This window comes from Cherax quadricarinatus, chromosome 77 (genome assembly GCF_038502225.1).
Source record: "Cherax quadricarinatus isolate ZL_2023a chromosome 77, ASM3850222v1, whole genome shotgun sequence".
In the NCBI taxonomy this organism is placed as follows: Eukaryota; Metazoa; Arthropoda; class Malacostraca; order Decapoda; family Parastacidae; genus Cherax; species Cherax quadricarinatus.
This window is the reverse complement of record NC_091368.1, coordinates 15,251,902-15,396,080: the sequence shown is the minus strand read 5'-3', so window position 1 is coordinate 15,396,080 and position 144,179 is coordinate 15,251,902.

The following is a 144,179-nucleotide window of genomic DNA, read 5'->3' as shown; positions in this document are numbered from 1 at the left end:
AGAGATTAGTATAGTGGAGGGAGGCAGAGATTAGTACAGTGGAGGAGTTTTGAGATTAGTACAGTGGAGGATGTTAGAGATTAGTACAGTGGAGGATGATAGACATTAGTACAGTGGAGGATGGTAGAGATTAGTTCAGTGGAGGATGGTAGAGATTAGTACACTGAAGGATGGTTGAGATTAGTACAGTGGAGGATGGTAGAGATTAGTTCAGTGGAGGATGGTAGAGATTAGTACAGTGGAGGATGTTAGAGATTAGTACAGTGGAGGATGGTAGAGATTAGTTCAGTGGAGGATGGTAGAGATTAGTACAGTGGAGGATGTTAGAGATTAGTACAGTGGAGGATGGTAGAGATTAGTACAGTGAAGGATGGTAGAGATTAGTACAGTGGAGGGAGGTAGAGATTAGTACAGTGGAGGAGTTTTGAGATTAGTACAGTGGAGGATGTTAGAGATTAGTACAGTGGAGGATGATAGACATTAGTACAGTGGAGGATGGTAGAGATTAGTACACTGGAGGATGGTTGAGATTAGTACAGTGGAGGATGGTAGAGATTAGTACAGTGGAAAGAGGTAGAGATTAGTACAGTGGAGGAGTTTTGAGATTAGTACAGTGGAGGATGGTAGAGATTAGTACAGTGGAGGATGATAGACATTAGTACAGTGGAGGATGGTAGAGATTAGTACAATGGAGGATGGTTGAGATTAGTACAGTGGAGGATGGTAGAGATTAGTACAGTGGAGGATGGTAGAGATTAGTACAATGGAGGATGCTTGAGATTAGTACAGTGGAGGATGGTAGAGATTAGTACAGTGGATGATGGTAGAGATTAGTACATTGAAGGATGGTAGAGATTAGCACAGTGATGGATGGTAGAGATTAGTACACTGAAGGATGGTTGAGATTAGTACAGTGGAGGATGGTAGAGATTAGTACAGTGGAGGATGGTAGAGATTAGTACACTGGAGGATGGTAGAGATTAGTACAGTGAATGATGGTAGAGATTAGTACACTGGAGGATGGTGGAGATTAGTACAGTGGAGGTTGGTAGAGATTAGTACAGTGGAGGATGGTAGAGATTAGTACAGTGGAGGAGGGTTGAGATTAGTACAGTGGAGGAGGTTTGAGATTAGTACAGTGGAGGATGGTGGAAGATTAGTACAGTGGAGGATGGTAGAGATTAGTACAGTGGAGGGAGGTAGAGATTAGTACAGTGGAGGAGGGTTGAGATTAGTACAGTGGAGGATGGTAGAGACTGGTACAGTGGAGGATGGTAGACATTAGTACAGTGGAGGATGGTAGAGATAAGTACACTGGAGGATGGTTGAGATTAGTACATTGGAGGATGGTAGAGATTAGTACAGTGGAGGATGGTAGAGATTAGTACATTGGAGGATGGTAGAGATTAGTACAGTGATGGATGGTAGAGATTAGTACACTGAAGGATGGTTGAGATTAGTACAGTGAAAGATGGTAGAGATTAGTACAGAGGAGGATGGTAGAGATTAGTACACTGAAGGATGGTAGAGATTAGTACACTGGAGGATGGTAGAGATTAGTACAGTGAAGGATGGTAGAGATTAGTACACTGGAGGATGGTTGAGATTAGTACAGTGGAGGATTGTAGAGATTAGTACACTGGAGGATGGTGGAGATTAGTACACTGGAGGATGGTTGAGATTAGTACAGTGGAGGATTGTAGAGATTAGTACACTGGAGGATGGTGGAGATTAGTACAGTGGAGGATGGTTGGGATTAGTACAGTGGAGGATTGTAGAGATTAGTACACTGGAGGATGGTGGAGATTAGTACACTGGAGGATGGTTGAGATTAGTACAGTGGAGGATTGTAGAGATTAGTACACTGGAGGATGGTGGAGATTAGTACAGTGGAGGATTGTAGAGATTAGTACACTGGAGGATGGTGGAGATTAGTACAGTGGAGGATTGTAGAGATTAGTACACTGGAGGATGGTGGAGATTAGTACAGTGGAGGATTGTAGAGATTAGTACACTGGAGGATGGTGGAGATTAGTACAGTGGAGGATGAAAGCGAGCAGATTATTGTAACCGAAACTAGTTCCGATATTGCACACCATTTTATGTGAGTACAGTGAATTTTTAGATTCTGTTAACGCTGAAAGAACTATTATTCGTTGATAGGATAAGTTGTATAACACCACACACATTATTTTTTTTTTTTTGAGAGCGAGAAAGAGAGAGAGAGAGAGAGAGAGAGAGAGAGAGAGAGAGAGAGAGAGAGAGAGAGAGAGAGAGAGAGAGAGAGAGAGAGAGAGAGATAGAGAGAGAGAGAGAGAGAGAGAGAGAGAGAGAGAGAGAGAGAGAGAGAGAAGAGAGAGAGAGAGAGAGAGAGAGAGAGAGAAGAGAGAGAGAGAGAGAGAGAGAGAGAGAGATAGAGAGAGAGAGAGAGAGAGAGAGAGAGAGAGAGAGAGAGAGAGAGAGAGAGAGATTATCAAAATCAGTTTCAACTACCTGTAAGTAAATATATATGAACTTCGTCACCTGTCAGATGGCGTTTACAAGAGTTACTTAAAACCTGAGTCCTTTACAGGCTGGGGAACCCAGTACGAGTTCTGAGTTAAAAGTTTATTAAGACATTCGGTGCCAGTATAATTCTCTGATCTTCACGTTAATCTTTCTGTTTTCTGAATCGGCCTGAATCAACATTCAGGTCAGGCAAGAATTGTGGGCAAGTTTCCTTATATCTGCTGCTTCTTTTCACCTAACATTCACCGTTAACTGTCTATGAGTAGCAACTGCATTAGTGATGGGGCTGAATTGTAGTTTCTTCCATTATGGTATATTTTATAATGAGCAAAGAAAGTATAATAGTTTTCCTCTTGTTAGTTGAGAATATCGAATCATGTAAAAAATAAACACAACATATGATTCATTTAAATTTTTGAACTAATTCTACAAAAATATTACAAAATCTTCCTGTGTGAAAAAGTGGAGAGTACTAATCCTCAGGAAAAATGTTCATTTTAAGGCACTTTTTATCCCAGACACGCGAGGTCATTCCGAGAGATAACACATGTAAAAGCATATGCAGTGTATGAGCCACAGGTGATGCAGTAGCATTATAAAATGGAGAATTTCCAAGCACGCCAAATTTTTGATATAGCTAGATGATTTTAGCGCCAACAAGGTTACCAGTGTCTAATATCTTACAAAATTCGACATCGCCGGCATTGTAGTGCATCACTTTTCCAATCTCGAAGAGGTTAAGGTAAGAAAACTTACTTAAATCTATAGAGTGAAGTTTGGTATATGATGATGTAGATAATCGGATTCTGATACGCTGAGTTGAAGAGGCGGACTGAAGGAGTCTGCATGCCTGGACAAAATGAAATGTTTCCAGGGCTGAATCTAACATTATAAAAGTATACTACGTTCGTCTTAAATAAAGAAAAATAGTCTATTATAATGGATAATAAATGAGTGCATTTTCAGAAAATATTAAAAGAAGGCGTGCCATGAATTGTACATTTTATACTGATACAAGACAGAGCGAAGAGTATCGGAAACAATATGGATGGACTGAGGCCAAAATTTCCAAGATATTTTAAGAAAGCGCTTAGGAAATATGACAGCTTATAAAACAGTTGTTCCTGTACATGTACAAAGTGTAGGTAGGAGTGGAGAAAGGCAACTTGTTGGAAAATAGGAAACATAACAGGCGAGCGAAATTTAACTGGTTCTGCTGGAAATAAGCTTGTTATTGCAATAGCGAAGCCAGGATCAATCTGAAACAAAACGAATGCCAGGTATAGAGGAACAAACTGAAAACATGATTATGCCTTTAGAAATGTACTTCACAACAGGTGGGAAAGACTTCGAAATTCTCGGGAAATTTATTGATGTGCAGTTGGCAACACAAAAAAATTAGATGAATTAGGGCAGATGGAGCCTCATGGAAGTTCCTAGAAAAGGTAAACAGAATTTGGTTATAAATGAATACGTGTAGCCACACAATTTGTGTCGTAAGAAAGCTGATGAGTTATAAACGAGTTGCCTTTCTCTGTATGTAATATACAATTGGTTCCCTGTTTTAGTTAAGGTCCTGTTGCAATATCTGCTCAGGATGTACTGTATATACCAGGTGTAATATCTCCGTGTATATACAGAACGTACTTGCTTTACTGAGCAATATATGATGCAGTCCATAGCCTTTAATCCAAAGAATTTAAAATGTAAAATCGATACCCATGATCAGCTGGATGAGAGTGTGATATTTTTAAATTATATTGTGGTAATATTCTCCCTCTGTATCTGTCTCTGTCTGTCTGTTTTTTTCTGTCTTTTTTCTGTCTGTCTGTCTGTCTGTCTGTCTGTCTGTCTGTCTGTTTTTCTGTCTGTATGTCTGTCTGTCCGTCTGTCTGTCTGTCTGTCTCTGTCTCTCTGTCTCTGTCTGTCTGTCTGTCTGTCTGTCTGTCTCTCTCTCTCTCTCTCTCTCTCTCTCTCTCTCTCTCTCTCTCTCTCTCTCTCTCTCTCTCTCTCTCTCTCACTCTCTCTCTCTTTCTCTCTCTCTCTGTCTCCCTCTGTTTGTTGTTCCACTTATTGACAACTGAGTTGCTGAACCAGCTAATTCTGATATTCTTCCTGAATCTAATATTAAAGTTTTGGCCAATTAAATTGCAAAAAATTATAACCATTGACATGTAGGCCTTAATGAGTGATGGAATATCCTTCGTGTGGTGTCAGAGTAAATCACAGCATTGATAAGCTCCAACAAATACAAAATGAGACTCTAACATGAAATTCAAGGAGCACTGTATATGGTCTACTGGCCCTCCAAGATAATAATTCCATTAATAAGATACGATAAAGTATTGGAGAATATACGGATATACTTTGAGATTTTTGAATTAATGATTGAAATATTGATCAAATTTTATTTTACTGCCACTAGATGTTCTCATTGACATCTCTGGGAAAAGAAATATTTGCTGGAGAAGAAATAATGCATGGTAAATAAATTTAGGTGGCATATCATTAAACATGAATCAGTCTTTTTAAGACTTAAACAAATTTAAACAGACTCAATAATTTTAGTAAATTAAGACATTAACCAAGTTGTTCCTTTTCCTATTGAGGATGATTATTCCCCAAGCCTTAGTTCCACCTTATTTTACCTCGTCCATGTTATGCTCTTCCCGTCAGTGTGTCACACCACCTCGTCCGTGCTCTGATCTTCCCGTCAGTGTGTCACACCACCTCGTCCGTGCTCTGATCTTCCCGTCAGTGTGTCACACCACCTCGTCCGTGCTCTGATCTTCCCGTCAGTGAGCCTCACCACCTCGTCCGTGCTCTGATCTTCCCGGCAGTGTGTCACACCACCTCGTCCGTGCTCTGATCTTCCCGTCAGTGTGTCACACCACCTCGTCCGTGCTCTGATCTTCCCGTCAGTGAGCCTCACCACCTCGTCCGTGCTCTGATCTTCCCGGCAGTGTGTCACACCACCTCGTCCGTGCTCTGATCTTTCCGTCAGTGGGCCACACCACCTCGTCCGTGCCCTGATCTTCCCGTCAGTGGGCCACACCACCTCGTCCGTGCCCTGATCTTCCCGTCAGTGGGCCACACCACCTCGTCCGTGCCCTGATCTTCCCGTCAGTGGGCCACACCACCTCGTCCGTGCCCTGATCTTCCCGTCAGTGGGCCACACCACCTCGTCCGTGCTCTGATCTTCCCGTCAGTGGGCCACACCACCTCGTCCGTGCCCTGATCTTCCCGTCAGTGGGCCACACCACCTCGTCCGTGCCCTGATCTTCCCGTCAGTGGGCCACACCACCTCGTCCGTGCCCTGATCTTCCCGTCAGTGGGCCACACCACCTCCCACTCTTTACGTATCACAATTAACATCTTGCATTATTTGTACGTATAGGGTAAATAATCCATTTAATTAAAATAACTTCTCATCTTACTGAATAATAAAACAACTACCCACAAAACAAAATAATCATTAATGCGGGTTAATTCTCTTGTGAGCTCCTTTAATAATTTGATTTTTGTAACGTAAAAGGATACAAGTGCAACTAATGAGACATTTTATTGTAGCAACGGATTGATAAAGTTCCTGGTGAGCGAAACGTTGCCACAATAAAATGTCACACTAGCTGCGCTTGTGTCCTTTTAATTGACATATTGTCAGTAATTCTACCAATATATATACAATTTGATTTTTCCAAAAATCTCAAATATATGTATTTTTTTCAATGGAAACTATGTAAATATTTTTATTTTTGAACTAAATATACTGTTACTGAAATTTATTTTAGCCAAATTCTTCTAATAAATTAACATATCACATTAAATTTATTTAATATTACCAACGTCAGTAATATATTTTTGTAATGTTCACAATGACTTTCGTATATATATATATATGTGTGTGTGTGTGTGTGTGTGTGTGTGTGTGTGTGTGTGTGGGTGTGTGTAATGGGGTCCACCTCTGGTGTAAATTCTGGGACCCATAGCCTCGGAGAAGTGGATAAAAAGGCTTCAAGGAAGAATATTTGGATTTCTTCATGAATCCGTTTGAATATTCCACTTCCACCACCACCCCATCTTTTCATATTTTTTTTTTACCAATAGAAATATTTTATTGCATAATATGGTACAGAAGATATAAGAGATACATTGTTGATATAAAGGTGGCATATACGGTACATGTTACGTGTGTATCACCGATTATAAGGCGAAAAACTCATCCACCTCCTCAGAGCTGGGGCGTGTGCCCAAAATACAGCAGGCATTACCACTTTGAACAGCCGCACTGAACCGCTGGAACAGAAAACTAGCTGCCCTGGGATCCCTAGTTACCCTGATGAGTCTTTTTTTCAGCTCCTTAAGGAATTTAGATGCATTCTTTTCCCATGAGCCAAGGGTCTCTGAGCCTATGGGAACAAACATATAATGATGGGCAAGTTCTCCATATTTTCTAGACTTTTGGGACTCCCAGAAGCTGGCGGCTGCCCCTCCTTCTTCCCTGGTGTATTGGAGATAGGTATCAGCCAAGGTAGATGCACATGTATAGTTCCACACCACCTGCTTCCCGTCTGTCCAGGCTTGAAGGGTGATACCATCTGGACGCTTCTGGCTGCCATCAGATCTGCATAGCTGGAGTGGCTCCCTTACTGCTGGGCATTCGGCTGTTGTGAGGCTCCTCTTGATAATGTTATTAACCTCCTAATGTTTTGCAATCTTTCCCTCGGATTTACAGCACACAAGACCATGGTACCCGAATCGGTCTGCTGATTCACTACCGCAAATACTCCAGTGTTCGGCGAGAATAGGGGCGGCAAGTCGAAGGGCAATACCGATGCGGATGGCCTGTGGGTCGAGGCGTGTGCCAAGGCTGGAGTTGGGAACAGCCAACAGAAAGTCGTCTGCATAAGGGGCTCTCACTGCCAGGAGGCTTGCTCTATCCTTCCCTGACACACTCTGAAGCATTGTTGAGGCTATATTTTCCACTATTAGACCATCCCAGTGCGACTGTTTGTAGTTGTTGGGGGGAGCAGGTCTGGTTTCAGAGCCCGTTAGATTATCCCAGATCATGGCTCCGTCAATGAACTTTTGGTCCTGGACTCCAATCTTGTCCCTAAGATGTTCAGGGAGAATCGCTGCTACAAGCCCTCTGGATGCAATACATGAGGACAGAAAAGCAGGTAGCACAATCTGTGATGACTTCCGGACAAAAATGCCTCATTGTCTGACTGGAAGTGTAGCTTCTAGAGTAAGGTTAAGTACTTTCGTAAAAATCTGCTTCAGGATACTGTTGCCAATAACTGTATTAACCATTTCCTTTAAATGCTGTGGCCTTATTCCAGTGTAACCCCCAGCAGAGCCCGATGGGAACAACATTATTGCTTTGTAAATGTCTGAGTCTTCCATAATCAATGGTTGCTCAGTGGGGACAGAGGTGTTGGAACTGTTGGTGCCACTGGTTTCCCTGGCAGGGTGCTTTGCTCTAAGTGCTTCAGCCGTGTCAGCATCCCGGGGATCAACTGAATCTTCACTGGTAATAATTCTGATTGCCCCCACTGTGTTGCCATCTTCAATTTTCTTGCTCACCTGGACTCTGACTTTTTCACTGTCAGTGGAGTGAGTGGGGGTTCTACCTCTCCCTTTTTTGTGTTGACGGGGAAAGCGAATGAGGTTATCAGCTCTAGGAAAATCTCTTAAGGATTTAATTATCATTGAGGCTAGCCTCTTTCCCTTTCTTTGCGGCACAGCTAAGCAGACATTGCCAAAAAGTAGCAAGTTGTGCCATGCCCTGATGGTTGGTGGAGCATTTAAGATAGTGGAACCATCGTTTACTTTTTTCAGGAGGTCTGTAAGTTTCCCAGCTGCGTGTGGACGGGCTGCTTTTCGAATATGTGAGTGTCCTGGTACCTGTTACTTTAATTGCTTCCAAGATATTGTCTGATGAGATGAGATCTGTTGGAGTGGGTTCAGGTGCCTGAAGTTGCTCTGGTTCATCAATTTCCACAGGAGGACATCCTGAACCAGGGCAACTACCGTGTTTGCGGAGGAAACCATTAGAGTTGAAACAAAGAAGCTGTAAGCATGACCGACACTTGCCTCTCCTAGTACTGCCAGCCGTGCCATTTTCCTGGCTGCTTGCTTCCTCCTGGTTGGCATCCATCTGCTGGACTAGACAATAGGAGTGGAGTATGACATGCTGGGTTGGTATGGTGCGTGGAAGGTAGTGAACTTGATCGTGGTGGCCTGGTGGAGTTTGAGAGGCTGGGAGGGAGTGGGAAATTCTGCTAATAATCCAGCTTCTTCTGAGCCATACTGAGGGGTTTCAGCCTGAATGTGTAACTAGGAACCTGTGTTATGGTCCCCTGCTGACGAATTAGGACAAGAAATTTGTGGGACCTCAAGAATTACGTGTGGATGGGGGAAGATAAGGGATACGAACATCACTCACAGGGAAGTACACGATTAGTCCTTGCATTTAGATCTCTAGCTGGCCAGTGTAGCGTCTAGGTAGGTGTCAGGCAGGAGTTGTGATGTGACCCATCTACAGTAGTTAAATGGTAAGTGGTAATACGAATTTCTTTTGTGTACCCAGCAAGCCCAATCATACAGTCCACAAGTTTAATTTACCAGAGTTGCTGATTTCAAAATTGTAATTATTAATTTAATGTCATGTCTAGTTTTTTGTGAGAGTGGTAGGGAGTAGGCTTCGAGAGAGTGACAATTTGACTACCTGCTGTGACTAAGTCCCACTTATCTCACCTAGATAACTTGCACGTAATAATTCAGGTAATTCCCTGTAAACCTAATGGTGTGAAGGCATAAGAGATTGCGATAACTTAGATCCATTAAGTTAACTCTCCCTCACACTTCACTTGTTCACCATAACACACTTAAATATTACTGATTATTTTTCCTGTAGGTAAAACAATGTCGCTAAACAAATTTCTCCTTGTCTCTGCACGAAGTGCTTCATTACCGCCACCAGCGTTTTAACTCTATGCATTTCTGTCTGTTTTGTGGATCTATATTCCTCCAGTCAATTTCCTTGTAGTTACAACCTCCTATGGTCAGCAACTTTTCATGAGGGACCTTTCAGCATCTTTCGCTAGCGTGTCCACTATCGCTTTCTTGTCGTCCTACTGTTTAATTTAACAGAGGCTTCTATTATTTGTGAATGCACTGGGTATAAAATGTGTTGTTTTAAATGAGCAGAATTTTTAGTCACCATCTTATGTCACCCAGTGCAGTGTGCGCCTTTAAATATTTTTAGGTGCAGCCTCTCTGTTTCCTCCTCTCTTCTCTTCAAAACTCCACTGGTTCCTGAATAACAGTACTACGCCTTCCCTTTCTCAGTTTACTCTGTTGTTTTTTTCATTATGAGGTATTCAGTTGGGATGATCATCTCTGTGAGATTTGTTTCTGTGAGTGAAAAGACGTCTATGGATGCCTCCACTATGCATTTGTTCCATTTATCACTCTAATTTTTCCTTCATCTGCTATGGTGTCCCATATTTTCGGTTTCTTTTATGTTACTGTGTTCTGGTTTAAAAAAATCAGGATATCTTTGTGTTTTTACCTGAGTCTAGGGGTGAGAGGGGCTTGTAAGAGGAGTGGGTAAGACTGAGGGTTAGATGAGTGGAGGTATCTTGTGCTGGAAGGGGTATGCATCGAGGATGCAGCGAAAGGAGGTTGGAGAGGATTTCTAGTTGATAAAAATTTGGGATGGGGACTAGTGGGAGGGGAAGTTGTAGCGAAGGTTCTAATGTTGTGAGAGGTAAAGGTCTATGGTTATAGGAAGGGAGATATTGTATCGCTTGTTATAAGTTACTGAGTGAATGTGTGTGTGTGTGTGTGTGTGTGTGTGTGTGTGTGTGTGTGTGTGTGTGTGTGTGTGTGTGTGTGTGTGTGTGTGTGTGTGTGTGTGTGTGTGTGTGTGTGTGTGTGTGTGTGTGTGTGTGTGTGTGTGTGTGTGTATGTGTGTGTGTGTGTGTGTGTGTGTGTGTCTGTGAGTGTGTGTGTGTGTGTCTGTGCGTGTGTGTGTGTGTGTGTGTGTGTGTGTGTGTGTGTGTGTGTGTGTGTGTGTGTGTATGTGTGTGTGTGTGTGTGTGTGTACTCACCTAATTGTGATTGCAGGGGTCGAGACTCAGCTTCTGGCCCCGCCTCTTCACTGATCGCTACTAGGTCCTCTCCCTCTCTGCTTCCTGAGCTTTGTCATATCTCTTCTTAAAACTATGTATGGTTCCTGCCTCCACTACTTCACTTGCTAGGCTATTCCACTTCCTGACGACTCTATGACTGAAGAAATACTTCCTAACGTCCCTGTGACTCGTCTGAGTCTTCAGCTTCCAGTTGTGACCCCTTGTCCCTGTGTCCCCTCTCTGGAACATCCTATCTCTGTCCACCTTGTCTATTCCCCGCAGTATCTTGTATGTCGTTATCATGTCTCCCCTGACCCTTCTGTCCTCCAGTGTCGTCAGTACAATTTCCCTCAACCTTTCCTCGTACGACATTCCCCTGAGCTCTGGGACTAGCCTTGTTGCAAACCTTTGTACCTTCTCTAACTTCTTGACGTGCTTGACCTGGTGGGGGTTCCAGACTGGTGCTGCGTACTCCAGTATGGGCCTAACATACACAGTGTACAGTGTCTTGAACGATTCCTTATTAAGGTATCGGAACGCTATTCTCAGGTTTGCCAGGCGCCTGTATGCTGCAGCAGTTATTTGGTTGATGTGTGCCTCCGGTGACGTCCTCGGTGTTATGGTCACCCCAAGGTCTTTCTCCCTGAGTGAGGTCTGTAGTCTTTGTCCTCCTAGCCTATACTCTGTGGTCTTCTTTGCCCCTCCCCAATCTTCATGAATTTGCATTTGGCAAGGTTGAATTCGAGAAGCCAGTTTCTGGACCACATGTCCAGCCTGTCCAGGTCTCTTTGCAGTCCTCCCTCATCCTCATCCGATTTAATTCTTCTCATCAGCTTCACATCATCTGCAAATAGGGACACTTCTGAGTCTATTCCTTCCATCATGTCGTTCGCATATATCAAAAATAGCACTGGTCCTAGAACTGACCCTTGTGGGACCCCGCTCGTCACAGGCGGCCACTGTGATACCTCTTCACGTACCATGACTCGTTGATGCCTCCCTGTCAGGTATTCCCTGATCGATTGCAGTGCCCTCCCTGTTATATGCGCCTGATCCTCCAGCTTCTGCACTAAACTCTTGCGGGGAACTGTGCCAAAGGCCTTCCTGCAGTTTAGGAAAATGCAGTCAATCCACCCCTCTCTCTCGTGTCTTACTTCTGTTACCTTGTCATAAAACTCCAGAAGGTTTGTGACACAGGATTTGCCTTCCATGAACCCATGCTGGTTTTCATTTATGATCTTGTTCCATTCCAGGTGTTCCACCACTCTCCTCCTGATAATCTTCTCCATGACTTTGCACACAATACATGTCAGAGACACAGGTCTGTAGTTTAGAGCCTCATTTATGTTTCCTTTCTTAAATATGGGGACTACATTTGCTGTCTTCCATTTCTCAGGTAGTTGCCCAGTTTCAAGGGATGTGTTGAAGATTGTGGTTAGGGGCACGCACAGCATCTCTGCTCCTTCTCTAAGGACCCACGGGGAGATGTCCGGTCCTATCGCCTTTGAGGTATCAAGGTCACTTAGCAGCTTCTGCACCTCCTCCTCGGTTGTTCGTATGTCATCCAACACTTGTTGGTACATTCCCTCTTGATGTTCCTTTCTGTGCTGTCTTCCCAGAGCCCTTCCTGTCTCTACTGTAAAAACTTCCTTAAATCTCCTGTTTAGCTCCTCACATACCTCCTGATCATTTCTTGTGAGTTCTTCACCTTCTGTCCTCAGTCTGATCACCTGGTATTTGACTGTTGTCTTCCTTCTGATGTGGCTATACAACAGTTTCGGGTCAGTCTTGATTTTCGTCTATGTTATTTTCATACTCTCGCTGGGCCTCCCTCCATACCTGTGCATACTCGTTCTTGGCTCTGCGACTAATCTCCCTATTTTCATGTGTTCTCTGCCTTCTGTACTTTTTCCATCCTTTGTTGCACTTTGTTTTTGCCTCCTTACACCGTCGGGTAAACCAGGGGCTCGTTCTGGTCTTCCCATTGTTTCTGTTGCCCTTGGGAATAAACCTTTCCACTGCCTCCTTGCATTTTGTTGTTACATATTCCATCATTTCATTTACTGGCTTTCCTGCCAGTTCTCTGCCCCACGGAACCTCCTGCAGGAAGTTCCTCAACCCTATGTAGTCCCCTCTTTTATAGTCTGGCTCCTACCCTTCAACTCCTGTTAATCTTTCAACTTGCAACTCTACTATGTATTCAAAGCACAGAATCACGTGGTCACTAGCTCCTAGGAGACTCTCATATGTGATGTCCTCAATGTCTGAACTGCCCAGGGTGAACACTAGGTCCAATCTTACTGGTTCATCCTCCACTCTCACTCTGGTAGTGTCCTTAACATGTTGGTGCATGAGGTTTTCCAGCTCCACATCCAACATCTTGGCTCTCCCTGTTTCGGGACCCCCATGTGGCTCCAGGTTTTCCCAGTCAATCTCCCTGTGGTTGAAATCCCCCATAATCAGTAACTTTGCTCTGCTGGAGTGAGCTCTTCTTGTCACCTCAGCAAGTGTGTCCATCATTGCTCTGTTTCTCTCTTCATATTCCTCTCTTGGCCTCCTGCAGTTCTGTGGTGGAGTATACATCACTGCAATGACCACCTTGTGCTTCCCAGACTGAAGTGTACCTACTATGTAGTCCCTTTCTCCTGTCTCGTCTGTGCCTCCCATTTTCTCGAATTTCCATCGTTTTTTTACGAGCAGAGCAACCCCTCCTCCCCCTCTGCCCCTTCTATCTTTCCTCATGATTTGATATCCTGGTGGGAAGATTGCATCTGCTATTGTATCCGTGAGTTTTGTTTCTGTAACTGCTATGATGCCTGGGGACTTCTCATTGATTCTTTCTTGCCATTCCTCATGTTTATTCGTTAATCCATCCGCATTTGTGTACCAAACCTTCAACTTCTGTTCTAATACTGTAACTGTGGTCCTGGGGGAATACTTTGGTTGGGAGAGCAGGAGCCCTGGTGGGGGCCTGTGGGGTGTTGCAGTGGAGGTGGAGGAAGAGCTCCCATAGGGGGTTGCTGTAGGGGTAGGGTTCGTGGTGCGGGAGGTGGGAACAGAGGGATCGGTGTGTGATTGTTGGTTTGGATTGTTCAGTTGCCTTGGGGGTGTCGTGGCTAGAGTCCTTCTGCAGGTGTTTCTGGGGGGTGTGCTTGTCCTTCCACCTGTTCCTGCATTATTCTGCTCTCCTTTTTCATTTCCTCCCATTCCTCCTTTCGTTTTTGCACTCTCTCTTTCAGTATCACCCTTTCCTCCTGTGTTCTGTCTCGATCGTGGTACACACTCATGAACTCCTGTTTGCCTCTCAGCCGTGCTTTCTCCTGCAGGATCATGGTTCGAGTTGATTCTGCCTTGAAAATTACTTTGAGAGGCCGATTCCTTTTCTTTGTGAACCACCTGATTCTCCGAAAATTTGCCACCTGGGTCATGTCTCCCTCGCCTATCATCTTCATGATACCTTCAATCGCTTTTTTCTCCTCCTGCTTTTTTTCATCATAAGTTTCCCCTTCAGCTTCGTCTAGCCCATAGACAAAAACTGATCTCTCCCTTTCCACCTCCCACTGTGACTCCCATTGCATCCTCTGAGGTGTTTTATTTCCTTCCCATGGAGTGTTCCTTCCTTCAGTCCCTTTCCTAGCTGTGACCCCTATGCTCATTGGTTTGTCCTACCTGCTCCCCTGTTCCTGGCCCCCACAAGTGTCTGGTAAGGTCCCTGCACATGTCCTAGTTCCTTCAATGTCTTCCAACCTCTCATTCTGTCCTAGTGTGCTCCATGTCTTTGTTTTGGCCCCATGTGAGTTTGACAGGACCTCTGCATACAGTTTAGCTTCCATGCTCCCTTCTGAACCTTTGTCTGTGTCTGATGTAAACATTGCTGATGCTACTTCTGTATTATCTTTGTCTCTAGGCTGTTTCAGATTTCTCAGCTCTACTAATCTCTGTATCTTGGCTTCTGCTACTTTGGCATGTTGCTCCCACCTTCTGCATTCTACTGCTAACCTCTCATCCATCTTCCTTGCAAGCTCATCTAGCCTCCTTCCCCAGTTTTCCTTTTTTTGAGCTCTACCTCCCAGTCCTCCCTCCCAGATTCGTCCTTCGGGCCCTTTGTTCTCATCCTAGTTCTAGGTTGCCCCATTGCACCACAGAAGGAAGGGGGAGAGATGGTTAGGGGGTGGGGAATAGATGCTTAGGGGGAGTGGGGATGGATGGTTATGGGGGAGGGGGAGGATGGTTATTGGAGGGGGAGAGGTGGTTGGGGAGGGGGTTAGATAGTTTGGGGGAGGGGTTAGATGGTTTGGGGGAGGGGCAGGTGGCTAGGGGAGGGGGAGAGGTGGTTAGGGGAAGGGGGAGTACGTGTTTGTGACAAGTGTATATGGGCTTGTGTATGTATGTCTGCATGTGTGGGAGAGAGAGGGATGTGATTAAGTGGGGAGGGGGGAGGGGGAGAGAAGGATGAGTGACCCTTAGAAGCGGGGGAGGTGTGTGTGTGTTATGGGATTAGAAGGGGAGGGGAGGGGAACAAAGGCTGAGGGTAGAGTGACCGCTTGATAACAGGGTCCTTACGGGTGTGTGTGTGTGTGCGTGTGTGTGTGTGTATGTGTGTGTGTGTGTGTGTGTGTGTGTGTGTGTGTGTGTGCGTGTGTGTGTGTGTGTGTATATGTGTGTGTGTGTGTGTACTCGCCTATTAAGGGTGTGTGTGTATGTGTGTATGTATGTGTGTATGTGTGCGTGTGTGTGTGTGTGTGAGTATGTACTCATATATTTGTAGTTATGGAGGTTGAGTACTGCACCTGGCCCCACCTCCTCACTGGTCGCTATTAGGTCCACTCTCTCCCTGCTCCATGAGATTTATCATACCTCTTCTTAAATATATGTATTGATATGGCCTCCACTACATCACTTTCCAGATTGTTCCACTTCTTGACAACTGTGACTAAAGAAATACTTCTTAACATCCTTGTAACATCTGAGTTTTTAACTTCCAGTTGTGATCCCTTGTTGTGGTGTTTCATCTTCAAAACATTTTCATCCTATCCACCTTGTCATTTCATCTCAGCATTTTATGTTGTTATGTCCTTCCCCCCCACTCCCTCCGCTCCTTTCCCTTCTGTCTTCCAGTGTCGCCAGGTTGATTTTCCTTATCCAGGACTAGTCTTGTTGCATTTTCTTCATTTTTTTGACGTGTTTGACTAGGTGTTGGTTCCATACTGGTTGTGTATACTCCAATATGGGCCTGACGTACACAGTGTACAGTGTTTTGAATGACTCATTACTTTAGATACAGCAGTTATTTTGTTGATGTGCTACTCAGGAGATGTGCTCGTTATTCATGCTCACCCTAAGTTCCTTTTCCTTGAGTGAGTTTTGCAGCCTTCGACGCCTTGGATTGTTTGCGGTCTTCTTTGTCCTTCCCCAAGCTTCATAATTTTGACTTCTGGATTAAACTCCAGAAGCCATTTGTCGGACTAAGCTTGCAGCCAGTCTAGATCTCCTAATAGGCTTTCCTCCTCGTTAGTTTCACATTGTCTGCAAACAAGGATATATCTGAATCTGTCCGTTTCGTTATATCATTTTGATATACTGGAAACAGCACCGGGCCTAGGACTGACCCTTGTGGAACCCCACTCAACACATGTAGCCACTTCGACGTCTCGTCAGCTATCGACACACTTTGTTTTCTTCCTGTCAGGTATTGCCTGATCTATTGCAGACTTTCCCCTGCTATTCCTGTCTGTTCATCTATCTTTTCACCAGTCTTTTGTGTGGTACTGTGTCGAAAGCCTTCTTACAGTCCAAGAAGATGCAGCCTACCCACCCTTCTTTTTCATGTCTAACTTCTGTTACCTTATTATAGAACTCCAGTAGATTTGTGATACAGGATTTCCCTTCCACTGAAGCCGTTATGGTTGTCATATATGAGCCCATTCCTTTCTGGGTGCTCCGCCACTCTTTTTCTGATAATCTTCTCCATAACTCTTCATAATTTACATCTCAGAGACACTGGTCTGTAGTTTAGTGCTGCCTGTTTGCCTCCTTTCTTAAAATAAAAATGGGACTATGTTTACTGTCTTCAACACCTCAGGCAGTTGCCCAGTTTTCGATAGATTGTTGTTAGTGGTACACACAGTGCATCTGTTCCCTCTCTCAGGACCCAAGGAGAGATGTTATCTTGGAGCACCGCCTTCGAGGTATTTACTTGTTCTAGCAGTTTTTTCACCTCCTCCTTGGTTACGTGCAGTGTATCCATCACTTGCTGGTCTACATTATCATCTCAGTTACCGGGAAGCCTCTGTCTCCACTTTGAATACCTTTCTGAATCGAGAGCCGAGCTCCTCATATACTTCCTGTCCGTTCCCTGTGAGCTCCCCTCATTCCTTTCTCAGCTTGCTTACCTGGTCTTTCACGGTTGTTTTCCTCATGATGAGGCTGTATAACAACTTTGGGTCAGATTTGATGTTTGATGCTATGTTACTCTCGTATTTCCGCTGGGTCTCTCTCATTGTGAATGCATATTTATTTATTTCTCTTCGTCTCAACTCCTTGTTTTCGTGAGTCCTTTGCCTTATATACTTTTTCTATACTCTAACACTCTTGGTTTTGACCTCTCCACACCACCTTGTCTTCCGATTGTTACTGTTGCGCCTTCGCACGAACTTCTCTGCATCCCTGCACTTTGTGGTCATGTGTTCTATCATTTCGTTTACTGTCTAGTTCTCTTACCCACCGCACCTCTTACAGGAATTACCTCATACCTGTACAGTTCACTGATTTGAAGTTTGCCTTCTCCAGTACTTTTCGTGCTGCACCACTCTCCATTGTTAACTCTATAGAGAATTCGAAACCCAGAACCACGTGACTGCTAACGCTGAGGGGCCTTTCGTGTGTGATATATGGTATGTTTGAACTCTTCAAGGTAAATACGAGGTCCCTTGCTGATTCATTGTCTCCGCTCTCTCTCTCTCTGTGGTTATGGCCCTAACCTGTTGGCACTTGAAGTTTTCCAGCACCGCCTCAAGCATCTTTGCTCTCCATGTATCTGGTCCCCCATGTGGCTCCAGATGTCCCAGTCAGTCTCCTCATTGATTAAATCCCCGATCATGAGTAAATTTGCCCTACTCATGTGGGCCCTATTGGCCAGTTCGGCCAGAAGGGCCCACATGAGTAGGCCACCATAGCTCTGTTGCTTTTATCTTATTCTTGTCATGGACGCCTGTTGTACGACGGCGGGTTGTATATCACTGCCATCATCACTTTTGGACCCCTTGTTAGAAGTGTTCCTACTGTGTAGTTATTCGTTACACCTAGTCCTCCCATCTCCTAAAAAATCCACTTGTTGACATGACTCACGAAATCGTAATGACATGATTGCAAACAAACCATACCACGGGCGGGATTGAACCCGCAGTCAGAGAGTCTGAAGTTTTGAGACTCTCTGACCGCGGGTTGAATCCCGCCCGTGGTATGGTTTATTCCACTTGTTTTTGATGTGTATGTGTGTGTGTGTGTGTGTTCTCACCTAATTGTACTCACCTATTCCACTTCTTATGACTAAATAAGTACTTCCTAACATCTCTCTGACTCATCCGAATCTTCAACTTCCAATTGTGACCCCATGTTTCTGTGTCCCATCTCTGGGACATCCTGTCTCTGTCCACCATGTCAATTCCTCGCAGTATTCCTCGCATGTCTTCCCTAACAGTCTTGTCCTGTGTACTCACCTAATTGTGGTTGCAGGGTTCGAGACTCAGCTCCTGGCCCCTATGGGTGTGTGTGTGTGTGTACTCACCTATTTGTTGTTGCAGGGATCGAGTCTTAGCTCCTGGCCCCGCCTCTTCACTGGTTGCTACTGGGTCCTCTCTCTCCCTGCTCCATGAGCCTTATCAAACTTCGCCTTAAAACTATGTATGGTTCCCGCCTCCACTAAGTCACTTTCTACGCTATTCCACTGCCTGATAACTCTATGACTGAAGAAATACTTCCTGACATCCCTTTGACTCATCTGAGTCTTCAACTTCCAATTGTGACCTCTTGTTTCTGTGTCTCCTCCCTGGAACATCCTGTCTGTGTCCACCTTGTCTATTCTGCGCAGTATTTTATATGTCGTTATCATGTCTCCCCTAACCCTCCTGTCCTCCAGTGTCGTCAGGCAAATTTCCGTTAACCATTCTTCACAGGACATTTCCCTTAGCTCTGGAACTAACAATGTCGCAAACCTTTGTATTTTTTCCAATTTTTTGACTTGCGTGATCAACTGCGGGTTCCAAACAGGTGCTGCATACTCCAGTATGGGACTGACGTACATGGTGTACAGTGTCTTGAACGATTCCTTGCTAAGGTATCGGAACGCTGTTCTCAGGTTTGCCAGGCGCCCATATGCTGCAGCAGTTATCTGGTTGATGTGTGCTTCCGGAGACATGCTCGGTGTTATACTCACCCCAAGATCTCTCCTTGAGGGAGGTTTGCAGTCTTTGGCCACCTAGCCTACACTCTGTCTGCGGTCTTCTGTGCCATTCCCCTATCTTCATGACTTTGCATTTGGCAGGGTAAAATTCGAGAAGCAAGTTGCTGGACCAGGTGTCCAGTCTGTCCGGGTCTCTATGAAGTCCTGCCTGATCCTCATCTGATTTATTTCTCCTCATGAACTTCACATCGTCTGCAAACAGGGACACTTCTAAGTCTAACCCTTCTATCATGTCATTCACATATACCAAAAATAGCACTGGTCATAGGACCGACCCCTGTGGGACCCCGCTCGTCACAGGTGCCCACTGTGATACGTCATTACGTACCATGACTCGTTGTTGCCTCCCTGTCAGGTATTCTCTGATCCATTGCAATGCCCTTCCTGTTATATGCACCTGATCCTCTAGCTTCTGCACTAATCTCTTGTGAGGAACTGTGTCAAAGGCCTTCTTGCAGTCCAAGAAGATGCAATCAACCCACCCCTCTCTCTCGTGTCTTACTTCTGCTACTTTATCATCAAACCCCAGAAGGTTTGTGACACAGGATTTGTCTTCCATGAATCCGTGCTGGTTGGCGTTTATACTCTTGTTCCTTTCCAGATGCTCCACCGCTCTCCTCCTGATAATCTTCCCCATACCTTTGCATACAATACACGTCAGTGACACAGGTCTATAGTTTAGTCCCTCTTTTCTGTCCCCTTTTTTAAAAATGGAACTACATTTGCCGTCTTCCATACCTCAGGTAGTTGCCCAGTTTCCAGGAATGTTTTGAAGATTGTGGTAAGTGGCATACACAGCATATCCGCTCCCTCTCTAAGGACCCACGGGGAGATGTCTGGTCCCATTGTCTTTGAGGTATCGATGTCTCATAGCAACTTCTTCACCTCCTCCTCATTTGTAAGTATGTCATTCAACACTTGTTGGTATATTCCTTGCTGGTGTCCCCATCTGGTCTGCCCCCCCAGAGGCCTTCCTGTCTCCACTGTAAATACTTCCTTGAATCTCATGTTGAGCTCCTCACATACCTCTTGATCATTTCTTGTGAGTTCCCCACCTTCTTTCCTCAGCCTTATCACCTGGTCTTTGACTGTTGTCTTCCTCCTAATGTGTCTATGCAGCAGTTTTGGGTCAGACTTGACTTTCGATGCTATGTCGTTTTCGTACTGTCGCTGGGCCTCCCTCCTTATCTGTGCATACTCGTTTCTGGCTCTTCTACTAATCTCCTTATTTTCCTGGGTCCTTTACCTCTTATACCTTTTCCATTCTCTGGTGCACGTAGTTTTTGCCTCCCTACACCTTCGAGTAATCCAAGGACTCACTTTGTTCTTCCTATTATTTCTATTTCCCTTGGGAACAAACCTTTCCTCTACCTCATTGCACACTGTTGTTACATATTGCATCATCTCGTTTACTGATTTTCATACCAGTTCTCTGTCCCACTGAACCTCCTTAAGGAAGTTCCTCATACCTGTGTAGCCCCCCCCCACCCACCTTTCATAGTTTGGCTTTTCCCATTCAATTCCTATTACCTTATCCACTTGTAACTCTACTATATAATCAATACTCAGAACCACGTGATCACTAGCTCCAAGGGGCCTCTCGTAAGTGATGTCCTCAATGTCTGAACTGTTCAGGGTGAACACAAGATCCAGTCTTGCTGGCTCATCCTCCCCTCTCTCTCTGGTACTGTCCCTGACATGTTGTTGAATGAGGTTTTTCAAGTACCACATCCATTATCTTGGCCCTCCATGTTTCGGGACTCCCATATGGCTCCAGGTTTTCCCAGCCGATCTCCCTGTGGTTGAAATCGCTCATTACCAGTAACTATGCTCTGCTCGAGGGAGCTCTTCTTGCCACCTCAGCCACTGTGTCCACCATCGCTCTGTTTTCTTCATACTTCTCTCTTGGCCTCCTGCAGTTCTGTGGTGGGTTATACATCACTCCAATGACTACTATATATTCTCCAGACGGAATTGTGCCTACTATGTAGTCCCTTTCTCCAATCACGTCCATACCTTCCATTTCCTCAAATCCCCATCGTTTTTTTATGAGCAGTGCAACCCCTCTTCCCCCTCTGCTCCTTCTATCTTTCCTCAGGATCTGATGTCCCGGTGGGAAGATTGCATCTGTTATTGTCTCAGCAAGTTTCGTTTCTGTGGCTGCGATGATGTCCGGGGATTTCTCGCTGATTCTTTCGTGCCACTCCTCATATTTATTCGTTGTTCTATCCGCGTTTGTGTACCAAATCTTCAGCTTTTCTATCACTGTGGTCCTTGGAAAATATTGGGGTTGGGGGAGTGAGAGCCTTGGTGGGGGCCTATGGGGGGTGTGGGTGGGGTTTGTGATGAGGGGGTGCGGTCAGAATGCCCATAAGGGGCAGCTGTTGGGGTGAGGTTTGTTATGTGGGGGTTGGTGGCAGAGGGAACAGTGTGTGGGTTTTGGTTTAGATTGCTCAGTTGCGTTGGGATATTCGCAATTGGAGTCTTTCTGTGGTAGTTTCTGCAAGGTGTGTTTGCCCTTCCTCCTTTATCTAGGTCTTGCTCATCTTCATCATTGCCTCTCGTTCCACCGTGCGTCTCTCTACCCTCTCTTTCAGTGTAGTCCTTTCTTCTTGTGTTCTGTCGCGATCGAGGTATACTCTCTGGTACCCCGGTTTGTCTCTCAGTCGTGCTTTGTTTTGCAGGATCCTGTGTGTACTCACCTAATTGTATTCACCTAATTGTGGTTGCAGGGGTCGAGACTCAGCTCTTGGCCCCGCCTCTTCACTGATCGCTACTAGGTCCTCTCTCTCTCTCTGCTTCCTGAGCTGTATCATACCTCTTCTTAAAACTATGTATGGTTCCTGCCTCCACTACTTCACTTGCTAGGCTATACCACTTCCTGACAACTCTATGACTGAAGAAATACTTCCTAACGTCCCTGTGACTCGTCTGAGTCTTCAGCTTCCAGTTGTGACCCCTTGTCCCTGTGTCCCCTCTCTGGAACATCCTATCTCTGTCCACCTTGTCTATTCCCCGCAGTATCTTGTATGTCGTTATCATGTCTCCCCTGACCCTTCTGTCCTCCAGTGTCGTCAGTCCGATCTCCCTCAACCTTTCCTCGTACGACATTCCCCTGAGCTCTGGGACTAGCCTTGTTGCAAACCTTTGTACTTTCTCTAACTTCTTGACGTGCTTGACCAGGTGTGGGTTCCAGACTGGTGCTGCATACTCCAGTATGGGCCTAACATACACAGTGTACAGTGTCTTGAACGATTCCTTATTAAGGTATCGGAACGATACCCGTATGCTGCAGCAGTTATTTGGTTGATGTGTACCTCCGGTGATGTGCTCGGTGTTATGGTCACCCCAAGGTATTTCTCCCTGAGTGAGGTCTGTAGTCTTTGTCCACCTAGCCTATACTCTGTCTGCGGTCTTCTTTGCCCCTCCGCAATCTTCATGACTTTGCATTTGGCTGAATTGAATTCCAGCCTGTCCAGGTCTCTTTGCAGTCCTGCCTCATCCTCATCCGATTTAATTCTTCTCATCAACTTCACATCATCTGCGAACAGGGACACTTCAGAGTCTATTCCTTCCATCATGTCGTTCACATATATCAAAAATAGCACTGGACCTAGAACTGACCCCTGTGGGATCCCGCTCGTCACAGGCGCCCACTGTGATACCTCTATACGTACCATGACTCGTTGCTGCCTCCCTGTCAGGTATTCCCTGATCCATTGCAGTGCCCTCCCTGCTACATGCGCCTGATCCTCCAGCTTCTGCACTAATCTCTTGTGGGGAACTGTGTCAAAGGCCTTCCTGCAGTCTAGGAAAACGCAATTTACCCACCCCTCTCTCTCGTGTCTTACTTCTGTTACCTTGTCATAAAACTCCAGGAGGTTTGTGATACAACATTTGCCTTCCATGAACCCATGTATGTGGGTGTACTCACCTAGTTGTACTCACCTAGTTGAGGTTGCGGGGGTCGAGTCCGAGCTCCTGGCCCCGCCTCTTCACTGATCGCTACTAGGTCACTCTCCCTGAGCCGTGAGCTTTATCATACCTCTGCTTAAAGCTATGTATGGATCCTGCCTCCACTACATCACTTCCCAAACTATTCCACTTACTGACTACTCTGTGGCTGAAGAAATACTTCCTAACATCCCTGTGATTCATCTGTGTCTTCAGCTTCCAACTGTGTCCCCTTGTTACTATGTCCAATCTCTGGAACATCCTGTCTTTGTCCACCTTGTCAATTCCTCTCAGTATTTTGTATGTCGTTATCATGTCCCCCCTATCTCTCCTGTCCTCCAGTGTCGTCAGGTTGGTTTCCCTTAACCTCTCCTCGTAGGACATACCTCTTAGCTCTGGGACTAGTCTTGTTGCAAACCTTTGCACTTTCTCTAGTTTCTTTACGTGCTTGGCTAGGTGTGGGTTCCAAACCGGTGCCGCATACTCCAATATGGGCCTAACGTACACGGTGTACAGGGTCCTGAATGATTCCTTATTAAGATGTCGGAATGCTGTTCTGAGGTTTGCTAGGCGCCCATATGCTGCAGCAGTTATTTGGTTGATGTGCGCTTCAGGAGATGTGCCTGGTGTTATACTCACCCCAAGATCTTTTTCCTTGAGTGAGGTTTGTAGTCTCTGGCCCCCTAGACTGTACTCCATCTGCGGTCTTCTTTTCCCTTCCCCAATCTTCATGACTTTGCACTTGGTAGGATTGAACTCCAGGAGCCAATTGCTGGACCAGGTCTGCAGCCTGTCCAGATCCCTTTGTAGTTCTGCCTGGTCTTCGATCGAGTGAATTCTTCTCATCAACTTCACGTCATCTGCAAACAGGGACACCTCAGAGTCTCTTCCTTCCGTCATGTCGTTCACAAATACCAGAAACAGCACTGGTCCTAGGACTGACCCCTGTGGGACCCCGCTGGTCACAGGTGCCCACTCTGACACCTCGCCACGTACCATGACTCGCTGCTGTCTTCCTGTCAAGTATTCCCTGATCCATTGTAGTGCCTTCCCTTTTATCCCTGCTTGGTCCTCCAGTTTTTGCACCAATCTCTTGTGTGGAACTGTGTCAAACGCCTTCTTGCAGTCCAAGAAAATGCAATCCACCCACCCCTCTCTCTCTTGTGTGTGTGTATGTGTGTGTGTGTGTGTGTGTGTGTGTGTGTGTGTGTGTGTGTGCGTGTGTGTCTGTGTGTGTCTGTGTGCTCACCTAGTTGTGGTTGCAAGGGTCGAGTCAGAGCTACTGGCCCCGCCTCTTCACTGCTCGCTAGTTGGTCACTTTTCCTGCTCCATAAGCTTTATCATACCTCTTCTTAAAGCTACGTATGGATCTTGCCTCCACTACATCACTTCCCTGTGTGTCTGGGGGTGTGTCTGTGACTGTATATATGTGTCTGTGGGTGGGACTGTGTGTGTTTTGTGGTTTGTAAAAGTGAAATTATATGGACAAAATATAATCAGAACTAGAGAGTATCAGTATTTATATTCAGTATCTTAGTATGATCAGGTAGTCTTCCTTGAGGATCAACCCTAAGCCGATTACCTTATGAGAGATTCAATCCTCTTCCACGAGATATTTCTTTACTAACCTAAATATAGTTTCTGCTTTTATTACAAATTATTACTTACATGTTACGTAGTTTTGTCCTATACGCTGTATTATTTCAGTTTTTATTCAATTAGATTATTCCCTATCATGTGCTCGTGTGTATATTTAAATGAGGAGAAAGCATTTATAATCAAAGAAATAACAGCTAAGACCCAGTGAGTATTTCATCATAATGAATGAGAGGTGCAACAATTTCCTAAACAATCTGTGAGTTTTTAATTTCATTGTTGGTGTTTTGAAGCCGCACGCTGATCTTTATTTATGAAGAAATCTTGAAAAGTGTAATAAGCAATCAAAGCCAGGTTAATGATGCTTCCCTGACAGTTTTCTGCATCAATCTATAATATTCTCTCACTTGTCAAGGAAGTTAAAATCTACAGTAACCAGAGATATATTTTAACAAAAAGTTAGAGAATAACAAAAAAATAATTAGCGATATAAAAATAATACATTGAGTATAGCAATACTGACAACAGAGTTCAGCAACGTCGAAACATTGACATTGAATTCGTAATCATAACAGTTAACTAACAGTAAACAATTAAAGTAAACCTAGCCTTAATGGATTTACGAAAGACAACAACGAACTATCTTCGTGATAAATTGGTTGTGAGGAAGAGAGCTAAGAGGTGTCTGAACTACCGCAGAGGAACAGTTAAAAGATGATGAGCTTAGCGCGCTTACTGTGTATTACTTTTGTCTCTTAAACTTTAATAAGGTGTGTGTGTGTGTGTGTGTACTCACCTAGCTGAGGTTGCAGGGGCCGAGTCCTAGCTCCTGGCCCCTCCTCTTCACTGGTAGCTACTAGGTCACTCTCCCTGAACCGTGAACTTTATCATGCCTCTGGTTAAAGTTATGCATGGATCCAACCTCCACTACATCGCTTCCCAAACCATTCCACTTCCTGACTACTCTGTCGCTGTGATTCATCTGTGTCTTCAGCTTCCAACTGTGTCCCCTTGTTGCTGTGTCCCATCTCAGGAACATCCTGTCTTTGTCCAATTTGTCAATTCCTCTCAGTATTTTGTATGTCGTTATCATGTCTTCCCTATCTCTCCTGTCCTCCAGTTTCATCAGGTCGATTTCCCTTAACCTCTCCTCTTACGTCATACCCCTTAGCTCAGGGATTAGTCTTGTTGGAAACCGTTACACTTTTTCTAGTTTCTTTACGTGCTTGACTAGGTGTGGGTTCCAAACTGGTGCCGCATACTCGAATATGGGCCTAACGTACACGGTGTACAGGGTCCTGAACGATTCCTTATTAAGATGTTGGAATGCTGTTCTGAGGTTTGCTAGGCGCCCATATGCTGCAGCAGTTATTTGGTTGATGTGTGCCTCAGGAGATGTGCCTGGTGTTATACTAACCCCAAGATACTTTTCCTTGAGTGAGGTTCGTAGTCTCTGGCCCCCCTAGACTGTACTCCGTCTGCGGTCTTCTTTGCCCTTCCCCAATCTTCATGACTTTGCACTTGGTGGGGTTGAACTCCAGGAGCCAATTGCTGGACCAGGTCTGCAGCCTGTCCAGATCCCTTTGAAGTTCTGCCTGGTCTTCGACCGAATGAATTCTTCTCATCAACTTCACGTCATCTGCAAACAGGGACACTTCGGAGTCTATTCCTTCTGTCATGTCGTTCACAAATACCAGAAACAGCACTGGTCCTAGGACTTACCCGTGTAGGACCCCGCTGGTCGCAGGCACCCACTCTGACACTTTGCCACGTACCATGACTCGCTGCTGTCTTCCTGACAAGTATTCCCTGATCCATTATGGTGCCTTCCCAGTTATCCCTGCCTGGTCCCCCAGTTTTTGCACTAATGTATTGTGTGGAACTGAGTCAAACGCCTTCTTACAGTCCAAGAAAATGCAATCTACCCATCCCTCTCTCTCTCTCTTCTCTTACTGCTGTCACCCTGTCATAGAACTCCAGTAGGTTTATGACACAGGATTTCCCATCCCTGAAACCATGTTGGCTGCTGTTAATGAGATCATTCCTTTGTAGGTGTTCCACCATTCTTCTCCTGATAATCTTCTCCATGACTTTGCATACTATACATGTTAGTGACACTGGTCTGTAGTTTAGTGCTTCATGTCTGTCTCTTTTTTTTTAAAAATTGGGACTACATTTGCTGTCTTCCATACCTCAGGCAATTTCCCTGTTTCGATAGATGTATTGAATATTGTTGTTAGGGATACACATAGTGCCTCTGCTCCCTCTCTCAGGACCCATGGAGAGATGTTATCCGGCCCCATTGCCTTTGAGGTATCTAGCTCACTCAGCAGCCTCTTCACTTCTTCCTCGGTTGTATGTACTGTGTCCAGCACATGGTGGTGTATCCCACCTCTCCGTCTTTCTGGAGCCCCTTCTGTCTCCTCTGTGAACACTTCATTGAATCTCATGTTGAGTTGGCTCACATGCTTCACGTTCGTTTCTTGCTGTCTCTCCTCCTTCCTTCCTTAGCCTGATTACCTGGTCCTTGACTGTTGTTTTCCTCCTGATGTGGCTGTATAACAGCTTCGGGTCAGATTTGGCTTTCGCTGCTATGTCGTTGTCATATTGTTGTTGGACCTCCGTTCTTATCTGTGCATGTTCATTTCTAGCTCTACGACTGCTCTCCTTATTCTCCTGGGTCCTTTGCCTTCTATACTTCTTCCATTCCCTAGCACACTTGATTTTTGCCTCTCTGCACCTTTGGGTGAACCATGGGCTCATCCTGGCTCTTTCATTATTCCTGTTACCCTTGGGTACAAACCTCTCCTCACCTTCCTTGCATATTGTTGTTACATATTCCATCGTCTCATTTACTGGCTTCCCTGCCAGATCTCTGTCCCACTGAACCTCATTCAGGAAGTTCCTCATTCCCGTGTAGTCCCCTTTCTTGTTCTTTGGCTTCATTCACCCGGGCCTTCCTGCTTCCCCCTCCACTTGTAGCTCTACTGTGTATTCGAAGCTTAAAAACCACATGATCGCTGGCCCCAAGGGGTCTTTCATATGTGATGTCCTCAATATCTGCACTACTCAAGGTGAATACTAGGTCCAGTCTTGCTGGTTCATCCTCTCCTCTCTCTCTTGTAGTGTCCCTTATGTGTTGGTACACGACGTTTTCCAGTACCATCTCCATCATCTTATCCCTCCATGTATCTTGGCCCCCATGTGGCTCCAAGTTCTCCCAATCGATTTCCTTGTGGTTAAAGCCACCCGTGATCAGTAGGCTTGCCCTGCACGCATGAGACCTTCTGGCCACTGTAGCCAGTGTGTCAACCATCGCTCTATTGCTCTCATCCTACTCTTGCCTTGACCTCCAGCTGTTCTGTGGTAGGCTATACATCATTGCAATTACCACCTTGGGACCTCCAGAGTGAAGCGTTCCCGCTATGTAATCACTTGCTTCTCCACTGTGTGTGTGTGTGTGTGTGTGTGTGTGTGTGCACCCACCTATTTGTGGTTGCAGGGAGAATTAATAGGCCAGATTTTATGTAAATTTTAAAGGCCTCGTTGGATGCTAAGGAAGACACGTAAATAAAGAGGATTAGTATTCCCCCGACGATGACTAAGAATAAGTTATATGAGAATCAAAATGAGAGATTAAAAAGTACTGATAAGGTGCAGATTACAATTGTTTAAATTAAAAGTGTAAGTTCTAAAGAATAAAATGGCAAGACTTAACAGGAACCATACACAGATTTAAGAAGAGGTATGATAAAGCTCATGGAGCAGGGAGAGTGACCTAGTAACGGCCAGTGAAGAGGCAGGGCCAGGTTAAGGTGGCACAGAGAATGAAATATAAGATTTTTTTAGGGCATATAAAGTTTTAAGAAGGAATCTCTCGACTTTGGTTTACAAGACCAATTTTTTTTTAAACTATTAAAATTTAATAGATTAATTTAAATCGTTTAAGGGAAAAATGTTGGTTTGATGGTCCAAAGATATATTTTAAATCATATTGTGGGGTGTTTATAGTCATTTAGTGGAATTAGTATTTTTTATTTGTTTATAGCATTAATTTTTGTTTGGTTTAGTTTAGTAAGGTTAATTTCGGGTTTGAGGTATGTAATTGATTGGGGGAGGGGGGGGGGGGTAATTTTCTTCAAATCGCTTGTTCTCTGTAGGCTGGAATACTGCTGTACACTAACTGCCCCTTCAAGGCAGGCGAAATTGCTGACCTGGAGAATGTACAAAGAACTTTCACGACATACATATGTACGATAAGGCACCTAAATTACTAGGAACCGTTGATGTCTCTTGATTTGTATTCCCTAGATCTAAGCAGGGAAGAGAGATACATGATAATGTACACTTGGAGAATCCTAGAGGGATTAGTACCAAACTTTCACACGAAAATCACTCCCTATGAAAGGAAAAGACTCGGCAGGAAATGCAACATTTCCACAGTGAAAAGCAGGGGCGCCACGAGTACACTGAGAGACAACACAATAAGTGCCAGAGGCCCAAGATTGTTCAACTGTCTCCCAGCATACGTAAGGGGGATTACCAATAGATCCCCTTGGCTGTCTTCAAGAAGGTACTGGACAGGTACCTAAAGTCAGTATCTGACCGGCCGGGCTGTGGTTCGTACGTTAGTTTGCGTGCGGCCAGCAGTACCAGCTTGGTTGACCACACCCTGATCCACCACGAGGCCTGGTCTCAGAGCCGCGGGGGCGTTGATGCCCGAAACCGTCTCCAGGTATACTCCAAGTATAGGAGCTCTAATTATCAAACTTAATATGATTAGGATTCTTCTAGGTTGGAATGGGTTAGGCTTCATTTCTTATGTGTTGGGATTTAATAGGCTTTAGCCACGGGCTTAATGGTATGTGGTTAACGGTATGTTATACTTTTCTGTTGGCTTATTATAGCTTGAGGTGTTTACCTAATATAAGATCTATGATGTTTGTTAGGGAGAAATATAGAATAATGGTGGGGGGGGGGGAGAGGTATTAGAGTAGTAGAGGATTCGCTTTTGGCTTGAGACGTGTTCCCAGAGTCTTACATAATTTGTCTGAGGATTTTGTTTAAAATTTTGGCCTTGTTGGTAAATGAGATAAGAACTTTGTTTGGGTATGTTGTCAATATGGTGAGGGCAAGGTCTAATTTACAGTTAGTGAGTTTTTATTCTTATGTTGTATTTAAAGGTTCTATGTGGTTTATACCCATTTTATCTATGCTAAGGTTGCGTCGTTGGAGGTACCTTTTTTAAGGTGAGTGATAAAGGGTGATCTAAGTACTTTGGGGGTGAAGGAGGATTCCATATGCTGATAATAGGTTCTAAGTATTTGCAGTTTAGTCAGGAGCATATAGTTATGATTTTATAAAAAAGATTTTTGTATTGATTGTTACTGTGTTTTTTACTATTGTTTAATACTTATATATTTTAGGTTAGAATGTTGAACTGAGGCTACAAATGTGACCGTTTGCCTGTAAGTGTATATTTATAGAAGAGAAATCTTCAGCTTTACAATGAAAATTAAATGTTTGTTATACTTTAAAAATGAAAAGTGAAGGAATTTATTTACTCAGGAATGAAGTTAGATGTTTTTTCCTGACATGGATCTCTTTGACAGGAAAAGGGTTTCATTTCTATCATTAAATGATAAGCCTATTTTTTAGATTCCGTCAATAATTAGAGGCATAGCCCAAAATTTAGGCCAAAACTAAAAGCAATTTTACGCTTTCTAATTTGATAAAAGTTTGTAAACACTTCATGAATACAAAATCATATGTCATAGTTGACTACAATTCCAGCTGGATCATTCTAGTGCTTCTTTTTATCATTTATAATATAGGCCAAGAAGAATACTGAAGAGGACGAAATGCCCTGAGAATTATTAAGAAAAGATGTCAGTAAAAGGGGTTACGGAAGCCAGGGGAAGAAGGAGTGTGATTTCCACGTCGAAGATTATGAAGGTAACAGCGATTAGGAAAAATCGCAGTGAAAAAAGCAGCCGCGCAGAAGTTTTAGGATGGAATCTGCACTCAAATGGTGATATTTTCTCTCGGTTAAACACAGTAGTTTTGATAATACTGATGATAGAAATATAATTAAGGTTGTAATAGTTAATATTATTAAAATAATTTTATCAATAGTTAGAATTAATTTTTCTAATATAATAAGACTTTTTAGTTGGAAGCTAAATGTACATGTTATACTAAAAAAAATTCTACTTCATCAGTAAATAAAAACATCGACAAAGTATCAGTATCAGGCAGCAGCCTAGAACTCGAAGTGGTAATTGTTCGAAAAGTGACATTTGTAGTGGAAAACTGAAAGATATGAAGTTCCATTGATTACATGGAAGCTATGGAATTCGTTTGCTACGAAGAAAATTGTTCCATAGATTGAGTGTGCGAGAGAGAAAGATGCCTCTATGTATTCATAGGTTTGGAGTGAGGTAAAGTAAACTCCTAGGAGAATAGTGAGTCCTAGGCTTTGGATTGCTTCTGAGTGATTAGAGTTGAGAACTGCGTGGTGCGTTCAAGTTACAGCTGCTCCTGAGGAGAGTAGGATAGTAGTGTTAAGAAGGGAGGCTTGAAAGGAACTAAACAACTCTCTTTTTTGTCTTGTCACAGATCACAGTCTTCGTATTGACTGGTTCACTGCTTAAACTGTCTATCCTACTTCCAATGTTTACAGTCGCCGTTTGGTTGAATCCTCCCTTATACACAACTTTCCTTGTATGACTTAGTCCTGCCTTTGTCTCTGTAGATGCCTTCCTTTCTCATTACTCTGTAAAATGCTCCAAACTTCAGAACACCCGTGACTTAACCTGATTCTTTTAACCCCTTCTCCATCTTCCCCTTTCCTCTTTCCTCTTTTTACTTTGGGTTTTCTTTATTCTCCCTTCAGTATTTGTTCTCTTATTATTCCCCCCCCCTCTGTGTTCTTGCTCCTACCCTCTGTGGGTTCCTAGCTCCCTTGCAGTGCTCCTCTTTCTTAGTATTTGACTGACTCCACTACTACTACTACTACTACCACCTCCACTACTCCTACTACTATTACCTCCATTGCTACTACTACTACCTTCACTACTATCTCTCTTGCTCCCGTCAATGTCTGCTGGCCTATATATACGCCCTCCTTCTCTCCATTTTGATAGTGTGGCTTTGTAAATGGACCAAGTCGGACCGAAACGTCATCGTAAACTCCTCTCTTCTATGTCCGGGTTATTTGTATGTTGTTCCAGTCACGGTATTGTGCCTTTTTTTGTTACTTCCTCCATATACTTGATTTACTTGATCAAGTATGAGTTCCAATATGGGCTAATTACTTACTGCAAAAGTTCCTATAAATTAGTGGTTCCCAAACTTTTTCGGGCTGCCGCCCCCTTGACTCCCAGGCTACATCCCTAGCGTCCCCCCCACACACATACCAACACACGTCTTTCATGGTATTGGGATTGCTGCAAATTTAAAGCAATAACTAATTTAACACTATAAACAAGTGTACTTTTTACACAAATAAAAATTAACCTAGTAAACCAATTTATTTAGCAATATGAAAAGGTAAATTTACATCTCATCTGTAATTACATTGTCTTCACAATTTTAATGACATGGGTGTGCTTGGTGCAGGAAGATCAGTTTCTCAACATCAGTACTGAAGGTACTAAGAACAAGTCTTAGACCCGCGCTTTCAGTAATTGTCAGTCTGTTTCTTTGCTTGGAAAGAAGCTTGCCGACTGACTTAAAGCCTCGCTCTGCTATACATGATGTTGGAAAGGCAATAATGTACATATTGAATTTGTTCCTCAATGATATGATTTTTTGAACTTTAACCAAAGCTCACTGTCATTTTGGAGCGAAATTAGTGATTCCTCACCATTCATGTTTCCTCATTGCTGATATCTCGGAATGGATTGATCACCCAGTCTGGTATTTTAAGCAAAACAAAAAAAATCGGAAATCTCTCAGGCATGTCTCCATGCAGCTCTTTCAGGTGTGCGGAATACACTTTAAGGTCATCGTCTGGTATACTCTTCATGTCCAATTCAGAGAGGCTCGGAAACTGGAAGAGCTCACGACGGGCTATGTTACGTTTGAATAACTGTAACTTGGACAGAAATGTGGAAAGGCTGATTTGACTTTGATAAGATTAACCTCATTTCCTTGTAGTTGAAAATTAAATTTGTGAATGCATCTGACAAATAAGCCATGTCATGCTTGATGTTTCTTAGTTCATCACAAAGAACAGAAGTGATGTCTTGAAAGAATGAAAGAATTCAACAATTGTTTTAAGAAGTAAATAGAAACATATCATGAAGTTTCCCTTTGACAGCCATCAAACTTGTGCGTGCAACAACAAACGTTCAAACTCTTCATCATTCTCAGTGCAGAGCAGTCGAAATATTTGGGAATTGAGAGCATGTTTCTTGATTTTATTTACTGCTGTGATAACAGTGATTTGTGAAATCGACCACTTAGGGTTTCTACAACCAGAAGTTACCTGTGGATTACACAGTGCACCGTCAACACACCAGGCACAGCTTTATTTCAAGAAACTGGTGAAGCCGCGATGACAACCTGATATGGATGGTGCCCCAACTGTTCACGAGCAAGAATGTTGATAAGCAGGATGTTTTTCTCTTTGAAAGAATTCACAACACGAAATACTGACTGGCAGAGTGGACTCATCTAATTGTATTCCAAATTCTGTTGTCTTAGCATGTTGCACAATGTGTCTTCAGTGTTTTCAGCCATTCCATCCACTCTTCTTTGACCCGAGATACCACTTTATTAATTTGTTCTGTGCGCAGACACTCATTTACTGCTGGCAGAATAAGCTCCCCAGTTGTCATTATGAAGATTACCAGATGCAGAAATCAGCCATTAAACATTTTATGATGCACGCCATCCATCACTGGATTGTTGTGAAGTGCTAACAGACATATTTCTCATGGCTTTACATTTCCGTAAGTTTTCTGGAAGTGACTCTAAGTTTCCGTCTTCTTTATCAAAATGCATTTTCTTCAAATGTTCACGAAGCCTGGAAAGTTTCTATGATTTATTTTAAAAAAAGACTTTCACTCAGGCACATTGGTTGCTGTTAAAAATCTTAATTTCTCTCTCTCATTCTCATGTTATCTTAGCTCCTTAGAATTTCTTTATCTTCTCCTCAGTATCGATTTTGTTTTTATTCTAAACCACTAGCTGGTGAATCTTCTACATAACAAAGATACGCAGTTGTTGCACAAATTGATTCTTTAGCTTGTCAGTATTTTATTCCATTAATGTTATATACGGGGTAGGGGTCGGCCTAGGAAAGGTTGGAGAGAGGGGGTAAAGGAGGTTTTGTGTGCGAGGGGCTTGGACTTCCAGCAGGCATGCGTGAGCGTGTTTGATAGGATTGAATGGAGACGAATGGTTTTTAATACTTGACGTGCTGTTGGAGTGTGAGCAAAGTAACATTTATGAAGGGGTTCAGGGAAACCAGCAGGCCGGACTTGAGTCTTGGAGATGGGAAGTACAGTGCCTGCACTCTGAAGGAGGGGTGTTAATGTTGCAGTTTAAAAACTGTAGTGTAAAGCACCCTTCTGGCAAGACAGTGATGGAGTGAATGATGGTGAAAGTTTTTCTTTTTCGGGCCACCCTGCCTTGGTGGGAATCGGCCAGTGTGATAATAAAAAAAAAAAAAAAAAACAAATCCACATTCAGATATTCCCAAATGCAGTATTATTTTATTCTGGAACAAAACATATATGTTCTTTGTAAAAATCTTGTCAATCACAACAAAATGCAGCCCCCCCCCAAAAAAAAAAAAAAAAAAGGAAATATGTATCAATACATTTACTATGAAAAAGTACATGTCAGCCACAGCACCGTGCCTTCCTTTGCAGATGACACCCGAATCTGCATGACAGTGTCTTCCATTGCAGACACTGCAAGGCTCCAGGCGGACATCAACCAAATCTTTCAGTGGGCTGCAGAAAACAATATGAAGTTCAACGATGAGAAATTTCAATTACTCCGATATGGTAAACATGAAAAAAATAAAATTTCATCAGAGTACAAAACAAATTCCGGCCACAAAATAGAGCGAAAAACCAACGTCAAAGACCTGGGAGTGATCATGTCGGAGGATCTCACTTTCAAGGACCATAACATTGTATCAATCGCATCTGCTAGAAAAATGACAGAATGGATAATGAGAACCTTCAAAACTAGGGATGCCAAGCCCATGATGACACTCTTTAGGTCGCTTGTTCTATCTAGGCTGGAATATTGCTGCACACTAACAGCACCTTTCAAGGCAGGTGAAATTGCTGACCTAGAAAATGTACAGAGAACCTTCACGGCGCGCATAACGGAGATAAAACATCTCAATTAATAGGAGCACTTGAAGTTCCTGAACCTGTACTCCCTGGAACGCAGGCGGGAGAGATACATGATTATATACACCTCGAAGATCCTAGAGGGACTAGTACCGAATTGCACACGAAAATCACTCACAACGAAAGCAAAAGACTCGGCAGACGACGCAGCATATCCCCAATGAAAAGCAGGGGTATCACTAGCACGTTAAGAGACAATACGATAAGTGTCAGGGGCCCGAGACTGTTCAACTGCCTCCCAGCATACATAAGGGACATTACCAATAGACCCCTGGCTGTCTTCAAGCAGGTACTGGACAAGCACCTAAAGTCGGTACCTGACCAGCCGGGCTGGTCAGGTACTGCAGCCAGCAGTAACAGCCTGGTTGATCAGGCTCTGATCCACCATCAGGCCTGGTCACAGACCGGGCCGCGGGGGCGTTGACCCCCGAAACTCTCTCCAGGTAAACTCCAGGTAAACTCCAATAATATATGTATAAATGTTAAACTAAAAATCGAATACTTAAGAACTACAAGTCACAGACTGAGCACAGCAACACTTCCACAACTTTGTTGTCCCTCCATCAATACCATTTAGTCACAGCCTTATTATATTATACTTTAAAATGTTCGTTACAAGACTGAAGAAAATTTGCAGTGCATACTAACCTAGAGCCTTGGCCTTTATACATGTGAAAATCCGATCATCACCAGTACCCACGACGTCTGCTGTCTGATCATCACCAGTACCCACGACGTCTGTTGTCTGATCATCACCAGTACCCACTACGTCTGTTGTCTGATCATCACCAGTACCCACGACGTCTGTTGTCTGATCATCACCAGTACCCACGACGTCTGTTGTCTGATCATCACCAGTACCCACGACGTCTGCTGTCTGATCATCACCAGTACCAACGACGTCTGTTGTCTGATCATCACCAGTACCCACGACGTCTGTTGTCTGATCATCACCAGTACCCACGACGTCTGTTGTCTGATCATCACCAGTACCCACGACGTCTGTTGTCTGATCATCACCAGTACCCACGACGTCTGTTGTCTGATCATCACCAGTACCCACGACGTCTGTTGTCTGATCATCACCAGTACCCACGACGTCTGTTGTCTGATCATCACCAGTACCCACGACGTCTGTTGTCTGATCATCACCAGTACCCACGACGTCTGCTGTCTGATCATCACCAGTACCCACGACGTACGTCTACTGTCTGATCTTCACCAGTACCCACTACGTCTGTTGTCTGATCATCACCAGTACCCACGGCATCTGCTGTCTGATCATCACCAGCACCAATGACGTCTGCTGTGTGATATCACCAGTACCCACAGCGTCTGCTGTCTGATCACCACCACCTACGACGTCTGCTGTCTGATCATCACCAGTACCCACGACGTCTGCTGTCTGATCATCACCAGTGCCCACAACGTCTGCTGTCTGATCATGACCAGTAACCACGACGTACGTCTACTGTCTGATCTTCACCAGTACCCACTACGTCTGCTGTCTGATCATCACCAATACCCACGACGTCTGTTGTCTGATCATCACCAGTACCCACGGCATCTGCTGTCTGATCATCACCAGCACTAATGACGTCTGCTATGTGATATCATCAGTGCCCACAGCGTCTGCTGTCTGATCACCACCAGTGCCCAAGGCGTCTGCTGTTTGATCATCACCAGTACCCACGACGTCTGTTGTCTGATCATCACCAGTACCCACGACGTCTGTTGTCTGATCATCACCAGTACCCACGACGTCTGCTGTCTGATCATCACCTGAACCCAAGGTGACTACTGCCTAATCATCACCAGTACCCACGACGTCTGCTGTCTGATCATCACCAGAACCCACGACGTCTGCTGTCTGATCATCACCAGTACCCACGACGTCTGCTGTCTGATCATCAGCACTATCCAAAGTCATCACCAACACCCACGGCTTCTGCTGTCTGATCATCACTAGTACCCACAACGTCTGCTGTCTGTTCATAAAGAGTACACAAGTGGTCTATTGTCTAATTATCACCAGTACCCACGACATCTGCTGTCTGATCATCACCAGTATCCACGACGTCTGCTGTCTGATCATGACCAGTAACCACGACGTACGTCTACTGTCTGATCTTCACCAGTACCCACGACGTCTGTTGTCTGATCATCACCAATACCCACGGCGTCTGCTGTCTGATCATCACCAGCACCCACAACGTCTGCTGTCTGATCATCAGCACTATCCAAGGTGTCTACTGTCTAATCATCACCAATACCCACGGCGGCTGCTGTCGGATCATCACCAGTACCCACAACGTCTGCTGTCTGATCTTCAGCAATACCCAAGGGGTCTACTGTCTAATTATCACGAGTACCCACGACGTTTGCTGTCTGATCATCACCAGTGCCCAAGGCGTCTGGGGTCTGATCATCACCAGTACCAACGACGTCTGCTGTCTGACCATCACCAGTACCCACGACGTCTACTGTCTGTTCATCACCAGTACCCACGACGTCTGCTGTCTGATCATCACCAGTGCCCAAGGCGTCTGGGGTCTGATCATCACCAGTACCAACGACGTCTGTTGTCTGTTCATCACCAGTACCCACGACGTCTGCTGTCTGACCATCACCAGTACCCACGACGTCTACTGTTTGTTCGTCACCAGCACCCACGGCGTCTGCTGTCTGATCATCACTAGTACCCAAGGTGTCTACTGCCTTATCATCACCAGTACCCACGGCGTCTGCTGTTTGATCATCGCCAGTACCCACTACGTCTGCTGTCTGATCATCACCAGCACCCATGGCGTCTGCTGTCTGATCATCACCAGTACCCACGGCGTCTGCTGTCTGACCATCACCAGTACCCAAAACGTCTTCTGTCTGATCATCACCAGTACTCACGGCGTCTGCTGTCTGATCATCACAAGTACCCACGACGTCTGCTGTCTGATCATCACCAGTACCCACAGCGTCTGCTGTCTGATCATCACCAGTACCCAAGGTGTCTACTGCCTAATCATCACCAGTACCCACGGCGTCTGCTGTCTGGTCATCACCGGTACCCACGACGTCTACTGTCTGATCATCACCAGTACCCACGACGTCTGCTGTCTGATCATCACCAGTACCCACGACGTCTGCTGTCTGATCATCACCAACACCCACGACGTCTGCTGTCTGATCATCAGCACTATCCAAGGTGTCTACTGTCTAATTATCACCAGTACCCACTGCGTCTGCTGTCGGATCATCACCAGTACCCACAAAGTCTGCTGTCTGATCTTCAGCAGTACCCACGATGTCTGCTCTCTGATCATCACCAGTACCCACGACGTCTGCTGTTTGCTCATCACCAGTACCCACGACATCTGCTGTCTGATCATCACCAGTACCCACGGCGTCTGCTGTCTGCTCATCACAAGTACCCACGACGTCTGCTGTCTGATCATCACCAGTACCCACGACGTCTGTTGTCTGATCATCACCAGTACCCAAGGCGTCTGCTATCTAATCATCACCAGTACCCACGACGTCTGCTGTCTGATCATCACCAGTACCCACGGCGTCTGCTGTCTAATCATCATCAGTACCCACGACGTCTGCTGTCTGATCATCACCAGTACCCACGAAGTCTGCTGTCTGATCATCACCAGTACCCACGACGTCTGCTGTCTGATCATCACTAGTACCCACGACGTCTTTTGTCTGGTGATCACCAATACCCACGACGTCTGCTGTCTGATCATCACCAGTACCCACGGCCTCTGCTGTCTGGTCCTCACCAGTACCCACGGCGTCTGCTGTCTAATCATCACCAGTACCCACGACGTCTGTTGTCTGATCATCACCAGTACCCACGACGTCTGCTGTCTGATCATCACCAACACCCACGACGTCTGCTGTCTGATCGTCATCAGTATCCAAGGTGTCTACTGTCTAATCATCACCAATACGCACGGCGTCTGCTGTCTGATCATCACCAGTACCCACAGCGTCTGCTGTCTGATCATCAGCACTATCCAAGGTGTCTTCTGTGTAATTATCACCAGTACCCACTGCGTCTGCTGTCGGATCATCACCAGTACCCACAACGTCTGCTGTCTGATCTTCAGCAGTACCCAGGATGTCTGCTGTCTGATCATCACCAGTGCCCAAGGCGTCTGCTGTCTGATCATCACCAGTACCCACGACGTCTGCTGTTTGCTCATCACCAGTACCCACTACGTCTGCTGTCTGATCATCACCAGTACCCACGGCGTCTGCTGTCTGCTCATCACAAGTACCCACGACGTCTGCTGTCTGATCGTCACCAGTACCCACGACATCTGCTGTCTGCTCATCACCAGTGCCCAAGGCGTCTGCTGTCTGATCATCACCAGTACCCACGACGTCTGCTGTTTGCTCATCACCAGTACCCACTACGTCTGCTGTCTGATCATCACCAGAACCCACGACGTCTGCTGTCTGCTCATGACAAGTACCCACGACGTCTGTTGTCTGATCATCACCAGTACCCACGAAGTCTGCTGTCTGATCATCACTAGTACCCACGACGTCTTTTGTCTGGTGATCACCAATACCCACGACGTCTGCTGTCTGATCATCACCAGTACTCACGGCGTCTGCTGTCTAATCATCACAAGTACCCACGACGTCTGCTGTCTGATCATCACCAGTACCCACGGCGTCTGCTGTCTAATCATCACCAGTACCCACGACGTCTGCTGTCTGATCATCACCAGTACCCACAACGTCTGCTGTCTGATCATCACCTGTACCCACGACGTCTGCTGTCTGATCATCACCAGTACCCACGACGTCTGCTGTCTGATCATCACCAGTACCCACGACGTCTGCTGTCTGATCATCACCAGTACCCACGACGTCTGCTGTCTGATCATCACCAGTACCCACGACGTCTGCTGTCTGATCATCTCCAGTACCCACGGCGTCTGCTGTCATATCTGGCTGGTGTGTGGTACGTAGCGCATCCCAACGAACTTTCGGACTTTTTACTCCGGTTTCGGACCACAAAATAAAATAAAACAATGCTTTTAATGTGTTAATTCAGTGTTCGTGACTTAGATTTTGTCAAACAAATTTTGTAAAACAAACGCTACCTTGCTTCTTATGTAAACCTGTCGCACTATACAGCCCCCTTTTTCCTCAACGCTTTTCCCCTTCGTATCTCTCTACCGTCACCAGGGGTCGGTACCCCCCACTATGGGAGTCTCTCCTATAACCTAATCTAAGGTGTGCGCATCAGGTAATATTCTTACCCTTATGTCCTTCTTTTGTGATGTTTGCACCATTTTACGCCATTTGCGGTCCTATTTGCTCCTCCGGAGCTATCATAGTTTCTCATTCTTCACACCAGTCGTGTAGCATGTGTAAGTCCGTGTGTTATCTTTCGTGGTGTTCACTTGTTTTCATTTAATTCGTTACTTTCACATTATCAGTATGCAGATATTCCTCTGACTCTATAACTTACGTCATAAATGTAACCAGTGAAATCCCAATCTTCATATTTTGCCAATCCATTCTATCTTCTCAGACAGTTATTCAATGTTTATTTCCTGTTCCGTAGAGTTTCCTTGGTTACAACTGCCTATTAGTCCAGAGTTTTCTCTTGTCTTTCTTGCAGTATTGTATTAAAAGTCTTCCTACAATTGCAGAATAAGCAATCCTACCATTTGTAACTTTGTCAGTGAACTCTTGACAAAGTAACATAATATAAATACTGCATGTGGAGGCTAGTATACCAAACGGGGATTAGAAAGAAATTACCTCAAAAGTCGTCGGAACAAGGTAAATCACCTAGCTCTGTTGGGTGCTTGATTCTTGTAGGTTTGTGTGGTCCAGTGTTACAGCGTCAAGTGATTTTCGCTCACCACGAGGCAGAGCCAAAACGACATGGGCTCGAATCCTCGGCTAGCCACAGTGTTGTTATCCATTCAATACAACTCGTGTCTATAAGATGTGTCTATAAGATTCCTTGTAAAATTTGCAATAAAGTTTATTAAGGTTAAACTGGTAAAAATCTCGAACTAAGATAAAAACAACATAAATATAGCATTAGAACTGGGCAAGATTCCAATGCTCTATTTATTCATGTGAGAGATTTTAACCATCCAATTGATTTTCAAAAAGTTGAGAAAGTCTTATCAAGCAAGTCCATGGTCGACAGGAATATAATTGAATCTTGTTTCATAAAAAGCAGTTTTGACAATAATATGAATATTTCCTTTGGTTTATATAAATTAGATCCATTTATAGTTAATAGAATTTGGGAAGAATTTAATAATACATAAGAAAAATAATAAATTTTAAAATTCTTAATTCTTGGGTAGAATAGTTTGTTGGTGGATTGTGTGAAGGACCTGTCTAGTTGGGCCAGCGGGCCTGCTGCAGTGTTCCCTTTCTTACCAATCGCGCGTCAGGTGTTGCTTTGTTGTGGGATGTGATAATGAGGTGTGGGCTAGACCCTTTATGTGCCTTCCTTTGATGCATTACTTTCATTGTTCCTTGATAATGTGAGTAGTCACGAAAGTGCTTGGAATTTCTATATTCTTTCACAGTGGTTGTTTTGCATAAATATATATATATATATATATATATATATATATATATATATATATATATATATATATATATATATATATATATATATATATATATATATATATATATGGGATGGCCCGATCGCTGAAAAGGTGCTTGCCAACATGCTCAGGGCTGCAACATCAGATAGGGAGATTGCCTGTCTCCAGGCCGTGAGCGCACCTCACCCCAAGGACTTCCTCCAAACAGTTCCCATATCGGCAATGGGAACGCGACTCAACCCTAAGACCCCAATTCACACAGAATATACGTGTATTTGCAGCGAAGCGCAAGCAAACCAATACGGCCTACATGATCTTAACTGTTCCAAAACCAAGGGCTGGCATGCAAGACACAATAAGGTCAATGACATCATTAAGAGAACCCTTGCTACAGCTGGATGCCCAGCCGAGAGGGAGCCCCGATCACTAGCAGCCAACAATACCCACAACCCAGCAAACAGCCCTGACAGGATCACCATCTATCCTTGGAAGAATGGCAAGCTCTTAGCATGGGACTATACCTGTGTGTCCACACGGGCTGACATCAGTATCCATCACAGTGTGGGGCGACAGGGAGGAGCTGCTGACCACAGGGAGGAGTACAAGATCAGCAAGTACAGGGACATAAGCCAACAGTATCAATTTGTCCCAGTGGGATCAGAGACCTTGGGAACATGGGGAAAAAATGCACACGTTTCCTTAAAGAATTGGGTTCCAGACTCATCGACACCACCAGGGGCCTCAGCGTAGCCATCCAGAGAGAAAATGCTTCCTGCATACTTGGCTCGCGTCCAGCCTCGTAGGAGCTGGAGGAAATTCATGATCTTTGATACATTGTGCCATTGTATTCATGTTTATGTTTTTCTGTAAATGTATTCTGTTTATTAATAAATGTTCACATAGAATATCAAATATAGGGGGTGGTAGGAGAAGAAAATATTCAAGCAGCTCCGGGGAGAACCTTGAGTTTTCCCTGAGGTACGTTTATTGTCTTCTCTGAGGATGAGGGTCCCCATTCCAGCCATAGAGGTTGTACTTCCCTATATATATATATATATATATATATATATATATATATATATATATATATATATATATATATATATATATATATATATATATATATATATATTTATTTATATATATATATATATATATATATATATATATATATATATATATATATATATATATATATATATATATATATATATATATATATATATATATGCAATAAGATCACAGTAAACAGGTCATTTCAGAATGTGCAAAACAACCAATGTGATAGAATAATGAAATTCCAAGCGCTTTCGTGACTACTCACATTATCAAGGAACAATAAAAGCAATGCATCAAAGGAAGGCATATATAGGGTCTAGATCACACCTCACCATCACATCCCACAACAAAGCAACACCTGATACGTGACTCATAAGAAAGAGAACACTGCGGCAGGCCCGCTGGCCCAACTAGACAGGTCCTTCACACAACCCTCAAACAAACTATTCTACCCAAGTATTAAGATTTATTATTTCTCCAATGTATTATTAAATTCTTCCCAAATTCTATTAATTATAAATGGATCTAATTTATATAAACCAAAGGAAATATTCGTATTATTGTCAAAACTGCTTTTTTTGAAACAAGATTCAATTATATTCCTCTCGATCATTGACTTGCTTGATACAACTTTCTCAACTTTTTGAAAATCAATTGGATGGTTAAAATCTCTCACATGAATAAATTGAGCATTGGAATCTTGTCCAGTTCTAATGCTACATTTATCTTAGTTTCGAACTAAGATTAAAACAACATAAATCTCAAAAAATGCTGATGGCAAGAAGTTCCTGCACTATATATTTTTTTCTACAGAATCAAGAAAAGTGTTCAATACGTGGCCAGAGGGGTGAGGGTGCATACACAATAGTCATGGAAGGGGAGATGGTCTTGAGGGAAGGAGGACAACATGGAGGAAGGAAAAAAAGGATGAGGAGGAAAATGACTGCGTGAGAGTACCTCAGTGTATATTGTGTTCAGAATGCCTCATGACTGTTTTAGGGGCGTACCATGTGTGTGTAAAGCGGAGTGTAGTGTTCAACGATGTGTTGTGTAGTGTGGAGTGCAGACTATGTAGTTCTGTGTGCCCAGGGTGTGTCACCTTCATTACTCCTCCCTCTCCTCCCGAGAGGCCATTAAGCCGCCATCCACAGCTTGGTGCTATGTTTTCCTCGCTCCTCCTCCTCCACTTGCTGAATCAGATATGCTTCCCGCAGACAGCAGCTAACAGTCTCCACAGACACCTGAAAACTCCATTGGCACCCTCTTTATTGCGATGATCAAAACTACTTACTGCTAGCAGGATCTTATCTCATATTCTTAGAGCACTCCTGAGATCTAGCTTTAAGAAACACACTGAACCTGTCGCTGGAAGATCGCCAATAAGATCCTGCGACATTTCCACTGCGACTGGGAGGTAAAGGGGTGCGCAAGGCAATGCAGGTAGCATTACCTTCATTTCTGTCCTCGTGCATTGCATCCAGTTAACTTGTTAAGGAGACTGTTACCGAGCGCCTGAAAGGTGCTGTAGGAGCTTAGAGCTCACTCAGTGGGATAGCCTAGCAGAAAAGTCAAGTAGACTAGCTCCTCCCAGAGACTGTAAGCAATCCCTCTGGGACAAACTAATCGTGGAGAAACTCGCCCACACAGTGTTCAACAATGCCTCAGGCTCGTCTCCTAGCGGTGAAGGCACCACATTTAGATTTTCTTTCAGCTATTCCTAATTTCTCCTTTTCCATTCGGCTTGACCCTAAGGCCATTCGAATATGTGTAACTCTTCATTAGCCGTCCCCGTACTCCCAAAAACATTAGTGCATTTGGGGCCGGGCTTCAGCCGATCAATTTGGGTTACAATTTCTCGTCTGTCATGTATTAGAAGGGAAGTATGCTAGATATGAGGAGATCAACGACATCATCAAGCGATGTCTTACCACAGCCCCCTAACCAGCAGAATTGGACACTTAGGTATTGAGGCCTGACAGAAGATGGAGTCATCATGTTACTCTGGAAGGACGGTAAGAAGATAGTGTGGGACTACACCTATTGGCCTACACCTACACCTATATGTTAGCTGACACATACTTACCATACTATGAGGCAGAAGGGGGTGGGGTCGCCTGTTAAGGGAGTCCCATGTCTGTGGAGCCCCTAGTCCACCCTTCTGTTTGTTTATTGATAGTTGTTTATTATTAATTTGGCTTCATAGACGATGTGGCCTTGAGAAGGTAAGAATAAATCTACTGTTAAAGCTCCGGGACCGAAGGAAGGAATTCAGTTGGAATACACTTGGTGCCTCTGACTGAATATAATACAGTATCAGTTCAGGATCCATCCTATTAGAAGCATAGGTTAGCCTAGTCGGTGAAGCTTCGGACTACCAGTTTAATGAACATGATTCGAGACCCTCGTCCACCCTTCTGTTTATTCACTATCGGTTGTTTATATATATATATATATATATATATATATATATATATATATATATATATATATATATATATATATATATATATATATAAAATTTATATATACATATAATATATATAATATATATATATAAATATATATATATAATATAAATATATATATATATATATATGTGTGTGTGTGTGTGTGTGTGTGTATATATATGGAGCAAGGGGCTAGTAACCCCTTCTCCTGTATAAATTACTAAATTTAAAAAATAAAAACTTTAGTTTTTCTTTTTGGGCCACCCTGCCTTGGTAGGATACGGCCGGTTTGTTGATATATATATATATAAATATATATATATATATATTATATATATAATACATATATATTATATATATAACACATATATATTATATATATATATATATATGTATGTATATATATAATATATCGTGCCGAATAAATAAAACTGGTCAATTAGCAAGAAATTTAAAATTAAGTCCTTTCTTAAATTTTCTCTTATATGTTTAAAGATACATTTTTTATCATTTATATTAATGTAAAAATTAATAATTTTATACCAAAAGAATCTTAGAAAACTTACATAACCATATTATAAGAAGCGCAATTTAATTTAGACTTATCAAGCTAAATATATTTTAGATAAGTTTACAATAATTTAATAATAAACAAACACAATGAAATATATATTTTTTGTTAGGTTCAGAATGACTTTTGCGAAATTATTGCATACACAAATTTTCGCTTGTCTTATTAGGTAAGAAGAGTGTTGCTGTTTAAGCCAAAATCGCAAGGTTTACGTATTTGGCACGACATATATATGCAGTAAGATCACAGTAATCAGGCGATATCACAATAAGCAAAATAACCGGTGAGTAAAAAATAGTGGAGATTTAGCTAGGCCATGTATCAAGTGCCATTTGAGTGACTTGTCAGGCAAGTATAAATTCCTCACAGATTCTATTAATTATAAATGAATCTAATTTATTTATCTCTGAATTAATATTCATATTAAAATCATTAATATTTTTTAAACTTAATTCAATTATATTTCTCTCAACTTTGAATCTGCTTAAGACTACAAATGTAACAGAAATAATAGTATTTCTTAACTTAAATTGTGAGTGCTGGTGTTTGTGGATGATTGTGAAGAGAGTGTAGAGTTATGTTGTGGTCCTACTGGGCTGAGGTGGATGGTAGAAGTTCCGGTACTGAAGTTGATGGTTGTACTGGAGTGTCTAACTTTAAGTCATTCAATCAAGTGATTCAGTAAGTCAGTTAAGTCATTCAGTAAGTCAGTCAAGTCATTCAGTAAGTCAGTCAAGTCATTCAGTAAGTCAGTCAAGTCATTCAGTAAGTCAGTCAAGTCATTCAGTAAGTCAGTCAAGTCATTCAGTAAGTCAGTCAAGACATTCAGTAAGTCAGTCAAGTCATTCAGTAAGTCAGACAAGTCATTCAGTAAGTCAGCTAAGTCATTCAGTAAGTCAGTCAAGTCATTCATTAAGTCAGTCAAGTCATTCAATAAGTCAGTTAATTCATTCAGTATGTCAGTCAAGTCATTCAGTAAGTCAGTCAAGTCATTCAGTAAGTCAGTCAAGTGATTCAGTAAGTCAATCAAGTCGTTCAGTAAGTCAGTCAAGTACTTCAGTAAGTCAGTCAAGTTGTTCAGTAAGTCAAGTCATTAAAGAAAGTCAGTCAAGTGATTTACTAAGTCAGTCAAGTGATTTACTAAGTCAGCTAAGTGATTCAGTAAGTCTCGAGTAATTCAGTAAGTCAGTCAAGTCATTCAGTAAGTCAGCCAAGTTGTTCAGTAAGTCAGCCAAGCCATTCAGTAAGTCAGTCAAATGATTCAGTAAGTCAGTCAAGTGATTCAGTAAGTCAGTCAAATGATTCAGTAAGTCAGTGAAGTGATTCAGTAAGTCTCAAGTCATTCAGTAAGTCAGTCAAGTCATTCAGTCAGTCAAGTTGTTCAGTGAGTCAGTCAAGTCATCTTAGTGACTATATTGTGTGTGCAATTAATATATATTTCAATTATATCATTGTTCAAGGCCCTTAACTATCTTTTGCTAATTAGTACCAACTACCTCATATTTTTTTTTTACTTTTTATAGTACAATATATTGCTCAACTTATTATATATAACAAATCAGATCTTACTCCCAAATTAATATTATATCATAGTGACTATCTGTCATTTTAACTTTGTTTACCATTACTTAATTCAGTCCCTTATATTCTTTCTCTTTTATTTTAGCTTTATATAACAAACTTAGTTCATATATTCACAATTGTTAAAATAATCAAGGTGCTATTCTCAGGTTCTGAAGTGTAATAAGCTCATTATTTTGCAATTATATTCATTTATTTGATTATCACTTTTTTGTTCACCACAAATTATTTTAGTCCCTTTTATATTGCCACGTATATTTTAGCTTTAAAGAGCTACCTTCGCTCATATTTTTTACATTTGTTAAAATAATTCAGGTGCTATTTTATAGCTTTAGAATATTTACTTTGTCTTATACTTAATTCTAACTATAGATTCACTATAAATCTTATGATAACAATGACTTAAATGAATCAAACAGTAACTGTAATTACTACACAGCAGAACAATCAAAGACACTTCTCAGAGCCAACAACAAGATAACTCTCTTTAACTACAATATCAAATCTTTAAGCAAACATTACGATGACCTCATAGCATTACTAAATTCCCTGCATGCCAGTATGTCCATCATTACTCTCACCGAAACCTGGCTAAAGCCTGATACTACAGATGTCTATGCCATTCCTGGCTACACAGCCATACACAACTGTAGGCCAGACCAACAAGGGGGTGGCACAGCTATATACTACTCAGACCAACTAGAATGTATCACTAATACTTGCACAAGGGATGAACATGGGGAATATATAATAGCTAAATTCAAATCCAAATACCTACGAAAACCTCTCACAGTGATAAACATCTACATAGTACCACAGTCAAACATTAGCCGTTTTAGTGAAAAGCTAGGAAGTATGATAACTGATGCACGCATGAACAATGATCACTTACTACTCTCAGGTGACTTCAATATAAATCTCATACAAGACCAAGACCCACACGTTACTGAATTCACAAACGCAATGAGTAACTGCATGTTGCTACCAACAGTAACAAAACCTACAAGAGTTACAGAGATTAGTGTTTCTCTACTAGATCACATCTGGACCAACATCATATCCCCCTTAATACAACTTTCACTTCCCTTTTGAAGTCAACTGGGTTGTAAAAATATCTTATATAAATAAACAGAACATTAGACCCTTGTCCAGTTATAATGCTATTTTTATGATGTTATTTCAACCATTTTTTTCTGTTTGACCGTAATAAACTTAACTGTATTTTTTACAGGGAATCTTATAAACTCATCCATTATCATTTTCAAGGGAATTCTTAAATGTATTTTCTTTACTGTATCAAGATTTTTAAACAAAACTTTAATTTTAAAATTGTTAAGTAGTGAAGGTATATGATGAAAATTTCCATGTTAAGGAAGAACCAACATACTGAATATGTTTGCTTGGTCTTTTCCAAATTACAAAATGTGTTTCTGTCAGTTTTAAAAGATTTATTAATTAAGTTCTTTTTTTTTTTTTTGGGGGGGGGGTATCTTAGATAATTCACTATGTCATAAATCTTCAGAATTTCTCATCTTTGAACTCTGAGTTGCAAATATGTATAGTTATTATAAACATAAATGTGAATACAAAAACTTTAACTCTATCATGAAGTGAAGAATAACAGTATACATAAGAGCAGTTTTTTTTTTTATTTTTGAATTTAAATTCGTGGCTTCTCTCAATAAACAAGACATCTAAAAAAAAAGCAGTGAGTTATTTTGTTCAGTCTCAGTAGAATACTTTATGGAAAGCTCTAGACTGCTTAATTAAAAACGGAAATGGTTTATATTTATAATATTGCGAATTAAGCATAAAACATTTTCAATATTTCTATACCACTTAGCTTTATCGGGAAGAATTTTGTTAAGCAGTCGTCTTTGAAAAATAATCCATGTGGTAATAGCTAAGGACTGATGAGAAGGGATTTCCCATTGCCATACCAAACGTTTGATAGTAAATTTAACAAGTCGTCAACTGGAACTTTTGTGAACAACGAAGTGACATCACAGAATTAATCATACAGTAATTATTTGAATCAGTTATGGTGCTTATTTTTCAACTAAATCATTTTTCTTTTATCATTCAGGTTGGAAACTTCCGCGAGAATTGGGATTAATATATCTACTAGCCATTTGGATAATTTGTAGAAATTTAACCTGTGGAGCTAACTCTGTGTCCAGCTAGATGACCTGGATTATGTGTTTTGATTAAGTCATACATATATGGTAAAGATGGGTTGGGGACGAGAACTTTATAATTAATTTATATTCTAAAGGATTCCTTCCAAGTTTGCAATTATCTGTATTATCTTAGAGATTTTTCATTATCCTTGGTAATTAGTATCTTTTAAAATTACTACTGCACTTATTTTGTCTGCTTTGGAATAATGTAAATTTTTATTCTTTATAAGATTTTCATATGACTTAAACTATTTTTGAAGATAATTTGGAAAATTTTGTTTTATCATTGAGCTATAAACCATCCGCATACTTATAGTGATTTCATCAGTGGACAAATCAGTAGATTTTTCAAAGTTAAAAGAGCTATTGCAATTTCCATAGTCTACATCACAGCTCACCTCAGCAGAGAAAAACGTAACCGTAACTGCAATATTCAACATGTTGTGGCAATAAACACAGCACACCATGTATATTTCAATGAGATGCTGACGAAAACAAACCACAAAAAAAGTTCTTCCGTGTACATGTATGTTTTTCTCAATTTTTTGTATTTCCTCTATTGTGTAGTCAATATTTCCACAGCTCGAGAATGCTCACCCTTCCATGAGATTTTCCCCATCAGTAAATACAGCACAGTTTTGTTTCCCATGTTTTTTCCCCAACAAACTGACAAGAAAAAAAGTAATCACCGTCCTCCCTTAAATATATTTACGAGGGAACCTTCTCTTTAAGTAATGGCGTCTATAAAAATATGAAAGACAATAACATTAACAGTAATAGTAGAAGTAGCAATAAAAATAATAATCGCTTCTTCTGCATATATTACCAAATGTAAAAAGAAGTAACGTTTTATAAGCAAAGTTCTTTTTCGGGTCACCATACATAGGAAAAAACCTGTTGGTGTATTCAAATATTAATTTATATATTCAATTCATGTAGCAGAAGCAAGCGAAAGTATATACAAAAATGTCACTGACAGCAGGATTCAAAAACGTTGGTCATTTTTCATGAGTGGTTTATGGAGGTGTATTGAGTATAGTATTCATCGTGAGGCCAGAACATACAGGAGAATGAAATTGATAGAGACCTCAACTGAGCTCACTGGAGTGCCCTGTGCTAGGAAGAAACATGGCTTGTGAGCAGGCTACCTAGCTGTTTGAGGCATTGGTTGCTGAAAGGACTAACGCATCACAGCGGGAGCTAAGCCACTCTCATGGACAGTGAAAAACGTGGGTTCGAATAGTGTTGGTTGCGATAGTTTTGTGAATATACGTTCGTTTTTTTCTACGAGGTGCACTGAGAAAAAAATATACAGGAGGAGAATAAAATTGCGGGAAACCATGCTTCAGGCTAACTGGTGTGCCTGGCGCTAGGGAGAAACCTAGCGTTTTGAGGCATCTTTAGCTGAGTAACAACAGGAGTGTGCGGATTCCAGTCCTGCTGTGGACTGATAGATAATATTTGTTAAAATATCGCCCATTTGCTATCTGTTATGCATTTCAAAATCTCTTTCGAGATTCACTGCATGTGGAAGGATTTGATGAACTAACTTACCATTAGCCTGATGTCCCAGAGAATGGGAGTAACCATCTAGCTTCGGCTAGGCGCCCATATTATATGGGATCTAGCTGAGTGGGGAAAATACTGTGCAACGAGGGTGGCATGTTGAAGAATCGAGGATTCGATTCCCTGCGAGTGAGGTTTGTTATTTTCTAGGAACCACTTGTTCTTGATGCATTAATGTATAAAACTACTTGTGTAAGTGGTTTGTCAGAGGAGAGAAGAATGAAATTAGTCCATAGCTTACGACAGCCACATATGTGCCCACATCAGGAAAGACATGTTCAGTGCTGCTGGGCACTTGAAATATGTGACATTGGTGATTAAGTAGTTTATGCCATCTCGGAATTTTGACAGGCAACCAGGGTGGCGTGTTAAAGTATCCAGGGTTCGATTCCCGGCCGGTTCAATTTGCTATTCCTTCACACACAAACACACACACACACACACACACACTCACACACACACTAACACACACACACACACACACATACACACATACACACACACACACACACACACACAGTCACACACACACACAGTCACACACACATACACACACATGTGAAGCAGTATCGCTAAATAGTGCTTCCAGGATTTAGTGTTCTAGTGGCTGTCCAAAGATATTATTAGCGGTCATCGTACGTGAGTGAATCAGTGAACATACCTACAAGAGTGTAATAGCTTTCAAGAGTGCGAATAATGTGATAGGATCAAGAATTTTACAATTTAAATTTGAATGAAATTTGAGTGAGGGAGGGTAGCAGTCAGCTGATCAGGCTACTGGCCGCAGTGTTGACACAAAATATCCAAACAGTTAATTGGGTTAACGGTGTGATCTGAAATATTAACAAATACATATGTTGGTTGATTATAGCAGCAGTGTAGTGATAAGGTCATAAAAGAGTGATTAAGTAAATACTGAAAGTAAGAAAAATTAGTCAATCCCCAGCTGTTGGTGTTGTGAATGTAACTAACATCATCAGACTTGTTATGACCATAATACTGTACTAAAGAAAAAAGAGGGAATACCAAGTCTTATAAGAAAAAGAAAATAAAAACTTGAATGCATGATAAAGTTCCTGAAGGAGTTACAAAATTGAAGGAGATGATAGCAGCCGACCAGCAGGAACCTCCATTGTTGTGCAGACAACATCACTTGCCTATTTGTGGTTAATTTTGGTTAGTGTCTAAAGTCTCAAGTGTCTCACCCTGCTGGTTGTATGCTATACCATCTCTCTCTCCCTATTTCAGTACCAGGAGATAGATAGTGGTTAGTAAATTATCTAAATATCGCCAGGTAAACTCCAGAAGAGTTGTGTAGCCTAGTGAACCCCCCCCCCCGTTTTTCTGAGGGACAAGCTAGTAAACAAGTACACACATACAAACACACGTGTGCACCCGTAATTATTGTTATAACAAACATTAGTATATAATAATAAGGAATTGAGTGAGAAAAAATAATCCTATAATCTTCAAAAAGTAAAGTAGCCTAGTGTGCGGAGATCTGGGCCGGGAGAGTACCGGTGAAACAACAACAATAACAAATAGTGTTAACGTAACCCCCCCCTCTTTTTCAAAGAACGACAAGCTAGTAAACACACACACAAACACAAGTGTACGCAATTAATATTATATAGTATATATTAGTGCATATAATAAGGAATTGATTGTGAAAATTTTTTTATAATCTTCAAAAGAGTAGCGTAGCATAGTGTGCGAACGCACACCCACACACCCACACACCCACACACACCCACACACACACATACACCCACACACACACATACACCCACACACACCCACACACACCCACACACACCCACACACCCACACACCCACACACACCCACACACACCCACACACACCCACACACACCCACACACCCACACACACCCACACACACCCACACACACCCACACACACCCACCCACACACCCAACCACACACCCACCCACACACCCACCCACACACCCACCCACCCCACACCCACCCACACACCCACACACCCACCCACCCACACACCCACACACACACACACACCCACACACACCCACACACCCACACACACCCACACACACACACCCACACAACCACACACACACCCACCCACATACCCACCCACACACCCCCACACACACACCCACACACACCCACACACACACACAAACACACACATCCACACACACCCACACACCCACACACACCCACACACACCCACACACACCCACCCACACACCCACCCACACCCACCCACACCACCCCCACCCACCCCCACCCCTCCCCACACACACACACGCAACACACAACACACACAACACACACACACACATATTGCCAGACTCACACATACACTCCCCCCCTCCCCCACCGAAATCTCACTCCTTCACCTGATCCCTCCCCTCCCTCTTTCACCCTCCCCTTCCCCACCTCTCCCTCACCCACTTACCCACTTGCTTCACTCTCCTTCCCACTCCCCCTCCCCACTACTCTCCCATATAGCCACAGTTCCTCCTCTACCTCCCCCCCCCCCCACACTCTGACATATACAATACTAACCTAACATACAGAATTACATAGGTTTCCCACTCTGAGGCAATCAGGATAAAACAAAAATGGGTTGCCAGAGAGCAACAAGAAAACCCAAGGGACAGGAGGAGGAAACTGCAAAGGAAGATTGGGCAGCAGAGCTCACAAAAAGGGAACAAGAATGGGAAAAGAAACTAGAAGAACTTAGCATGAGAATGGAAGAGAGGATAGACATGGAAAGCGGGAAGTGGGAAGTGAAAGTCAAAGCAGCAGAGGCCAGGATACAGAGTTTAGAAGAGGAACTGGAAAATCTGAAACAGGCTAAAGAACTAAAGAACATTATGGGATTGACAACAGAGACCGCTACCTCAGCCACAAATAAGGGGACTGTAGGGAAAGGAGGAGCAAAACTGCATGTAGAAGCTCTATCAGTGGAGACTGTAGTAAATGAAAGAGCTAAGCTATATGTGGAGGCCCTAAAAGACCACAACAGAGCCCAGGGAAAGCCGAGAAGGGAAAATGACAGGCCACTGAGCCCATGTATAGTAGCTAGTGAAACTGAAGAAAGGAAAGCTGCAATGGAGGAAATCAAATTGAATGAGGGGATACACAGGGATATGCAGTGGGAGAATGAAAGGGTGAGGTCAGTCTTTGTGTATGGGCTACAGGAAGTTGAAGGGGAAACATATGAAGCAAGAAAACAAGGGGAAAAAAAAGCAATTGAAAGCATCATGAAAGTAATCGGAGAAGACGACATGACCCAGCTGGAAAATTTTCGGAGAATAGGGGGGTTTGTAAAAAAAAGAAACCGGCCAGTGAAAGTGACCTTCAAGGCAGAATCGACTCGGAACAGGATACTGCAGGAAAAAGCACGATTAAGGGACATGCCGAGATACAGGAAGGTGTATCTCGACCGCGACAGAACACAAGACGAAAGGCGGAAACTGAGAGAGATGGTACAAAGGCGAAAGGAGGAAAGAGAGGGGATGGAGAAGACAGACAGGCAATCCCAGACACAGGAAGAAGATCAAATACAACCTTCCTCACAGCTTCCTATAGAAGCCTCCCAACCAGGTCAACCCCAGTGCAGCCAAACACTCTAAACCACAACACACATGCCATATCCAATGCCCCCACCCACTACATTACAAACTCCACCCCCACAGCAACCACCCATAGTTCCTTATCAGGTCTCCCACTTCCCCAACCCCAATACACCTCCCAGACCACAGTCTTAGAAAAGAAGTTGAAGGTATGGTATACAAATGCAGATGGAATAACAAATAATTATGAGGAGTGGCACGAAAGAATCAAGGAGACATCCCCAGACATAATAGCACTCACAGAAACAAAACTCACCAGAATAATAACAGATTCAATCTTTCCACCTGGATATCAAATCTTCAGGAAAGACAGAGGGAGGAGAGGGGGAGGAGGAGTTGCACTGCTCATTAAAAGCCAGTGGGGTTTTGAGAAAATGGAAGGAATGGATGGCACGGGTGAAAGAGACTACTTAGTAGGAACAATCCAGTCTGAGGGACATAAGGTGATAATTGCAGTAATGTACAACCCACCACAGAACTGCAGGAGACCAAGAGAAGAATACGATGAGAGCAACAGAGCCATGGTCGACACACTAGCCGAGGTGGCCAGGAGAGCACACGTGGGGGGAGCAAAGTTACTAGTTATGGGTGATTTCAATCACAAGGAGATTGACTGGGAAAACCTGGAGCCCCATGGGGGTTCCGAAACATGGAGAGCCAAGATGATGGATGTAGTACTGGAAAACCTCATGCATCAACATGTTAGAGACACTACCAGAGAGAGAGGAGAAGATGAACCAGCAAGACTGGACCTTGTATTCACCTTGAGTAGTTCAGACATCGAGGATATCTTGTATGAAAGGCCCCTGGGAGCTAGTGATCATGTGGTTCTGTGCTTCGACTACATAGTTGAGCTCCAAGTGGAGAGAGTAGCAGGAATAGGATGGGAAAAACCAAACTACAAAAGGGGGAACTACTCAGGCATGAGGAACTTCCTTCAAAACATTCAGTGGGAGAGGGAACTGACAGGAAAACCAGTACAAGAAATGATGGACTATGTGGCAACAAAATGCAAGGAGGCAGAGGAGAGGTTTGTTCCCAAGGGAAACAGAAATAATGGGAAGAACAGAACGAGTCCTTGGTTCACCCAAAGGTGTAGGGAGGCAAAAACTAGGTGTACTAGAGAATGGAAAAGGTACAGAAGACAGAGAACTCAGAAAATAAAGAGATTAGCCGAAGAGCCAGAAATGAATATGCACAGATAAGAAGGGAGGCTCAGCGACAATATGAAAATGACATAGCATCGAAAGTCAAGACTGACCCGAAGCTGTTGTACAGCCACATCAGGAGGAAAACAACAGTCAAGGACCAGGTAATCAGACTGAGGAAGGGTGATGGGGAATTCACAAGCAACGACCGAGAGGTATGTCAGGAGCTCAACACGAGATTTAAAGAAGTATTTACAGTGGAAACCAGTAGGACTCCAGGAAATCAGAACAGGGGGGTACACCAGCAAGTGCTGGATGAGGTACATATAACCAAGGAGGAAATGAAGAAGCTGCTATGCGAACTTGACACCTCAAAGGCGGTGGGACCAGACAACATCTCTCCGTGGGTCCTTAAAGAGGGAGCAGAGATATTGTGTGTGCCATTAACAAAGATCTTCAACACATCATTTGAAACTGGGCAACTCCCTGAGGTATGGAAGATGGCAAATGTAGTCCCAATTTTTAAAAAGGGAGACAGACATGAGACACTAAACTACAGACCTGTATCACTAACGTGTATAGTATGCAAGGTCATGAAGAAGATCATCAGGAGGAGAGTGGTGGAGCACCTGGAAAGAAACAAGTGTATAATTGACAACCAGCATGGTTTCAGGGAAGGAAAATCCTGTGTCACAAACCTACTAGAGTTTTATGACAAGGTGACAGAAGTAAGACAAGAGAGAGAGGGGTGGATCGACTGCATTTTTTTATACTGCAAAAAGGCCTTCGACACAGTTCCTCACAAGAGGTTACTGAAAAAGCTAGAAGATCAGGCACACATAACAGGAAAGGCACTGCAATGGATCAGAGAATACCTGACAGGGAGGCAACAACGAGTCATGGTACGTGACGAGGTGTCAGAGTGGGCGCTTGTGACAAGCGGGGTTCCACAGGGGTCAGTCCTAGGACCTGTGCTGTTCTTGGTATATGTGAACGACATAACGGAAGGGATAGACTCAGAAGTGTCCTTGTTTGCAGATGATGTGAAGTTAATGAGAAGAATCAAATCGGATGAGGATCAGGCAGGACTACAAAGAGACCTGGACAGGCTGCAAGCCTGGTCCAGCAACTGGCTCCTTGAGTTTAACCCTGCCAAATGCAAAGTCATGAAGATTGGGGAAGGGCAAAGAAGACCGCAGACACAATATAGTTTAGATGGCCAAAGACTGCAAACCTCACTCAAGGAAAAAGATCTGGGGGTGAGTATAACACCGAGCATATCTCCTGAGGCGCACATAAATCAGATAACTGCTGCAGCATACGGGCGCCTGGCAAACCTACGGATAGCGTTCCGATACCTCAGTAAGGAGTCGTTCAAGACCCTGTATACCATTTACGTCAGGCCCATACTGGAGTATGCAGCACCAGTTTGGAATCCACACCTAGTCAAGCACGTCAAGAAATTAGAGAAAGTGCAAAGGTTTGCAACAAGACTAGTCCCAGAGCTACGGGGATTGTCCTACGAAGAAAGGTTGAGGGAAATCGGCCTGACGACACTGGAGGCCAGGAGGGTCAGGGGAGACATGATAACGACATATAAAATACTGCGCGGAATAGACAAGGTGGACAAAGACAGGATGTTCCAGAGATGGGACACAGACACAAGAGGTCACAATTGGAAGTTGAAGACTCAGATGAATCGAAGGGATGTTAGGAAGTATTTCTTCAGTCATAGAGTAGTCAAGTCATGGAATAGTCTAGAAAGTGAAGTAGTGGAGGCGGGAACCATACATAGTTTTAAGGCGAGGTATGATAAAGCTCATGTAGCAGGGAGAGAGAGGACCTAGTAGCAATCAGTGAAGAGGCGGGGCCAGGAGCTATGACTCGACCCCTGCAACCACAAATAGGTGAGTACACACACACACACACATATATATATATATATATATATATATATATATGACATATATATATATATATATATATATATATATATATATATATATATATATATATATATATACATATATATATATATATATATATATATATATATATAAATATATATATATGTATATATATATATATATATATATATATATATATATATATATATATATATATATATATATGTATGTATATATATGTCGTGCCGAATATGTAAAACTGGTCAATTAGCAAGAACTCATTTAAAATTAAGTCCTTTTTGAAATTTTCTCTTATATGTTTAAAGATATATTTTTTTCAATAAGGTTAATGTAAAAAAATTTAATTTTGCACCAAAAGAATCTTAGAAAACTTACCTAACCTTATTATAACAAGAGCAATTTATTTTAGCTTAACCCAACTAAATATATTTTAGATTTGTTTACAATAATTTAATACTAAACAAACACTGAAATATATTTTTTTCGTTAGGTTCAGAATGATTTTGGCGACATTATTGCATACACAAATTTTCACTTGTCCTATATAGCAAGATGAGCGTTGCTATTTAAGCCAAGATCGCAAGTTCTGCCTATTCGGCACGACATATATATATATATATATATATATATATATATATATATATATATATATATATATATATATATATATATATATATATATATATATATATATGTCGCGCCGAATATGTAAAACTGGTCAATTAGCAAGAACTCATTTAAAATTAAGTCCTTTCTGAAATTTTCTCTTATACGTTTAAAGATATATTTTTTTCATTTATGTTAATGTAAGAATTTTTAATTTTTCACCAAAAGAATCTTAGAAAACTTACCTAACCTTATTATAACAAGAACAATTTATTTTAGCCTAACCCAACTAAATATGTTTTAGATTTATTTACTGTAATTTAATACTAAACAAACACAGTGAAATATATTTTTTTCGTTAGGTTCAGAATGATTTTGGCGAAATTATTACATACACAAATTTTTACTTGTCCTATATGGCAAGATGAGCGTTGCTATTTAAGCCAAGATCGCAAGTTCTTCCTATTCGGCACGACATATATATATATATATATATATATATATATATATATATATATATATATATATATATATATATATATATATATATATATATATATATATATATATTTGTTTGTTTGTTTGTTTATATATATATATATATATATATATATATATATATATATATATATATATATATATATATATATATATATATATATATATATATATATATATAGACAGATAGATAGATAGATATATGTAAAGCAGCTGGAACTGACGGGATCATGACAGAAATGTTAAAAGCAGGTGGGGGGGGATATAGTGTTGGAGTGGTTGGTATTTTTGTTTAATAAATGTATGAAAGAGGGGAAGGTACCTAGGGATTGGCGGAGAGCATGTATAGTCCCTTTATATAAAGGGAAGGGAGACAAAAAAGAGATTGTAAAAATTATAGAGGAATAAGTTTACTGAGTATACCAGGAAAAGTGTACTGTAGGGTTATAATTGAAAGAATTACAGGTAAGACAGAATGTAGGATTGCGGATGAGCAAGGAGGTTTCAGAGTGGGTAGGGGATGCGTAGATCAAGTGTTTGCAGTGAAGAATATATGTGAACAGTATTTAGATAAAGGTAGGGAAGTTTTTATTGCATTTTTGGATTTAGAAAAGGCATAAGATAGAGTGGATAGGGGAGCAATGTGGCAGATGTTGCAAGTATATGGAATAGGTGGTAAGTTACTAAATGCTGTAAAGAGTTTTTATGAGGATAGTGAGGCTCAGGTTAGGGTGTGTAGAAGAGAGGGAGACTACTTCCCGGTAAAAGTAGGTCTTAGACAGGGATACGTAATGTCACCATGGTTGTTTAATATATTTATATATGGGATTGTAAAATAAGTAAATGCTAGGGTGTTCGGGAAAGGAGTGGGATTAAATTATGGGGAATCAAATACAAAATGGGAATTGACGCAGTTGCTTTTTGCTGATGATACTGTGCTTATGGGAGATTCTAAAGAAAAATTGCAAAGGTTAGTGGATCAGTTTGGGAATGTGTGTAAAGGTAGAAAGTTGAAAGTGAACATAGAAAAGAGTAAGGTGATGAGTGTATCAAATGATTTAAATAAAGAAAAATTGGATATCAAATTGGGGAGGAGGAGTATAGAAGAAGTGAATGTTTTCAGATACTTCGGAGTTGACGTGTCGGCGGATGGATTTATGAAGGATGAGGTTAATCATAGAATTGATGGGGGAAGAAAGGTGGGTGGTGCATTGAGGTATATCGTTTAGTATTAAATTATTGTAAATAAATCTAAAGTGTATTTAGTTGGGTTAGGCTAAAATAAATTGTTCTTGTTATATTAAGGTTAGGTAAGTTTTCTAAGATTCTTTTGATGCAAAATTAAAATTTTTTACATTAACATTAATGAAAAAAAATATTTCTTTAAACGTATAAGAGAAAATTTTAGAAAGGACTTAATTTTAAATGAGTTCTTGCTAATTGACCAGTTTTACCTATTCAGCACGACACATATATATATATATATATATATATATATATATATATATATATATATATATATATATATATATATATATATATATATATACACATATATATATATATATATATATATATATATATATATATATATATATATATATATATATATATATATATATATATATATATATAAACACTGATCTCTGGCTGAAGGAGACTCGAACTTGCGATTTTGGCTTATAATAAACTTATATAATATATATTTAGTTGGATTAGACTAATTTAAACTGCGTTTCTTGCAATAAGGTTAGGTAAGTTTCCTAAGGTTCTTTTGGTACAAAATCATTAATATTCATTTATCATAAATTAAAAAAATATATCTTTTAATGGGTTCTTGGTAAGTGGCTAGTTTTACCTATTCGGCACGACATATACATATTCATACACATTCCCATTACACACACACACATAGCCTCCAATTTTTCTATTACGCTGTGTTCATCTATAATCAGCGTTAATTAGCGATCGTCAGCGACTCTACCCCATCTTATATGATGGTGGAAGTGCTTGACCACTTAGCCAGCCTATAAAACAGTCTCCAAGCTAGCCCCAGGCTCTCAATACGACATTATAGTACGACGCCTCTTCGCTACGCAAGTTCTGTCATCTTTATCTCAGCCCACGCGCCTTATTTCTTACTCAACATTGTCTTCGTGCTGTTTGTCAGTGATTAAATGTTTTCTGTCCCTAACTGCTATTATTTTATTTTATGTGTGCAATTTGTCTAACGTTCAAATACGTCATGTAGCAAAATCTGACGATGTATCGTTAGTTCTCACCTCGTGTACAGTTTCGTGTTACACACCAACACTTTTTCTTTTCACAGTGCAACTTTTATTCATTTGTTCAGATTCACTAATATTATTACTATCTCCAGCGCTCACAGCTTCTTTTTCTTTGCTAATAATGTGAATAATTTGTCTTAATCACAGTGCGATTTGTCTTTAGTCATGCCAAATGGTCAGACGAATCGGCTGTCAGCTGACTCAGGAGAGTGTTGTCAAGGCGCAGTCAGTTACAAAGTTACAATGTTACAGGGATATTTTACGCTATCCCTTAAGCAAGAATTTTGTTTCATAGGTCTTCTACTGCAGTGACCAATCTCCCACACTATTGTCGACAGCAGTTTAGACCCCAAAGCAAGACAAAAGACAGCCTTTGTGGGATTTTGGGTAAAATGAGAATATTAAATTTTTTATAATACAAGGAATCACAAAGGCATTGTACTCATCTTTTGATGCTGATGGTTCAGATCCACCCGCAGCCTCGGGTGAGGCTGCTAGTGAAGTACTCACCAGGGTACTTCCAGTCCTGGTGGGAAGTACCCACCAGGGCTGTGTGAAAGATATGTACATATTGTCAGTACATGCCTATAGACTGCACACACCAGTTTTCATGTTTGACACATGCAAGGTCGTGGCTGAAATATTACCCTGTTGTGAGCAACGTCCCATGATTAAGACGTCTAATGGTTCGTTCCATCTACCCTTCGGCTGTAATGAATGGCTAACGGAAGAATCATTATAGGGACTTACCGGGGTGTTGATATTTGACGCCACTGACACCGAACACGGTGGCTTGATTGTGATAATGAGATGCTCGAAGCCTCTTCGTCGTCTACTCGGCATCGGCCGAAGTTTGACACGGCACGAAATATACACGAAACGTAGGCCACGAATATCGCGTTAATACACACTTGTCTTCACTCATCAAAACAATCTCGTTCTCGACTGTCGAGACTGCTTGACACATGTCCCTGACGAATATTCAGACAGGCACAGGTACACAGCTCTGCAACAATTCACGGCTTAGAAAGGATGACTCATGAAATCGTAATGAGACTCTGATCGCTGGTTCTGACCCCGCCCGTGATGTGGTTTAGGAAGGATGTCTGGCGCTAGTGCGAAGAGGAGAGTTCTTCCTGGAGATTGTCAGTGCATGGTACGGGAAACGCACTTGAAACCACCACTAAATATTTCTACGTTTCGACGCATGGTAGCAAGGTTGTCCAGTCTGGACACCCAGCCGAGGACTCACTGCAATTTGCCTTTCCAGCCTCTGTACCCTCCCTTAAAGGAATGTTCTGATGACATGTAGCCTACAGACGTTGGGCGCCAGTATTTGCGACTGGCTACAATCAAGGATAACTCTGTTTCCTTCAGTTTTAAATGAGAGCTGGAGGGAAAAATGCCCTTAACTGTATCAACAAGTTCAAGGCTAATTATCTTGAATTTTTAATGGTCTGGCTAAACTGCAGTTGCCACAGACTAACACATAAGTGTACAAACGAACAGAGACTCTCGTAAGGAGGGAAGTGGTCTCACTACGCCGTTGGAACATACTTATCTGATCTGTGATCAGTCTTGCTTAGTAATGGACACGTGAAGTTGAGCTGCTGTTTGTTGTACATTCAGTCTTCATCTCCAGATGACAATGAATAAAAGATCATAGCCCCTTAACAGGGAGAGTCTGCCCCATGGGTCATCTTTACCCAAGGAGCATCTTTCCCCTGGGGGCATCTTTCCATTGGGGACATCTATGTCTCTGGGTTGGAGAAAGAATTATTTTCTCCACACAGCTCTTAGACAGTCTACATGTCCTGTTTCAGCGTTCAGCTCCCTGAAGCTCCCAGCTCGTTCTTCAACAAGTTCCAGTGTGAACGCCTGTTGCCCAGTAACTTCAGAGACTTTCGCAATACCTCTGCAATATCTGTGCAACCCCTTTACTTCTCTACAACCCTAGACTAGCAAAACGATGATTTGTTAACATATCCTAGACTGCGTGTTACATTTAATTTTCTCATTACATGCTCCTTGAAATAGCAACTTATTGATGTACTCAGGTGTCAGCATCTCTCTGTCAGTCAGCTTATAAGTCCTAGTGGGTCAGTTTTTAAGGCTGACCTACATATCTAAAGAGAGGTTCTGTCAGTATACTTACACTAATAAATTATTCAGTAGTTGCCGTCATTAACTCTTGCATTCTTCTGACAGGTGGGCCAAAAAGCCCAATATATATATATTTTAAAGAATGTTTGCAGTGTTTTGTGCACATATTTTTTACTGTATCTAATAGACATATTTACTTCTTGAAGCAGCATTGCAAACTTGTGCTCTAGAATGACAGAGGTTATTGCTATAATTTGTGCTGTTGCAAGAAGGAATTTTTTTTAATTCCTTGCTTTTTGAAACAGGTCAAGAAATTTGTGCTAAATTTTGTCTTGCCAATTGTATACAGTAAATTGCCCGGGTTTGCAATTTTGGTCAAGTGTATAATAACACCAGTCACTGTGTTGCAGACACTCAGTCTCTACATAAATTTCTGCAAATTTTTTCTTTGCCAAAATGTATCATTACCTTTCCTCATGATTACATTTCCTTGAATTTATTGCCTACATTAAGTTTCCTGCGCAATTATTCGGTTATTGTAGACTGTGTGTACATGTATCCTAGTGCATTTTTTAAATTCACATTATTACTTTTGCAATCTGCAATTACCAGCACCAGCAACTATTTCCTTAGAGTACCCAGTCACCCTGCTTATTTGCATGTATACCCTTGTTAAATAAACTTAAGAAACATCTTTGCTTGCAGAAGTAACTTTGCTTTTGTTTATTGTAAAAAAAATGCCAAATTTTCCTTGTACAGTGAGACCTCAGTACTCCAACAGCTCTCTACTCGAATAGTTCGGTACTCGAACTCTTTGTTTGGTAAAAAAAAAAACGCTGTTATCAATTACTTACGAAGATTAGTAATAACAGTCAACCAAAACGAAAATTGATCGGGAAAAATTCGTTCGGTGCTCAAACAGATCGGCACTTGAATCGCCTTCTGGAAAGGATTAAGTTCGAGTACCGAGGCTCCACTGTATTTATCAGTGACACTGCTTCCCAGTTCATTTTGTGCAATTTCATTCTTGACGTTAATCCACTTACATAAACATCAATTTCCATTGTTTCGAGAAAGTAACCTATATCATACCCGCCTAAATACTTGTATTCTTCGTACTATGCATATTCTCCCTGACACTGAGTCAAGCCTAGAGTAAACTGTGTAGCTCTTCCAGCATTCCTGCTCATTTTTGCTGTTTCTCTGACCCTTCATGTTTGACTTCATTATGACCGGTACTAGACGTAGTGAGTGCAACTCCCCCCTCCTCCCCACCTCCTCAGGGTAACTTGAGCAGTAATTCTCCTTCAGAGAGCATGGTTATACTGTTGGTGAAATAGTTCCTCAGAAGACTGAGTCAATCATAGCCTCAGTAAAAGTCCCTAAAATTTCTGCAGGAAGGCTCCAGGTACTCTCACTTTCGATGGTTGCCCAGAGTTTTTATAGACATGGATAAAGTCCGTCGATACTTAAATACAAAGTGAATATGATAACGCTCTTGTTGATCACTGTTAGGTCTGTAGTTCAGGTTGAGGGAGAATCTAACTTCTTTGTCCTTAAATGTATCAGTAGGCTAAAGAATTGGGAAGAGTTTACTGAGGTAATGCGTAAGTGCTTTTGTAAATGCAGAGCTCATCACTATTTTGATATCCTGAGAAGTACACACTCGGCAAAAGGTCTGTAAAATGTATTTGTCAAATCAAGCAATTATCCAAGGATTTTGTTGAAGGCATCAGGAAAACTTAATGGGTTGATGATGGTAAAGTCAATCCTGAGGAAACTGTTCGTATGATTTTTGCAGGCTGTGAAGGTTCAGCAGTTCTATCAGACCCTCAAAGATTATTTGATAAATTTGGTTCCTCCTCATTGAAATTAGAAGATGGAAAAACTAATGATAACTTAATAAGATAAACAACTTTATTAATATGAAAAGAAATGGTAAATATAAAACACTAAAACACGAAATTAATCCTACTTAAAGCAAAGAAATGAAAAATGAAATAATTAGTGACTCAAAGCTAATATGCAAACAATACGTAGTTAAGAATGGTGCTGTGCCGATGTCCTGGGCACGTAGCTCTGAATCGTGGGTTGGAACGCTGAGCCGTTGTTGATTAAGATGGGAGGGGGGAGGTAGGGGAGGGGGTAGGGGGGATGGGGAGGGGTGGGGAAGGGGAGGGGGAGGGGAGGGGGAGGGGTCTCAGGTGGACGTGACTGCTGACACACTGAGTAGACAGTGACCCCAACATGAGTGGAGATTCTGATGAACAGAGGTACTAGGATCCTATGACCACCACAACACTTGTGGAGTAGTTAAGTCGCCAGTAAAGAACGACCATGAAACGCTGGTGAAGTTATAACTGGGAGAAGGCTTCTAGAATGGTGTGTAGCTGGCTGAGTGGTCGGCTACGAGTGGAAGGGGGACCAGTGTAGGTAGAGACGACAGATTGACACTCAGATGTTGTCATGATCTATGCTGCCCTTTACCTCACCTTTGTCGGATGACGGAGCCGACAATGAAGACAGTAAAGAAATACAAAGATACTTATCTAAAATATACTTAGTTGGATTAGGCTAAATTAAATTGCGCTTGTTATAATAAGGTTAGATAAATTTTCTAAGGTGCTTTTGGTACAGAATTATATATTTTTACATTAACATAAATGAAAAAAATATGTCTAAATGTATAAGAGAAAATTTTAGAAAAGACTTTAGTTTAAATGAATTCTTGCTAATTGACCAGTTTTATCTATTTGGCACAACATGTTGTGCCATATATATATATATATATATATATATATATATATATATATATATATATATATATATATATATATATGTATATATGTATATATATGTATATATATATATATATATATATATATATATATATATATATATATATATATATATATATATATATATATGTGTGTGTGTGTGTGTGTGTGTGTGTGTGTGTGTGTGTGTGTCTGTCTGTCTGTCTGTCTGTCTGGCGTGGCGTTGAACGGCTCCTTCAGGATCTTTGTGAAACTAGTTCATGGGTAGGTGTATGAGGATCTAGTTGACAGCTTTCAAGACATCAGCGTGGACGTGACCCCTGCTGTGAGTGTACATTTGGAGGATGTTGTGTCCTTCGAAGCAGATGAGAACATTCGCCATGTCTTTAGCAGTTATGACGTGATACATGTCGCCCGACAGGGCAAGTGGGCGACTGGCGTGTATGCAGGATCCCTGAGGGAAGCTTCATCCTCAAGATGTCACTGCGTCAGCTCATCCTATCGTACGTGTATTTGGAGGAGTTTCGGAACCAGGCTACCATATGGTAACCTATGCTGGTCAGCGTCGGAGATGCTGCTGCTGCGGTGAGTACGACCGTGTAGCGGCAGAGTGTGGAAGGCGTGGGCAGGCCGGGAGGCCAGCAGGTGATGCTCCAACTGGCAAGGAGCAGGTGGATCCCGAGCCCAACCTGGTCGGCAATGGAGGGCGTGGTTGTCTCTGGAGCGAGGTGACAGAGGCTCCAGTGGTGGGGCCAGAGATAGAAGTGATGATTACTGAGCAGCCTGCACCGCTGGAGGTGCAGCAGGAGTCGGTTTGGGTGGAGGACTTCGATGCACCCATTGACATGGTGCTGCAGCCCTTGTACCCTTCACCGAAGGAGGTCGCTATGGCTAGGCCGCTGAGCAGTCAGGAGACCGTATCAGTGGTGGATGATCGGCGAGAGGTAGCAGTGGGTGATGGTGTGAACGAGGAGGAAGTGCTGACACCTGCTCAGGTGGCTTTGCCAACGATCGTGGTGGAGGTTCACAGTGCGGACGACCCGGTTCAGTGCATGAAAAAGGATGTTATAACCAGTAAGCGGGCGGCGACGATGTCTGACTCTGATGACGTTATGATGCCGGCCCAGCGCACGGAAAAGAAGCCTTGGGTGGAGGGGGAAAGTAGTGTGAGAGGGAGCAGGCACCATCAACAGGTGGTGCAAAGTGGCCCTGGAGTCATGCGTGGTGAGCAAGGCAAGGGAAGTGCACAAGGCTCAGGTGGACACATGCAGGGGGCTGTGTGGCAGAGGGGGCAGAAACCTTAGCAGGCCTCTGGTGCATGACTTGAAATGCCAATGGGTTGTGTGCGCAATTGCAGCATGAATGGTTGTACATATTTTTGTGTCAACACTGTGTGGATGTTGCCTACCTTCAAAAGCATAACTGGAAGGTTGGAAGAGAGTTTGAAGTGGTGGGTTACCAGGATTTTTCCGTGCATTCTGTGCACTTAAAATGAAGGGGGGGGGGTGGCAATCTTGATCCGGGATGCAAGCCCGTTTGTGTTGCTCAGGAGTGAGGGGGGGTTCTTGAGGGTAGGGCTTTATGTATGGATGGTTGGTGGGAAGATGAGTGAGTGTTTTTCGTATGTGTGTATTCACCTGCTGAGAATATTGTGATCGTTAAGACTGCTTTTGCCTGGGAGGGGTTGGTTTATTTTTTTTAGAACGTTAGCTTTCATAGGTGGGTACTGGAATTGCATGGTACACCGGACGGATGTGATGCCGTGGGGGGTGGGCAATGTCTCGCATGTTTTAGGAGAGCTCTTCTGTGATGTTCACTTGAGGGATGTGTTCACTGAGGGTTCATGGGAGGTTGAGCATACTTATGCCTGGGAGGGCTATGGGGCATTTAGATAGGATTTACTTCATGCAGCGTGTTGGCGTCGAGTCTTTTCATACTGTAGTAATGCCGTTTTCTGATCATAGGGCGGATGTAGTGGAGGTGGGCTGGGAGTCGCTGGCAAGGAGGCAGGTGGTTTACTGGAAGTTAAACACGAAGGTACTCGAGGATGAAGAGGCCCTGGATGGATTCACAAAGTTATGGGAGGGGCTTGGGGAGGAGGGGACGGGTTTTGCCAACATGGTGGGTTGGTGGGATGGCGTTGCTAAGGCGATGCCATCCCACCAACCCGCCATCCCCGTGGATTAACGAATAAACATGAGGAATGGCAAGAAAGAATCAATGAGAAGTCCCCAGACATCATAGCAGTTACAGAAACAAAACTCATGGAGACAATAACAGATGCAATCTTCCCACCAGGATACCAGATCATGAGGAAAGATAGAAGGGGCAGGGGGGAGGTGGGGCTGCTCTGCTCGTAAAAAACAGATGGAAATTCGAGAATATGGAAGGAATAGATGAGACGGGAGAAAGAGACTACATAGCAGGTACACTTCAGTCTGGGGAACACAAGGTGGTCATTGCAGTGATGTATAATCCACCACAGAACTGCAGGAGGCCAAGAGAGGAATATGAAGAGAGCAACAGAGCAATGGTGGACACACTTGCTGAGGTGGCAAGAAGAGCTCACTCCAGCAGAGCAAAGTTGCTGGTTATGGGGGATTTCAACCACATGGAGATTGACTGGGAAAACCTGGAGCCACATGGGGGTCCCGAAAAATGGAGAGCCAGGATGTTGGACGTGGTGCTGGAAAACCTCATGCACCAACATGTTAAGGACACTACCAGAGTGAGAGGGGAGGATGAACCAGCAAGATTGGACCTTGTGTTCTCCCTGGGCAGCTCAGACATTGAGGACATCAAGTATGAGAGTCCCCTAGGAGCTAGCGACCAAGTGGTTCTGTGCTTTGAATACATAGTAGAGCTGCAAGTGGAGAGAATAACAGGAGTAGAATGGGAAAAGCCTGACTATAAAAGAGGGGACTACATAGGGTTGAAGAACTTCCTGCGGGAGGTCCAGTGGGACAGAGAACTGGCAGGAAAGCCAGTAAATGAAATGATGGAATATGTAGCAACAAAATGCAAGGAGGCAGTGGAAAGGTTCATTCCCAAGGGCAACAGTAACAACGGGAAGACCAGAATAAGCCCCTGGTTTACCCGACGGTGTAAGGAGGCAAAAACAAAGTGCAATAGAGAATGGAAAAAGTACAGAAGGCAGAGAACACACGAAAATAGAGAGATCAGTCGCAGAGCCAGGAATGAGTACGCACAGGAAAGGAGGGAGGCCCAGCGACAGTATGAAAATGACATAGCATCGAGAATCAAGACTGACCCGAAACTGTTGTATAGCCACATCAGGAGGAAGACAACAGTCAAAGACCAGGTGATCAGATTAAGGACAGAAGGATATATTTTTTTCATTAATGTTAATGTAAGAATTTTTAATTTTTCACCAAAAGAATCTTAGAAAACTTACCTAACCTTATTATAACAAGAACAATTTATTTTAGCCTAACCCAACTAAATATATTTTAGATTTATTTACAGTAATTTAATACTAAACAAACACAGTGAAATATATTTTTTTCGTTAGGTTCAGAATGATTTTGGCGAAATTATTGCATACACAAATTTTTACTTGTCCTATATGGCAAAATGAGCGTTGCTATTTAAGCCAAGATCGCAAGTTCTGCCTATTCGGCACGACATATATATATATATATGTATATATATATATATATATATATATATATATATATATATATATATATATATACACATAGATGTGTATATGTGTTTGTTTGTTTATATATATATATATAGTTGTGTATTTTTTATATATATATATTATATATATGTATATATATATATATATATATATATATATATATATGTGTATATATATATAGACAGATAGATAGCTAGATATATGTAAAGCAGCTGGAACTGACGGGATCATGACAGAAATGTTAAAAGCAGGTGGGGGGATATAGTATTGGAGTGGTTGGTATTTTTGTTTAATAAATGTATGAAAGAGGGGAAGGTACCTAGGGATTGGCGGAGAGCATGTATAGTCCCTTTATATAAAGGGAAGGGAGACAAAAGAGATTGTAAAAATTATAGAGGAATAAGTTTACTGAGTATACCAGGAAAAGTGTACTGTAGGGTTATAATTGAAAGAATTAGAGGTAAGACAGAATGTAGGATTGCGGATGAGCAAGGAGGTTTCAGAGTGGGTAGGGGATGCGTAGATCAAGTGTTTGCAGTGAAGAATATATGTGAACAGTATTTAGATAAAGGTAGGGAAGTTTTTATTGCATTTTTGGATTTAGAAAAGGCATAAGATAGAGTGGATAGGGGAGCAATGTGGCAGATGTTGCAAGTATATGGAATAGGTGGTAAGTTACTAAATGCTGTAAAGAGTTTTTATGAGGGTAGTGAGGCTCAGGTTAGGGTGTGTAGAAGAGAGGGAGACTACTTCCCGGTAAAAGTAGATCTTAGACAGGGATGTGTAATGTCACCATGGTTGTTTAATATATTTATAGATGGGATTGTAAAATAAGTAAATGCTAGGGTGTTCGGGAAAGGAGTGGGATTAAATTATGGGGAATCAAATACAAAATGGGAATTGACACAGTTGCTTTTTGCTGATGATACTGTGCTTATGGGAGATTCTAAAGAAAAATTGCAAAGGTTAGTGGATGAGTTTGGGAGTGTGTAAAGGTAGAAAGTTGAAAGTGAACATAGAAAAGAGTAAGGTGATGAGTGTATCAAATGATTTAAATAAAGAAAAATTGGATATCAAATTGGGGAGGAGGAGTATAGAAGAAGTGAATGTTTTCAGATACTTCGGAGTTGACGTGTCGGCGGATGGATTTATGAAGGATGAGGTTAATCATAGAATTGATGGGGGAAGAAAGGTGGGTGGTGCATTGAGGTATATTGTTTAGTATTAAATTATTGTAAATAAATCTAAAATATATTTAGTTGGGTTAGGCTAAAATAAATTGTTCTTGTAAGTAAGTAAGTTCTTGTAAGGTAAGTTTTCTAAGATTCTTTTGATGCAAAATTAAAATTTTTTACATTAACATTAATGAAAAAAATATTTCTTTAAACGTTTAAGAGAAAATTTTAGAAAGGACTTAATTTTAAATGAGTTCTTGCTAATTGACCAGTTTTACCTATTCAGCACGGCATATATATATATATATATATATATATATATATATATATATATATATATATATATATATATATATATATATATATATATATATATATATATATATATATAAACACTGATCTCTGGCTGAAGGAGACTCGAACTTGCGATTTTGGCTTATAATAAACTTATATAATATATATTTAGTTGGATTAGACTAATTTAAACTGCGTTTCTTGCAATAAGGTTAGGTAAGTTTCCTAAGGTTCTTTTGGTACAAAATCATTAATATTCATTTATCATAAATTAAAAAAATATATCTTTTAATGGGTTCTTGGTAAGTGGCTAGTTTTACCTATTCGGCACGACATATACATATTCATACACATTCCCATTACACACACACATAGCCTCCAATTTTTCTATTACGCTGTGTTCATCTATATTCAGCGTTAATTAGCGATCGTCAGCGACTCTACCCCATCTTAAATGATGGTGGAAGTGCTTGACCACTTAGCCAGCCTATAAAACAGTCTCCAAGCTAGCCCCAGGCTCTCAATACGACATTATAGTACGACGCCTCTTCGCTACGCAAGTTCTGTCATCTTTATCTCAGCCCACGCGCCTTATTTCTTACTCAACATTATCTTCGTGCTGTTTGTCAATGATTAAATGTTTTCTGTCCCTAACTGCTATTATTTTATTTTATGTGTGCAATTTGTCTAACGTTCAAATACGTCATGTAGCAAAATCTGACGATGTATCGTTAGTTCTCACCTCGTGTACAGTTTCGTGTTACACACCAACACTTTTTCTTTTCACAGTGCAACTTTTATTCATTTGTTCATATTCACTAATATTATTACTATCTCCAGCGCTCACAGCTTCTTTTTTCTTTGGTAATAATGTGAATAATTTGTCTTAATCACAGTGCGATTTGTCTTTAGTCATGCCACATGGTCAGACGAATCGGCTGTCAGCTGACTCAGGAGAGTGTTGTCAAGGCGCAGTCAGTTACAAAGTTACAATGTTACAGGGATATTTTACGCTATCCCTTAAGCAAGAATTTTGTTTCATAGGTCTTCTACTGCAGTGACCAATCTCCCACACTATTGTCGACAGCAGTTTAGACCCCAAAGCAAGACAAAAGACAGCCTGTGTGGGATTTTGGGTAAAATGAGAATATTAAATTTTTTATAATACAAGGAATCACAAAGGCATTGTACTCATCTTTTGATGCTGATGGTTCAGATCCACCCGCAGCCTCGGGTGAGGCTGCTAGTGAAGTACTCACCAGGGTACTTCCAGTCCTGGTGGGAAGTACCCACCAGGGCTGTGTGAAAGATATGTACATATTGTCAGTACATGCCTATAGACTGCACACACCAGTTTTCATGTTTGACACATGCAAGGTCGTGGCTGAAATATTACCTTGTTGTGAGCAACGTCCCATGATTAAGACGTCTAATGGTTCGTTCTATCTACCCTTCGGCTGCAATGAATGGCTAACGAAAGAATCATTACAGGGACTTACCGGGGTGTTGATATTTGACGCCACTGACACCGAACACGGTGGCTTGATTGTGATAATGAGATGCTCGAAGCCTCTTCGTCGTCTACTCGGCATCGGCCGAAGTTTGACACGGCACGAAATATACACGAAACGTAGGCCACGAATATCGCGTGCATACACACTTGTCTTCACTCATCAAAACAATCTCGTTCTCGACTGTCGAGACTGCTTGACACATGTCCCTGACGAATATTCAGACAGGCACAGGTACACAGCTCTGCAACAATTCACGGCTTAGAAAGGATGACTCATGAAATCGTAATGAGACTCTGATCGCTGGTTCTGACCCCGCCCGTGATGTGGTTTAGGAAGGATGTCCGGCGCTAGTGCGAAGAGGAGAGTTCTTCCTGGAGATTGTCAGTGCATGGTACGGGAAACGCACTTGAAACCACCACTAAATATTTCTACGTTTCGACGCATGGTAGCACGGTTGTCCAGTCTGGACACCCAGCCGAGGACTCACTGCAATTTGCCTTTCCAGCCTCTGTACCCTCCCTTAAAGGAATGTTCTGATGACATGTAGCCTACAGACGTTGGGCGCCAGTATTTGCGACTGGCTACAATCAAGGATAACTCTGTTTCCTTCAGTTTTAAATGAGAGCTGGAGGGAAAAATGCCCTTAACTGTATCAACAAGTTCAAGGCTAATTATCTTGAATTTTTAATGGTCTGGCTAAACTGCAGTTGCCACAGACTAACACATAAGTGTACAAACGAACAGAGACTCTCGTAAGGAGGGAAGTGGTCTCACTACGCCGTAGGAACATACTTATCTGATCTGTGATCAGTCTTGCTTAGTAATGGACACGTGAAGTTGAGCTGCTGTTTGTTGTACATTCAGTCTTCATCTCCAGATGACAATGAATAAAAGATCATAGCCCCTTAACAGGGAGAGTCTGCCCCATGGGTCATCTTTACCCAAGGAGCATCTTTCCCCTGGGGGCATCTTTCCATTGGGGACATCTATGTCTCTGGGTTGGAGAAAGAATTATTTTCTCCACACAGCTCTTAGACAGTCTACATGTCCTGTTTCAGCGTTCAGCTCCCTGAAGCTCCCAGCTCGTTCTTCAACAAGTTCCAGTGTGAACGCCTGTTGCCCAGTAACTTCAGAGACTTTCGCAATACCTCTGCAATATCTGTGCAACCCCTTTACTTCTCTACAACCCTAGACTAGCAAAACGATGATTTGTTAACATATCCTAGACTGCGTGTTACATTTAATTTTCTCATTACATGCTCCTTGAAATAGCAACTTATTGATGTACTCAGGTGTCAGCATCTCTCTGTCATCAAGCTTATAAGTCCTAGTGGGTCAGTTTTTAAGGCTGACCTACATATCTAAAGAGAGGTTCTGTCAGTATACTTACACTAATAAATTATTCAGTAGTTGCCGTCATTAACTCTTGCATTCTTCTGACAGGTGGGCCAAAAAGCCCAATATATATATATTTTAAAGAATGTTTGCAGTGTTTTGTGCACATATTTTTTACTGTATCTAATAGACATATTTACTTCTTGAAGCAGCATTGCAAACTTGTGCTCTAGAATGACAGAGGTTATTGCTATAATTTGTGCTGTTGCAAGAAGAAATTTTTTTTAATTCCTTGCTTTTTGAAACAGGTCAAGAAATTTGTGCTAAATTTTGTCTTGCCAATTGTATACAGTAAATTGCCCGGGTTTGCAATTTTGGTCAAGTGTATAATAACACCAGTCACTGTGTTGCAGACACTCAGTCTCTACGTAAATTTCTGCAAATTTTTTCTTTGCCAAAATGTATCATTACCTTTCCTCATGATTACATTTCCTTGAATTTATTGCCTACATTAAGTTTCCTGCGCAATTATTCGGTTATTGTAGACTGTGTGTACATGTATCCTAGTGCATTTTTTAGATTCACATTATTACTTTTGCAATCTGCAATTACCAGCACCAGCAACTATTTCCTTAGAGTACCCAGTCAACCTGCTTATTTGCATATATACCCTTGTTAAATAAACTTAAGAAACATCTTTGCTTGCAGAAGTAACTTTGCTTTTGTTTATTGTAAAAAAAAATGCCAAATTTTCCTTGTACAGTGAGACCTCAGTACTCCAACAGCTCTCTACTCGAATAGTTCGGTACTCGAACTCTTTGTTTGGTAAAAAAAAAAAAACGCTGTTATCAATTACTTACGAAGATTAGTAATAACAGTCAACCAAAACGAAAATTGATCGGGAAAAATTCGTTCGGTGCTCAAACAGATCGGCACTTGAATCGCCTTCTGGAAAGGATTAAGTTCGAGTACCGAGGCTCCACTGTATTTATCAGTGACACTGCTTCCCAGTTCATTTTGTGCAATTTCATTCTTGACGTTAATCCACTTACATAAACATCAATTTCCATTGTTTCGAGAAAGTAACCTATATCATACCCGCCTAAATACTTGTATTCTTCGTACTATGCATATTCTCCCTGACACTGAGTCAAGCCTAGAGTAAACTGTGTAGCTCTTCCAGCATTCCTGCTCATTTTTGCTGTTTCTCTGACCCTTCATGTTTGACTTCATTATGACCGGTACTAGACGTAGTGAGTGCAACTCCCCCCTCCTCCCCACCTCCTCAGGGTAACTTGAGCAGTAATTCTCCTTCAGAGAGCATGGTTATACTGTTGGTGAAATAGTTCCTCAGAAGACTGAGTCAATCATAGCCTCAGTAAAAGTCCCTAAAATTTCTGCAGGAAGGCTCCAGGTACTCTCACTTTCGATGGTTGCCCAGAGTTTTTATAGACATGGATAAAGTCCGTCGATACTTAAATACAAAGTGAATATGGCAACGCTCTTGTTGATCACTGTTAGGTCTGTAGTTCAGGTTGAGGGAGAATCTAACTTCTTTGTCCTTAAATGTATCAGTAGGCTAAAGAATTGGGAAGAGTTTAGTGAGGTAATGCGTAAGTGCTTTTGTAAATGCAGAGCTCATCACTATTTTGATATCCTGAGAAGTACACACTCGGCAAAAGGTCTGTAAAATGTATTTGTCAAATCAAGCAATTATCCAAGGATTTTGTTGAAGGCATCAGGAAAACTTAATGGGTTGATGATGGTAAAGTCAATCCTGAGGAAACTGTTCGTATGATTTTTGCAGGCTGTGAAGGTTCAGCAGTTCTATCAGACCCTCAAAGATTATTTGATAAATTTGGTTCCTCCTCATTGAAATTAGAAGATGGAAAAACTAATGATAACTTAATAAGATAAACAACTTTATTAATATGAAAAGAAATGGTAAATATAAAACACTAAAACACGAAATTAATCCTACTTAAAGCAAAGAAATGAAAAATGAAATAATTAGTGACTCAAAGCTAATATGCAAACAATACGTAGTTAAGAATGGTGCTGTGCCGATGTCCTGGGCACGTAGCTCTGAATCGTGGGTTGGAACGCTGAGCCGTTGTTGATTACGATGGGAGGGGGGAGGTAGGGGAGGGGGAGGGGGTAGGGGGAGGGGGATGGGGAGGGGTGGGGGAGGGGGATGGGGAGGGGGGGGGGGAGGGGGAGGGGGAGGGGGAGGGGGAGGGGTCTCAGGTGGACGTGACTGCTGACACACTGAGTAGACAGTGACCCCAACATGAGTAGAGATTCTGATGAACAGAGGTACTAGGATCCTATGACCACCACAACACTTGTGGAGTAGTTAAGTCGCCAGTAAAGAACGACCATGAAACGCTGGTGAAGTTATAACTGGGAGAAGGCTTCTAGAATGGTGTGTAGCTGGCTGAGTGGTCGGCTACGAGTGGAAGGGGGACCAGTGTAGGTAGAGACGACAGATTGACACTCAGATGTTGTCATGATCTATGCTGCCCTTTACCTCACCTTTGTCGGATGACGGAGCCGACAATGAAGACAGTAAAGAAATACAAAGATACTTATCTAAAATATACTTAGTTGGATTAGGCTAAATTAAATTGCGCTTGTTATAATAAGGTTAGATAAATTTTCTAAGGTGCTTTTGGTACAGAATTATATATTTTTACATTAACATAAATGAAAAAAATATGTCTAAATGTATAAGAGAAAATTTTAGAAAAGACTTTAGTTTAAATGAATTCTTGCTAATTGACCAGTTTTATCTATTTGGCACAACATGCTGTGCCATATATATATATATATATATATATATATATATATATATATATATATATATATATATATATATATATATATATATATATATATATATATATAGGTAGTAGGTTGGTAGACAGCAACCGCCCAGGGAGGTACTACCGTCCTGCCAAGTGAGTGTAAAACGAAAGCCTGTAATTGTTTTACATGATGGTAGGATTGCTGGTGTCCTTTTTTCTGTCTCATGAACATGCAAGATTTCAGGTACGTCTTGCTACTTCTACTTACACTTAGGTCACACTACACATACATGTACAAGCACATATATACACACCCCTCTGGGTTTTCTTCTATTTTCTTTCTAGTTCTTATTCTTGTTTATTTCCTCTTATCTCCATGGGGAAGTGGAACAGAATTCTTCCTCCGTAAGCCATGCGTGTTGTAAGAGGCGACTAAAATGCCGGGAGCAAGGGGCTAGTAACCTCTTCTCCTGTATATATTACTAAATGTAAAAGGAGAAACTTTCGTTTTTCCTTTTGGGCCACCCTGCCTCGGTGGGATACGGCCGGTGTGTTGAAAGAAAGATATATATATATATATATATATATATATATGTGTGTGTGTGTGTGTGTGTGTGTGTGTGTGTGTGTGTGTGTGTGTGTGTGTGTGTGTGTGTGTGTGTGTGTGTGTGTGTCTGTCTGTCTGTCTGTCTGTCTGTCTGGCGTGGCGTTGAACGGCTCCTTCAGGATCTTTGTGAAACTAGTTCATGGGTAGGTGTATGAGGATCTAGTTGACAGCTTTCAAGACATCAGCGTGGACGTGACCCCTGCTGTGAGTGTACATTTGGAGGATGTTGTGTCCTTCGAAGCAGATGAGAACATTCGCCATGTCTTTAGCAGTTATGACGTGATACATGTCGCCCGACAGGGCAAGTGGGCGACTGGCGTGTATGCAGGATCCCTGAGGGAAGCTTCATCCTCAAGATGTCACTGCGTCAGCTCATCCTATCGTACGTGTATTTGGAGGAGTTTCGGAACCAGGCTACCATATGGTAACCTATGCTGGTCAGCGTCGGAGATGCTGCTGCTGCGGTGAGTACGACCGTGTAGCGGCAGAGTGTGGAAGGCGTGGGCAGGCCGGGAGGCCAGCAGGTGATGCTCCAACTGGCAAGGAGCAGGTGGATCCCGAGCCCAACCTGGTCGGCAATGGAGGGCGTGGTTGTCTCTGGAGCGAGGTGACAGAGGCTCCAGTGGTGGGGCCAGAGATAGAAGTGATGATTACTGAGCAGCCTGCACCGCTGGAGGTGCAGCAGGAGTCGGTTTGGGTGGAGGACTTCGATGCACCCATTGACATGGTGCTGCAGCCCTTGTACCCTTCACCGAAGGAGGTCGCTATGGCTAGGCCGCTGAGCAGTCAGGAGACCGTATCAGTGGTGGATGATCGGCGAGAGGTAGCAGTGGGTGATGGTGTGAACGAGGAGGAAGTGCTGACACCTGCTCAGGTGGCTTTGCCAACGATCGTGGTGGAGGTTCACAGTGCGGACGACCCGGTTCAGTGCATGAAAAAGGATGTTATAACCAATAAGCGGGCGGCGACGATGTCTGACTCTGATGACGTTATGATGCCGGCCCAGCGCACGGAAAAGAAGCCTTGGGTGGAGGGGGAAAGTAGTGTGAGAGGGAGCAGGCACCATCAACAGGTGGTGCAAAGTGGCCCTGGGGTCATGCGTGGTGAGCAAGGCAAGGGAAGTGCACAAGGCTCAGGTGGACACATGCAGGGGGCTGTGGGGCAGAGGGGGCAGAAACCTTAGCAGGCCTCTGGTGCATGACTTGAAATGCCAATGGGTTGTGTGCGCAATTGCAGCATGAATGGTTGTACATATTTTTGTGTCAACACTGTGTGGATGTTGCCTACCTTCAAAAGCATAACTGGAAGGTTGGAAGAGAGTTTGAAGTGGTGGGTTACCAGGATTTTGCCGTGCATTCTGTGCACTTAAAATGAAGGGGGGGGGAGAGGGGGTGGTAATCTTGATCCGGGATGCAAGCCCGTTTGTGTTGCTCATGAGTGAGGGGGGGGGGTCTTGAGGGTAGGGCTTTATGTATGGATGGTTGTGGGAAGATGAGTGAGTGTTTTTCGTATGTGTGTATTCACCTGCTGAGAATATTGTGATCGTTAAGACTGCTTTCGCCTGGGAGGGGTTGGTTTATTTTTTTTAGAACGTTAGCTTTCATAGGTGGGTACTGGAATTGCATGGTACACCGGACGGATGTGATGCCGTGGGGGGTGGGCAATGTCTCGCATGTTTTAGGAGAGCTCTTCTGTGATGTTCACTTGAGGGATGTGTTCACTGAGGGTTCATGGGAGGTTGAGCATACTTATGCCTGGGAGGGCTATGGGGCATTTAGATAGGATTTACTTCATGCAGCGTGTTGGCGTCGAGTCTTTTCATACTGTAGTGATGCCGTTTTCTGATCATAGGGCGGATGTAGTGGAGGTGGGCTGGGAGTCGCTGGCAAGGAGGCAGGTGGTTTACTGGAAGTTAAACACGAAGGTACTCGAGGATGAAGAGGCCCTGGATGGATTCACAAAGTTATGGGAGGGGCTTGGGGAGGAGGGGACGGGTTTTGCCAGCATGGTGGGTTGGTGGGATGGCGTTGCTAAGGCGATGCCATCCCACCAACCCGCCATCCCCGTGAGGGGAAGAGGATTAACCTAATGTGGTATGGGCTGTCTATCTGGAGCAACGCTTATGGGTTTGCTACAGTAGGGGTGCTTTGCAGGGGAGTTACCAGGTGGGGGAGATAGAGGACCTGAAGGTGAGACTCAGGGAGTTGGAAAACAAGCGATTTGAAGCAGTGAGGGTGTAGGTGGGTTCCTACGAAGTTTTATGGGGGGATGAGCAGTCGGCGTATGTGCTGCGTGGTCAACAGCAAACGATGACAGGCCACTACTCTGATGCAGTTGGGGGTGTGTAGTATGGTGGATGGCTTTCAGGAGGGGCAGGTGCTGAGGTCGACGGAGGGCATAGGCGGGTATGAAGATATGTGGTTTGGGGGTTATTGGAAATGCAGAGGGGTGAAGGAGGGGCATTTTGATGAGGTATGTGGGGATATAGTCACTTCGGGAGAGGGATAGAAAAGTGCTGGGGAGTGACATTGATGAGAAGGACATCAGGTGAGCTTTAGCAAGAATGTGTAAGGGTAAGCGCCAGGCGTGGATGGCATACCTTGTGAATTTTATATGACACATTGGGACCTGCTGAGGGGATTCCTGGTTAGGCTGCCGAACGGAGTGAAAATGGGGGGTAAATTGGGGATGGGGCAACCAACTGCGGTGGTTATGTTAATACTGAAGGGGTCGCAACAGCGCACTCTGAAAGACTATTGCGCTCTTTCATTAATTGTGTGGATTATAAGCTTTTTGCGAAGGTGTCAGGAAATCACCTTAAGTGTATCATTGATAGGGTAGTCTCCCGGAACCAGTTTGACCTGCTTGGATGATCGATAGTGATAGGACACGGTATTCTATGGGACTTTGTCGCTGAGAAAGGGGTTGGGGTGAAAGGGGGTTTTCTAGCTTTAGATTGGAAAGGGTCATACAACACAGTGGAAAGGAGAGCTTTATATAGGATCCTATTGTGTCAGGGCATTTGGGAGGAAATAGTGGGGTGGGTGGACACATTATATGGGAATGCTCATGTTCGTGTGCAAGTAAATGAGCATATAGGAGGGGAGGTAGTAATGGGCAGGGGTCTCCATCAGGAGTGCCCACTATCACAATATTTATTTGCATGTGTGCAGGATCCTTTTTATAGATTAGTTGAGGTGAGATTATGTAGGGAGAGAGATGGGGGAGGGGAGGACATGGCCGGGTGTGGTGGGGTACATGGATGACGTGACACTCCTGGTGGACGAGCGGATGAGGTTGAGTTGGGGGATGGGGCAAGCAACTGTGGTGGTCGTGTTAGTACTGAAGGGGTCGCAACAGCACACTCTGAAAGACTATTGCACTCTTTCATTAATTGTGTGGATTATAAGCTTTTTGCGAAGGTGTTAGGAAATCACCTTAAGTGTGTCATTGATAAGGTAGTCTCCCAGAGCCAGTTTGGCCTACTTGGATGTTCGATAGTCACAGGATACGATATCCTATGAGACTTTGTCGCTGTGAAGGGGGCGGGATGAGAGGGAGTTTTCTAGCTTTAGATTGGAAAGGGGTATACAACATAGTGGAAAGGATGGCTTTATATAGGATCCTATTGTGTCAGGGTATTTGGGAGGAAATAGTGGGGTGGGTGGACACATTATGTGGGAATGCTCGTGTTTGTGTGCAAGTAAATGGGCGTGTTGGAGGGGAGGTAGTAATGGGCAGGGCTCTCCATCAGGAGTGCCCACTATCAGAGTTATTATTTGCATGTGTGCAGGGTCCTTTTTATAGATTAGTTGAGGTGAAAATATGTAGGGAGAGAAGTGGGAGAGGGAGGACATGATCAGGTCTGGTGGTGTATGTGGATAATGTGATACTCCTGGTGGACGAGCAGATGAAGTTGAGTTGGTGGAGGTGGTTCAGGTGCACTGGGGCGTGACTGGAATGATAGTGAATGTGGAGAAGTCTTTCATCTTAGGTTTGGGGATGTGGCAGCGGCGGGTGGAGTGGAGATGTCGGGTGGTGCAGCAGTGCATGGGGGGTTTGAAGATCTGTGGTATTGTTAATGAGGGAGATTTAGTAAGGGTGCAGGAGGCTAATTCACTTCATGTGGCAGAATGCGTGGAGAAGTGATAGGGAGTACTGCAACTGACCCACCTCGCCGTATTGCAGAGGGCAATTGTGGTAAACATGCTATTGTACAGTAAGATATGGTTTGTTGCCAATGTGTTCATGTTAACTGCACAGGTGATTCAACATATTCAATGTGTTCTGGTTTTATGTGGGGTTCAGGGTGTGACTGTATGAGACGGGAAATGGTCATGATACCAGCATGGAGGGGCGGATTAGATCTTTTAGATTTTAGGAAGCGAGTCAAATGTGTTTTTATCTGGTGCGAGGAATTGAGGGGGTAGGATTTCCTCAAGGGAAGACTGGGGAAAGTACATGAGGTGCTGCAGGGCTTGTACAGGGGGTGGATCTATGGGAGTGTGAAATGGCCTTACGGGTGTTGACCCTGGCCCGCGACCCCAAGAAAATCAGGGTGGGGGGTTTTTGCAAAGGGCACTAGGGAGGAATATGGTGACTCCAGGAGAGGGGTTTTACCCAATGTATGATTGGGGAAACATTTAGGGAAAGTTTAGTAGGTTTACCTTGGGGAAAGTTTAAGTAGGATTTTTGAGAATACAAGAAACAGTGCGTCATCGAGGACTGCATATGGTCCATGATTTCGTACCTATTTTTTGAACAGGCATGGCATATTGCCATCAGGCAAGGTCCTGCAGGATAGAAAGGTAGTAGGTGAGGAGCAGTATAGGTTGTGTGGGGGGGGCGGGAAGAAACAACTTTTCATGTCGTGTACTTTTGTGAGGGGTTAGGGGTATCACAGAATGGGTCTGTCGGGTTGTAGCAAGGGTGGGGGTAAGGGGGGGAGGGGCGTGTCAGTTCTGCGGGGAATGAGTTTGGATGTGGAAGGGTGGATGAGGGTACGGCATGTGCTCTGGCATATGTGATGGTGGACTTTGTCTACATCTCATGTAGCATGAGGGCATCGGATGAGTAGGAGGTGAGTAAGCGTGTTCTGGCAGGAACATTTTGTTGTATGTTGAGTAGGAACAGGATTCTTTATTGGACTAGGTGGGAGAAATGCTTTTCGGCGGGTTACGGTATCCTCATCGTGCAGGATCTGGTTGTGATGTAAGGGGGGGGAGGGAATGCTCAGGGGAAAGATGACGGGCTTGCCATCAGGAGAGAGAGAGAGGGGTTTGGGTATGGGGTGAGGAGCGGTACATCAGTTGTGGCATGGCAAGCAGCATGATGGATGCACCTATAGAATGGTGGATTATGGGGGAGCCGTTTAGCAAGCACCTAACAGGAGGCGTGAGTGAATCTGGGTTATGTGAGTGAGTGGTCCGTCTTGGGAAGTTCTGATGTGTTCTCACTGCGGCGTGTGTGACGTGTTAGACTGACGTGCATGGATGCTTCCAGCGCCTGTGTGCATGAAAAGTGTGTCATTATGGTGGAGGGTGGCATTGGCTGCCGGCTTAAGAGTATGCGTTCTACCAGAGGCAGGTATGGCCTCTGGGCCCTGAGATTCTGTTGTGTTAAGTCTATTTATGTCATGTTCTGGTATGCTATGTATTGTTATGTCATGTTGTATACCATTTTAATGGCAAATTGAGTACTGTTAATGTTATGTTTTGTTATATTATGTTCAGCATGTCCTGCTTTTGCACATAGGAGTAAGCATGGACGGTATTCTGAGTTGACACACACTGCGGCCATTTGTAATGGCTCATGCTTTCATCATGTGTATGTATATTTAATAAAGCTTATTTTCTCAGGCTAAGGTACCTCCCCGCTGGGGTGAGGGGCGGGTGGGTCCAGCAAGGGGATGTCTGGGCTGGCCGCAAGGTGCTGCGGATGTTCACAAGTCATTTCATTTTATGTCTTTAATACAGGGCACCATATTGTGATGAGTTACACACCATGTTTCTTAGTGTAGGGAGTGGGGGGAGGGGCTTTGTCCCCCGCAGTTGTGTAGTCGGTGACGTGATTAGGTAGTGCAGGAAGTAAACTGTCAGGAGCTGTCATATGACTCTTTTATATATATTTATTATATAAATGTAATGGCAGGTTTTAAATAAAATATATAAAAAAAATCTAGCTTCTTATGTTCTTTATCCGACGATCTTCATATTTTGTGATTCATATATTGTTATAGTTATTATTATTATTAATATAATAATAATAATAATAATAATAACAATAATAATAATAATAATAATAATAATATTATTATTATTATTATTATTATTATTATTATTATTATTATTATTATTATTATTATTATTATTGAAGAAAACATAAAACCTGTTTTCGTTTTATTTTCTTGATTTTTTACGAATCTATTAATATAAAACCTAGCAAAATAGGAAAAAACATGTTAACTGTAAATTATCTTTAGCTATCGTAGACACTCTCGAAAATGGGTTACTCATTAGCTCATACATTAGGCTGTTTTATTTGTTTCCGTGAGATCTTTCACTCGATCATCAACAAAGAGAGGTGGTATGATGCGAAGATACTGAGCTAATTAGACAGTTGTTCATGAAAGCTCTTTTACGTGTAACTAAGAGCGCGAGGGAGAGTGTGGATCATCACCGGCAAGAAATGAGACTGGTGAATTAATGTTGCAACTGAACGCGGGATGAGTGATGCTGTAAGGTCAATGATCCTGCTTCTAGATGTATTAGGGTGAGTAAGATACTAAATTGTCGTAAATATCAGTGAGGAAACGATAAAAGGAAAACGACCATTACAGGAAAATTTAGTACATTTTTCTAATAAAAGAGGCACGAGGGGGAAAGGTAGAAGATGTTCTTTTTCTCCGAGAAGACTGCTGGATGCGTATTCAGGATATATCAAAAGTATAAATATCCACTCTGATCCTCTGCTCAGGGTTCGCCACCATAAAAGTTGGGGAAGGAAGAAATTGCCCGCACAGTCAGCACTGAGACGAGTAAATCCCTGGTAGAGTAAATATCCTACAACACTCCTAGCGAAGTACGAACTGTTAAGTAAATGGGACATAATGATCATTAATGTGAAGATATACATTTTCTGAGATGATAGGTGAATGCATTACCCGACGTGAGACGAGAACGTATGCTTTGCTAAAGTTTACAAGTGAAGGGACACATTGTATGAGGTGAGGTAAGTGTATACATTGCCAGAGATGATAGGGAAAGGTATACATAGCCAAAGTTGACATGTAAAGGTATACACTAAATGGATCGGCAAGCATAAGGTATACACTACCGGAGTTGAGAAATAAAGGTATATACGTCTTCAGTTAGGAAATGAGAAGAGTGTAGATAGGTATTGCCTGATTGGACGAGTTGAGGCATTCATTGTATGTAGTGATAAGTGTGGCAAATACTGAGGTGACAGATGTAGACATACACTGTCTGAGGTGATAGGTGTAGATACACTGCCTGAGGTGACAGATGTAGACATACACTGTCTGAGGTGACAGATGTAGACAAACTGAGGTGACAAATGTAGACATACACTGCCTGAGGTAGCAGATGGAGACATACACTGAGGTGACAGATGTAGACATACACTGTGTGAGGTGACAGATGTACACATACACTGTCTGACGTGGCAGATGTAGACATACACTGAGGTGACAGAAGTAGACATACACTGAGGTGACAGATGTAGGCATGCACTGGCTAAGGCGATGAAGCTGTCTAACAACAAAAATAATACAAGAGCGTAATGGGAGGGCTAGGGAGGGCCAGATAAATTTAAAAGTGTAATTACAGTGACGTAAATGCGCGTATACTTGTGTAATCAAGGACTCTCATACTCGAGCAAGTATTGTTGCGCCTCTACTAATTTTCCACTATTCTTAACCTTCATTTCCTTTAATAGTACATTGCGTTCATTTCCTTTAGTAGCTAAATTGGAAATGAACGTCCATGTATTATTAAGCTTATTTGTTTGTAGATTTATATTTTGTGTGGCCACAATCGCTTATGTTCAAGTGTATTATGTCGCTTTATGATACAGGTCTGTGTACCGGAGGAAGGTAAAGATTAGGAGTCAAACCTCCAAGAACATCACTAATAAACCCTGTTTGGTTGCTATCCCTCCCCCTTTTTGTGTCAAGAGATGCTGGTTTCAGTCACGTGACCTACCTAACCTCTAGGCTCGCCGTAGTTTGTGTCAGTGTGCAGATACCAGCCGACGAGTCAACACTCGTGCTCTGGTCTTATAAACTGACTTGCGATGGTTTTCTTCAGTTTGTATATTCTGATAAATTGTATAATTGACTGATCTAGTATTAAGACTAGATATTTTACTCTGAAGGAGTATCTGTATATACGTCGCATTCTACAGATATAATGTCTTTCTGTAAACCTGTATTTTAAGTCAATCTCGGAAGCTTTGCGAAGTAGACCCTATAGTGAGCATTCTTTACGAAGATATTGTATAACGAAATACTCTAAGTTGCCTTATATTTTATATATGCCACTACTCCATTAAAATCAGTTTTATTGAAGATTATTATTATCCCAAACTGTCTAAAATTATGCTCTAATCAGAAAGAAAGGATATACTTATGGTCGTATATAGACCTGGGAGTGTGACAAGCACACACATACAGAGACAGATAGACAAGCAGGTGTGTACTCACCTAGTTGAGGTTGCGGGGGTCGTGTGCGCGTGTGCGCGTGTGTGTGTGCGTGTGTGCGTGTGTGTGTGCGCACACACACACACACACACACAGTATAGAGGAGAAACGAAGTGGGGAAGAAAGGAGGAGGTTTGATAATAGCTGTAAGACTCTTCTCTAGTTATGGAAATTGCAATATTTTTCTAAATTAATTGTAACGGTGTACTACAAAGACAGATATAAATAATCTGTACAAAGCGTTCTGTAGTGTATATACCCCTCAAGGGAGGTTCCTTGACGCTGGTGAGGGGCTCTTGATCTAGGGAATTGGATCTGTGCTCCAGTTCCCTGAACTGAGGCTGAATACCTTCCACCCCCCCTCACATGCGCTGTATAATCCTATGGGTTTTGCGCTCCCCCATGTTTATAATATAATGTAGTGTACATAGTGTATACAAGTAAGACAGCAACATTTTGGTATCTTGATACAGGAAATTCTTCAACGCTTGCCCAACTTATAGGCATGACTTACTTACGCTAGTGGAAATTTCCACTGGTAAGCCAGCCTCCTGCTGTCTGCATATGTTGTACTTTTCTTAAGATTGGAGGACTGAAAACACGTCGACTAAAGACTGAGGGACAGATCACCTCGAACTTATTCTCATATTCCACCATTTGTCTCTATACATGACTGAAAAAGCTACTTGTTGGTAAAATGTTTCCACAATAGATTCCCAAATGTCCCAAAACTGTCTAATTCTTTCTACTTCTAGTCTGTTACGCAGGTGTGTTACCAGTGTCAGAAGATACCTACACTGGGCTTGATTCGGATCTACTGTAAGGAATCCAGTTCATAGGTTGTGGGTGGAATCTGGGTACTTGCACCTTTACTTACCAGTAGATTTTATAGTGGATATACCTTTTCAAGGTGTTGACATCCTTTTAAGCAATAATGTTTTGGGTCTTCTCGAAAGTGAAGAATGTTTGGTTTGGATGGACCCTTATTTACATGTTTGAGGGAAAAAAGACTAGAGCTACTCTGCCTGAACTATTTTCAATGTGCGATGTGACTAGGAAAGAGCTTTTGTGTCTCTCCTTGTCTGTGTCTTATGCCTCCCCTTGTCTGCCAGCGGGAGTCTCAGGGCAGGGATAAATCGGCCCAGAAGGGAGGCAGTTTGAGTGAGGGGTGTAAGTGTAGATATGGGAGTGAATACTTCGACTGTTCAACAGCTGCTTGAGGCTCAGAAAGCTAGTGGTACCCTGAAAACTATTCACTTGTAAGCTGTTATGGTAGCGGGATCCCAAAATAAATTAAATATTTCTTTTGCAGATATGAACAAATCAGGAAATATTGACAGAGGGAGTTAAGAAAATATGAGACCAAAGAGACAAATCAGAGCCATTTGAGTATCAAGTCCTGAATTTTTTTTTTTTTTTTTTTTGGTTTTCCATGGGAGGACGTTTGAGAGTTGAGAAGGGAAAGCTGAATAATCACTGATAATTAATCACTTTTTTTTTCCTACCAGGTTACCGGATTCCATACCCTTTCTTAAAATCTGTATCAGAGTGGTTTTGCGATTTCTGGTGAAAATCTTTAGTGAACCAGGCTTCTCTACTGAAATTCAGACCAGCCAAGAGTCAAAATTAATAAAATATTTTCAGGTACTTTTTCTATGGGACTGAAATATACCTACCAATGTCTATCACTTCTAGAATAAGGGGAGAGGGGGAGGGGGGGTAGTGGCTTCAGCAGTCTCTCTAGAATGTTGCATGTTTGCTGTACCCAGTACCAGACAGACAGATATGAGGCATTACCCGTCCTTTTATTTGTCGTGCAGGGAATCACTCTGGAATCATTGAACTATTGTCCCTGTGATCCAGTCGGTGGCCGCCACCAAGCAAGAGGAAACATTAACCATTTTTGGGAAGCACTGGCTGGGTGAGGATGGTGATGCTTCTTCCTTTGAACATTTTCTCAGTCTCAGAGATGCTTCGGCTTTTATGAGGCAGATGGCACCAGTGAACCTGGCCGCCAGCCAGACCAGGATTATGCTATGGCACCAGACGATGGTGCTTCATACTTTGAAGGCTGGAGAGGAGGTGCTGGTATGGAGTTGATTCTTAGTAATGATTTCACAGCAAGACGCAGTCTAAGATGTAACTTGTAAAATGTACACATCTGAGCAGTGAAATATTAAGAGGATTGTTCATATCAACCGCTTAAGACCGTTTCAGAGATGTGGAATGGCCATTGTTACAGTGATAGGTGTATTTAAGAAATACAAGAATTTTACAAGACCCTGGAATATATATGTTTGGCTTTACTGAGGAGAGGGTTGGGAAGTTGGGTCATCCCCCGTGGAACTTTGTATATACATAAGGAGGACAAGGTAAGACACATATGCAACAGTTAGGTATCTTTATTTCGAAACGTTTCGCCTATACAGTAGGCTTCTTCAGTCGAGTACAGAAAAGTACAGAAAAGTTTTGAGTATCTTCTGCTTCTATCAACTTTTCTGTACTCGACTGAAGAAGCCTACTGTGTAGGCGAAACGTTTGAAAATAAAGATACCTAACTGTTGCATATGTGTCTTACCTAACAACCTGTCGGTATTTTATACCATTTTAATATTCATTAGGAGGACAAGTTGAATTCTCATGACGTAAATGTTAGGGAAGCTGAGCAAGTTCAGCAGTCTGTGTGGAATGAATCTGCATGAAAATTGGTGTGTAGAGGAAGAGGTGAAGATTTTCCTCCAAAATATCTTGAGTGTACCCAGCGAAAGTCAGTGGGCATTGTCTTGTTTCACGGGTCTCAAATCAGATTGCACCCTGAACACGTGCAACGACTGTTACAAGGTAAATTAATAACTAAGGCTGGCAGCTTTTTTCTTCTTAGAGAGGATGATGTCATTAATGCAGTAAGGGAACCAAAGTTTATAAGTTAACTAGACATGTGACACGGCTACCTAATTCCTATGACCCTATGTGGTAATTTACACAGCCTGGGATTTGCAAGGAGATACCTGTGGATTTTTTTTCCGTACTGCCTGAGGACGCAGAATTGTTGCTAACTGTATGCTGTTTCTCTGAGCTTATGAATCATCAAATTTTGCCTAAGGAAAGAAAATTTTAACTTTGGTGTTGGCTACACAGCACCTTCTTATGTGTATCAGGGTATCCTCATACTGTCACTGCATAAAAGCTGAGCAATCACCGAAGTTTTTTTTTGCATTTGCTTCACTTAATGAGGAACCACAACGAAGCGTTCACTAGATGGTCTTTGTACCGCTATTCTCTGAACTTTCTGATTTGTTATATGAAGGAAACAGCGAATAAGGTTGTATATGAATGGTATGTAAATAATGTAAATAATGAATGATACATTGAAATACGCTCCTTTGGAGCATTTATATGCTGATACTTATCCCTCATCAGCTACGGGCTGTAGAACAACTGATTCACGTCACAGGAGTCTTCTGCGTGCAGCTGCAGAACAGCTGAGACAACAACAAAGCTAAGTATCTTTTCCTGCATACAGATACATAGCATATATTCTACAGAATCGCTTAAAAACAGGATGGGAGCGAGTACTGTGCCTTGTGGAACAGAGCTTTTCACTATAGCCGCCTCAGACTTTACTCTGTTTACTATTACTCTTTGTGTTCTATTTGTTAGGAAGTTATAGATCCATCAACCAACTTTTCTGTTATTCCTTTATCACTCATTTCGTGAGCTATTACACTATGATCGTACTTGTCGAAGGCTTCCACAAAGTCTGTGAATACTACATCTGCATTTTGCTTATCCTTTTAAGTGTCCAGGACCTTGTCATAGTGGTCCAGTACCTGAGACAGGCAGGAGTGACCACGTCTAAACCCTTGTCGTTTTGGGTTGCATAACTGATGGGTATCTCGATGGTTGGCGATCTTGCTTCATAGAACCCTTAAAGATTTTCATGATGTGGGATGTTAGTGCTATTGGTCTGTAGTTCTTTGTAATTGCTTTACTCCCTCCTTTGTGGAGTGCGGCTATGTCTGTTGTTTTTAGTGAGTGTAGGACGACCCCTGTGTCCATGCTCCGTCTCCGTAGAATGCTGAAGGCACGTGACAGGGGCTTCTTGCAGTTCTTGATGAACACGGAGTTCCATGAGTCCGGGTCTGGGGCAGAGTGAATGGGCACATCATTAAATGCTTTTTCGAAGTCTTGTGGTGTAAGAATAATATCAAAGATTTTTGAAATGACCATATTTTGAGTCTCGTTCACACAAAAAATAATTTAGATTGTCGACCCTTAGACTGGTTGTCATCTGTGTAGGTCCCATCTCGTCTAAGCAGGAGTCTATAGTGAATATTGTTTTTCCCTTGGATTTGGCATAAGAGAAGAAATATTTGAGGTTTCTTTCAATTTCCTTTATGCCTTTAAGTTCTTACTGAGATTTTTGTCTCCTAAAGGATTCCTTAAGCTTAAGATTGATATCTGCTATTTCTCCGACCAGTGCCACCCTTCGTATTTCAGATGTGCTGGCCCCTTTTAACAGCTCTGTGATTCCTTCGCCTGTATAGGGAGCATCTCTCTCTCTTTCTCTCTCTATCTATCTATCTAGTTTACATCTTCTCTTTCTTTTTCTTAATGGAATGTGCCATGAGCAGACCTCGAGTGCCACAGAGTTAATTTTTTCTAGGCTCGGATCCGTGTTGTTTAAGATATCTTCCCGGCATGTTTCATTTAGGACTTGGTTGACTTGTTCTCACTGCATGTTTAATTTTGTGAAGGCAGCCTCATAACTGATCACATTTTGCTGGTCAAGAGCCCTGCGTATACATGTTTGTACCTCTATTATGTTGTGATGTCAGTGTATTGTCTTTCCCCATGAGCCAAGGGTCTCCGAACCTGTGAGAACAAACATGTAGTGATTGGCAAGTTCATCGTATTTTCTAGATATATGGCATCCCTATACAGTGTTTACCCACTTACTTCGTAGCATCCTTTCATAACACTGCGGAGATGGATGAACATTTGCACACATTACACAAAAGTGTGACTGAGTCGGGAATTAACTAGCAATGTGACCCCAATGCTGACACGTGTACCATCGACGCTGAGGTTGTCTGTACAGTGCAGTGTTGTAGTACTTATTTAGTACATTGGGTAGCAGACGAATCATGAAATCATAATAACATGATTACAAACTATGGAACAGGTGGGGTTTGAACCCATGCAAGCGATTAAGCCAATGGACCAGCAGGTGCCCCTTGGCCTGGTGGCAAAAGCTCTCGCTTCACACGGCGAGGGTCAGATTCCTGGCGAAGGGGTGGAAACAACGGACATGTTTCCTTACACCGGCTGTCTATGTTCACCCATCAACAAAATGGGTACGTGGGTGTTAGTCGACTGGTATGGGTCGCATCCTGGGACAAGCCTGACCTAATCTGCCCATAATGCTCTGCATAACACGTTACTGTCTATACAGTGGTATGTCAATGATGTCAGCTAGGACTGTATACCTTGTTCTTGTACTTATAGTAAATAAAGATATGATTATTATTATTATTATTATTATTATTATTATTATTATTATTATTATTATTATTATTATTATTGTTGTTGTTGTTGTTGTTGCTGTTATAATATTATATTATCCACATGGAAACACATTTATTGAATAGACAAAGCATAATTATGAATTTCCTGAACTCATCAAATATTGGGTAAAACAAATACAGAAACATGTCTTCTCTACGGAAACTCCCCAAAGAAACCAAATATGAATCACTCTTTAGGACTTTATCTCGATTCTGAAAAGATTATAAGATGTCGTGGAAAAATCCATAATTCTTTACTACCTAAGAAAGCAATACATCCCATATTAATCCCCAAAAATCATTGTTTAACAAAACTGATTGTTGAAAATGCCCACAGTAACGTGCTGCTTGGTGGAGTAGCTGACACTTTGTCACATACAACAATCCTATTGGATACCTCAAGGTCGACAAAGCATGAAAAAACAAATGAGGACTGTATCACATGTCGTCACTTTGACGGGCGTACATGTCCACCAGGTCCACCACCATACCCTGTTGAGTATGTCATGTCACTCCATTTGTGGTGACAAAGTTCCTATCAAGATGTACATCTGTATGCTCACCTGTGCTACGACTTGAACCACTGACATGTCTGCTGAAACCTTTGCCAAACTATTCAGAAGGTTTGCAGCCAGAGGGACGTTTCCCAGACTGATAATTTCAGACAATGCAACAAAGTCTGTTGCCGGTGCTATTTACATAAACAAAATCTATGATCAACCAGAAGTGAAACAGATGCCGAATCAACGCCGTTGTCGTTGGAGAGATATCCCTCCCAAGGCTCCTTTCCCAAGGCGGATTTTATGAATGATCGACGTCGTAAACGTTGTTTAAGGAAGACTGGAAGAATTTCGAACAGTCGTGACTGAAGTAGAAAACAGTTAACAACAGACCTCTGAATTATGTTACCTACGATTTGAACAATTTGGAAGTGTTAAGTCCGCCTCATTTACTGCATGACAGAAGGCTTGAACCAGTTCATTCTATGAATGATGAAGAAATTATGGAGGGTCCTAATTATATCGAAATTGAACTTCTCAGACGTAAATTTAAACACATCAATAAAGTGATAGAACACTGGGAAAAAAAATGGCGAAAAGACTATCTTAGCTCACTCACAGAACACTTCTTTGGAGTTGGTGTTCCTGAAAATAATTCGTTCTTTAGATCTATTGACATAGTGATTATTGACAGTGATGGTCCAAGGTCTCAATGGCCTCTTGGAAAAATAGTGACCCTTCATCCTGATGCAAAGGAAATCATCAGAACAGTTGAAATTCTTAGCAAAGGTGTATTGAACAAACGGATATAGATGAACTAGTGCCGTTAAAATTACACAGTACTGAAAATGAACTTAGTGATTCTCAAGAAACGACACAGACTCATGTTAAGAAAAGACAATCAGCAGTGGTGGCCAGTGAGAAAATCAAAATGTTAAGAGATGAATAGTTGACCTATGGCAAGTTTCGCGCGCCCCCCAGTGTGGAGAATTAATTCCAATTTGGAAAAGAAAGGGGAAGGGGAATCCCAGTCCCCTCATCCCTCTGAGGGGCCTAGCCCTCTCAGAAGAGACTAGTGAACTCTTAAGAACATAAGAACATAAGAAAGAAGGAACACTGCAACAGGCCTACTGACACATGCGGAGCAGGTCCGTATCACCCCCGCCCCCCCGGATTAGCCCAATAACCCACCCAGTCTGCTCACCTCCACTCAAGGAAGGAGCACGGCACCAGACCCAGCAGCACAAGCTAGTCGGGTCCAACTCACACCCACTCATGTATTTATCTAACCTATTTTTAAAACTACACAACGTTTTAGCCTGAATAACTTTACTCGGGAGTTTGTTCCACTCATCCACAGCTCTATTACCAAACCAGTGCTTTCCAATATCCTTCCTGAATCTGAATTTTTCCAGCTTGAAACCATTGCTGGGAGCCCTGTCTTGGCTGGAAATTTTCAGCATGCTATTTACATCCCCTTTATTTATTCCTGTTTTCCATTTGTACACCTCGATCATATCCCCCCTAATTCTACACCTTTCGAGAGAGTGCAGATTCAGGGCCCTCAGTCTGTCCTCATAGGGAAGATTTCTGATACATGGGATCATCTTTGTCATCCTACTCCGTACGTTTTCCAGAGCATTTATATCCATTCTGTAATACGGTGACCGGAACTGAGCAGCATAGTCTAAATGAGGCCTAACCAAGGATATACAGAGTTGAAGAACAACCTGAGGACTTTTATTATTTATACTTCTAGATATGAAGCCAAGAATTCTGTTAGCTTTATTGCTAACACTAATGCACTGTTGTCTTGGTTTTAGATTACTGCTAACCAGAACTCCTAAATCCCTTTTCGCAATCAGTAGTATTAAGATCTACATTATTTAGTTTATATGTGGCATGATTATTTAACTGTCCAACATTTAGAACTTTGCATTTGTCAATATTAAACTGAAGAATTGAGACACTTATGCCACACATGGGAATCTTTATTGAAGAAACGTTTCGCCACACAGTGGCTTCATCAGTCCAATACAAAGTAGAAGTGGGTAAGAAGAGTAGAAGTTTGAGGTAATCAGTCCCCTCAACCTGGAATCGATGTGTTCAGTCCATCACTCTTGTAGGAAGTGCAGCATAGGGCCAGAGAGGTGGCTTATATACTGCGGTGAGATGAGTTGAAGCAGGAGGAGGCGGGATCACAGTGGGACCTGCAACTAGTGTAAGTAGGTCGTCGTCCAAAGGTTGGGCAAGCGTTGAAGTCTTTGTACCAAGATCCCATGATGTTGCAGTGTCTGACAGATGTGATGAATGATTTGAAAACCGACAAGTTGAAGAATTGAGACACTTATGCAACACATGGGAATCTTTATTGAAGAAACGTTTCGCCGCACAGTGGCTTCATCAGTCCAATATAAAGTAGAAGTGGACTGATGAAGCCACTGTGTGGCGAAACGTTTCTTCAATAAAGATTCCCATGTGTTGCATAAGTGTCTCAATTCTTCAACTTGTCGGTTTTCAAAACCATTTATCACAAATATTAAACTGCATCTGCCACTTTTCCGACCATTGTATCAGTCTATTCAAATCATCCTGGAGTGCTCTAGTGTCCTAATTAGAATGATTTGGACGACCTATTTTGATGTCATCAGCAAATTTGCTTATGTCGTTAATGTAAATTGTGAACAACAACGGGCCCAACAGTGACCGCTGAGGAACACTGCTTGTGACGTGCCCCCATTCTGATTTCTCCCCATTTATGCAAACTCTCTGCAGTCTATTTGTGAGCCATGCCTCTACCCAGGAAAAAAATTCTCTCCTATTCCGTGTGCCTTAAGTTTCCTTAATAGCCTCTGGTGTGGAACTCTATCAAAAGCCTTACTGAAGTTCATATACACAATGTCAAATTCATTACCATGATCTACCTCCTCAAACACCTTAGTGGAAAAAGTTAGTAAATTCGTAAGACAGGAACACCCCTTTGTAAAACCGTGTTGAGATTCATTAATCTCAACACGGTCAAGATGGCTACGAATTGCTTCGGCAATTATTGGCTCCATAAATTTTCCCACTATGGAGGTAAGGCTTATTGGTCTATAGTTCGAAGCCAAGGACCTGTCACCTACCTTGTAAATAGGTATTACATTTGCCATTTTCCACTTATCAGGCACTATGCCAGTTTGTAGTGATATGTTAAAAAGATTAGCCAAAGGTATGCTAAGTTCCTCTTTACATTCCGTTAACACCCTTGCAAACAGTTCGTCAGGGCCTGGGGATTTGTTAGGTTTTAGTTTCTCTATTTGTCTGAGGACCATGTCACTAGTAACTGCAATCGTACATAGTTTATTATCCTGTTCTACATAATCTATTATTTCAGGAATATCGCTTGTATTTTCTTTGGTGAAAACTGAGAGGAAGTAAGTATTGAGAATTTCACACATATCCTTATCACTGTCAGTGATCTGACTAAAGTTACTCTTAAGTGGGCCAATCTTGTCCCTAATTTTACTTCTGTATACCTGAAAGAGCCCTTTTGGGTTAGTCTTTGAATCCCTTGCGACCTTAGCCTCATAATCCCTTTTTGTTTTTCTCATTCCTTTCTTTTTTTCTCTCTTTAATTGAATATATTGATTTCTTAACTGCCCATCCCCTCTTTTGATACGCCTATATATACCTTTCTTTTGACCAATGAGATGTTTTAATCTATTGTTCATCCATTTGGGATCATTTTTGTTAGATCTAATTTCCCAACTCGGAACAAAAGTTGCCTGGGCAGCTAGAACTATGCTCTGAAAAACGTCATATTGGCAACCAAGATCACCTACCTGACCCATAGTCAGGACATCCCAATTTAGGCCACCCAGGTAATTTTTCAGTCCCATGAAGTCGGCCAAGCGAAAATCTGGGACAGAGATTTGATTGCAGTTATCTGGGTAATTCCATGATATATTGAAACTAAGTGATTTGTGATCACTTTCCCTAAGCTCATCATTAACCTCAAGATTATTAATTAGTGAATCTTTGTTGGCAAGAACCATGTCAAGCAAATTGTTTCCTCTAGTTTGTTCTGTCACAACCTGTTCTAAAAAGCAATCCTGAACTGTATCAAGAAAGTCACTAGACTCAAGATTTCCTGTCACATTGTCCAATCAATTTGTCTAAAGTTAAAATCTCCCATTATCACAACATTTTCATATCTAGATGCCTTATGAATTTCGTCCCATAACAGCTTACTGCACTCCCTATCAAAGTTTGGGGGCCTATAGATCACACCCAAAATGAATTTGTCACGACCCTCGAGAAACTGTAGCCAAACAGATTCTGTGTTCGATGTTTCTAATCTTATATCATGTCTAAGACAACAATTTAAATTTTCTCTGACAAACATCGCCACTCCACCACCCTTCCTGTTTATAACCCTGTATGCTGCATTCGGAAGGCATTTCTCTATCTTCCAGGTTGAAACAGGTCTCTATTATATCAATAATACCTATATTACCTACACTTGCAAGTAATCTTAGCTCATCTATCTTATTTCTTAGACTACTACTATTTGTATAGTAAACCTTAAGGTAGCTAGTCACTCGTTGCCCTCTACTATCTCTCTTTGTTTGTTGATCAATTGATTTGCCATTACTAGCAACTTTATTTTGAATATTGTCTTTTAAACATATCCCTGAGGTATTTCGGTAATAACTGCCGTTTTTAACCCTAATGCTGCAGCCTGATTGTTTCCCCACAAACACCCATGCCTCTATAATCTATCAGTTTAAATTCTTAGACAAGTCATAAATTATCCTCTCAATTGAATTGGCTAATGCAACCACTCCATCCCAAGAGAGATGAACCCCATCCCTTGCATACATATCAAGTTTGCCAAAGAATAGGTCTCAGTTATCAATGAATGGGATTGCAAGTTCCTTGCAGTACCTGTCTAGCCAGCAATTTATACCAGTTGCCCTAGACATCCATTCATTACCCACTCCCTTTCTAGACAAGATGCTACATATGACTGGGATCCCTCCCTTAGACCTAACTTCTTCTATGGCTAACCTGTGCTTATCCAGCAGCTCCTCTCTCCTGCCCTTCCCAATGTCATAACCCCTAGCACTAAAACAGATAATAGGCTTGTTCTCATTACCTGCCATAATATTATCCAACCTGCTGACTATGTCACCAACACCAGCTCCAGGAAGGCACACTCTCTGTCTGACCTTTCTGTCTCTGTTACAAAATGCACGGTCCATATATCTTACCTGAGAATCGCTTACTATTAAAATATTCTTACCTTGATTAGCAGGGGAATCAGTGGTACCTTCAACCTCACTAACCACTGAAGGACACTCGTCTTGGAGAGCAGAGAATCGATTTCCTACCTTCACATCTTCTTTATCTCTTCCTTCTTTCTGAACTGTGAACCACTTGCCACTTAAAGCGGCTGCCACTATCACTGCTGGTGACCATTCCTTCCTTACCACCTAAATCCTTCTCACACTCGCTCCAAAACTCATCTATGTGAAGCTTCAGCCTCCTATTTTCCTCCTGAAGAAGTAGAATCTCCTTCTTCAACACTTGAACCTGAGATTCTAAAACACTACAACAAGCCATGGTGCTTGGTAACAGCCCACGCTAACTCCCAAGAGCTTAGGCAGGTATGACCGCAGGTGACCACTGACTTCCATTTCTTTGTTCTCATGACAGCAAGCAAAAACCTGCATCAAAGCTGGGCCTCTCATGCTGATGTCAGGGCATTCTCTGCTCCTTACTAGAATTTCTGAGCAATTCCATGTACGAGTGTAAACCTTGAGTAACTGCTATTTTCCCATAGCAGTAAAATTTCAAATATAAACATCCCCTGCTTAATCTACAAGCTAGGAGTATTATAGTCCCATAAACCCGCCTAGAATCCTAAGAAACAGAGATTCTAGGATGAAGTCCGTTGCAAAAGCTAGCAAAGAATGTCTATTAAACTAAAGTCAGCGTTTCCTTTGTTGGATGAGGAGCTGCGGCGCTCCACAGTGCTGTTGAGAAATGGCATTACCAGTTAAGTTTACAGAGTTTGTACTTAACTTAGAAAGACAACTCATCGCATGCACAGCCGCCCCTGCAGACGAGGTCTTGAGAAGCTGTCGAAGTCATCTCTCAACGGGCTGTAAAGAGTTATAATTTGTAAGATTATAAATTATCCCTAGGGGGTGTTATGTCAGCATATTTCATTCACTGATTGCTGACAAATTACGTACTTGTTTGGACTCAAAAGTCCGCACCTTACTGCCGACTATAGGTTGATTACAAACTCCTTGCGACTCAAGAACTGCGCAGTCCCCCGTACTACAAGAAATTCGTAACCTACCTTGCTCTTGTAGCGTGAGCTATGGTGTTCTTCACACCTTCGACAGATATCAGTGACTTGATAGAAGCTGAAGTGTCCTTGGATGTCCACGTCTTCCATAGTCTAGGAATACGCACACTGGTACACTATGTTCCACAAGATTTGTCTTTATTGTTCACAATCTTATCACTAAAGAAGCTGATCACACTTCTCTTAAGTGTTTATTGTGTTTTATGAGATACTTTGTTCACACTAACGCACAGATCAGTGTTCTTTGTTGGTTATCCTGGCGTCAGTGTCACTCTCAGTAGAGTCAAAAGTAATCTGAAGACGCCACAGCGCCCCACGCCATTATTCCCCTTGCACAAAGGAAAAGCTGACCTAGTACTTTTGCTTTCTTGCCACTTCCTCGATGAAGCAAAGCAAAATGTTTGATTCTTGCTGTCTTAAGCATAGACAACAATGTCCACTATCTTTACCATGGTAATAAAGTGGGAGCAGGATTTTCCTTAATTGTCCTGCTAAAGTAAGAGATGCACTGTCTCTTATTAAAATACACTCTGCAACACTGCAAGGAGCGGCGGTCACTTGACCACATCGCATACTCGTACGGGATCTGTGATCAATTACTCACTGTAGCAGTAAACAAAACACTTGCCCCTTCTGAGAGGGCTGGGCCCCTCAAGGCTGAAAGGGCTGAAAGGGGCTGAAGGGGGCTGATACCCCCCTCCTGGAGAAAATTTCTCCACACTGGGGGGCGGCGGAGGTTCGCTGCAGATGAACTATTCATCACTTAACATTAATTTAATTTTCTCACTCGCCACCACTGCTGCTTGTCTTTTCTGAACAGCTTTAGTCTGTGTGGTTTCTGGAGAATCACTAATTTTGTTTTCAACACTGTGTAATTCTAATGGCACTAGTTTATTGTCTGCTTATTCACTACACCTTTGCTTAAAACATCAACTGTCGTGATGATTCCATTTGCATCAGGATATATGGTCACAATTTTTCCAAGTGGCCATTGGGACCTCGGACCATCATTGTCAATAATCACTATGTCACCTGGTCTTAAGGACTTATGATTTTCAGGAACACCAGCTCCATAGAAGTGTTCTCTCAATGAGGTGAGATAGTCTTCTCGCCAAATTTTCTCCCAATGTTCAATCACTTTATTAAGGTGTTTGAATTTACGTCTGAGTTGCTCAGGTTCGAAATAAGTAGGATCCTCTATGATTTCTTTATCATTCATGGGAGGAACAGGTTCGAGCCTTCTGCCATGGAGTAAATGAGATGGACTTAACACTTCTAAATGGTCCAGATCATCAGTAACATAAGTTAGAGGTCTGTTGTTGACTCTATTTTCTATTTCAGTCACAACTGTACGGAATTCTTCTAAGTCTATTCTTTGACGATGAAGAGTCTTCCTTAAACAACGTTTTACAATGCCGATCATTCTTTCATAAAATCCGCCGTGCCATGGAGATTTAGGAGGAATGTATCTCCAACGACAACTGCGTTGATTCAGCATCTGTTGTACTTCTGGTTGATCAAAGATCTTGCTTATATAAGCAGCACCAGCAACAAAGTTAGTTGCATTATCTGTAATCATCAGTATGGGACATGCCCTTCTGGCTGCAAACCTTCTGAATAATTTGATAAAGGTTTCAGCAGACATGTCAGTGGCTACTTCTAGATGTACTGCTCTAGTCGTAGCAAAAGTGAACAAACAGATGTACACCTTGGTGGGAACTTTGTCAACTGTTTTGGTTAAAATTATTGGTCCAGTGTAATCTACACCTGTCACCTCAAATGGAGTGACATGACAAACTCTTTCAGAGGGATATGGAGGTGGACCTGGATACTGACATACTCGCATATCGTAGTGACGACAAGTAATACAGTCCTTTATTTGTTTTTTCACACTTTGTCGACCTTGAGGTATCCAGTAGGATTGTCGTATATGACAAAGTGTGTCAGCTACCCCACCATGTAACACGTTACTGTGGGCGTTTTGCACAATCAGTTTTGTTAGCCAATGATTCTTGGGGATCAATATTGGATGTATGGCTTCTTTAGGTAGTGAAGAATTATGAATTCTTCCTCGACATCTTATAATCTTTTCTGAGTCGAGATAAAGTCCTAAAGAATTAATCATAACAGGTTTCTTTGGGGATTTATCTTGTGTTTCTAGAAATTTATATTCTGTAGAGAAAACATCTTTCTGTATTAGTTTCACCCAGTATTTAATGGGTTCAAGACATTCATAATCAGGTTTTATTCCTTTAATGAATTTAAAGACAAGAGCTGTAACTCTTAAGAGTTTACCCAAAGATGAGTATTTAGATCCATCAATGACTATTTCTGTTGTGTCTGCAGTATTTACACAACTTATTTCTGCTGTGTTCAAGCAGACTGTTTCTTCTGGCATAATGTGAGCTTTTTGCTGAGGCCAGTTATTTTCATTAGAGAGCCAGTTCGGTCCGTAGAGCCATAATTTATTGTCCACAAATTTCTTGAGTGGGACACCACGTGACAACATGTCAGCTGGATTCTCTTGGGTAGAGACGTGGAGAAAGAGATAATCTCTCTGCATCTCTTTTATTTCTGCTACTCTGTTCTGTACATAGACCAGCTTACTCTTATTATTTCTTAACCATTGGAGAACTGCATCATTATCACTCCAGATCACGTTTTTTCAATAGTGAAATGATCAAGTACTTTGTTGAGATAGACAGCTAATTTTGTACCTACATAGAGTGCTGTCAGTTCCAATTGTGGTAAAGTTCTGACCTTCAAGGGTGTGACCCTGGCCTTTGAAGTAATTAGTGTACTTCCTTCAGCATTACTCATGTAAGCTACAGCGCCATAACCTATGGTTGATGCATCACAGAACACATGTAATGTGTACTTGTTTCCCTCGTGACCTATTTGTCTGGGAAATTTAATTTGATGAAGTTGTTTAAACTCCTTGGATATTTCATCCCATGCTTGACTCATTTCTAGAGGCAAGTTCTCATCCCATCCAATTTTGAGCTTCCATGCATCTTGCATAAGCATTTTACCCTTTATGGTAATTGGTGAGACGAGTCCTAGAGGATCAAAACATTGTGATACCTCTGACAGTAAACTACGTTTAGTGAGTGTACTGCATGATTTATTGTTTATCTTTTTGAGACTCAGAGTATCTTCCTGTGTGTTCCAATTAAGTCCCAGCATATTGTTGCAATCAGGAATTTAAGCTTCAAGGAAATCTTCTTTGATAAGTTCTCTTAATTGCTTTGAATTTGTATTCCACATCCTTAGAGGCATATTTGCTTCTTTCATCTCCTTGTTAGCTTCTCTGTATAAGGATTTCAAATCCTCCTCTTTATTCACAGTACCTTGAAGATTGTCCACATAGAAACTTTTCTTTAAGATTTCTTTGAAGGGACTTTCAGATTTCTTCAAATGTGTATTTAGAGTAGCTTCTAGTAAGAATGGAGAGGATGTTGCACCAAATAATACTGATTTGAAACGATAAGTTTTCACAGGACTTTGAGGATCATGTGGATTTTCAGGCCACAAGAATCGAGTATAATCTCTATCTATTTCTTGTAGTCCTACTCTTAAGAAAGCTTTGGAAATATCAGCCGTATAGGCATATGGGTTTGTGCGAAATTTCATAAGCACGTCTCCAAGCTTCTCAGTTAGTGAGGGTCCGGTCATCAGACAGTCATTAAGACTTGCTTCATCTTTATTTGCACGTGCGCTGCAATTATATACAACACATAGTGGAGTGGTTTCAGAATCTTTTCTGACTCCATGGTGTGGGAGATAATGAGCGTCTGTCTTCAACTTGTCTTCGACTATTTCCTCAACGAATTTATTGTCCAGTTGTTCTTGTATGATATTATCATAAACAGTCAGTAGCTCTGGATTCTTCCTGAGCTCATGTATTTGTGCTTTCATCTGTCCGAAAGTCATGCAATAATTGCTAGGCAGATGTGGTGGATTTAATTTCCATGGTAACCTAACCCAATACTGTCCATCTTTATATTTGACAGTGTCCAAATATTGGTTATAAGTCTGAGACTCTTGTGGGCTTGGTTTATTTACATCAATACCTATCGCATCTAAATCCCACAACTTATCAACTGGTTCATTCATTTCTTCCAGTAATGATAATTTTTGCTGTGGTACATGATCAGCGGTTATTCTTGTAACTAGTACATTTTCCACTGAATCAATATCAGCTTCTTTCCCACTTTGAGAGGGAATGGGACCACATATCATGTGGCCTCCTGCTGTTTTCAGCAAGTGAACATCATGTTTACTTACTATATTTTGCACAAAACAGTGATAATAATCACTTCCAATGATTAAATCAATTGGACTAATTGTGTCCATCTGTATGTCAGGACAGGCTAACTTGACCTTAGCTGCTTTCAGTGCTGCAACTGTTTCTTTTAATCCCTGGATCTGCACAGACTTAGGCAAATTATCTACTACCACAGCTTCTACTGTCTTTTTCCTGTTTCCTAGACCAACAGTGATTCTGGCTAGGTCATATGTCTGTTTACCAGAATTGTGGAAAAAACCAGCTATATCTAACTGTATTTTGGCAGAGGGTTGTTTATTCAGTTTCTGCAACACTGTTCTTCTTATGAAGGACCTCTGTGAGCCTTGATCAAATAGTGTTAGCACATTGGTTTTGTGTAATTTATTAGATAACTCAACTCGAGCTATCGGGAGAGCAGTTGCTTTAAACTTATCTCTCACATTTAATGCTGTTGCTTGTTGACTTCCTGATTCTGTGGAAGTCTGCTGCTGTTCAGTAAAAGTATTTGGGCATAATGCTGTATGATGCATACCCTGGCATTTAAAACACTTCTTCAGTGAGCATTTACCTCCCTTGTGTTCACCTAAACACTTGATGCACCTTTTCAGCTGATGAACACGTTGTTTACGTGCCTCCATTGATGTGTATTGACTACAATACTGTGTCCAATGTGTTTCATCACAAAGTACACATTTTGGAGTACGTTTGTGTGTGACAGTCTGTTTACTGTCTGTTGTATTCACAGCTTGATAAATGCCTATATGGGATTTCCCATTATGTGGTTTAGTGGGAGTAGGTATACTCTTTTTATACTGAGTTGAAGGTTTATTATCCACTGGATTTGTGGATTTTTCATCTTGTCTCGTTGCTTGCATGCATGAAACTATTGTTTGTAAACCATTGCTAATTTCTTCACAAGTGAAATAGCATTTATTGAACATAATATTTAATCGTTCAATAGTTTGTGGTGACAACTTATCTTGTACAATACCACTGATAAACCAATCACATTGTCTTAGGTCATATTTAGCACCCAAAGATCTGAGACTATTGTCTAATGTGATTCTAAATGCCTGTAAGTCTGAAAAACAATGTTTGGGTGGCTTCAAGCTTGATATTAAGACTGCATGTCTAACCCTAGCCTTGTCAGCATCAAAGTAATTGTCTGCTAAGACACGTAAGGCTATTTGATAATTGGCTTTAACCACCGGAAATGACTTAATCAGTTCATAGGGTTCTCCCTTCACAAGACATTTAAGGTAATTGAGCTTACCAATCTCATCTATGTCAGTTCGTGAATTTACTATGGATTGAAAACCACTAATGAATTCTTCGTAATTATGACCTTGGAAAATAGGTAATGACAATGTAGGTAAGCTTGGTAATGGGACACTTGGTGTTACAGGTGTAACAGGTGTTTGACCACTAGTTACAGTAGGTCTCTGTGACAGAGTTTTACGGCAGATAGCCTGTACTCCTGTCCACCATAATTGTTGATTACTAAATGCATCGAAAACATTTTTAATTTTATCCTCAGATGGGTCTGACTCAAGAAATTTATTTTCATAATGTGTATAGTCTGAATTAATTATTTCCAGACATCGTGTAAATAATTCAAATTTGACCTCAAGATCATCAAAATCTATGTTTGTATCTTGAGTTAATCCTATACAGACTGAAATTAGATTTTCTAATTGTGTAATCTTAGTCTGTAAAGACTGAAACTGAGTTTTCAAACAAGCCATTTTAATGGTATATTGAAAATTCTAGCACCACACTTAGAGTGTTTAAAAAACACTGTACTGCTATAAACAGCTGAGTTTTTGTTATGCTTAAGTCAGCAATAATCGAGTCAGACACTACTGACCCACTAAGCTTAACCTCAGGGTCAATGACCATGAAGGGTACACAGTACATGTGGCTGGTGTTGATGGCTTGAGTTTGCTGTGTCAGCCTGACCACGATGATTAATTGTAAATAACGATGTTATACACTTCATTCACTATACACTATAAATGTCATTGTATAACTGCAAATCACACGTGAATATTACTTACACATATATAAATTTCACTGTTAATATGTATTTGAAAGCTTACACTTTATATATAAGTTCCTTTAATATAACAGGTTGATCTATAAGAAACAAACTTTAACACAATCTTGTCTCTTAATTTCTGTCTATAAACATTATAAACACTATGTGTATATACACTCAGACAAACTGAACATCACTTGGGTTGTTGTCTTAGTCAGCACTTCTGAGAGGTGGAGCAGTAGATGCCGGGTGCCATCCCCCATTTTCTTGTTGGGTGAGTCACTCAGCTCCTGTTTTCTTTGGGTGAATGCTGGGTGAGTGCCCATTTTCTTTTGGCTGCCCATTCTCTGTGATTGAGTCTGGAAGGACTCATTTATACTGATTTATATTGTAAAACACTAGTTTTACAGCTTTTTTCGAAGGACCTTGGCTCATAGGTTATTTGTACACTGTAGTACAACATATTTGGACCACAGTGTGGCCTTTATCCGGTTTTAGCACGATCAATATGTTGAGAAATGGCATTACCAGTTAAGTTTAAAGAGTTTGTACTTAACTTAGAAAGACAACTCATCGCCTGCACAGCCGCCCCTGCAGACGAGATCTTGAGAAGCTGTCGAAGTCATCTCTCAACGGGCTGTAAAGAGTTATAATTTGTAAGATTATAAATTACCCCTAGGGGTGTTATGTCAGCATATTTCATTCACTGATTGCTGACAAATTACATACTTGTTTGGACTCAAAAGTCCGCACCTTACTGCCGACTATAGGTTGATTACAAACTCCTTGCGACTCAAGAACTGCGCAGTCCCCCATACTACAAGAAATTCGTAACCTACCTTGCTCTTGTAGCATAAGCTATGGTGTTCTTCACACCTTCGACAGATATCGGTGACTTGATAGAAGCTGAAGTGTCCTTGGACGTCTTCCATAGTCTAGGAATACGCACACTGGTACACTATGTTCCACAAGATTTGTCTTTATTGTTCACAATCTTATCACTAAAGAAGCTGATCACACTTCTCTTAAGTGTTTATTGTGTTTTATGAGATACTTTGTTCACACTAACGCACAGATCAGTGTTCTTTGTTGGTTATCCTGGCATCAGTGTCACTCTCAGTAGAGTCAAAAGTAATCTGAAGACGCCACAGCACCCCACGCCATTATTCCCCTTGCACAAAGGAAAAGCTGACCTAGTACTTTTGCTTCCTTGCCACTTCCTCGATGAAGCAAAGCAGAATGTTTGATTCTTGCTGTCTTAAGCTTAGACAACAATGTCCACTATCTTTACCATGGTAATAAAGTGGGAGCAGGATTTTCCTTAATTGTCCTGCTAAAGTAAGAGATGCACTGTCTCTTATTAAAATACACTCTGCAACACTGCAAGGAGCGGCGGTCACTTGACCACGTCGCATACTCGTACGGCATCTGTGATCAATTACTCACTGTAGCAGTAAACAAGACGCTTGCCCCTTCTGAGAGGGCTGGGCCCCTCAAGGCTGAAAGGGCTGAAAGGGGCTGAATCTCATCATTACGAAGCTTGATTTTCTTCATGTTGACGACTGTGGCTTAGACAAACCATTTCAACTTGTCCAGCAGCTCAGTGTTGGACTGGAAGTCTTGCCGGAGAATCATAGGAAGCAAAAGAGGACTGTTATCGCTCTGCTTCTTGACTCAAGCTTCCTTCTAAGATTTTTTTTTAGAGATATTGTAGTTTTATAAATCTCATATAACATTTCACCATGACCCAATTCCTGAACACAGTTCACTTCTCCTGTTGACAAGGAGTCAGCTTCTGACACTCCCACTGAGAGAATAGACTCTTCCGTATTAGTCACTCCCAACTTCTCATTGTTTGATGTCCTAGAGTTGAAGTGTGGGTCACTGAGAGAAACAGGCTGTCGCCTAGATCAGCAAAACTCACCTCTATTCCATACGGTCCTAGAGGCGATGAGTTTAGGATATAGATAAATATGAGTGTTGAGGAAGAGAAACAGTTTACATGGGTCTAAAAATGAAACAGGAGTCATTTACCTCAGGATGGCGTGTATTGGCACTCTAAATTTATTCATTAGGCAGGACCCTCTGGTGACAGATGTCAAATACCTTCGTACTCACGCCACCACTTACGTAAAATCTTGTACCAGAGCGGTAGCATTAACACGTCCTGCACACAAGTGCTGGAAAGACAGGTGGATGTTCACTTAGTGCACAAATAAATCAGCACAAACCTATTATTACTCATAGATGAGGCCTCAGCTCGCCTGCTACTCTTACCCAGAAGTGTCTGGTGGCTGCAGGGGTTACCAGGCAGTGTAATGCACGTGCAAATTCTTTTTAACTAACCACGTATTTGCACTAACTCTGCAGCACTCAACACGCCATGCCCTCAAAGAAAAGAAGAGCATGTACGCACTCACTGATCATACTGACCGAAAACGAGCTGTTTACTATGTGTACTAAGACAGTGGAACAATAACAGGCTTTTACACACAGTGCAGGGAAAATGCATAACACAATTTTGTATATATGATGTCAGGTTGGATTAAGCTGGCCACACTGGCGTGCTTGCAGAAAGAGGCGTACTTCATATACTCGTGTAGTCCTACAGGACTCTCCTCTTCAAATTATAAAAATCGTTAAGGTACCAAGAAGAAAATTTGTTATCTTACTCGTTGGAGAGTACGCACAAGTTGAAAGAACGCATCTCAAATTATTTAAATCTTAAATCAACAATTTTTGCATGTGTGTAAGAAGTTAATACTCAGTTTAGCAAGGAAAAGTAAAAAAAAAAAAAAAGTAAGTAGAAGGGCTTTGAGTTTGTGGTTTACTGAACCCCGTTTGAATGTACAGAATGTTGGAGATATAAATACTTGATAAGAATTAAACATTATAACCAGAATTAACAAGAAATTAAAACAAAATTCTAAGGTAATAAAAACATTATCTTGAATGAAAAATAATTAAATTCTGAAGAAAAAGATTAAATTTTCTCATCTACTGTTTAATATATTCTCAATTATTCAGCGTCACATCAACGATATATTTCCTCAAATTAATTTATAATGCTGATAAAACAATATGCATCGCGGAGCACAAGGATGCCATACTTGCTGTTGTGTTGAGTATTGTAGATGAATGGTTCTGAGAACCGACAAGTTGATAAAATAGACACATGTGCAACACTTGAGTATCTTTAATGAGGAAACGTTTCACCACACAGTGGCTTCGTCTGTCCGTACAAAGGAGAATGGTTAAGAACAGAGGAGTTTGAGGTAATCAGTCCCTCAGCTACTTCTTCGCAGATTTTCTGTATTCTTTTCAAGATTGATGAACTGACCACATCGACTCAAGGCTGAAGGACTGATTACCTCAAACTACTCCTGTTCTTCACCATTCTCCTTTGTATGGACTGATGAAGCCACTGTGTGGCGAAACGTTTCCTCATTAAAGATACCCAAGTGTTACACATGTTGGATATTGCCAAAGGGTAACAAAATAACGAATGTAATTAGTTGTGCGTTAAGATGTGAATGAGAATATATCTGAAGCTTGCTAATGTTCAAGTTTCATTGACAATGCTTTAAGTTAATGTGATTATTCCTTCTGGTCTGAATGTGAACATATTGTTTGCATAAGAGTTAGAAAGGAAATAAATCATATCACTGCACTTAATTACACTGGAATTTTCATGTCTGTACCTGGCAGTTGTTGAGTAAGGAGTGATTACAACTGATCGTTCGAGTCAGAAAGAGAATGTATTAGCTGTGAATGTCTCTTCGTCCAAGTCTGAATGATAATATATTGGGCGATTATGGTTGTTCAATAAGGTCCGAAAGATAATTTATTGGATATGCCTGATTGTGTGTTCAGTCTGAATGTGAATATATTGGGTGGTTACGATTATTAGTTCAGGTACGAAGAGAATGTACTGGATGATTATGATTGTTCCTTTCAGTACTAATGAGAATGTATTGGTGTGTGCGATTGTTCATTCAACTGTGAGTGAGAATGTATCGGGAACGTATGATCGTTCAATCAGATATGAGTGAGATGTATTAAGTGTGGATGATTGTTCATTCAGGTATGAATGAGAATGTATGATTGTTTCTTAAGTTCTGAATCCTTTGATGGTCACTGTTATGTATTTAGGTCTGAATAAGAAAGCAGTGTATTATTAAGATTGTACGTTTAGGTCAGAGTGAGAATGTATTGTGTGATAATTGTTTGCTCTGATCAGAATACACTGAGAGCATCTTAATACCTAACATTTTGTTCATAATGCAGTGATAATGATCTGGATGGTTTATTTATAAGAAACTGTTGCATAGTTGGTGAAAGTTTGGCAGTGTTGTAGAAAATTATTTTCTTTACCATATAAAATTATTATTTGTAATGTAATGATGCAATAAATGTTTCTTAAGTAGAATATAAAAAGGGATATTTCAAATAAGGAATAAGTAATATTTGACAATTTTTTATATATCAAATTTAAAACTACGAACTATATATATATATATATATATATATATATATATATATATATATATATATATATATATATATATATATATATATATATATATATATATATATATATATATATAGATATATATATATTATCACACTGGCCGATTCCCACCAAGGCAGGGTGGCCCGAAAAAGAAAAACTTTCACCATCATTCACTCCATCACTGTCTTGCCAGAAGGGTGCTTTACACTACAGTTTTTAAACTGCAACATTAACACCCCTCCTTCAGAGTGCAGGCACTGTACTTCCCATCTCCAGGACTCAAGTCCGGCCTGCCGGTTTCCCTGAATCCCTTCATAAACGTTACTTTGTTCACACTCCAACAGCACGTCAAGTATTAAAAACCATTTGTCTCCATTCACTCCTATCAAACACGCTCACGCATACCTGCTGGAAGTCCAAGCCCCTCGCACACAAAACCTCCTTTACCCCCCCCCTCCAACCTTTCCTAGGCCGACCCCTACCTCGCCTTCCTTCCACTACAGACTGATACACTCTTGAAGTCACTCTGTTTCGCTCCATTCTCTCTACATGTCCGAACCACCTCAACAACCCTTCCTCAGCCCTCTGGACAACAGTTTTGGTAATCCCGCACCTCCTCCTAACTTCCAAACTACGAATTCTCTGCATTATATTCACACCACACATTGCCCTCAGACATGATATCTCCACTGCCTCCACCCTTCTCCTTGCTGCAACATTCATCACCCATGCTTCACACCCATATAAGAGCGTTGGTAAAACTATACTCTCATACATTCCCCTCTTTGACTCCAAGGACAAAGTTCTTTGCCTCCACAGACTACTAAGTGCAGCGCTCACCCTTTTCCCCTCATCAATTCTATGATTCACCTCATCTTTCATAGACCCATCCGCTGACACGTCCACTCCCAAATATCTGAATACATTCACCTCCTCCATACTCTCTCCCTCCAATCTGATATCCAATCTTTCATCACCTAATCTTTTTGTTATCCTCATTACCTTACTCTTTCCTGTATTCACTTTTAATTTTCTTCTTTTCCACACCCTACCAAATTCATCCACCAATCTCTGCAACTTCTCTTCAGAGTCTCCCAAGAGCACAGTGTCATCAGCAAAGAGCAACTGTGAAAACTCCCATTTTATGTGTGATTTTTTATCTTTTAACTCCACGCCTCTTGCCAAGACACTCGCATTTACTTCTCTTACAACCCCATCTATAAATATATTAAACAACTACGGTGACATCACACATCCTTGTCTAAGGCCTACTTTTACTGGGAAACAATTTCCCTCTTTCCTACATACTCTAACTTGAGCCTCACTATCCTCGTAAAATCTCATCACTGCTTTCAGTAGCCTACCTCCTACACCATACACCTGCAACATCTGCCACATTGCCCCCCTATCCACCCTGTCATACGCCTTTTCCAAATCCATAAATGCCACAAAGACCTCTTTAGCCTTATCTAAATACTGTTCACTTATATGTTTCACTGTAAACACCTGGTCCACACACCCCCTACCTTTCCTAAAGCCTCCTTGTTCATCTGCTATCCTATTCTCCGTCTTACTCTTAATTCTTTCAATAATAACTCTACCATACACTTTACCAGGTATACTCAACAGACTTATCACCCTATAATTTTTGCACTCTCTTTTGTCCCCTTTGACTTTATACAAAGGAACTATGCATGCTCTCTGCCAATCCCTAGGTACCTTACCCTCTTCCATACATTTATTAAATAATTGCACCAACCATTCCAAAACTATATCCCCACCTGCTTTTAACATTTGTATCTTTATCCCATCAATCCCGGCTGCCTTACCCCCTTTCATTTTACCTACTGCCTCACGAACTTCCCCCACACTCACAACTGGCTCTTCCTCACTCCTACAAGATGTTTTTCCTCCTTGCCCTATACTCGAAATCACAGCTTCCCTATCTTCATCAACATTTTACAATTCCTCAAAATATTCCCTCCATCTTCCCAATACCTCTAACTCTCCTCTCCTATTTTTAACTGACAAATCCATTTGTTCTCTAAGCTTCCTTAACTTGTTAATCTCACTCCAAAACTTTTTCTTATTTTCAACAAAATTTGTTGATAACATCTCACCCACTCTCTCATTTGCTCTCTTTTTACATTGCTTCACCACTCTCTTAACCTCTCTCTTTTTCTCCATATACTCTTCCCTCCTTGCATCACTTCTACTTTGTAAAAACTTCTCATATGCTAACTTTTTCTCCCTTACTACTCTCTTTACATCATCATTCCACCAATCGACCTCTTCCCTCCCGCACCCACTTTTCTGTAACCTCAAGCGTAATTTAATTTTGCCTTATTCGGCAAGACCAGCGTTGCTATGTAAGACAAAATCGCAAGTTTTACCTATTTAGCACGACATTTTATATATATATATATATATATATATATATATATATATATATATATATATATATATATATATATATATATATATATATATATATATATATATATATATATATATATATATATATGTATATTATATATATATATGTATATATATATATATGTATATTATATATGTATATATATGTATGTATATATATATATATATATATGTCGTGCCGAATAGGCAGAACTTGCGATCTTGGCTTAAATAGCAACGTTCATCTTGCCATATAGGACAAGTGAAAATTTGTGTATGCAATAATTTCGCCAAAATCATTCTGAACCTAACGAAAAAAATATATTTCACTGTGTTTGTTTAGTATTAAATTATTGTAAACAAGTCTAAAATATATTTAGTTGGGTTAAGCTAATATAAATTGTTCTTGTTGTGATAAGGTTAGGTAAGTTTTCTAAGTTCCTTTTGGTGCAAAATTATAAATTTTTACATCAACATTAATGAAAAAAATATATCTTTAAACGTATAAGAGAAAATTTTAGAAAGGACTTAATTTTAAATGAGTTCTTGCTAATTGACCAGTTTTACATATTCGGTACGACATATATATATATATATATATATATATAGATATATATATATATATATATATATATATATATATATATATATATGTCGTGCCGAATATGTAAAGCTGGTCAGTTAGCAAGAACTCATTTAAAATTAAGTCCTTTCTAAAAAATTCTCTTATAAGTTTAAAGATATATTTTTTTCATTAATGTTGATGTAAAAATTTTTAATTTTACACCAAAAGGAACTTAGAAAACTTACCTAACCTTATTATAACAAGAACAATTTATTTTAGCCTTACCCAACTAAATATATTTTAGATTTGTTTACAATAAATTAATACTAAACAAGCGCATTGAAATATATTTTTTTTCGCTAGGTTCAGAATAATTTTGGCGAAATTATTGCATACACAAATTTTCACTTGTCCTATATGGCAAGATGAGCGTTGCTATTTAAGCCAAGATCGCAAGTTCTGCCTATTCGGCACGTCATATATATATATATATATATATATATATATATATATATATATATATTATATATATATATATATATATGCTCTTGGGAGATTCTGAAGAGAAGTTGCAGAGATTGGTGGATGAATTTGGTAGGGTGTGCAAAAGAAGAAAATTAAAGGTGAATACAGGAAAGAGTAAGGTTATGAGGATAACAAAAAGATTAGGTGATGAAAGATTGCATATCAGATTGGAGGGAGAGAGTATGGAGGAGGTGAATGTATTCAGATATTTGGGAGTGGACGTGTCAGCGGATGAGTCTATGAAAGATGAGGTGAATCATAGAATTGATGAGGGGAAAAGAGTGAGTGGTGCACTTAGGAGTCTGTGGAGACAAAGAACTTTGTCCTTGGAGGCAAAGAGGGGAATGTATGAGAGTATAGTTTTACCAACGCTCTTATATGGGTGTGAAGCATGGGTGATGAATGTTGCAGCGAGGAGAAGGCTGGATGCAGTGGAGATGTCATGTCTGAGGGCAATGTGTGGTGTGAATATAATGCAGAGAATTCGTAGTTTGGAAGTTAGGAGGAGGTGCGGGATTACCAAAACTGTTGTCCAGAGGGCTGAGGAAGGGTTGTTGAGGTGGTTCGGACATGTAGAGAGAATGGAGCGAAACAGAATGACTTCAAGAGTGTATCAGTCTGTAGTGGAAGGAAGGCGGGGTAGGGGTCGGCCTAGGAAAAGTTGGAGAGAGGGGGTAAAGGAGGTTTTGTGTGCGAGGGGTTTGGACTTCCAGCAGGCATGCGTGAGCGTGTTTGATAGGAGTTAATGGAGACGTGCTGTTGGAGTGTGAGCAAAGTAACATTTATGAAGGGGTTCAGGGAAACCGGCAGGCCGGACTTGAGTCCTGGAGATGGGAAGTACAGTGCCTGCACTCTGAAGGAGGGGTGTTAATGTTGCAGTTTAAAAACTGTAGTGTAAAGCACCCTTCTGGCAAGACAGTGATGGAGTGAATGATGGTGAAAGTTTTTCTTTTTCGGGCCACCCTGCCTTGGTGGGAATCGGTCAGTGTGATAATAAAAAAAATAATATTATATATATATATATAACACTCAGTCATATATACAAATACATATATATATATATATACTCATATATCCTATATTTATATATCTACACAGACATGCACATAAGACGGAATCATGTCCTTATCAAAGGAACACAACATAACAGTGTGATGATACACCTCACTAGCATCCCTCAAACATGGTACACACTTCCCCTCCAGTATACCTGGGCACAGAACCCCTACAAAAACCCAGACACTCCCCCCGCATCCTTTCCCCAACAGGATCCAGGTACCCCCCAGGCAGGGGCTCCACCTCGGTTATTATGCCAACAATCCGCTTATACTAATACCTAAATATTCCACCGGGAAACTCTTCTCCGGCGTCCTGCCATGCAACGATTCATTCCAGCACACTGTCAATAAAACTTTGCCGCTAGAATACGACGCCTGACATCCAAATCCCCACCTAATCACGAAACACCCACATTGTGCAAATATATTCAACAACGACATACACTGCAGCTCTCGCTGTAATATAAATTAATCCTCTCATATGCAGACTCAAGGCCCTTAACACTGATACGTCCCTTCTACCTGTTACCAAAATTAACCCTTGAGCAAGCCATGTCCGCAACCCTTTATAACATCTACACGTACAGAAGTAAACTAAATAGAATATAGTCTCAGCTTCCCCACAGACTCCACAAGATCCATCCTCGACTACCTTCCGATGCAACCACAACGCTCTAGCGGGGGAATGCCATGTAAAATCTTATACGTAACCTCTCGTTCCCTCGGAGGGATGTGTAATTAGACAAACCTTCCTCAGACGTTTCCCCAATCACACAAAGGATATAATGAGACTACAGGAGCCTTTATTTCTCCCGTCGAAACTTTATATAACACCCAGATCTTAAGTTTTTCCAGCTCCCCCACAGACATCATCACCCTCAACAACCACAAACTATGTAAAGTAAAAGGACACAAGTGCAACTAATGTGACATTTATTGTGGCAACGTTTCGCTCTCCAGGAGCTTTATCAGGCCATTACAAACAATACATGGACACAGAGGGTATATAAAGGCTCTGAGTGAGGTGCAATACTAGTGAGGCACCATTTCGATGTTCACTAGTGGTAGTAGTAGCAGTAACAAAAATAATACAATATGGAAGAGCAAATAATTCGTATATGAGTAAAAGGATATAAAAGCTATTACTTGGGTAACATAAAAATAGGTTGGACAAATATAGACTGGAAAGAGGCAGGTTCTTTTCGGTGTTCACTCTCTGTAATGTGCTTGTGTAGTATAACAGGAGAGACTATGTGATGGCAGGGTTTACTGTTTTCAGGAGGATTCTTGCTAAGACTTCGGAGATGGTGAAGCTGCCGTTGTTTTGTTTAATTGTATTCGAAACAGCGATCAGTGCTGATTCAAGGCACTTGCGTGTGCGGAAATTAGTTTCTTTGATCACTAATTGGGCGTCTCTGAATTTCATGAGATGATTGGTGGAATTTCGGTGTTGTACACAGGCGTTGTTTAAGTTGTACAACACCGAAATTCCCCCAATCATCTCATGAAATTCAGAGACGCCCAATTAGTGATCAAAGAAACTAATTTCCGCACACGCAAGTGCCTTGAATCAGCACTGATCGCTGTTTCGAATACAATTAAACAAAACAACGGCAGCTTCACCATCTCCGAAGTCTTAGCAAGAATCCTCCTGAAAACAGTAAACCCTGCCATCACATAGTCTCTCCTGTTATACTACACAAACACATTACAGAGAGTGAACACCGAAAAGAACCTGCCTCTTTCCAGTCTATATTTGTCCAACCTATTTTTATGTTACCCAAGTAATAGCTTTTATATCCTTTTACTCATGTACGAATTATTTGCTCTTCCATATTGTATTATTTTTGTTACTACTACTACTACCACTAGTGAACATCGAAATGGTGCCTCACTAGTATTGCACCTCACTCAGAGCCTTTATATACCCTCTGTGTCCATGTATTGTTTGTAATGGCTTGATAAAGCTCCTGGAGAGCGAAACGTTGCCACAATAAATGTCACATTAGTTGCACTTGTGTCTTTTTACTTTACATATTGTCGGTAATTCTACCAACTTTATTACAACCACAAACTATCTCTAAAATCAGTTCCTCTAAAGGTATGATTTAATACACCTTATACTCAGTCGAGACACCCCTTTTTAAAGGGTCTGGCATGCAGCATTACCATTTTTACATAAACGCACAACATTCGTTAATGGAAATCGAACAACTCCTAAGCTCCTCTTCTCACTGGCAAAGTGATCACTTCCCTCCTAAACCATTCACACTTCGAGAATCACAAGTACCGAAAAATCCTACTTTGATTCCTTCGTTTCACAACACTAGTTAAAGGGTAGACGTTGGCAATATAACAAGCCTTACTACAGAGAAGGGCATTCACAGTAGTGGCCCTCTGTAAGAATGTTAAGTGATAAGACTGGATTCCTTGTAGGCGATTAAAAATGCTATTCTCCACCCTCTCAGAATTTGCCACCCTTGCCATTTATCTGTCACCTGCATACACAGTCCTACAAATATTTAAAGACTATTTCACATTCGTTATGACCGAGCTACCCCAATCCCTACGTAGAATCCACTCACAATGACCTAAGATTTTCGATCTATCGACGTTCAAGATAATGTCAAACCATATGTCCATATGTCCCATCTACCCTATCAGAGCTAGAAGATTCGTAACCTCGTTCACCAATAACGACATATCATCGACATATCCCAAAATCATCACCCTACCAAAAACTCTGTCCCTCACCAGGCTATAGAACAGGCCCTGCACACATGCGATGGGCATCTGAGCCAATGGATAACCGTCTCAAATCTACATCCATGGGTACATCCCCACCTAATCTATCGTTAACTTAGACCCTAACCATCGCTCCACAACACAACGTATCCACCCACCTCACTATTTCGTCCCCAAACCCCTGTTTAAGTAGGATACAATGCATAGTGTCCCGTTCCAATGAATCATGTGCTCCTTTCCAGTCTAGGGCAAATAGTGCACCCTTCCTTCCCTTCTCCTACATTGCACTCACAAAATCATCGATAATGAAATGACCTGCTAACATGGATCTTCCCGGAATACCATACTGACCTGGTGTAATAATGATCTCCACATAAAACTTTAGTCGATTACCCAACACCTTAACAAAGAGTTTATAATCTGCACACAAAAATGAAATAGCACGCTAATCACAAATTCCCACCAGCGATTTACTCTTTGGGACAAGAACAACTACCGCCTTCGACTGAACAGGTCCCAATGTTCCTCGTCTTCCATTGCATTCATGAGACGTACCAAAAAACCTCACAGTAACTCCCAATGCTTGATATGAAATTCAACAGGAATGCCATCAATACCAGGGGATTTACCCGTTGCCATTGCTGATGTTGCCCTAAAAATTTCCTTTTCTTCAATAGCTTCCCCTAACGCTGTCCTGTCCGTCAATTTAAGATTACACGAAATTCTCATACAAACGTTGGACACAGCGCTTTCCTCCACAACCTTTTTTTCTCAATACTTCTCCTACCACCTTTCCACAAAAGCACCCATCGCATCAGTGGTATGCAGGACTTACCTCTCCCTGAAGCCCCTGACATAACAATGTACCTATAGACATAAAATAGTAGTCACCTGCCTCCACTGCTCCACTGCTATTGTGCTCGCAACACACACGCAGATTTGTCTCCTCATAATACCTCCTCCATTGCTCCATGTACCCTTACTGCTTCATAACGCTCATTATGCAAGTCACTGATTGATAATTTCAAACCTATCGTGTCATCCGTAAGGTGCAACCCGTTATCCACCCCTTCCCTATGATATTGCCGCAATCTATCCTCATAGAGTCGGCAGTGGTCAGTCGTCACGTGAGGTCACAGACCCTGAGCGGCTTTGGGGATTAGCGTGGACGGATGCAAAGCATGGATTGCTTCTGCAATGTTTTAAAAATTGAGGTTGGAGAGTTGAAGGAGGAGGTCTTGCTTCTCCAGGATGAGATTAGGAGGCTGAAGGTCCACCTCAATGGGTCTGGAGAGAGTGTGAAGTGGCTGGAGTTGTAGGGAATGAGGCTTCTAGCAGTGAGGTGCAGTCTGTCTCTCGCTGTGAGGAGGCTGTAGGTGGGGAGGTAGCAACGGCTACCAGCAGTGAGGTGCAGTCCAGCACCTGCTACAAGTGGCGACTGGTTCCCATTAATGGGAGGAGAATCAGAATATGGAAAGTTAAGAGTGAAGGTCTGAAGGTTGGAAATCGCTTCTCTGTTCTTCAGGATGAATGTACTTCAGTGGCCAGTGAAGGTAAGGGTACTACTGCCCCTGCTAACAGAGGTAAGCGCATTCTTGTGGTTGGTGACTCTCAGGTAAGATATATTGACCGTGCTTTTTGTAATAGGAATAAGAAAATGAGAGATAGAGTGTGCTTCCCTGGAGCTGGTGTTGGGGACATAGTTAACAGGCTGGATAATATCATGTGAGGTAATGGGAACAAGCCCATTATGTCTCAGTGCTGGTGGAAATGATATTGGGAAGGGTAGGAGAGAAGAGCTGCTAGTTAAGTACAGGTCAGCTATAGATTTCATTAAGTCTAAGGGAGGGGTCCCAATCATATGTAGCATATTGCCTAGAAGGGGAGTAGGAAATGAATGGTTGTCTAGGGCAATTGGTGTAAATTGCTGGCTAGACAGATACTGCAAGGAACATGATATGCATGCAAGGGATGGGGTACATCTCTCTGGGGCTGAGGTGGTAGCACTTGCAAACTCAATTGAGAAGGCCATTGGTGAAATGCCTATGATTTTAAACTGTTAGAAGATAGAGGTATGGGTGTGTGTGGGAAACAATCAGGTTGCAACACTAGGGTTGGAAACAGTAAATGTATAAAAGGCATTCAGCATGAAGTTATAAATAAAGACAATAGATCAGGTCAGCAAACAAAGGGGGACAGCAGAGGGCAGCAAGGGACTAGCTCCCTTAAGGTTTACTATACTAATAGCAGGAGTGTAAGAAATAAGATAGATGAGCTAAGATTAATTGCAAGTGCAGGAAACATAGATATTATTGTTATAACAGAGACCTGGCTCAATCTGAAAGATAGAGAGATGCCCTCTGAATGTCACATACAAGGCTATAAATTATTCCACACTGACAGGGTCAACAGGGAGGGTGGTGGAATAGCGATGTATGTCAGAGACAATTTAAATTGTTGCGTTAGACAATATATAAAATTAGAAGCGTCAGCCACTGAATCTGTTTGATTACAGCTTCTCGAGGGCCGAGAAAAACTAATTTTGGGTGTGATTTACAGGGCCCCAAATCTTGATAGGGAGTGCAGTAAACTTCTATGGGACGAAATTCGTAAGGCATCTACATACGAAAATGTTGTGCTAATGGGAGATTCCAACTATAGACAGATTGACTGGAGCAATTTGACAGGAAATTTAGAGTCAGGTGACTTTCTTGATACGATCCAGGATTGTTTTTTTAAAACAGTTTGTGACAGAGCCAACTAGGGGAAATAACCTCCTTGACTTGGTTCTTGCCAGTAGGGAAACACTAATTAATAATCTTGAGGTTAATGATGAGCTTGGGGAAAGTGATCACAAATCACTCAGTTTTAATATATCATGGAATTCCCCTAATAATGGCAATCAAGTCTCTGTCCCTAACTTTCGCTTGGCTGATTTCATAGGACTGAAAAATTACTTAGGTGGGCTGAACTGGAATGACCTGACTAAGGGTCAGGTAGGTGGTGATGGTTGCCTATATGACGCTTTCTAGGGCATAGTTCTAGCTGCTCAGTCAAATTATGTTCCAAATAGGGAAATCAGATCAAACAAAAATGATTCTAAATGGATGAACAACAGATTAAAATATCTGATTGGTCAAAAGAGAGGCATATATAGGCAAATCAAAAGAGGAGAGGGGCAATTAAGAAATCGATATATTCAGTTAAAGAGAGAAATAAAAAAGGGAATTAGAAACGCAAAAAGAGATTATGAGGTTAAAGTTGCAAGAGAATCGAAGACTAACCCAAAAGGATTCTTTCAGGTATACAGAAGTAAGATCAGGGACAAGATAGGCCCACTCAAAAGTTCCTCGGGTCAGCTCACTGACAGTGATAAGGAAATGTGTAGAATTTTTAACACATACTTCCTCTCAGTTTTTACACAGGAGGATACCAGCGATATTCCAGAAATGATAAATTATGTAGAACAGAACGATAATAAACTGTGCACGATTAAGGTCACAAGTGACATGGTCCTTAGGCAAATAGATAAATTAAAACCTAACAAATCCCCAGGCCCTGATGAACTGTATGCAAGGGTTCTAAAGGAATGTAAAGAGGAGCTTAGCAAACCTTTGGCTAATCTTTTCAACATATCACTACAAACTGGCATGGTGCCACGTAAGTGGAAAATGGCAAATGTGATACCTATTTTCAAAGCAGGTGACAGGTCCTTAGCTTCGAACTATAGACCAATAAGCCTAACCTCCATAGTGGGAAAATTTATGGAATCAATAATTGCCGAGGCAGTTCGTAGCCACCTTGACAAGCATAAATTAATCAACGAATCTCAGCATGGTTTTACAAAGGGGCGTTCCTGCCTTACGAATTTATTAACTTTTTTCACTAAGGTACTTGAAGAGGTAAATCATGGTAATGAATATGATATTGTGTATATGGACTTCAGTAAGGCTTTTGACAGGGTCCCACATCAGAGACTATTGAGGAAAATTAAGGCACATGGAATAGGAGGAGAAATTTTTTCCTGGATAGAGGCATGGTTGACAAATAGGCAGCAGAGAGTTTGCATAAATGGAGAGAAATCAGAGTGGGGAAGCGTCACGAGCGGTGTTCCACAGGGGTCAGTGGTGGGCCCCCTGCTGTTCACAATATACATAAACGACATAGATGAGGGCATAAAGAGCGACATCAGCAAGTTTGCCGATGACACCAAAATAGGCCGTCGAATTCATTCTGACTAGGAAATTAGAGCACTCCAGGAAGATTTGAATAGACTGATGCAGTGGTCGGAGAAGTGGCAGATGCAGTTTAATATAGACGAATGCAAAGTTCTAAATGTTGGACAGGACAATAACCATGCCACGTTTAAACTAAATAATGTAGATCTTAATATTACGGATTGCGAAAAAGATTTAGGAGTTCTGGTTAGCAGTAATCTGAAACCAAGACACCAGTGCATAAGTGTTCGCAATAAAGCTAATAGAATCCTTGGCTTCATATCAAGAAGCATAAATAATAGGAGTCCTCAGGTTCTTCTTCAACTCTATACATCCTTGGTTAGGTCTCATTTAGATTATGCTGCACAGTTTTGGTCACCGTATTACAGAATGGATATAAATGCTCTGGAAAATGTACAAAGGAGGATGACAAAGTTGATCCCATGCATCAGAATCCTTCCCTATGAGGATAGACTGAGAGCCCTGAATCTGCACTCTCTAGAAAGACGTAGAATTAGGGAGGATATGATTGAGGTGTTTAAATGGAAGACAGGAATAAATAAAGGGGATGTAAATAGTGTGCTGGAAATATCTAGCCTAGACAGGAATGGTTTTAAGTTGGAAAAATTCAGATTCAGGAAGGATATAGGAAAGTACTGGTTTGGTAATAGAGTTGTGGATGAGTGGAACAATCTCCCAAGTACAGTTATAGAGGCCAGAACGTTGTGTAGCTTTAAAAATAGGTTGGATAAATACATGAGTGGGTGTGGGTGGGTGTGAGTTGGACCTGATAGCTTATGCTACCAGGTCGGTTGCCGTGTTCCTCCCTTAAGTCAATGTGACCTGACCTGACTAGGTTGGGTGCATTGGCTTAAGCCGGTAGGGGACTTGGACCTGCCTCGCATGGGCCAGTAGGCCTGCTGCAGTGTTCCTTCGTTCTTATGTTCTTAATGATTCATTGACCTATATTTCCCAGTATTAAGCCTCCTACCTTCCCCTACATAAAACTTATGAATGGCAGGTTTTGCCACCTCGTCCCACCAACACACCATTCCCTTCTTTACCTCCCACCATCCCTCAAAACCTACTACCGCTTTTGAGAACTGCCTGATGATCTGAAAAAGCAGCCATCACGGTGCTAACCGAACGCACTGTAACGGATGATGTAACAAATTCTTTCCAGTCTTGTCCCATACGTATTTCTTCCTGACATACGTGTAGGCTTGTATCACCCCTGACACGCAACAAACATCCCGTAAGTGCACATCACGTAACAACCAGAGGATAATACAAATGATAAGGTCAGTAATGGCTTAAGGAAAAAACTAAATCTTCCCAAATAAAATTACTCTTAACCCTCTCATCCCCATCCACTGGTGCATGCACACACATGAGAGAGACAGAGGAACACTGCCAAGTTCCAACTACATACATAATACGAACATCCCCTCCATTTTCACTACCATGATACAAATGACTTACCCAAAGAGGGCCACACCCCCTTTTACACGAACACTAGGCAACACATACACCACATAACATTGGATCTCCAGATCCACCCTACATCCACCCTATACCTTTCAATGAACCCAGCAAACCAGTGCCTCTTTGCTACCATACATAGGTATAAAGTGGTTTGCCCCACTGACAGACTCGACCCTCAGCATTGTCAGTAATACCCCTATTACTTACTTCACAATTTATCACCGGCCCTGGTTTCGTGGGCCCTTTAGCACTGTGTTCCTTGTTCCTCACAGCTCCAGAACCACTGGCTATTTCTACCCATGATTTTTTACCAGGCCGTCGGGCTGGTGTTAAAACGTCTGAATCTGATGCTGCTACTGCACGTTTCTGGGTACACGTATCCTCCACCACACACACATTTCAATCAATGCATCCCAATGCACATCCACTTACACAACACTGATTCCCTCCTAGGACTCATTCCTCACCACAGGAGCAAGGGATGATTCTGCAGTCGTCACTGAAGCCTCTTCACATGATGGGGCCTTAGTCTCCTCAATTATATGTGACACCCCTTCCCACTGGGGAAGGAAATATATCCATTAACACTTTTCCAACTCGTCCCCCAATGATGCGTCCTCCGACTCTGGGCGTTCTCGATCCCTATCACTCAATATGGTAAAAGGCGCTTCTGTCAGTTCTCTTGCAGGGTCTGCCTCATCCACCACTACAATACTCTTCGGTTCGGTATTGTTGGTGTCTAGGTCTTTATGGGCTCTATGCATGTTACATGGCCTTGATGCTCGCTCCTTCTCTGAAAGGTGTGTTCTGTGCACACTGTTGGTTCTTCCTACGAGGACTCTCGACAGCCACATGATCGTATGCCTAACAAATCCTTCATATACACCGCTCTCCAGCATACAACACAATCACCTGCGATCGGAAGTCTGGCAGGATTAGCTATGACGGTACTGGGTACTTTAACGACATCTTGAGATAGTATGACCCTTCCAGTAATCCAGTGTAAACACCAGTCACCCACGTACCTTGTTGGGCCACATATATGGTTCCAAATTTAGAGAATAACTGACGTAAGTCTGCTTCATCAACCTCAAAAGGCACATTGCATAGTTTGATCCATATGTATTACTTCAATACATCAATTAGGCACTTTCTGACATCGTCATTAACCTTCATTGCTATATCTTGGTATTTGTCGACGACCTTCTCAAACACCTGGGCTGACAAAAACCTAACAAAAAGTGGGTGGCATCATTTAGTGCTACACCATAGAACTCCTCGTCGTCTATCCCACGTGTGCTCTTAATGATGGCTGGTAACAATACATTTGACACACTGGGTACTATGGCTCCCTTCAGTAGTCCTATGCCCACTGTATTAACATGACTCCTCAGACCCTCTGCCATGGTGAACACAGATGAATCACGCAAGTGAAGGTGTTGGGGAGCTTCAGGGGTATGGGAACGTTTTATTTTCTTTACTTTTTTTCCAATTTCAATGAGGTAAATGAGACGATGGGGATCTATAGAGGAGGGCAGGAGATAAGAAATACGAAGATAATGAGTGCATATGCGGATATGTAGTATGAAAAGTACTGGACAAGTGGGGTTGTGGGTGATGTGGAGTTAGACAGGGTGTGTACATATGCAACGTGCAATTGAGGTAATAGTGATAGGACGGCTTTGGGTGGGGTTATTACTGCAGAGTCAATAGAGATTGCTTTACAGGGCATGAGGAAGGGAAAAGCCCCGGGTATTGATGGTCTACCGGTGGAATTTTATTTACAGCACTGGGCGTTGATAGGAAATTTCATGGTTAAGTTAATTAATTGTATGAAGGAGAAGGGTAAGTTGGGAGATAAGCTGACTACAGCAGTTGTGGTGCTGGTCCCGAAAGGTAAGGGGCAGCCCACCCTTCGGGAGTATCGGGCAATATCGTTGCTATGTGCGGACTATAAGGTTTTTTGCAAAAATTTTAGGTAATAGGGTTAAATGTGTAGTGGGGAGGGTCGTTTCGAAATCGCAGTTTGGGCTGCCCGGAAGATCGATGATTGAAGGACACAGGATTCCGAGAAGTTTTGTGGAGTCAAAAGGAGGGAAGGAGGGGGCGGCTTTACTGGCTTTGACTGGCAGGCAGCCTATGATAGAGTGGAAAGGCGTGCACTGCAGGTTATGCTTAGGAGACAAGGTTATGGGGAAAAAATAGTTGATTGGGTAAATATTCTGTATAGGGGAGCAAAAATGAGGGTACAAATAAATGGGTTTATGGGGAGGGAATCTGAGATGAGTAGAAGTCTCAGTCAGGGGTGTCCCATGTCACAGATCTCATTTGCGTGTTTTCAGGACCCCTTTTATAGAATGGTTAAACGTACTGTCAGTACCCGGGGTGAGGGTGGGGTTGAGGGAGGGACGTTTTGGCCGGGATTAATAGGTTATGTAGATGATACGACTGTTCTGGTTAGTGAAAGGATGTCAATGAAAGTATTGGACGATGTTGTGCAAGTGTTTGAACGTGCCACGGGTATGAGGGTAAACAGTGAGAAGTCAATGATCATGGGGTTGGGCACTTGGAAAGGAGGGGGTAAAGTGAGTTGTAATGTTGTTAAAAAGTGTGCTGTTTCGCTAAAGATTTGTGGTATTATATACAAGGATGACATGGATGTGGAGCGTGAGGAAAACTCGGATAGGTTGTTAGAAAGGATCGTGGGACGTCTGGGTGTTTTGAGGCCCCAGCATCTCACTCTGGCCCAACGTGTGATTGTCGTAAATGTTTTATTGTATAGTAAGGTTTGGCATGTTGCGGCTGTGTTCCTGATGACAGGGACGGCGATTGTGGGAATTTTGAGAAGGGTGTTTAAATTTTTGTGGGGATCAAGTTGTGATTGGTTAAGAAGAGAAGTTGTTATGTTACCGGTGTGCCAGGGTGGGTTGGGATTGATGGATCTAAGACGGAGGGCTAAATGTGTGTTTCTTAAATGGGAGGTATTGCTTGTGGGCGTGACGGCGGGAAATATAGAACAGGTATATATGAGGTTGAAGAAGTGGTATGGAGGCATTGAATTGAGGGAATTTGAAATTGTTCTACAGGCCTTGTTGTTGGTTAGGGAATGGAGAAACATTCGAATACGGGTTTTGTGTAGGTTACTGGTGGGTAAGTGCGTTGCCCCTGTTGAGGGTTTGTTCCCCAAGTACTCGTGGAGAAACATTTGGTATAGATTTAGCAAGCTGAAGTTATTGCCTAGGATGCGTTACGTTTCGTTTTTTGCACGGTATTTTACCATCAGGGGCCATACTAAGAACCAGGAGAATAGTAGAGTGAGGGGTGTGTGGTTTTTGTGGAGGGGACGACACGGCGTTCCATGTAGTTTATTTTTGTGAAGGGTTAGAAGACGTCAGGGGTTGGTTAGGTAGGTTGGTACAGAGGGTGTGAGGGGAGTGGGATGGCGGTTCTGCGTGCTTAAAGTCTTGACATGGGTGGTTTAGAAGTGGAAGTCATAAGAGCTTTAGGTTACATCATGGTGGATTATATCTACATATCGTGGATGATGAGGGAGAAAGGGGTTAGCGAGGTGCGAAGGCGCGCTCTTGCGATAACGTTTTATCGTACGATGTGTCGTAACCGGGAGTCGTAGAGGAAGAGGTGGGATCAGGTATTTTCGGAAGGATATAGGAGGCTAACGTTAGAAATCCTCGTGAATCTGTGAATGAATATTAATGTAAAAAGGGTAAGGTTCTTTTTATTTATGGGATTTAAATTGGTTGAGTGTAAGTCAGTGGGCAATAGCAGGCTCGTCTCCTGTGGGGGAGGGGGGGGGGGCATGAGAGTGTGGTGAATGTTGGTATGGATTGTGTTTCCTGGTTGTCATGGATGTGTGGTTGTGGAGCTCTGAGCTCGTTGATACTTATTGTTACTTTGTGTAATGAATGAAAGTGCAACCCCGAAGGTTTTGTCATGTATTTGGAGGTGTTCCTGTCTTGTAATGACCCGATTCTTGAGTCATATGATTTTAATGGTATATGTAATTGGTTATGTTTATTATCGGTTATGGGGTCATGATATGTGTTTGATTTTTGTAGATTGTAATATTTTTATATACTGTTTTGTTTGTGTACATGTATGCACATGCTTGGGTTTTCCTTTTTTTTTGTGTGAAATCAGCTTTTTCTTTTGTTACCCTTTAAATATCGTTTTGAGCTTTTGTTAAATGTTAGGCTCTAGTACATTGCTAATATGGGTATGTTAATGTTGTTTTAAAGTTATATATGACAGGTTAGTACTCTGTTACTGGTAGTTGTTTTGAGACTTTTGTTGTAAGTTTTTGCTTTATGTATCGCCATTTTTTTCAAAGAGGTTATAGAGCCATTGTTCTGAGAATTTTATGTTGTTATCTTTTTATGTTTATTTATATTCTGGAATTATGTACTGCTGTACTGTTTTTAAATAATATAATAATAATAATAATAATAATAATAATAATAATATATATATATATATATATATATATATATATATATATATATATATATATATATATATATATATATATATATATATATATATATATATATATACTATATATATATAAGGTGACTGTTGGTTCCCTTAAAAGTTTCCAGGCACATCAATGGTTTTATGATCTGTTTCCAATTAATAAAGTTTTAAGTTTCGTAATGCTTCACACAAAGACTAAAACATTCCTTATTTATTATAAAGAAACCTTGTTCAGCAGGATGGAGTTGTAGACTTGGCAAATATACAAAAAATGGAATCCTTTCAATTACCTAGCGTTGATGACAATTACCTAGCGTTGATGACAATTACCTAGCGTTGATGACAATTACCTAGCGTTGATGACAATTACCTAGCGTTGATGACAATTACCTAGCGTTGATGACACTTACCTAGTGTTGATGACAATTATCTAGTGTTGATGACAATTACCTAGCGTTGATGACAATTACCTAGCGTTGATGACAATTACCTAGCGTTGATGACAATTATCTAGCGTTGATGACAATTACCTAGCGTTGATGACACTTACCTAGTGTTGATGACAATTACCTAGCGTTGATGACAATTACCTAGCGTTGATGACAATTACCTAGCGTTGATGACACTTACCTAGTGTTGATGACAATTATCTAGTGTTGATGACAATTACCTAGCGTTGATGACAATTACCTAGCGTTGATGACAATTACCTAGTGTTGATGACAATTACCTAGCGTTGATGACAATTACCTAGTGTTGATGACAATTACCTAGCGTTGATGACAATTACCTAGCGTTGATGACAATTACCTAGCGTTGATGACAATTACCTAGTGTTGATGACAATTACCTAGCGTTGATGACAATTACCTAGTGTTGATGACAATTATCTAGCGTTGATGACAATTACCTAGTGTTGATGACAATTACCTAGCGTTGATGACAATTACCTAGTGTTGATGACAATTACCTAGTGTTGATGACAATTACCTAGCGTTGATGACAATTACCTAGTGTTGATGACAATTACCTAGTGTTGATGACAATTACCTAGTGTTGATGACAATTACCTAGTGTTGATGACAATTACCTAGTGTTGATGACAATTACCTAGTGTTGATGACAATTACCTAGCGTTGATGACAATTACCTACTATCCCCTGCCCCACTGTTTTCTGTAACCTACTGATCATCCCTCCTCCCTTCTGCCATCCAATACCCTCGCTTCCTTCCCTACCTTGCAGCGCTGTATAGCCCTTGTGGCTTAGCGCTTCTTTTTGATTATAATAATAATAATATTCCTCCAAATTTCAAGGTCACAATGTGACACTTATTACCTGTATAATTTATCCTGTCCTAACTTAACTTACTATAGAAATTATAAAAAATCACCAAAACTTTTAAATGCCTTTGCTGTTCTACCATAGAGAATGACTACTCTCAGACTGTTTGTAACCATCTGTTGATTTCGGGTCTTCACATTGAGGCTTTGTTATTCCTCTGGCGTTCCAATTATTATTATTATTATTACTATTATTATTAATATTATTATAATCACGGGGGAGCGCTAAACCCGAAGGATTATACAACGCCTGAGGGGGGGATGGAAGGCATTGAGGCTCAATTCAGGGAACTGGAGCACAGATCCAATTCCCTAGATCAAGAGCCCCTCACCAGAGTCAAGAAACCTTCCTTGAGGGGCCTGGCGTTCCAAAAAATCCTAATGAATCCTGGCAAGGTCGCCAGATGTGAAAGTATAACAGCCCTTCAGATCCCTTAGACAGTATTTGAAAGGACCATTCCTTCTCTTGAAAAGAAAATATAGAATCTACATTATAACAGAATATAATAAACAATTTTATTGATAATAAGCAAAACTATTTTATAAGATGTAGAACAATCAAATATGAAATATTCCTACTTGAAGCAAATGATGAAAAATAACATATAAATAACTCTGGTGAAAAAAAGGTAATATCTGCAGCGGATAGATGATATTCTTATGTGTTGATGTTCCTGGTAAGCAGATCAATATTCACTTGGGTGCTTTGAACTAGAAGTCGGTGTGAGACACAGTAGTTACTGGTGAACATGATTCGTATGAAGTTCCGCCCGAGACAGTACAGACGCTAATATTCCCCACACTGAACTGCTGGCGGCGTAACAGATTTTTGCTTTAGGGTGGTGAAGACCACAGATGATCAACCACAGAGGTGAAGTGGGACATTGCAGTGGTCCGTAAAAGATGAGGTTTAAGTATCAGATCTATTGCCTAGATCCAGCTGCCAGTCTTGTCTCGCTAGTGTCGAGTGAGCTAATACAAACAATAAATCCGAATAAAGAGAAAAACAGGAAGTTACACACCAGTAGTCACTCACAAGATAGACGGCCCTTCAAAAGAAATTGTGTGGACGAAGATTACGTTAAAATACATAAGCCAAATCAGGTCAGGTTAAATTATTTAAAAACCCAACACACAATATAACAATGAATGAGAGTGGAACTCAATACTTACAAATCTTATGGAAGCAGAAAGCCATATAACGTCAATTCATCAGGAGGGTCTCATGTTAACTCCTACCGGGAGGAGAAGGGAAGGGAGGGTTAGAGATAACTGTGCGCAACCTTTGGGGAAGAAGCGTTCAATCAGTCATACTACCACCACCATTCATTCATGTTTCAACTCTTTTCTAACGAACATTTCCCTCAATTTAGGTTTGCCATGCGCCCATATGCTGCAAAAGTTATATGAATGATGTGTGCCTCAGGAGATGTTCTTGCTATTATACTCACCCTAGAATCCTTTTCCTTGAGTGAGGTTTACAGTCTTTGACCTTCCCCCTAGCCTGTACTCTGCGTTCAGTGATCATGATTTTGCACTTAGTGGGATTAAACTCCAGGAACCAGTTGTTGGACCAGGCTTGAAGCATGTCCAGATCCCTTTGTAATCCTTCCTGATCCCCATCCACTTGAATTCTCTGCATTAGCTTCACATCATCTGCAAACAGGGACACCTTTAAATCTATCCCTCAGTCATGTGATGCTCGTATACCAGGACTGACCCTTTGACACCTCGTCACGAACCATTATATGTTGTTTCCTTCCTATCAGTTATTCTCTGGTCCACTGCATTGTCTTTCCTGTTATTCTTGTTTGCTCTTCTATCTCTTGCACTTATCACATGTGCGGAACTGTGTTGAAAGTTTTCTTACAGACCAAGAAATTACAGTCTACCCAGCCCTCTCTCTCCTGCCTTACTTCTCTCTCCTTGTCGTAAAACTCCAGTAGGTGTGTGACACAGGATTTCCTTTCCCTGAAACCCTGCTGGTTATCGTGTATAAGCTCAATTTTTTTTCTAGGTATTCAAGAAGTCTTTTCCTGATGAGCTTCTCTATGACTTTTCATACTATACATGTCAGTGACACTTGTCTGTAGATGAATCCTACCTGCCTATCTCCTTTCTTAAAAACTAGGGCTACATTTGCTGTCTCCACACCTTCAGTAGTTGCCTTGTGTCGATAGACGTGTTGAAGATTTTTGTTAGTGGCACACACAGTGCCTCTGCTTCCTCTCTCAGAACCCATGGAGAGATGTCGTCTGGTCCTAAGGCTTTTGAGGTATCTACCTCATTTAACAGCTTCATTACAGCTCCTCCTCGGTTGTCTGTGGTGTGTCCAACACTTTTTGGTAAACCTTTCCATTTAGGTTTATTGAAATCCTTTCTGTCTCCAATAAAAATACTTATTTAAATATTTATTGAGCTCTTTACATACTTCTTTGTCGTTTCTTGTGATCTCAACTCCTTCCTTCCTCAATCTCATTACCTGGTCAGTGATTGTTGTTTTCCTCCTGATATGGCTGTACAACAGTGAGTGCATAAACATAAATGATGTTTATGGAAAATTGACTGCACATACTTTGACACCATAATGGAGAGTTAAAGGTATCGAGATGATAGAGGGAATATTTTGAGGAATTGTTAAATGGTGATGAAAATAGGGAAGGTGTGATTTCGTGTATAGGGCAAGGAGGAATAACATCTTGTAGGAGTGAGGAAGAACCAGTTGTGAGGGGGGGGAAGAAGTGCATGAGGCAGTGGCTAAAATGAAAGAGGGCAAACCAGCTGGGATTGATGGGATAAAGATAGATATGTTAAAAGCAGGTGGCGATATAGTTTTCGAGTAGTTAGTGCTTCTGTTTAATAAATGTATCGAAGAGGGTAAGGTATATAGGGATTGGCAAAGAGCATGCATAGTTCCTTTGTATAAAGGTAAAGGAGGCAAAACAGAGTGTAAAAATTATTATTGAAATAATTAAGAGTAAGACGGAGAGTAGGATAGCAAATGAACAAGAACACTTTAGACCAAGTGTTTACAATGAAGCATATAGGTGAACAGTATTTAGAAAAGGGTAAAAAGTTTTTTTATGGCATTTATTGATTTTGAAAAAAGTGTATGATAGGGTGGATAGGGGGGCAATGTGGCAGATGTTTCAAAAGTACAGAGTAGGAGGTGGGCTATTGAAAGCAGTGAAGAGTTTTCGCGAAAATAGTGAGGCTCAGATTTGAGAAGGTAGGAGAGAGGGAGATTATTTCCCAGTAAGAGTAGGTGTGGGGTTAAAAGATAAAGATTCTAACACGAAGTGGGAGTTGTCACAGTTGCTCTTTGCTGATGACAATGTATTTTTGTGAGGTTCTGAGAGAAGTTGCAGAGGTTGGTGGATGAGGCAATTAAAAGTGAATATAGAAAAGAGTAAGGTGGTGAGGATATCAAAAAAATTAGGTAATGAAAGAATGGATATCAGATTGGAGGGAAAGAGTATGGAGGAGGTGAATGAATTCAGATATTTGGGAGAAGACGTATCAGCAGATGGGTCTATGAAAGACGAGGTGAATCATAGAATTGACGAAGAGAAAAATGTGAATGGTGCACTGAGGAGTCTGTGGAGAAAAAGAACTTTGGGTGTGAAACATGGGTGGTGAGTGTTGCATGAAAGAGAAGGCTGGAGGCAGTGGAGATGTCATGTCTGAGGGCAATGTGTGGTGTGAATATAATGCAGAGAATCCGTAGTTTGGAGATTAGGAGGAGGCGTGAGATTACCAAAATTATCATCCAGAGTGCTGAAGAGGGGTTATTGAGGTGGTTCGGACATGCAGAGAGGGTCGAACAAAATAGAATGACTTTGAGAGTGTATAAGTCTGTAGTGGAGGGATGGCGAGGTAGGGGTTGGCCTGAGAAAGTTAGGAGGGAGGGGGTAAAGAAGGTTTTGTGTGCGAGGGGCTTCGCTCCTATCTAACATGGGAGAGCGTGTTAGATAGGAGCGAATGGAAACAAATGGTTTTTAAGACTTGACGTGCTGTTGAAGTGTGAGCAAGGAAAAATTTATGAAAGGATTCAGAGAAGTCGGCAGGCCGGACTTAAGTCCTGGAGATGGGAGTACAGTGTCTGCACTCTGAAGAAGGGGTGTTAATGATAGTTTTATAACTGTAGTGTAAGCGTGCCTCTGGCAAGACAGTGATGGAGTGAATGATGATGAATGCGGCTAATTCTTCCTAACATACATTGCGCAACTGATGGTTAACCTTAATTTATATGCTGTATATCTGGACACCTTTGGTGGAGGTGCTCCCGGTTGTAATCTACATTCCTGCAAACAAATGACATCAATACTCTTAGCGTCACTAATATGATGTAAATCAGGCAGCCACTTTCTGATGGAAACAATGTTCCATGAAAAAAATGGTAATATATTCATTGTAGTAAGTTATTACAATCTCATGCTCATAAGATGGTAAGACTTTTTGCTTGCGCTACAGTGTGCAAACATTTCAGAGCAAATAGCATCGTTTGCACATTTTTATTTTCATAACCCTTTTCTCGAAGCGTTTTCTGTAATTTTGCCAGCACATTCGTAGGCAATGTTTGAAGCCAAGAGTCACTGGCTTCCATAAAAGTACGAGAGAAGAAGCGGGTGACTGCAACAGACCCAGTAATACCCTTTTCTGTGTCTTAGAGATACTAAACTAAGAAGTTCCTTTAGAAGCGGAGCTCTTTTCTCACTTTATACCTAGATAAAGTATGCCAAATAATGAAGATTAAACAGCTACGATATTTTTAAAACAGTAATTTTCACATTATGAGTCATATTACCAGTAGTAAAATAATGATACATCACAAGCTAAATGGATGATGCTCCTTCACCTATGAAAAAATATTATCTTCAACTATGTAATAAAAATATCAGTTGAGAATAATTTTTATCTTGTAATGCTTCATAATTTGCATTATGGAATTATATAGTAATCTCTGAAGAGCCTCCAGGATAAGTTCCACTTGGTGGCACTGTACTTAATTTCAAATTGTGTTAATCATGGTCTAGATCACTCTCATACCTTGTATTATTATCTTCCTATATAATAATCTGATTTTTTTTCTTTGTCTTAATGATTAACCTCAGTTTTTACCTGTGATTGCCTCCAAAACTTACACATTCGTTGTAAGAATCACAATATTTTCCCTCAATATTATCTTAGTCATTTAAATTGACCGTATCACTTTAAATTTTTCTTATCTGTGATTACCTCAAAACACAATATTTGTTTTTCATTGCTTATAGTCCTTTGCTGAGGAAAAGCTCTAGAAAAGTGAATAAACTACCTTGACTACTTTACATTTGTTTGATCACCTAGAAATTTTCTATCTTATTTTTTCTCAGTCTAAAAGAAAATTCACTTTACAAAGCTCCTTGCCATTTTTTTTTTTTGAGAAATATATTCCTTGAAATTGCATTGACTTACGTGTATTATTTAGCAGCTTGATTTTTTTATCATTTTGTAAAAGCAAAAAAAACTTTTCATAGAATAATTTCTATCTTAAATTATCTTCGTTTAATTCATTCGTATACATGACACATTTTAACTACAACATAAAAAATAGAAAAATATGAGCTTATGTTTAAAAATATTTTTCAGATTATCCTAGATGATAATAACTACAATGAAGATGCTCAGTGCTGAAGAGGTTTCCAGAAGGAGTCGAAATAAAACGATCAATTAATCTTTTGAGTTTCTGTCTCAATATGTGTTATCATTCAGCACTGACAAGTGTCCATTGCATTTTATTTTTTACAACACAAGATATATAGGGAAAGACATCAAACCAAGTTAATGAAACTAATTGATTTTCTTTATCCTCATGTAGTGAGATCATTTCAAAGAGGAAATAAGTAATATAAGCAGGAAGACATACTATTTCCAAGGGGAATAATCCCGTTTAACCTAAGAAATTCTAGTAAGTGAGGCTTATTTTTTCACTGGCATATTTTTCATGACAGTGCTGGAGGTTGTTTGACTCTGTTGATGATGGTGGCAAAGATTGTAGTGGTGGTGGTGGAGCTGGTAGTGATGATGGTAGTGATGATGATGGTGGTGATGGTGTTAGTGGTAATAGTGATGGTATGGAATAGGTGAAGGAATATGGAAAGAGGAAGTGGTGTAGGTGGAAAAAGATAGGGAGTAGAGTGGGGTAGAAAATTGAAGAATAAGAGTGGGTAGTGCTGCATGGACTAAAATAATTAGGGCAAAAAAGATACAGAAGTAGAGAGGAAGAAGGTTGGTGTAAAAGCATTGGTGTCGGGTTTACCTGGAGTTTACCTGGAGAGAGTTCCTGGGGTCAACTCCCCCGCGGCCCGGTCTGTGACCAGGCCTCCTTAGGTCAGTGTCCCAGGATGCGACCCACACCAGTCGACTAACACCCAGGTACCCATTTTACTGATGGGGAACATAGACAACAGGTGGAAAGAAACACGTCCAATGTTTCTACTCTGGCTGGGAATCGAACCCAGGCCCTCACCGTGTGAAGCAAGAGCGTTAACCACCAGGCCACCAGAGAAATGGTTGGCATAGTAGGAGCGGGAGAAAAGATGGTGTGGGGTAAATGTATAAAGAAATAATAAACAATGACAGAGATAAAGACAGAATGATATATGAGGCAGAGCAGAGTGGCTGAGTGGGACACACCGGGTGAACGAGGAGGAAGTGGCTGAGTGGGACACACCGGGTGAACGAGGAGGGAGTGGCTGAGTGGGACACACCGGGTGAACGAGGAGGGAGTGGCTGAGTGGGACACACCGGCTGAACGAGGAGGGAGTGGCTGAGTGGGACACACCGGGTGAACGAGGAGGGAGTGGCTGAGTGGGACACACCGGGTGAACAAGGAGGGAGTGGCTGAGTGGGACACACCAGGTGAACGAGGAGGGAGTGGCTGAGTGGGACACACCTGGTGAACGAGGAGGGAGTGGCTGAGTGGGACACACCGGGTGAACGAGGAGGGAGTGGCTGAGTGGGACACACCGGGTGAACGAGGATGGAGTGGCTGAGTGGGACACACCAGGTGAACGAGGAGGGAGTGGCTGAGTGGGACACACCAGGTGAACGAGGAGGGAGTGGCTGAGTGGGACACACCGGGTGAACGAGGAGGGAGTGGCTGAGTGGGACACACCGGGTGAACGAGGAGGGAGTGGCTGAGTGGGACACACCGGGTGAACGAGGAGGGAGTGGCTGAGTGGGACACACCGGCTGAACGAGGAGGGAGTGGCTGAGTGGGACACACCGGGTGAACGAGGAGGGAGTGGCTGAGTGGGACACACCGGGTGAACAAGGAGGGAGTGGCTGAGTGGGACACACCAGGTGAACGAGGAGGGAGTGGCTGAGTGGGACACATCGGGTGATCGAGGAGGGAGTGGCTGAGTGGGACACACCGGGTGAACGAGGAGGGAGTGGCTGAGTGGGACACACCGGGTGAACGAGGATGGAGTGGCTGAGTGGGACACACCAGGTGAACGAGGAGGGAGTGGCTGAGTGGGACACACCAGGTGAACGAGGAGGGAGTGGCTGAGTGGGACACACCGGGTGAACGAGGAGGGAGTGGCTGAGTGGGACACACCGGGTGAACGAGGAGGGAGTGGCTGAGTGGTACACACTGGGTGAACGAGGAGGGAGTGGCTGAGTGGGACACACCGGCTGAACGAGGAGGGAGTGGCTGAGTGGGACACACCGGGTGAACAAGGAGGGAGTGGCTGAGTGGGACACACCAGGTGAACGAGGAGGGAGTGGCTGAGTGGGACACACCGGGTGAACGAGGAGGGAGTGGCTGAGTGGGACACACCGGGTGAACGAGGAGGGAGTGGCTGAGTGGGACACACCGGGTGAACGAGGATGGAGTGGCTGAGTGGGACACACCAGGTGAACGAGGAGGGAGTGGCTGAGACACACCGGGTGAACGAGGAGGGAGTGGCTGAGACACACCGGGTGAACGAGGAGGGAGTGGCTGAGTGGGACACACCGGATGAACGAGGAGGGAGTGGCTGAGTGGGACACACCGGGTGAACGAGGAGGGAGTGGCTGAGTGAGACACACCGGGTGAACGAGGAGGGAGTGGCTGAGTGGGACACACCGGGTGAACGAGGAGGGAGTGGCTGAGTGGGACACACCGGGTGAACGAGGAGGGAGTGGCTGAGTGGGACACACCGGGTGAACGAGGAGGTAGTGGCTGAGTGGGACATACCGGGTGAACGAGGAGGGAGTGGCTGAGTGGGACACACCGGGTGAACGAGGAGTGGCTGATTGGGACACACCGGGTGAACGAGGAGGGAGTGGCTGAGTGGGACACACCGGGTGAACGAGGAGGGAGTGGCTGAGTGGGACACACCGGGTGAACGAGGAGGGAGTGGCTGAGTGGGACACACCGGGTGAACGAGGAGGTAGTGGCTGAGTGGGACACACCGGGTGAACGAGGAGGGAGTGGCTGAGTGGGACACACCGGGTGAACGAGGAGGTAGTGGCTGAGTGGGACACACCGGGTGAACGAGGATGGAGTGGTTGAGTGGGACACACCAGGTGAACGAGGAGGGAGTGGCTGAGTGGGACACACCGGGTGAACGAGGAGGGAGTGGCTGAGTGGGACACACCGGCTGAACGAGGAGGGAGTGGCTGAGTGGGACACACCGGGTGAACGAGGAGGGAGTGGCTGAGTGGGACACACGGGGTGAACGAGGAGGGAGTGGCTGAGACACACCGGGTGAACGAGGAGGGAGTGGCTGAGACACACCGGGTGAACGAGGAGGGAGTGGCTGAGACACACCGGGTGAACGAGGAGGGAGTGGCTGAGTGGGACACACCGGATGAACGAGGAGGGAGTGGCTGAGTGGGACACGCCGGGTGAACGAGGAGGGAGTGGCTGAGTGAGACACACCGGGTGAACGAGGAGGGAGTGGCTGAGTGGGACACACCGGGTGAACGAGAAGGGAATGGCTGAGTGGGACACACCGGGTGAACGAGGAGGGAGTGGCTGAGTGGGACACACCGGGTGAACGAGGAGGGAGTGGCTGAGTGGGACACACCGGGTGAACGAGGAGGTAGTGGCTGAGTGGGACACACCGGGTGAACGAGGAGGGAGTGGCTGAGTGGGACACACCGGGTGAACGAGGAGTGGCTGAGTGGGACACACCGGGTGAACGAGGAGGGAGTGGCTGAGTGGGACACACCGGGTGAACGAGGAGGGAGTGGCTGAGTGGGACACACCGGGTGAACGAGGAGGGAGTGGCTGAGTGGGACACACCGGGTGAACGAGGAGGTAGTGGCTGAGTGGGACACACCGGGTGAACGAGGAGGGAGGGGCTGAGTGGGACACACCGGGTGAACGAGGAGTGGCTGAGTGGGACACACCAGGTGAACGAGGAGGGAGTGGCTGAGTGGGACACACCGGGTGAACGAGGAGTGGCTGAGTGGGACACACCGGGTGAACGAGGAGTGGCTGAGTGGGACACACCGGGTGAACGAGGAGTGGCTGAGTGGGACACACCAGGTGAACGAGGAGGGAGTGGCTGAGTGGGACACACCGGGTGAACGAGGAGGGAGTGGCTGAGTGGGACACACCGGGTGAACGAGGAGGGAGTGGCTGAGTGAGACACACCGGGTGAACGAGGAGTGAGTGGCTGAGACACACCGAGTGAACGAGGCGGGAATGGCTGAGTGGGACACACCAGGTGAACGAGGCGGGTGCGTCATAGGATATTAAGACCCTTCCGCCTGCCGTTCGTGCATGAGCCGCCAGACAGTGACTAGGTGCGCAAGAAAAATAAGAAGTGAGAGATGAGATGCTTGTCTGGATCACCCGTCGTGAGTCGAGACAGTCGCTCAGTCTTATGCCATAAAAAATTTGACCACTCCATGAGGAGTTTACCATCACAGAACTGATGATACTCCCAAACCCACAAATTGTGAACGACGGACGCTCAGATCCATCACCCTAGACAATATGCTGCTCAGGTTGTAAATGGTATGGTGATAACAACAAACTGTGAAAAAGGACACTAGTGTACAGTTGAGTAGTCGCTTCATTACGACTGATGAAGCCACTTCTGGCAAAACGTTAACTTTAATAAATTTCCTAAACCGTATAAAAACGTCCCTTTTAACAACATCTTGCTGAGTCAGTCATGCAGTACACTACATTTAAACTTCTTTCGTAGGCTTATCATGTTAAATATATATATATTAATATCAAGTTTAAAGCTACTTTAAATGGCAGTATAACAGATTTTAATGCTAGTCTTTGGATGTTCATGTTGTCAATGTCAAATATTTTTTTATATAAACATTTTTCTCCATATATTATTATCATTTCTGGAAAGAATGACACTTTAATATTTAGATATCCACTGAAGAGGGTCCTTTAAGAGGATGCCTAATTTTCGATGTTATTTCGCAAGAAAATTTATGTATGTTTGCGGTAACAGGAACAAAACTCATGGTTCTACTGGCATGTTCACGAGAGCTATGACAAAACTCATGGTTCTACTGGCATGTTCACGTGAGCTATGACAAAACTCATGGTTTTACTGGCATGTTCACGTGAGCTATGACAACACTCATGGTAATACTGGCATGTTCACGTGAGCTATGACAAAACTCATGGTTCTACTGGCATGTTCACGTGAGCTATGACAACACTCATGGTGCTACTGGCATGTTCACATGAGCTATGACAAAACTCATGGTTCTACTGGCATGTTCACGTGAGCTATGACAAAACTCATGGTTCTACTGGCATGTTCACGTGAGCTATGACAAACCTCATGGTTCTACTGGCATGTTCGCGTGAGCTATGACAACACTCATGGTTCTAATGGCATGTTCACGTGAGCTATGACAAAACTCATGGTTCTACTGGCATGTTCACGTGAGCAATTACAAAACTCATGGTTCTACTGGCATGTTCTCGTGAGCTATGACAAAACTCATGGTTCTACTGGCATGTTCACGTGAGCTATGACAAACCTCATGGTTCTACTGGCATGTTCACGTGAGCTATGACAACACTCATGGTTCTACTGGCATGTTCACGTGAGCTATGACAACACTCATGGTTCTACTGGCATGTTCACGTGAGCTATGACAACACTCATGGTTCTACTGGCATGTTCACGTGAGCTATGACAACACTCATGGTTCTACTGGCATGTTCACGTGAGCTATGACAAACCTCATGGTTCTACTGGCATGTTCACGTGAGCTATGACAACACTCATGGTTCTACTGGCATGTTCACGTGAGCTATGACAACACTCATGGTTCTACTGGCATGTTCACGTGAGCTATGACAAACCTCATGGTTCTACTGGCATGTTCACGTGAGCTATGACAAACCTCATGGTTCTACTGGCATGTTCACGTGAGCTATGACAACACTCATGGTACTACTGGCATGTTCACGTGAGCTATGACAAAACTCATGGTTCTACTGGCATGTTCACGTGAGCTATGACAACACTCGTGGTTCTACTGGCATGTTCACGTGAGCTATGACAAAACTCATGGTTCTACTGGCATGTTCACGTGAGCTATGACAAAACTCATGGTTCTACTGGCATGTTCACGTGAGCTATGACAAAACTCATGGTTCTACTGGCATGTTCACGTGAGCTATGACAAAACTCATGGTTCTACTGGCATGTTCACGTGAGCTATGACAAAACTCATGGTTCTACTGGCATGTTCACGTGAGCTATGACAAAACTCATGGTTCTACTGGCATGTTCACGTGAGCTATGACAAAACTCATGGTTCTACTGGCATGTTCACGTGAGCTATGACAACACTCATGGTTCTACTGGCATGTTCACGTGAGCTATGACAAAACTCATGGTTCTACTGGCATGTTCACGTGAGCTATGACAAAACTCATGGTTCTACTGGCATGTTCACGTGAGCTATGACAAAACTCATGGTTCTACTGGCATGTTCACGTGAGCTATGACAAAACTCATGGTTCTACTGGCATGTTCACGTGAGCTATGACAACACTCATGGTTCTACTGGCATGTTCACGTGAGCTATGACAAAACTCATGGTTCTACTGGCATGTTCACGTGAGCTATGACAAAACTCATGGTTCTACTGGCATGTTCACGTGAGCTATGACAAAACTCATGGTTCTACTGGCATGTTCACGTGAGCTATGACAACACTCATGGTAATACTGGCATGTTCACGTGAGCTATGACAAAACTCATGGTTCTACTGGCATGTTCACGTGAGCTATGACAACACTCATGGTGCTACTGGCATGTTCACGTGAGCTATGACAAAACTCATGGTTCTACTGGCATGTTCACGTGAGCTATGACAAAACTCATGGTTCTACTGGCATGTTCACGTGAGCTATGGCAAACCTCATGGTTCTACTGGCATGTTCGCGTGAGCTATGACAACACTCATGGTTCTACTGGCATGTTCACGTGAGCTATGACAAAACTCATGGTTCTACTGGCATGTTCACGTGAGCAATTACAAAACTCATGGTTCTACTGGCATGTTTTCGTGAGCTATGACAAAACTCATGGCTCTACTGGCATGTTCACGTGAGCTATGACAAACCTCATGGTTCTACTGGCATGTTCACGTGAGTTATGACAACACTCATGGTTCTACTGGCATGTTCACGTGAGCTATGACAACACTCATGGTTCTACTGGCATGTTCACGTGAGCTATGACAACACTCATGGTTCTACTGGCATGTTCACGTGAGCTATGACAACACTCATGGTTCTACTGGCATGTTCACGTGAGCTATGACAAAACTCATGGTTCTACTGGCATGTTCACGTGAGCTATGACAAAACTCATGGTTCTACTGGCATGTTCACGTGAGCTATGGCAAACCTCATGGTTCTACTGGCATGTTCGCGTGAGCTATGACAACACTCATGGTTCTACTGGCATGTTCACGTGAGCTATGACAAAACTCATGGTTCTACTGGCATGTTCACGTGAGCAATTACAAAACTCATGGTTCTACTGGCATGTTTTCGTGAGCTATGACAAAACTCATGGCTCTACTGGCATGTTCACGTGAGCTATGACAAACCTCATGGTTCTACTGGCATGTTCACGTGAGTTATGACAACACTCATGGTTCTACTGGCATGTTCACGTGAGCTATGACAACACTCATGGTTCTACTGGCATGTTCACGTGAGCTATGACAACACTCATGGTTCTACTGGCATGTTCACGTGAGCTATGACAACACTCATGGTTCTACTGGCATGTTCACGTGAGCTATGACAACACTCATGGTTCTACTGGCATGTTCACGTGAGCTATGACAAACCTCATGGTTCTACTGGCATGTTCACGTGAGCTATGACAAACCTCATGGTTCTACTGGCATGTTCACGTGAGCTATGACAACACTCATGGTACTACTGGCATGTTCACGTGAGCTATGACAAAACTCATGGTTCTACTGGCATGTTCACGTGAGCTATGACAACACTCATGGTTCTACTGGCATGTTCACGTGAGCTATGACAACACTCATGGTTCTACTGGCATGTTCACGTGAGCTATGACAAAACTCATGGTTCTACTGGCATGTTCACGTGAGCTATGACAAAACTCATGGTTCTACTGGCATGTTCACGTGAGCTATGACAACACTCATGGTTCTACTGGCATGTTCACGTGAGCTATGACAAAACTCATGGTTCTACTGGCATGTTCACGTGAGCTATGACAAAACTCATGGTTCTACTGGCATGTTCACGTGAGCTATGACAAAACTCATGGTTCTACTGGCATGTTCACGTGAGCTATGACAACACTCATGGTTCTACTGGCATGTTCACGTGAGCTATGACAAACACTCATGGTTCTACTGGCATGTTCACGTGAGCTATGACAAAACTCATGGTTCTACTGGCATGTTCACGTGAGCTATGACAAAACTCATGGTTCTACTGGCATGTTCACGTGAGCTATGACAAAACTCATGGTTCTACTGGCATGTTCACGTGAGCTATGACAAAACTCATGGTTCTACTGGCATGTTCACGTGAGCTATGACAAAACTCATGGTTCTACTGGCATGTTCACGTGAGCTATGACAAAACTCATGGTTCTACTGGCATGTTCACGTGAGCTATGACAAAACTCATGGTTCTACTGGCATGTTCACGTGAGCTATGACAAAACTCATGGTTCTACTGGCATGTTCACGTGAGCTATGACAAAACTCATGGTTCTACTGGCATGTTCACGTGAGCTATGACAACACTCATGGTGCTACTGGCATGTTCACGTGAGCTATGACAAAACTCATGGTTCTACTGGCATGTTCACGTGAGCTATGACAAAACTCATGGTTCTACTGGCATGTTCACGTGAGCTATGACAAAACTCATGGTTCTACTGGCATGTTCACGTGAGCTATGACAAAACTCATGGTTCTACTGGCATGTTCACGTGAGCTATGACAACACTCATGGTTCTACTGGCATGTTCACGTGAGCTATGACAAAACTCATGGTTCTACTGGCATGTTCACGTGAGCTATGACAAAACTCATGGTTCTACTGGCATGTTCACGTGAGCTATGACAAAACTCATGGTTCTACTGGCATGTTCACGTGAGCTATGACAAAACTCATGGTTCTACTGGCATGTTCACGTGAGCTATGACAAAACTCATGGTTCTACTGGCATGTTCACGTGAGCTATGACAAAACTCATGGTTCTACTGGCATGTTCACGTGAGCTATGACAACACTCATGGTTCTACTGGCATGTTCACGTGAGCTATGACAAAACTCATGGTTCTACTGGCATGTTCACGTGAGCTATGACAAAACTCATGGTACTGGCTACTGGCATGGTTCTACTGGCATGTTCACGTGAGCTATGACAAAACTCATGGTTCTACTGGCATGTTCACGTGAGCTATGACAAAACTCATGGTTCTACTGGCATGTTCACGTGAGCTATGACAACACTCATGGTTCTACTGGCATGTTCACGTGAGCTATGACAAAACTCATGGTTCTACTGGCATGTTCACGTGAGCTATGACAAAACTCATGGTTCTACTGGCATGTTCACGTGAGCTATGACAACACTCATGGTTCTACTGGCATGTTCACGTGAGCTATGACAAAACTCATGGTTCTACTGGCATGTTCACGTGAGCTATGACAAAACTCATGGTTCTACTGGCATGTTCACGTGAGCTATGACAAAACTCATGGTTCTACTGGCATGTTCACGTGAGCTATGACAACACTCATGGTTCTACTGGCATGTTCACTGGCATGTTCACGTGAGTGACAACACTCATGGTTCTAGCATGTTCATGACAACACTCATGGTTCTACTGGCATGTTCACGTGAGCTATGACAACACTCATGGTTCTACTGGCATGTTCACGTGAGCTATGACAACACTCATGGTTCTACTGGCATGTTCACGTGAGCTATGACAACACTCATGGTTCTACTGGCATGTTCACGTGAGCTATGACAACACTCATGGTTCTACTGGCATGTTCACGTGAGCTATGACAACACTCATGGTTCTACTGGCATGTTCACGTGAGCTATGACAAAACTCATGGTTCTACTGGCATGTTCACGTGAGCTATGACAAAACTCATGGTTCTACTGGCATGTTCACGTGAGCTATGACAAACCTCATGGTTCTACTGGCATGTTCACATGGTGAGCTATGACAACACTCATGGTTCTACTGGCATGTTCACGTGAGCTATGACAAATGGTTCTACTGGCTCATGGACAACACTCATGGTTCTACTGGCATGTTCACGTGAGCTATGCATGGTTCACGTGAGCTATGACAACACTCATGGTACTACTGGCATGTTCACGTGAGCTATGACAAAACTCATGGTTCTACTGGCATGTTCACGTGAGCTATGACAA